This window comes from Canis lupus, chromosome 2, assembly GCF_003254725.2.
Source record: "Canis lupus dingo isolate Sandy chromosome 2, ASM325472v2, whole genome shotgun sequence".
NCBI lineage: Eukaryota > Metazoa > Chordata > Mammalia > Carnivora > Canidae > Canis > Canis lupus.
Genome location: NC_064244.1, coordinates 10,840,615 through 10,984,793, shown reverse-complemented (window position 1 = coordinate 10,984,793; position 144,179 = coordinate 10,840,615). Strand labels below are relative to the sequence as shown.

General features: G+C 37.6%; 2 long non-coding RNA genes across 6 annotated transcripts; one reads left to right on the top strand and one right to left on the bottom strand.

Moving 5' to 3' along the window:
• Positions 1 to 45,866: 45,866 nt before the first annotated feature.
• Positions 45,867 to 48,567, bottom strand: LOC118353895 (uncharacterized). Its single transcript, XR_004813443.2, has 3 exons — positions 48,426 to 48,567; positions 46,824 to 46,867; positions 45,867 to 46,263 (listed from the first exon to the last, which is right to left on the bottom strand). It is a non-coding gene; the product is annotated as an uncharacterized LOC118353895 (long non-coding RNA).
• Positions 48,568 to 101,729: 53,162 nt separating this feature from the next.
• LOC112670347 (uncharacterized) lies at positions 101,730 to 136,993 on the top strand. Of its 5 annotated transcripts, XR_007403826.1 has the most exons (7): positions 101,730 to 101,887; positions 102,001 to 102,215; positions 102,829 to 103,184; positions 104,995 to 105,227; positions 107,341 to 107,630; positions 132,988 to 133,065; positions 136,512 to 136,993. It is a non-coding gene; the product is annotated as an uncharacterized LOC112670347 (long non-coding RNA). The 5 variants fall into 5 exon arrangements; XR_004813440.2 differs by having other exon boundaries at positions 101,730 to 102,215; XR_003142896.2 differs by lacking the exon at positions 107,341 to 107,630 and having other exon boundaries at positions 101,730 to 102,215.
• Positions 136,994 to 144,179: the final 7,186 nt, after the last annotated feature.

The window sequence follows — 144,179 nt, the reverse complement described above, 5'->3', positions numbered from 1 at the left end:
TTTATGGCTTTTGTTACACCAAATTTCAGCAGTTGAAATGTATCTCAGTATATTTTAAAGATGACTTTACTTAGGTGACAACTTATATAAGTTTTACTCCTGAATTGACTTCCCTGAGAGCGGAAAAATACTATTATTTAAATCGATTTCCTTATTTTGATTACAGTTTGATGGGCTGAACATGGACTAGACTAGTTTATTTGCAAAGAACTGTGAGGTATATATTTCATTCTTCTCTTGATCTTAAAAGTATTTCTGGATTATTTATGGGGGGCATATGTGTGTATTTTTTCATATGCACAGAATTAAAATATGCTAGAGTCATGAATAGGGAGATATAGATTTAAATGACAATAAAGTATCACTTTACACCTACTGGAATAGATAAAGAATTGGCAAGGATATGGAGAACTGGAACCTTCATATATTGCAAGCGGGACTGTAAATGGTGCAGTCACTTTTGGAAAAATAGTTTAGCAGTTTATTAAAGTGCTAAACATAGATTTCGACCATATGACCCAGCAATTCCACTCCAAGCCGTACACTCAAGAGAAATGAAAACATATGTCCACCCAAAAACTTGCACATGAATGTTCATCACAGCATTACTCATAATAGCCAAAAAGGGAAAACAGCCTAAACTTCCATCAACTGGTGGGTGGTTAAATGTAAAACATTGCAGAGGCACGTGGGTGGTGCAATGGTTGAGCGTCTGCCTTTGGCTCAGGTCCTGATCCCAGGGTCCTGGGATCGAATCCCACATGGGGCTCCCCACAGGGAGCCTGCTTCTCCCTCTGCCTATGTCTCTGCCTCTCTCTGTGTGTCTCTCATGAGGAACTAAATAAAAATTTTAAAAATATACATATGTATATATAACATTGTACATCTTTACAATGGGATCCTGCTTGCCAGTCAAAGACCTGCTGCAATATGGACGGATTATGAAACATTGTGTCAAGTGAACAGAGTCAGTCACAGAAGATCACATATTGTATCAACACCTTAATGTGAAATGTCCAGAATAGGTGAATGTATAGAGGCAGAAAACAGAATAGTGGTTTCCCTTGGGGAGTGATGCTGGGGAAAGAGGAACAAATGGACAGTGACCACTAATTTCTACATGGTTTATTTCTTCCTTTTTCTTTTATTTATTTGTTTATTTATTTATTTATTTATTTATTTATTCATTCATTCATTCATTCAGTCAGTCAGTCAGTCAGTCAGTCATGAGAGACACAGAGAGAGGCAGAGACACAGGCAGAGGGAGAAGCAGGCTCTCTGTGGGAAGCCTGTTGTGGGACTCAATCCCAGGACTCTGGAACCATGACCTGAGGCAAAGGCAGATACTCAACCACTGAGGCACCCAGGAACCCGCCTTTTTTTTTACACTTATTTGAGAGAGAGAGAGAGAGAGAGAGAGAGAGCCAGGGAAGGGGCAGAGGGAGAAGGAGAGAGAGAATCTCAAGTAGATTCTGCACTGAGCAAGGAGCCCCATGCCAAACTCAATGTCCCAACCCTGAGGTCATGATGTTCCAACCCTGTGCCAAAACCAAAAAGTTAATATTTAACTGACTGAGCCACCCAGGCACCCCAGTACATGGTTTCTTTTTGGGGTGAGAAAAATATTCTAACTTAGATTGGCAGTGATTGTGTAAGTCTATAAATTTACTAAAAACCCTGGAATTATACCTGTGAGATACAAGAATTTTATGATACATAAATAATACCTAAATAAAACTGTTTTAAAATATGGTAAGGTTATCAATGTGCAAAAGACACCATCAAGCATCAAGACCATAATCATTACTGAGGTCTGGACTAGGTATATAACCAAAGGGCCTTATGTGTAAAATTTTATGTACAAAGTCTTTATTTTAACAGGACATGAGTATAGAGGACTATGTAATCTTCAGCTAGAAAATGTTTATTCACTGCTGAGTTCTCTTTGAAATAATTTATTGAGAAGAGAGAGATGTTGGAATGCTCCCTTGTAAGTCGACTTCAACTTATTTTTCCTTCAGAACAAGTCAAGTTGTTTCCTTCTTCTTTTTTAAAACAACCATAAATAAGTGGAAATCTTTGACATATTGTACAACACAGTTTTTTTTCAGACACTGCAGGAAATGTTTTAGATTTTATTCCTTGTGGAATTCACAAACAAACAAGAAACATAATAAGAAAAACCTGTTCAGTCCTACTCACTTTTTTAAACTTTTTTCTGAAATCCTCCTAAGATAGAACAAATCTGATTTTCTTTTTATCTACCAAGGGCAATGGGCCTCGTTATCAAATGTCAATGTAGTAAAGCAGAATGGATCACAGCATTCAACTACTTCCAGTATGGATCTCTTTACTAAAAGTTCTGCTAATGAATGATTACAGAACACCAGAATGTGGGTGGGTGAGGTAAGATGAAGCAGAACCTTTGTTTTAATCACTGTGATGGCAGAAATAGTGCTTTGGAAGACTTTGCATGAAATGAATCATTTCCAATCCAAAGCTGCATTAATTATCAATTCAATTAAATGTGCAAAGAACATTAGCACACAAACAGCACTTGGACGTTGATAACCTTATCATATTATTTGACACATTCATTGAGGTACTATTTATATATCATAAAGTTCATTGAGTTTGAGGGTACAATTCAAAGATTTTTAGTAAATTTATAGAGTTGTCCAATCACCACCACAATCTGATTTTCTCTGAAGACAAGATGTTTAGAATCTGTAAAGCTGCATATACCAAGTTCTGGATATACTGAGTTCAAGGACTTCTTAAAGAAATTTTTAAAATTATCTCTGTTAAAAAAATGTTATTCCATTTAAGTATAGGTTCCATACTTCTTATTTTAAAATTGAGGGACACTGTTATTGCTATTTCAGGGATATTACCAGAAATAATGTTAAACTATTTGGTGCTATCTACATATGTTTCTGAAAAGAAAAATCTTTGATGTATGATTTCTTAAAACACTTAAAAATTTTAGGTGTTTGGATCCTGCCTTAAGAAAATTAGGAAAAAATAATGTTTCAAGGAGTATTGAGGGACTTGGCTGTTTCTAATAATGTCTTCCTTTAAGGAAAATGAAAAACAGATTCATAGATGTAATCAAGCAAATTTGTGGGCCAGAATGGTAATCATTTCCATAAAATGATAATAAAGGAAACTGTGATAAAGAAAAAACAAAGTTTCTGGTTTTCTCAATCTGTGTTGACTGGGTGTGGAATGGAATGTGTGTTTCTCCCAAATTCCCTGGTTACCTGCTTCATTAAACAAATAGCCTATCTAATTTTCCACTTCCACCCCTAGTTGCCCCACAGAGCAAAAATGCATCGATCCAAATATAGCAGCACCAGGTCTAGGCAATAAATATTGAAGTCAGCCACAAATACAGCACTTGCAGGCACAAACTGTGTATGTAACTGGCAATGACGGAAAGATTTTGGGCCACTGAGGCAACTGCCCAAATCATTTCACTTCAAAGTTGTCTGTGGTGGCCAAGAGAATTACAAAGTTGTGGTAATTTCCTAGGTTACTCCAGATAGTTATTAAAGTAATGAAAGAGATTAGGTCTAAATTATTCTGTACAGCATCCAATATTACCCAAATTATCTAGATAGTAGCATGCTAAACTGCATATAGTCTGAGTAGATACAGTTTTATTCATTCATTCATTTATTTGCTCATATTACTAAGTTTTTATATGAGCCAGGAATTTTGCCTCTTAAATTTGCCTAGAGTGAATCTTTTCATTTGATCCAATATGTGAGGAACAGAAAGAATTTCTTTTAAATAACTTATTCCTATAATAGTGCACATTTAGTATTTGTAAATGTACAATTACCTTCAAGCAAAGAGAATTTACTGAGCTTATGCTACAGTATAGATACAATTAATAGCCAAATAAGTCTACTGATTAATCCAAATCTAACACATTTTCTCCACTATCATTTTTCAACAAAAGACATATAATTATTTCAGTTAATTTCAAACAGCTGTAACTTTTGGAATAGTCATACTTTGTAATTTTTAGGTTCTCACGGACATGAGATTTTACCGTAGGAAGTGGGAAAGAATAAAACCTTTAGTTCTCTTAACTCTTTCCTGAATTTGATAAGTAAAACAAGAAGAGCAAGATGAGCACAAGGAGGAGTAACTTAAAGGAGGTGATGAAATGCACTTGGCCATTTCTCTTGTTTAACATGTGTACCAATATAGCAAAACTGCTTTGTTCTTGCTTAAAAGGCACCTGGCCAGTTCACGTATAGGCACAGTTACTGCTGCAAGGTCCGTGCGTAAAACCCTTGTGACACCAAAATCAGAGCTAAATGCCTCTGGGTGACTGACAGGGATACAGTCAGTATCACTTACATAAGCCTCAGTGAATTGGGAGGAAAAGCAGTTTATTTTGGAATTTATATGCAGTCAGAGAAAGGAAACCAAGCGTATGCAAATACACTACCTGCAGTCATGGAGTAACCTGGTGTGCAGGCCAAGTTAATCAGTCCTCAACTTACTATTTAAACTACTAAATTTGACTGTCTGTGTGGAAAGCCTCACACTGAGTTTCTGAGGAAAGGCCTTCTTTTCCAGATGGTGTTCTTTGTAGTTTTATAGAGATCTAAAAATCATGTTGCAGTATCTTTTATTGGGTTCAATGATATTTTTGTAACTCATTCATTGGCCTGTATCTGAAAATACTTTGTGGATTTGGATGTCATCAATGGAAGCACTTATATTCTTAATAATAAACACTAACAGGCATGTTTATTATACCACCGTTTAAGATTTTACTGTAACTCATGTTGACAAGAAGACAATCAGTGTACTAACACTTTTAGAAATCCATTCATTTTTCAGTCCAAAGGTGCATGGAAAAGTAAACAAAATATAGTTCCTAATTAAACATCCCTCATTAATCAGTACAAGGTGCTAAAATTAAAGTCCAATCTTTGCTACTCAAGACTCATCACACTGCTGAAATTCACTGAAAATCAGAACAGTTGATAAGAAAATAGCCCCTACTTTGATTCCTAAGCAGCCTGCATTCTTTCTTAAGGCCATATGTTCCACATGGGAAGCATCAGCCCACCACAGCATTTGGGCATTATCTAGTGAAGGTGTGTTCCATCTGTACGTCGCTTCCAGGTTGGAAACAAAAGATTAGGTTGGAAACATTTATCCTGTCTCCTATCCGCCCTCCCATTCTCACCTCTCCATCCCAAAGCCCACTCAACCCTGGAAAAAAAAAAAAAATCTTTCAAAGCAATTCACATTTCTGGAAGCCACTCTAATTAGCAGCAATTCTGGATTGAATATGTCCACATATTATCTACTTTCTTCCACCCAGCTCCCATATATGTGCTACCAAAATGCCTGCTGTGAAATTTTTAAGACCAAGTATTAGAGGTCAATCAGCTCCATTTGTAACCCACCGATGAGAAGCAAGGCTCCATGTTTCTCTCTGCATTCCTATGGATTCACTAAATAATAGAGAAAGAAATCCAGTACACAAAAGGATCACAATGCCTATGGAAGCTCATTGTCAAGTTACTGTCTGGAGCATTCAAGTTGCCTGTTGCTAAGGTCACAGTAGTGAGACCAAGACTTACAAGGAAAAGCATTCTAAAAAGGGGATATCAGGGATATTTTGCTTAAAATGTACTGACCTCACACAGGCAGCTTTTCTTTTCTTTTCTTTTCTTTTCTTTTTTTCTTTTTTTCTTTTCTTTTCTTTTCTTTTCTTTTCTTTTCTTTTCTTTCTTTTCTTCTCTTTTCTTTTCTTTTCTTTTCTTTCCTTTCTTTTCTTTTCTTTCTCTTTTTGTTATTGTCATTGCAAAGATGCCGCCACATTTGTGGAGCACAATCAATTGCTCTAAAAGCTTACTGAATTAAAGTACAATAATGGAATGCACCAAATGTAACCTTTCTAGTTGTGGACTACTGTGCATGTTCAAAATAACTCAAATTTAAACAGGAGCAAGCCAAGGCTTTGGGTGAAACTCATCTGAGTTTCAAAACTCAGAAACAGAAGCAAAATCAGAAGCAGAAGCTACTAGTTCTTTTAATAACAATTACTGTTAATTGTAGCTGAATAATTAAGGATGAGAAATTCAAAGGCGTGGATACTTATCCAAAACTGACGTGCATGTGATTCTGGTTTGCAAATCCTTGCCTCTTCATTTTGTGACTAGCAGCCTATAAAACTTCCCTTTCCCTGGAGAAGAAAATAGAGTTATTTGTCAATGCCAGGGATATGTGATGCCACGATACTAAGACATTTACATCCTTATTCAATCTCATCCATTTGATTGAGATGCAGTGTCTTCCTAATGGATATAAAGTCATTATGTAAAACTGAGAAGGAATTAAACATTTAGGAATTTCAAAACACAATGCAGATCAGTAAAGGAATATTCCAGGGCGCCTGGGTGGCTCAGTTGATTGAGTGTATGCCTTTAGCTCAAGTCATGATCTCAGGGTCCTGGGATCTAGCCCCATGTCTGGCTCCCTGCTCAGCAGGGAGTCTGCTTCTCCCTCTCCCTCTGCCTGCCTCTACCCCTGCTTGTGCCCCCTCTCTCTCTTCTCTGTCAAATAAATAAAATAATTTTTTTAAAAAATAGGAATGTCTCATAAATTGGATCAACATTAGGATATAATTGCTCATGGCCAATGACAAAACATTAAATACAATTATCTCACAGATTTTGATGACAAGACCAATAGAGTGGAATTATTATTGTTCCATTAGTATTTTCCATGTGACAGTTTATTTTAATAATTTGAAATACATTTTGCACAGCAAAGGATACAGTCAACAAAACTAAAAGACAACCTACAGAATGGGAGAAGATATTTGCAAATGATTATCAGATAAAGGGCTAGTTTCCAAGATCTATAAAGAACTTATTAAACTCAACACCAAAGAAACAAACAAGCCAATCATGAAATGGGCAAAAGACATGAAGAGAAATCTCACAGACGAAGACATAGACATGGCCAACATGCACATGAGAAAATGCTCTGCATCACTTGCCATCAGGGAAATACAAATCAAAACCACAATGAGATACCACCTCACACCAGTGAGAATGGGGAAAATTAACAAGGCAGGAAACCACAAATGTTGGAGAGGATGCGGAGAAAAGGGAACCCTCTTACACTGTTGGTGGGAATGTGAACTGGAGCAGCCACTCTGGAAAACTGTGTGGAGGTTCCTCAAAGAGTTAAAAATAGACCTGCCCTACGACCCAGCAATTGCACTGCTGGGGATTTACCCCAAAGATGCAGATGCAGTGAAATGCCGGGACACCTGCACCCCGATGTTTCTAGCAGCAATGTCCACAATAGCCAAACTGTGGAAGGAGCCTCGGTGTCCATCGAAAGATGAATGGATAAAGAAGATATGGTTTATGTATACAATGGAATATTACTCAGCCATTAGAAATGACAAATACCCATCATTTGCTTCAACGTGGATGGAACTGGAGGGTATTATGTTGAGTGAAATAAGTCAATCGGAGAAGGACAAACATTATATGTTCTCATTCATTTGGGGAATATAAATAATAGTGAAAGGGGATAGAAGGGAAAGGAGAAGAAATGGGTAGGAAATATCAGAAAGGGAGACAGAACATGAAGACTCCTAACTCTGGGAAAGGAACTAGGGGTGGTGGAAGGGGAGGAGGGCGGAGGGTGGGGGTGACTGGGTGACGGGCACTGAGGGGGGCACTTGACAGGATGAGCAGTGGGTGTTATTCTGTATGTTGGCAAATTGAACACCAATAAAAAATAAATTTATTATTTAAAAAATAATAATAACTTGAAATACAAAACTTTAATGAGAGTCATGTAAAGAGGTATGATCAAAGAGGATAGAGGAATATTTAGGAATTTTTGGGCGTCATGACCACTGTGGAAGCCTGCTAAAATTTGTTTCATTAATATTCTTCACGTGCCAAAAACATATGAAAGAAGTACAGACACAAAATGGTACCATTTTGAAAAACCCTCAGATAAGAATGGGACTGAGCATTGTAGCATAACTGTCCAATATGGTTAGTTACCTTGATACAGCACTACACTATAAGAGATTGTAATATGAGGATGATTTGACACCTCATTTAGAAAATCATATGGCAAGGACCAATGTCAGCCTGCACCTATTAATTTTATCCTTTCGTGGGTATTTTGTAATCTACGTCTCAGTAATTATGATCTCACTGCCCTTATAGCCTCATACTTTTTGTGCCACTAGAACATTTATTGGAACTTGGATCATAACTGTGTAAAAAAGGCAGATTATCCCGGTCTGTGCATGGAATACTGTTCCTTTAAAAGTATTAACTAGGAAAAGTCACAGAAAAAGAGCAAAATGCTATTTTAGCAAATTTGACTTATTCTTATACATTTCCTTCCCTTTCTCTTGAAAAAGAATGTTCCTAAACCTCATAGGAAATCTAAATGAAACACTCTGTTCATTTCTAGCTTTATGGGACAGAGAAGAATTTACAAGATAAGATAATAAACTGACTCAAAAGATATTTTCAAGGTAGCTAATTTATGAATACGACAGAAATAAATAAAATGGAGAAAGAAAAGGTCTTTATATTCTTGTTTTAAAGAGGCATACAATGATGTAAATTTTTAAAGATGTCTTTCTATAAATACGACTTAAGTAAGAATCTCATAAATATTCGGTGATCGAGTACATCATTTGTGCAACATTTTAGCCCAATCTCACCTGAATCCCACAATGGACAATAAAAAACTTAGAGCAGAATTATTACAGTAGTATCACAAACTTCCTTCTTAGCATTCTTCACTGAACTACACCATATAAATATCATACTAAAGGAAGAAAATGGTAATTAAATGTGAACATTCTCCCACCACTAGTCATCTGAAGTTTCACAATGATATTTACTATAATATTTTCTTATGCATGCCAATATAGTTTTTTAAGTTTTGAAGTGTCTTGGAGATCTTGAATGTCCAAGGTTTTTTGTTTGTTTTGTTTTGTTTTACCCTAGGGCAATGAGTTTTTACAAACACCTTACTGTGATTCCAGGACTCCTTGAAATTCCTTCTTTCCTGCAGCATCCAAAGCAAAGACTCATCACCGAGATCCCCACAAGGCCAGAGGAAAATAGCCCAAAACCAGGCTGCAGAAACTAATGTGAAAAATGTCTCCTTTGAAGATTTTCCAAATGACACAGCACCAGAAAAATTCCACTGGATTGGCTGAAATAGGAAATGTGTTCTGTGGAATATAGATGTCAGAGTACAAACAAGATGTCTCAAGAAAATAGTTTTATTCATGTTAGGAGAAAAAAATAATACTCTTTGCTTGACTCCATGTGTGGAGTATTTCTGAGAATGATATAATAGTGATACTCATTAACTCAAAATACATCCTGACATGTAGAATTTTATTGCCTTAGAAAAGACAAAGAAGTCAAAGAAAACCTAGGAGTTCCCACCTCTTACTTTTTTTTTTTTTTTTTTTTTTGACTCATGGAGCTCTTGTCTTCTTGTCTCATGCATTTTAACTCTTATTCATTAACTTCCTTATCCTGTGGCTTCTAAATAATCCATAGTATCACTTTTGGTGAAGCTTTTCTTTTTAATAATGGTGGCTTACTGCATCACTGGACTTAAACATATTTGCATAGTTCTATGAAAGGACAATTAGCTGTCTTATTGTCTTATCAGTCTAAAAATCCAACATCCCACAATAAAGGAATTTAAGGGGCACCTGGGTGGCTCAGTGGTTGAGCATCTGCTTTGGCTCAGGTTGTGATCCTGGGGTCTTGTGATCGAGTCCCGCATCAGACTCCTCACAGGGAGACTGCTTCTCCCTCTACCTATGTCTCTGCCTCTCTCTCTATGTCTCTTATGAATAAATAGAATCTTTTTAAACAATAGAGGAATTTAAAAGCATTAACAGAACACAAAGAATCAATGATTTTCATAAATCAAAAAATTGTCCCTCCAACCAGCTCCTTGAGGTTAGGTGATAATTAGAAACTGAGCCCTCTTGGGGCACCTGGGTGGCTCAGTTAGTTAAGCCAACTCTTGATTTTGGCTCAGGTCATTATCTCAGGGTCAAGAAATTAAGCCCCACATCAGGCTCTGCACTCAGCTGGAGTCTGCTTGAGACTCTCCCTTTCTCTCCCTCTGCCCCTCTCTCCTCTCTAAAATAAATAAATCTTTAAAAAAAAAGAAACTGAGGTCTCTTTCAGAAGTCATACTAAACTGACCTATTCCTGTATGATTGTATCTCATACTTATTTTGTATCCTTTGTCATGCTAACATGAAGAAGATTCCCAATAATTTGTTGCATGTTATTTAGCCATTGACTATATAAATCCTCCAAGTTCCTATTGGAGGAAAAGTATATTTTTAAAGTTGACAGAGTTCTCAAATGATATTATTTATAAATGGTTATCAAGCTAAGTATTTAATTTTCACAGGATTGCTATGAAATAGATATCATGATAATCACCATTTTACAGAAAAAGATGTTGAAGTTAAGAAATGGTAAAAGCTTTGGCCTAGAACAAATAAGCAAATAACAAAGCCAGAACTGGAAATAAGATTCCCAAGTTTCTTAACTATTATAAACCCTGCCACCACAAGAATCTTAGTCTACAATATTATATACATATATACTTTAGGCTGTATAGATTTGAACTGTATAACTACTACCAAAATTATCTATTAAGAGTGCTATTCTGGAAAAAAAAAAAGTAGGAAAAAAAAATTTGAATAAGTAATGACTGAAAAATTACCAAATTTTATGAAAACTATAAACACACAAATCTAGGAAGCTCAAGGAACCCTAAGTATAAGAAACATGAAGAAAACTATGCTAAAGTATATCATAATGATATTACTCAAAATCAATGATGAAGATAGAATCTTAAAAGCAGCCAGGGAAAATGCACACTCTACATACAAGGAAACAAAGATAAGAATGATAGATTTCTTGTTGGAAATAAAGCAAGTGAGAAGAAATGGAGTAAAATCTTTAAGAAACCGAAAGATAAAAAATGTCACCCTAGAATTCTATTCCATGTGATATATCATTCATAAACAAAGGTTAAATTAAGACTTTATCAGACATACAAGGACTGAAAGGACTCATCACCAGCACTACAAGAGAATTTAAAGGAAATCCTAGAGAAGAAAATGATACTAATGGATATTTAGATCTATATATGGAAATAAAAAGCACCAGAAATGTTAGCCACATGGGTAAAGATATGCTATTTTCATAATGTCCAAGTTGCTTTAAAATAAAATTGACTATAAAAAGCAAAAATAATAGTGCTTTATTAAATGTGGGTTTTTATAGATGGAAAGGGAAAATATATGACAACACTAGCACAAAGGCTGAAAAGGTTGAAATAAAAGCATATTCTTTTAGGTTTCTTATAATAAAGATAAAGTTGTAAAATATCACTTAACAGAACTGTGATAAGTTAAACATATATAGTATAACCTTAAAGCAACAAATAACAAAATAAGAGTTGTAACTAATAAGCTAAATGGAAATAGAATGCAATCACAAAAAAAAAAACAACAAAAAAAAAACTTCAATCCGAAAGAAGGAAGAAAAAAAAGAAGAAGAAGAAAGAGGGAATGAAGAACAAATGGAACAAATTAAAAACAAATAGCAAAAAAGCATATGGAAACTTAACCATGTCAGTAGTCACCTTAAAGTGTAAATGATGTAAATATCCCAATTAAAAGGCAAGGATTGGAATACACAAACATGCTGCACACAAAGAAGTGGACTTTAAATATAAAGAGCTGATGAAGTAAAAGAATAGAATGGAAAAAGAGAAACCATGCTAATACTATTCAAAAGAAAATTGATGTGACTATATTAGTATCAAAGTAGAATTATTATTTTTTTAGATTTTATTTATTTATGCATGAGAGACACAGAGAGAGAGAGAGAAAGACAGAGAGACAAGGGCAGAAGAGAGAGAGAGAGAAAGAGAGAAGGAGAAGCAGGCTCCATGCAAGGAGCCCGACGTGGGACTTGATCCCAGGTCTCCAGGATCAGGCCTTGGGCTGAAGGCACTGAGCCACTGGGGCTGCCCTCAAAGTAGAATTAGAGCGAACAATATTACCAAAGGTAAAGACAGCCACTGTATAATGATAAAGAAGTCAAATAACCAAGAAGATATAACTATTCTAAATGTTTATGTACTTCATAATAGGATCTCTCTATATATAAAACGAAATGTAAGTTTCGTATACTATAAGAAAAAATTGTCAAATCCAAAATTATCTCATGTCAATATTCATTTCTCAAAAATTGATAGAAGAAATAGACAGCAAGGATGTGTTTAAAACTTTGCCCAAAGAAAACTCTGGGGTCTCATGGCTTCATTAGTGAATTCTACCAAATTTTAGGGAAGAAATCTTAATTCTTACAATTTCTTCCAGAAAACTTGTGGAAAGGGAATAGTTTCCTATTAACTCTATGAGATCAGCCCTACCCTAATTCCAAAATGAGATCCAGCCTTTACAAAAAAAGTGAGAAACCAGGGCACCTGGCTGACTCAGTCAGTAGAGCATGCAACTCTTGACTTCAGGATTGTGAGCTTGAACCCCATATATGTAGAGGATATAGAGATCAGTCAAAAATAAAATTTTAAAAACAAAACGAAAAAGAAAGAAAGACAAATATTTCCCTTCAATACATACATAAACATTCTTAACATTTTAGCAAATCAAATTCAATACACAAAAAGGATAATCTCATAACCAATGGGATTTATCCGAGAAATACAAAGTTGATTAAACATGTGAAGGTCAACCAATGCAACTCGCCATCAGAACAAACTAAAAAAGAGAACGCACATGATTATTTCAATAGACGTAGAACAAGCATTTGACAAAATCCAGTATTCTTTCAGATAAAAACTCTCAGCCAACTATGAACAGAAGGAAACTTTCTTATTGAAACTTTCTTATCTATACATCTCTGTCTTTTGATGTATAGAATCAGTGCAATTCAATCAAAATCCCAGCAGGAATTTTTGTGGAAATTTGCAGTTTTCTAGACTGCCACACATACCCCTCAAAAAGAAAAAAGAACTTTGTAGAAGAGGAACTAAGTTGGACATTTAAACCACTTGACTGCAAGACTGATCATAAAGCTATAATAATCGGAACTGCAGTGTTAGTGTCAAGATAAAGAGATCAATGGAAAAAAATAGAGAATCCAGAAATAGTTTCACACACAGGGATGAGTGATTTTTTTTTTTTTACAAAACTGCAAATACAACATCATTTCTTAAAATGGCGATAGAAAAAAAGGATATTCAAATGCAGAATAATGAACTTCAATCCATATCTCATGCCATATACAAAAATTAGCTCAAATAGATCATGGACTAAACATAGAATCTAAAAATACAGAGCTCTTGTAAGAAAACAGAAAATTTTGTGGCCATGAATTAGACAAAAACTATCAGGATACAGGACCAAAAATGTGATTCATAAAAGAAAAACTGATGGATTAGCTGTCATCTGAATTTAAAACTTCTGCTCTTTAAAAGAATCTGAAACTTACCATTAAAAATAATAAAAAGGCAAACCACACATTTGGGAAAAATATCTGCAAATCGCTTATCAGATAAAAATTGTTTCCAGAATATGTAAACAACTCTCAAAACTCAACAATGTGAAATGAACTGAATAAAATATGTGCAAAATATTTGAACAGACACTACATCAGAAAAAATATACAAATAACAGGGATCCCTGGGTGGCGCAGCGGTTTGGCGCCTGCCTTTGGCCCAGGGCGCGATCCTGGAGACCCGGGATCGAATCCCACGTCGGGCTCCCGGTGCATGGAGCCTGCTTCTCCCTCTGCCTGTGTCTCTGCCTCTCTCTCTCTCTCTCTCTGTGTGTGACTATCATAAATAAATTAAAAAAAAAAAAAAAAAAGAAAAAATATACAAATAACAAATAAACATGTGTAAAAGATGCCCAACATCATTAGCCATCAGAGGAAAGTAAATTAAAACCACAATAAGGGGATCCCTGGGTGGCGCAGCGGTTTGGCGCCTGCCTTTGGCCCAGGGCGCGATCCTGGAGACCTGGGATCGAATCCCACATCGGGCTCCCGGTGCATGGAGCCTGCTTCTCCTTCTGCCTGTGTCTCTGCCTCTCTCTCTCTCTCTCTGTGACTATCATAAATAAATAAAAATTAAAAAAAAAACACAATAAGATACCACGACATATGTATTAGAATAGCCAAAATTAAGAAAACTGATCATATCAAATGTTGGTTAGGGAATGGAGAAATTGGAGCTTTCACACACTATTTGGCAGAAGTGGGAGGAAGGTGGATATTAAAAGACACAAATACTTTGGAAGGCAGTTTGGCAATTCCTTATAAAGTTATATATATATATATCAACCTATCTAATAACCCAGCCATTCCATTTTCAGATATTTGCTTAAGGAAAATAAAAGTGTATGTCCATAGAAAGGCCACACACAAATGACAATAGTAGCATCTCTACTTTTAATAGTCAAAAACTGTCTGAAATGCAAATGTCCATCACCAGATGAATGGATAACCAAATAGCAGTGTATTCAAACAATGGAAATACAACCCAGCAATAGAAAAGGATATAGTACTGTTACACACAATAATGCAGTTGAATTTCTAAATAATCATACACAGAAAGGAAATAGGAGTGGGGGGCGGGAGGGAGAGACCATAGTATAGTATTTCATTTATATGACATTCTAGGCTAAAGAATATAAATGAATAAGCAAACGAACAAAAAGCAGAATCAAGCCTATAAATACAGACAACAAACTGGTAGTTGCCTGAAGGGAGGTGGTAGGGGTTGGGCGAGATGGTTGAAGGCGAGTGGGAAGTATAAGCTTCTAGTGAATAAGTCATGGGGATGAAGGGTCCAGCAGCGGGAGTCTAGTCAATGGTATTGTAATAGTGCTGTGGGTGACAGACGGTAGCTACGCTTGGAGTGAGCCCAGCATAATGTATAAACTTGTCAAATCGCTATGTTGCACACCTAAAATTTATGTAATGTTGCATGCCAACTATACTCAAATAAAATTTCTTTTTTAAATAAGTGAATAAAATTCTAGGGAATCTAGTGACAACAGATCAGTGCAGTGGAGGTCATAGAAGAAAGGGACTCTGGTCTGGCAAAGAGGGTACTTTTGGGGTGATGTATGTTTGCTATCTTATTCTTGTTATACACAGGTAAAACTTATCAAAATAAGAACTTCACATAGGTGCAGTTTCTTTTATGTTGATTATGCCTCATGAAGGTTTTTCGCCTTTTTTTTTTTTTTTTTTTTTTGGTTTTGGTTTTGGTTTTTTTCTTTTTAAGTCTTGACTAGAATCCGGGGTCTTGGAAATTACCACCAGTGGCAGCAGATATGTTCAGTTCTGTGGCGGCAGTATACAAAGCAGTGAAGAGATTTGATTTCCATTCTGGATCTATCATTTCTAGGTGTGCAAGCTTGAGCCAATGACTTAGTCGCTCTGTGCCTCAGAGTCCTCATTTACAAAATCCAGCTAATAACAGCACCCATCTCATAAGCTTGCTGCAAGGATTAAGTAAGTTAATAAAGTTAATACACGTATACCCCTCAAAACAGTGCCTGTCATATGGTAAGAGCTAAAAAATTATCAGTAATTTTGGTGGTGATGATGATGATGATGGTGATGACAATGCTCTCTTCACTTAACTTCACATAGCTTTTCAATGATCTTTTGTCACCTTATGGTTCTTTGTCTGAACCATGAGAAAGAATAAAATAAAATGATGAGTTGCCAAATTTATAAACAATCACTAAAGTCTATGCAGGTATGCTGGGCTTTGACACTAATAATTGCTAATAAATTATGCCAGAGGTCTTGCAATATTCTCTACTACACTGAAATCCAGTGATTTGCTAAAGTAATTAATCCTTGTTGACTATTGAGAAAATCTACTCAAAGGAAACTCTGATATTTTCCATTTTTGTAGAAATGAGAAAAGTGCCAATAATCTGTCACCTACACTAGAAGAAATCATCTTGGGAAGATGGTGCCAATAGAATGGTCGGACATACCCATTCTTGCCTATGTGGTCATGCCCATTCCACCTTGTGCATTTCTATGATGGCTGTCTGCAGTAGACACTGAGGATGACCAGAAGTTATTGCCACACACAGGGACAAAACCTCTGATTTTGGCTGTAACAGGAAGACAGTAGTATTGTTTTACTCAAAAATGAAACCCAAAGTGGCCAAGCAGATAAGTAGAAGAAAGCTCTTCTCCATAAATTCTTTCTGGAATAAGGCAGGGCAATTTATGTAGTAGTAAAATCATCCACTGCTATGAGCCAGGAAGCATTGTGGAGATAATCTTGTTTCTCACTGTGGTTATTTTTCTTTTGACTTTCCACTTAGATTTGCACATGTGTGTCCTAGATAAAATAGAAGTGTGATTTGTTCTGAGATGAAAGAAGATAATGGCTTGGAAGCTGCTTAGTCCTTACATCTACTGTTCTCCCAACCACACATAGGCTCTCCAGTAAGGTGCTCTGTTCAGAATAAAAAAAAGTTGAATACTAGTTTAGTACAGGAAATGTACACTGACTATATAATCTGCTGGTCACATATCCAACTGGTGCTCAATTTACAGGTAATTGCATGGTCCCTTAGTAGATAAATTTGACCTAAATTTCATAAGATAGCCCAGAAGTCATTTCATAGAAACAAAACACTTGAGAATCCAATTCAACCAGGGTTGTAAACATTCCTCTTCAGGAAACACCAGAGGCTCAAGATGAAGAGGGTGAAAACTATCCCACCTTTGAGACTTCACAGCCACTGACGGAGGGACCCTGGTGTTCCAAGATGATCCAGCAGCTCTATATCATTTTATCAGTGTAAATACTACTTTAAATATATTCTTTCAAAGGAAGGAAGCCTGTTGTGTATTGCAGGATCCCTTGGCCTTCTGTTTCACTTTGTGCTTCTAAGATGCCTATACTGTTTGGAATGTAAAATAAGAGGTGGTGAGTTAAGCATATGTCAGGTGTAATGAAGCTCTGTGTCACAACCGCATTACTTGCACCTACTTCCTGACATTACAAACACGCTGCAGTTCAGCAGAGGACCAGCATTACTGTCATTAGCGGCAATAAAGCTAATAGAGCACATCGTTACTGCTAATAAACAAAGGTGATTCCACCCTTTATTCGTTAGATACAGAAATATTTTTTAAATGAGGTAGAACCAATGCTATCATTGCTTTCACACCATTCGTTCAACAATATGGAGATTGAATCTTTCAGGGTTTTCAACCTCTATGACCTTCCTTCACAGTTAGCACACTCATCCATTGCTAACTGGGATCCAGATCTCACCCACTTGGACCTTGCAGCAGATCATTTTGTACTCTGAGGTCCCCAGAATGGTTTTATGTGCCTGATGCTCGGAAATGGTGTTGCTCCCATTGTTTTTAAAGCAGCTTCTTCAGGACTTTTATCTAACCAATTTTCACCATATGACCAACTCAACTCAATGAAGTGGCTTCATTACAAAGCAGTGTGTAGCAATCTCTTCACTACGTAACAAATATGAATGTCTGAGCATTCGTTATTGATTATCCACGTAATGACACGGGCATAGAAACTTCAAAGATACATGCATCCCTCTCAGGTTCTCCACATAGCTTAAAAATTCATCATATAGCTAAGCTCCTGCAGCCTGAGATCTACAAGTCTGATTTCTAAATGAAACATTTTCTGACACTCTAGTGCCATTCAAAGCCTTGGATTTCTTTACCCTGAGGAATTTTATCTTGGAAGAAATGGGGCAGTGGAATATTGATGAGGCATAAAAAGGTACCTTCATAGAAATGAGTTTCTTTCTGAACTATTTCAGAGGCACATCAAAAGGAAAGGCCAGGAACCTGTCATGGACATAGTCAACTTTGAACCATGACTCCTTTGGAGTGGCTGATATCAGATATTAACTGTACTGTTAGATAAGCAAAGTTTTCATTCATTCCATTTAGAATTTTATATTATCAAAATAAAAGTGGCCATTGGGAAAATTTTTCCTTTGCTTTTCTTGATTGAAAAATCATCTATGATACTTTTTCAAAAGTAACTTTTGGAAATGTAGGAAAGTAGAAGAAATAGAAAAATAATTGCCCATAATTTTATGATCCAAAGGAAATCACTAATGACATTTAAGTATTTTTTTCTAGTCTTTCTCCAATGAAGTTTTAAAAGGTTAAGATCATACAGCATATACAATTTTATATCATTCTTTCTCACACATAACATTATATTATGCGTTTTCCAATATTGTTAACTAAATCCATCAAAAGACTCCATGTTATGCCAGAAGTGGATGCACCATAATTAATTAATTACATTCCTATTGTTGGACATTTAGATTATTTATGACTTCAATTATTAGTAATCTTAACAAGTATCTTTAGATGTAAAACCACAACAGATTCTCAAATTCTTTCTTATGATATACAGATTTTAATTATTGGATTAAAGTTATAATCTTTAAAGCTCTTGACTCACTTTATCAAGTTGTTTTCAAAATATTAGATGTACAACTAAAACTCTCTCAAGCTGGGTATGAGAGTAAACATATAACTTTCCATCCTTTAGATCATCTCATATTTAAAAATTTTTGATAATCTGATGAGTGAAAAGAGTATCTATCCAAAAGATATCTGCTCTCTGAAGCTAGCTCTATAGATACAAAGTATTTCAGTAGAAGTTCCAACAGAGTTTTTGGTGACACTTGAGAAAGATACTTTTAAACATATATGAAAGAGTAAAGAGCAAAGAGGAGCCTAAATATTTTAGAATAAGGATAACAAAGAGAAAACCCTTTTTATTTGATATCAGGTCTTGTTTTGGAGCTCAAGTAATTAAGATAATGTGGAAGTAGTGCAGAGATATACAAATTTACCAATATAACAGGCAACCTAAAAATAGACTCATTAACATATGGAAATATGATTTGTAATAGGTGTACAGGGCAGATGGGTAGAAAAATGAGAACTTTTTCAATAAATGTGCTATATAAATAACTACACACATTTTAAAAATAAAATAAGATCAAAGATGTCTTTGCAAACACAAAAATCAGTTCCAAAAGGATTTAGACTTAAGTGATAAATATAAAACTTTGAAATATTTAGATTTCTTGGAAAACATCCTGTTGACTTGGGGGAGGGCAAACTTTTCAGACAAGACTCAAAAAGGATCAACTACACATAAGACACTCATGAAGAAAGAATGATGATTTTTTTTTTTAGAAGACTTCATTTATTTGAGATAGAGAGAGAGGGAGAGTGCACAGAGTGCATGGAAGTTCATGAGCGTACACGCGGGGAGTGGGAGGGTGACATGCAGAGGAAGTGGGAGAAGCAGACTCCCCACTGAACAGGGAGCCTGATGAGAGGCTCCATCCCAGGACTTTAGGATCACAACCTGAACCAAAGGCAGATACTTAACCGACTGAGCCACCTAGGGGCCCTTCATCAGGGGAACTTCTTATATCCCTTACATCATTTTTGTATGTATAAATCATAATTTTAATTTCTGTGGCTACTTCATTTTTCTAAGCATTGTTTCCAAACCACACCAAATAAAAGTTCCAGAAGTCATCTATCTGGTCATGTAATTATGAAACCGCCTTCAATCCACTTAGTCATTTACTTACAAGCAAGCCTGAGTCAGTTCTCTCTATTACAAAAGGCAGCTGTAAAATATATGTTTGACAAGTACAGTCTGCACATTTTCTCCAAAAAGGCATCTTATTATTTTGTACAAAAAAGAAAAAGGTTACATGATTGCTAGGCATTGTTTGTGAGATTTAAAATCATAACATAAGCCCCAAATCATGAATTATAAAAACTTTTAATACATGGTGTTCTCTAACAGCTCTGCTTCCTACTAGACCCAAACAGCCTGTTACTTCCTTTTTTGCAATACATTATGCAGAACAACGACAGGGTACCTAAAATAAATATGCTTGGATGTGCTACTTTCTTAGACATTTATTACAAGGTATAGTTTATAGTTTGAAGACTTTCAAGAAGTTTTTTGAGATAAATGAGAGCAAACATACAAATTGCTATGTTGTAAAATCCATATAGCTGAGATTAAAAAAAAAAAAAAAAAAAAGGCAATACATAGACCAGCCAAACTCTTTGGATGGTCTGATTAACAAGCTAATGCATCTGAGAAATGTCAAGAAGTGGAGTTAGCCTGGCTAAGCTGAGGAACATATGTTTGATGGGAGAAAAATATTCAAAAGCGTTAACCCAAAGCAGTCAGTCTAGTTCAGTGTGTTCTGTTTTCCCCCTATTTTTATTAGGTTTGGGTACATCTTGCTTCTGGGGAGGTATCATAATCCATTGTAAGCATCTAAATAAAATAAGTGCCTAAAAAAATGACACTTACCTGGACTTAATGCAAAGTGTCTCCCTTTTACAGGAGACTCAAAATGTAATCACTGCATGGTTTAGTCAAAAATCACTGGAATAAATTTTAGGAAATCTGGTATATGGTTCAGCCTCTGTCTCTAAATCCCTAGGCTACTTTAGCTGAGTAGTCAACTTCTTTGACTTCATTATCCTCACACTTAAAATCAAGGTTCTAAACTGGCTGTTATCAACCTTATAGGCTAGTTAATCGTGTGAGGTTCCAGAACATTAAATCCTTGAAGACAATACTGGGTATTGTAGCTTCTATGCTGAAATATAGGATTCTACTCTTCAAAGCACTGTTGCCATCTTCAGCCACCCCTGACAATTGGATTTGCCCCAAAGGAACGACCCATTATTTTAAGTCATTTGTCAACCCTTTGACATCAGGGTGGCTTTGGAACTCCTCAATATGAATATGAACATGACACACAATAAAATTTCCTGCCCACGGCACACCTTGAGGTACATTCTACGGCAAGGTGAGGAAAATCGACCCTCCCATCTCTGAGATCTATTAGTATATTCAGTAGTTATCTAAGAAAAACCATACCCGTAATACCTCACTGTATCCCCATCTGTATTACCCCCATTCTGGGATTAAAACCAAGCAGTTCAAAATCTTAGAAAGCTCCTCCAGTTCCACGAATGCATTGTTTTAAACTCATCATTAGGTAAGAAAAATGCAGATTGTTCGAGAAACCTGGTAGAAATTAACATAAGCTAAAAGGAAGTTGGCCAGTAAGATTTCCTCTAATGATTCTCAAATTTGGGGGTCGTTTTTATATAAAATTAGTATAAGGAGATGCTTATGTTTCTTAGTCTGGGAGAAATAGGGATCCATATGTGAGATGAGAGAAGAGTCTTAGGTGAGCAGTCAGTAACAATCAGGATTTTAAAAGCCCAATTTTGGTTTGGTGGGTTAATTATTCCCGAGGTCTAGCTTTGTGACAACCTGCTGAAATATGAAATATGTCAAATACCAGTAACAGAGCTGGAGACATTACCAAGTTTGAGATTTATAACTAGAAAATAATGGAACAGCCTGGTCAGGAGGACATTTTCTAGAAGAATAAAGAAACAGAAGTGGAACTGTAGACTTTTATTTCTCATGAAGGTATTTTAGACTACAGGTGTAAATAGATATATTCTCTGAATTCCCCATGGTTTCCGCCATTCATTAAAATATTCCATCAGCTCATAACAGGACTTGGAAACAAAGAAGGAAAGAAAGCTAGGGAAAGCTGTGGAAATACAGGGAAACCTCAAGCACTGAAGAAGTGCTTAAAGCTCCACAAACCAGAGCCTCTTAACGGTTTGCCTGAGTTACTCTTACTAAGCAAGAGGAAGTTTCCTTGCCTGTGATCAAATGTTAAGTTGACTCACTGGACTGCTGAACACAGTTCAGCATGGGGCAAAGGGACCAATGAAATTAGAAGCACTCAAAAATGTCATCAGTAGGGGTGCCTGGGTGGCTCAGTGGTTGAGAATCTGCCTTTGGCTCAGGTTGTGTTCCCAGGGTCCTGGGATCCAGTCCTGCATCAGGCTTCCCACAGGAAGCTTGCTTCTCCCTCTGCCTGTGTCTCTCATGAATAAATAAATTTTTAAAATATTTTAAAAAGAAAATGTCAATAAAAGAAATGCTACGTAAGGGATGAACAGCCTCTTTTTTCAGACTTGGAGCACCATGGCAGTCCCAACCCTTTTATGCATAAAATTGGTATTAGTGGAGTTTAAACTCCATGAGGCTCACCAGGTTTTAAAACACGTGGAATATTGAAAGTACACACTCTCTTGTACTTTCAGTATGTACTTTGTCATGTTTATTTGCTTTTCTTTTTTTGTTTGTTTTAATTTTCTTATGAAAGTTATAGGTCCTTTGCAAAAAGTTTGGAAAATGCAACTATAGAGAAAAATGAAATAAAAAAAATGATCTAGAACCTCAAGGCAGTGAAAAGTTCAGTTAATGCAGGTGTGTGGTCTCGATGGTGGGTAATATTTAAGTTGTCCAATAAGAGTATGTCTAAATAAATGGATTGCTTTTTAGCAAGACAGCTGTTTTCTAGTGGTGGAGAAAGGGCCCAGATTTTATTATTTTAGTAAAAAATATGGACATTTTTATTACAGGCCTCTTACCATTTGTGGGAAAAATTTATATTCATAAATATTCAAAAATATAAATATTTGACTAAAAATATACCTCTGATATCAAAGAAAGATTTGCTTTCTTTGTTGTCTATTTGCACAATGTCCTGTGAGATTTTGTTTTGTTTTGTTTTGTTTTACCTAGTTTGGTTTCTGTGGTGTTTGGTGGACATAATCCGTTACTAAGATACAAGATTTATTCCAATTTCCTTATTCCTTCTACCACTACCAAAATTACACAATGCCATCTGTTAGCAGAACTATTACAGTGATCATTTAATTTGGCCAGTGTGGATAATGACTAGAAGATTAGAGACCGTTCATTCTTAAGCCTGATACATTGCCTTTTGACAAAATATTGACTTTTTATGAAAAAGTAATCAAAGATAGAAGTGCATTCAAATGAGCTTTAACTGGATGAATTTTGTTTATTCTTTGGACCTAACAGAAACAAGTAGAAAAAAAAAAAACCCTTTCTATTGTATTACACAAATAGTCACAGATTTTCATTGGAACATTTCCTTAGACTTACTGAGGAGAATGCAGGCAGGGCAGAAAGGGGAAACAAAAGAAAGAGAGAGTGCTCATGCCTTTTGAGAAGCCAGTGATGCACCAATAACATTGTCTTGTCAATTTTCCAGGGTAAGCTTAAAATGGAATTTTTTTCATTTTTGAAGGAGCACCGTTTACCCATGAACAGGCACAGATCTGTGCGTCCACATGCTTCTGTTCTCAAGTGGCCTTCACACTTGGGTTAGCTCAAACTCCAGCTGTGGTTCTACCACTATGCTCTGTTTCCACCTTCAGAACACTGCTGACACCAAATGTGTGGGGTTTTTCCACACCAATTGATTCTCCAACTCTCCAGGCACCCACCCTCTGGGTATACTATGATTTCCTTTAATTCTGACCCTAATTACCCTCTGCTTTAGCATCAGATCCCAAAGGTTAAAGGGCACAGTCCCATAGGACTTACCCCACAATTACGCAGGCCTGAGCCTCCTGTACGCTGACTGTGGCTATAAGGTCAGAGATTCCCATGACCCTCTTCTCAGATTTGAGAATTTGCTAGGATGCTCACACAACTCAGGAAAACAGTTTGCTTGCTATTACTGGTTTATTGTAAAGGACAAACTCAAGAACAGTCTAATAGAAGACATGCGTAGGGCAAAGTAAGGGGGAGAGGCATGGAGCTTCTCTGCTTTCTCTGGATGCACCACCTTCCAGTGCCTAGATACTCCAACCTGGAAGCAACATGAACCCCTTATTTGTGAGTTTTTATGGAAGTTCCATTATGTAGGCATTGTTGATTAAATCATTGGCATTGACGATTTACTCAATCTCCAGATCCTCTTTCCTCCTTATAGGTCAAATGTTGGGATGGAAGTTCCAGTTCTCTAATCAAATCTTGATCTTTCTGGTAACTACCAGTCCCCATCCTGAAGCTAATCAGAGGTCCACCAAAACTCACTTCATTAGCACAAATTCCAATGTGGTTGAAAGGAGCCTATATTGAATAACAAAAGACATTCTTATGCTGATCACTCAGAAATTTCAAGGGTTTTAGAAGCTCTATGCCAGAAACCCAAGACAAAGATAAAATAATTCCTTGTTATATCACAACATCACAGATCCAGTCAGAAAAAGTACAAAGCCCAGCCCAGGAGCTGGGGAGGGAACCTGGCGGCTTGGATTTGGGGAGGTGGGTGGCAAGGCTAGCTCCCTGAATGCCTGGCTAGATCAGTGTGCACTGTGGTTCTTGCTCAGAGGAACTGACTTGGAATGTAAGCTGGAAGGTAAACTCTACAAGGATAGAGATCTGCCTCTTTTTCACTCAAGTATTATTCCAAGGCAAATGATGCATATATTCAATGTTTGATGAATGAATGACTGTCCTAAACTAAACTCAAAGGAGACCAATAACAGATTCAAATGTTAAAAATTAGTAATACTTTTACTTTATCATCTTATGAAAAAGTAATATATTCATTATGGAAAGAAAGTAAAGATAACTGAAAAGTTTTAAAAAGAAATCCATACCAATAATCCAACTATGCAAACATAACCACTGTGGAACTTTTTAATACATATGTATATTGCATTAACACCTTTTCTATGAGTGTGGATATATTTTTTAAATAAAAATGTGTTACACTACGTACCATAAAGTAATTATTTTACTTGAAAATATATCATCTCAAGCTTATCATGTGAAAATAACATTTATAGTTCATATACTTACTGAAAAATAAGATTTTATTTGGGGCATATACCAAAATGTATACAGTTCATTCCCTTTTGTTATATATGTATAATGAGAGAAGCACTACAGTAAAATCCTTATGGATAAAAATACTTGTATAGGTTAATTATTTCCTTAAATACATTATTAAATTTGAAATTAATAAATCCTTGAGAATACACGTATTTGAGGCATTTGGTAAGATGGTCCAATTGCTTCTCGGAAAGATTGTGTTAATTTATAGTCCTGCTAACCGGTGTGATAATGAATAAGTCCTCAAGTATCAGATATACTCTCTTTTCTTGTCAAATGTATTACTAAAAATGGTGTTATAAACAAAATAAAGCTAGTATTAACATGGCATCCCATCCTTGTTTTTGATTAATGATTCATCTTTACTATGAGGATAAATTAGAGTTGAAATTTGGGGACAATCTCCTCTCAGACAGGGCCTGGAGGCATGCTGGGTTTTTTGACTCACTTTCTTTGATATATGATATTTTCTAATACCTTCTCAGTCCCCATATAATTACTTCCAGATATGATATTACACTGATGGCTATGACTTTCTATTATATTGATTAAGTCAAACATCAATTGCGTTTAGATCTCATGCACCCAGTTTTTTATCTGGGAGATTTTCTACCTTCTAGGGGATATTTACAATAAAAATGCACCCAGTTTTTTATCTGGGAGATTTTCTACCTTCTAGGGGATATCTCATTCCTTATATTAAATTCTGAAGTTAAGTTAAATACTTAACTTTCAATTGGTAGACTTATTTCCTCAAGTTTCTGAGAAAAATTCACTATCATTTCTAAATGATCTGCAGTACACCAATATTATGTGCTTGCATGGACTACTGAAAGCCTGGTAAGAAATAAAATAGACACATAACAGAACCAGAAGACAGAATATCAGAACTAGAAATAAATAATTTTTAAAATTAAATTCTTTATTTCAATTCAATTTAGTTAACATTTACTGTATTATTAGCTTTAGGGATAAAATTTAGTGATTCATCAGTTGCATATAACCCCCAATGGTCATTACATCAAGTGCTCTCCTTAATGCTCATTACCCAGTTACCCCATCCCCCACCCAACTCTCCTCCAGCAACCCTCAGTTTGTTGCCTAGAGTGAAGTGTCTCTTATGGTTTTCCTCCCTCTCTATTTTCATCTTATTTTTCCTTCTCTTCTCCTACATTCATCTGTTCTGTTTTGTAAATTCCATATGTGGGTGAAATCATATGGTATATGTCTTTCTCTGACTCACTTAGCATAATACTCTAGTTCCATTCATGTCATTGCAAATGGCAAGATTCCATTCTTTTTTTGGCAAGATTCCATTCTTTTTAATGGCCTAGTAATATTCTATTCTATATATATAGTATATTTTCTTTATCCATTCGTCTATTGATGGACATCTGGACTCTGCATATTTTGGCTATTGTTGACATTGCTGCTACAAACATTAGGGTGTATGTGCCCCTTCCAACCACTATGTTTGAGTCCTTTGGATAAATATCTAATAGGGCAATTGCTGGGTTGTAGGGTAGTTCTAGAGTTTTTTTAGTCAATGGCTTAGCCCTTAAACAAAGGAAATATAAGGCTCAGGAAGACACATTTCCAAATCCCATGACATATTTGTTTGCAGGCTGCATGTTTATTTATGTTAAGATACAACAAAGGGTTCATAAATTAGCATAATACTTAGGAACACATTCAAATATTTTATTTTTAAAGTCATGTTCTTTAAAATGTAGGCCACATATTACCTAAAATAGATCAAAAGAAGTGCTTGTTAAAAATTCAGATTCTTATTTCTACCATAGGGTTGAATTTGAATCTCTGATGGTGCAGTCTAGGAACCAGCATTATTACCATAGTTATCAAATGATTCTTGGTCAAAATGAAATTTTAAAAGTTTTTATTTTAATTCCAGTGTAGTTAACATACAATGTTATATTAATTTCAAGGGTACAATATAGTGATTCAACAATTCCATATACATCACCCAGTTTGAGAGTCAATGCTTTAGACAAAGGAAAATTGTAACTAATAAAGAAGTTCTTAGCTTTCCTAGATTTCGGAGAATGTCTGGTTGAATGTCTTTACATCCTGAAGGGGAAATAAAAATCCCTAAAAACACAGGAAAAGAACCAAAGATAACAAAAGAGTAAAAAAGACACCTGACTCCCTGCATTCATCCAATAGCCAAAGAGAGCTATCATTTGTATTGTGCATTTCTTTGCTCTGGACTATATTAAGGGAGGGACCGTGAGTAGCATATAGAACCACCTATATGATTTTTCCTCTGTGGTCTATAGACCACCTGAAATACATGTATACCAAAGAATGCATTAAATAATGACATACTTTTCCTCAAACATCAGATGGATAGAAATGTTGATGTATGAAGAAAATCAATCGTTGGCCAAGAAATGAGGAAAAAGGAACTCTTATACTTAGCAAGCAGAAGTGTTCATTGGTTTAATCCACCACAGAAAGCAATTTAGCAGTATCTAGAAAAAAGGAATATGTGTTTCCTGTGCATTAAAGATTTCATGACCAGGTACACTTCTAGATAAACTCTTCTTAATATATGAAAGTAAAAAATAAATAAATAAATAAATAAAAATATATGAAAGTAAACCTAACACTAGCTAATGTTGAGTGAGGCACCATTTTGGTGCTTTACATTTTAACAATTACAAAAACCCAAAAAGTAGATGGCTTTTATTGTAGATGAGCTGCTAAAACACTAAGTAGCTTGCTAAAGTCATATGGTAGAGATTCAAAATCTAGCAGGCAGTCTGACTCCATAGCCCTTGCTCTGAACCTTTAGTCTACAATATCTGCAATGTATCACTATGGCATTGAATTGTGTCCTCCAGCCAAATTCCATATGTTGATAACCAAAACCCAGGACACCTCATAATGTGACATATTTAGAGATGGTCTTTAAAGAGATAATTAAGGTTAAATGATGTCATATGGATAGGCACTAATCCAATATCACTGGTGTCCTTTTTTTTTTTTTTTTTTTTTTTAAGATCTTATTTATTGGGACACCTGGGTAGCTCAATGGTTGAGCGTCTGCCCACGGCTCAGATCATGACCCCAGGGCCCTAGAATCAAGTCCTGCCTCGGGCTCTCTCTGGGAAGCCTGCTTCTCCCTCTGCCTATGTCTCTGCCTCTCTCTGTGTGTCTCTCAGGAATAAATAAAATAAGATCGTTTTTAAAAAGGATCTTATTTATTTATTCAAGAGAAGAGAGAGGGAGGGAGAGAGAGAGCATAAGCAAGGGAAAGAGGAGACTGAGAGGGAGAAGCAGACTCCCCTTGCAGCAGGGCTTGATCCCAGGACCCTGAGATGATGACCTGAGCTGAAGATAGATGCTCAATCGACTGAGCCACCCAGGTGCCCCTCACTGGTATCCTTATAAGAAAAAGGAGACACCAGGCATGTATGTGCACAGAGAAAAGGTCACATGAGGACACTGAGAGAAGGCAACCATTTGCAAGGAAAGAGACTTCAGAAGGAACTAAACCTTCTGACACTTTGATCTTGAACTTCCAGTCTCTAGAACTGGGAGAAAGTGAATTTTCTGTTATTTAAGGCATCTAGTTATGGTATTTTGTTTTGGTAATTTGAGCAAACTAATAGAGATACTTACAAAGAGACACTTAGTCACATTATTAGTAATAATGAACTATTAGAAACAAACTCTCAGGGCACCTGACTGGCTCTGTGGTAGAAAATGTGACTCTTGATCTTGGGGTCATGAGTTCAAGCACCATGTTGGGTGTGGAGATTACTTAAAAATAAAATAAAACAAAATATTAGAAACAAACTCCATAACCATCTCTAGAAAAAAGAATAAATAATATATGGTATGTTGATAACAGTAGAATCCTGAAAGTATGTTAAGTAGAATGAGCTTGATCTTCATGCATTAATCTGGGTAGATCTTAAAAGCCATGTTAAATGAAAAAAGGGTGAAGAATGATATGTGAAAGTATGAAATCATTACTATGATTGTAAAATACATGCAAATAGAGCAGGTATATAAATTTATATAAACTCATAATTTGTTTTTTCCATGTGTGGGATTGCCTCTGGAGATAAGGAAATGCAACAGGGCATGAGAGCAAATGGGAGTTTGAGCTTATCTGACATATTAAAAGTAATATATAAAGGTCTTTTTTTTTATAAAGGTCTTTAAACATATGTAAAATGTTAATTTTTGTCATTCTGAGCAGTGGTTATATGAGCATTCATTATTTTTTGTGCTGCTTTGTATTTTTTTTATTTCTCAAAGTCAAGACAGTCCTAGAAAGAGAAAAAGAATATTCAACTGCTGTTGGGTAATAGTAGTCCAGAAATTTCTGGGAAAACATCAAACCATGGGTTTTGTTTATTTGCTTTGTTTTATTTTTTAGCATTACCACATGTGATTTAAACAAATGCATAATATAGTGTTCTGAGAAGTAGAACTTTAGGAACATTCTGGTCACCAAGATTTTTTATTGTTTTTCCTTACTGTTTATTATCATATATTTAGCACTGACCTTGTTTGAGAGACACTTTTGTCCTTGGCAAATTTCAGAAGGCACGGAACTTTTGCCAGAATATCACATTTGCCAAGTAGAAAATGGGGAAGGCCATGATGAAGTAAAATGTTTATTTTCTTATGCATTAGTCCATGATTTAGGGAAGTCTTAAACAGAGGATATTCCTTCATATCAAGCCCCCACACACACACACAACACACACTCACACTCACCCAATAAGAGAAACACAACAGTCTGAAGTCACCATCTTTAATAACACTACTTTTGAGCAATATAAATTTTCCTTAATTGGAAAAAAACCCACAAAGTTCTCAAGCCACACACTGCTGAGATCAGTATATTCTAAGATCTTCCCCCAATGAGAAAAATAGTTTCTTCACTTGTGGTTTAGCAGAAAGTATGTGAGCTTGGGAGTTAAGTCAGAAATTGCTTCAAACTCTATTGCCAGAACTCATTAACTAGATGACCTGTGGCTAGTTACCTCATCACTTTGCACCTCTCAAACACAGGAATAGTTATTATTAAAATTCAGATAAAAGCCATGTATGGTGGTAGTTAAGAATGCAAATCCCTGAGCAGATACTAGATTTGAAATGTGGCTGGCAGCTTCCCAGCTGGTTGACGCTGGGCTATCACTCACCATTTCTGTTCTTGATTTTCTCTAGTGTATAAGAGGATTATGACAGTACCTATCTTACAGTTTTTTGGAGTAGTCAATGGGTTACTACTTGTAAGGTGCTCTGAATCATGCTGGACACACTCAGCCTTCACTATGTATTTGCTACTGTGATTGTTATAACACTGTTATTGTAGAATTAGAAATAACACATGAACAATGTGCAGCACTTAATAGAGATTTTATAAGCAACAGCTATTCAGCCCCAACAAAGTCCCAAACTGGATTTGACAATTTGAGAAAGATAGAAAGTTGGATGTAAAATTAATAAAAACAGACATGAATCAAAAAAAGTCTTGATGAATACTCTCTACTGGGCTGTAGAGTATGTACTCATCTTTTAATCAGGCTTTTCCAGATGCTTGGCATTAACTCTTCATGTTCCCAAGTTGCCTTTACAACATGGAAATGACATCAGTCTCTGTAAGAAGAGATGCAAAACCTCCAAATGAGAATGTAATAATCCAAGCAATCCATGTTCAATCCTTCTGGGGATTAGACTTGAGGTGTTGTGAGCTGCTGAAAGCTGATGAATCTCTTTGAGAAGTAGTAATTTACAATGCCCCTGTGGCCTGGCAGGGTTACGGCAGCTTTCAGCAGCCCCTAATTATCTCCTGGAAGTAGTTTGAGCTCTGGGATAACTGGACTTATTGAGAACACACAAAGAGGTGAGGGCACTAATTACCCACAAAGGGCATTTTGGCTTCTTGTTGGTGTGGCTGAAATGCACGACAGACCTTACCCTGGTGTTCACCAGTGTGCCCTGCTGCTCCAAAATTCTATCCCCAGATTTAAATACGTGGATCAGTGGGAGATTAAAAGAAATCCAGACAGAAACACAGTTGGCAATTTCAGCTTCAAATGAAAATGAATTTATCTTCTTTAACTCCAGCCAGTTGTACACACATTCTGCTGGTAACCTAAGATTGACACAGTTAAAATTTTGAAGCCTAACTATTATCACATAAGGAGAACAGCAAAGGATTTGAAACACTGACCTGGCCAAACTGTCAGAATTTGAATCTCTGCATTGGAGTCCTCTGGCTGCATAACCAGTGATGATTTATGCAGCTTCATTGGTCAGTTTATTTATCATCAACACAAGGGTGGTGAGAGTAGCTTGCTCACGGGATTGTAGTGAATCTTCATGAGTTAGGACAAGCAAAGCACTTAGGACACTTTCCGGCATGTAGTAAATTCCATGTGTGTGTCAGATTTTGTTTTTACTGGGTAAACATTGAGAACATAAACATGGCATTTTTGTGGCTGATACACTTGCACACACTTTATTGTCTTTTTGTAATGGACAGCAACATTTATTTTTTCCAATCTGAAATTGTTATTGGTAAAGTATCCCAAGGGTGATGATAATTGAGCTGCACAGTCTTGATCTGTGCTGCCTAACATGGTAGCCCCCAGCTACTTGTGTCTAAGTACTTCAAGGGCACTTCACTGAGAGTTTTGTCTTGGATATTCTTGAAAGTTTATATTTTTATAAACACACGGGCTTTCAGATACCTACTACAAACAAAGATTATAAACATGTCACTGATTATTTTTGTATTCATTATATGCCTAATGATACATCTTGGATATATTCTACTCCATGTATTATTAAAATTTCACCTGTTTTTTTTTAAAATTTGGCTACTAGAAAATTTAAGGTTATATATGTGGTTTACACAATGTTTCTATTAGCTACTTCAGAACCAGAACAGGGAGGCTGTGGAAGCAGCCCACACAAGCAGATCTTGACTCAGGACCTAGAAGTCCCATGTTGCTCTGCCTCCCTGCTGTCAGTGATCTTGCTCTTTCTTGACACCTGGTTGGCCAGGGCAAATCTGCAATCTTTCGGTATCTATCTCCTCATCTGTAAACTAGAGATGATTGTCACCATTTATACCTCCTGGGGTGCTCTTGAGTATTAGGTGATTTGATACACATAATATTTAGAACAGTATTTGAGGAGGTAATAACTGCTCCATAAATATCAGCTATGGCTCTTCTTATGGAGCTGTCACATGGAGGATACAAGAGGGGATGCAGGAGGGAGACAATAATAGTTTTTCGGCAAAAAAAATTTGATCCAAAAGCCCATTTTACATGTATGGTAACTGTGACTGGGGGAGGTATTTACCCTTGGCCATACAACCAGTTAGGGACTGAGCCAGATGCAAAACTCAGGTACTGTGACTCCTGTCCTCACAGTTTTCCCATTGTATCAATATGCCTTATGTTCACACCACAGATCCTAGCTTCTTCACCCACTTCTGCTCCTGGATTAGTGAAAAGAAAAAGTAAGGAATCTCTATGCTCTTTAAAAATGTTGATTAAAAGCTAGGCGTCACTCTGCTGAGATCTGCCTCTGTAAGAGCACTAGGATCTGCCCAAAGAATATTCCACCTAATATCCCCAGTCCTCTCTAAGACAAAATTGAAATACATGAAGATCCTAATGCAAGATACCTCACCATTGTATAGACCTGGAGTCTCCTCACTATTCCTCAAACACTCCAACAGGCTCCTTCCTTGGACCTTGGAATTTGTCAGCCTCTTTTGACTTCTCCTTCCTTAGCCAGACTCATGACTCACTCTTTTATTTATTTATTTATTTTTTTAACTTTTTTTTTTTTTTGACTCACTCTTTTAAATCTTTGTTCGAATGTAACCTTTTCAGTAAGGACTTCCCTGACTTGTATTAAAATTCTTATCTTTCTTAATTTTCCTCCCTCATACATATGACCTGTTGCTCTTCTATAAAACTTACTAAACTATTTGTTGTATTGTCTGTCCCCCTTCCCTAGCATATAAGATCTATGAGAGATGGATTTTTAGTGCCTAGAATAGAGGTTGGCCCATATAGATGATTAATTAATAAACGTTTGTTGAATATGCAGAGAATTGATCAGTAAACGTTAAAAGCATATGTCCCCCAAATGCTTCATCTTGGATGGGGAATCATAGCTTACTGGTTAAGAATAAGATCTCTAGAAACTGATCTGAATTTGAATCTTGGTTTAGCCATTGACTGGCAATGGGAACTTGAGAAAGCCAGTTCACCTCTCTGATCCTTTTTTCTCCCATAAAAATTCATCTTCTAGAGTAAATTAGGTAGATAGAGTAAATGACATATTGCATATAAAGCATGCTTAGCAAACAAGCCAGGCACAAACTAGGCTGGTAAATTATAGTCATTTTTTAAGAATTTTCACTACCTTAACATTACAGGGCAAGGGTTATCAGAAAGGAGCAGCCACTCTGCTTCCACAGCAATGCACTCTCTGTAAATGCCCAGAGGCAAGTATGAGTAACTGGTGTTACTCTAGCATAGAACAAATTCAGAATATCATATCATTCTGGGTGCTGAAATGCTCATATTCAAAAAATAGATGGAAGCAGATTGATTTATAAGACACTCAAAGTCTCTTTCCATTTTAAGGTATATCAAGATCCCATCTCTCAGCAGCTAAGATTTAGGATCAACCCAGACAGGTAAGCTGCTGATGATGTTGAACACACAGTGTAGAAATTATATAATCACTTTTCAATTTTTTCCCTAATCTCTTCCAAATTAAAAGGGATGCTGTAGTTTCCAGTCCAGCATATATTCCTATGTTCTGTGCTCCTAACAGGAAAAAAGCTGGGCAAACTGAACATCAACATCTCTTCTTAGGTCTATTAGAGAATCAAAGTCACAGGGTAAACCACCACTTCCCGCATGGGCGAGACAGGCAGACAGATACAGGGAATCTTAAGGTAATGAAGCAGAAGTCCAGGAGCAGAAACTACCACTGGATGCAGTGCTAGGGTGGGAACAATAGAAATAACCACATGGCTCAGATTTTACTTAAGAAGTCTTTAGGGAAACCCCAAGAAAACAGGGGAGACAAAAACAAGGCCACCAGAGGAAATGTTAGACTCTGACACCTACAGCTTCAGCAAGCAATACATGGAGAGGCTAACTCCTTGCCAGATAAATAGAAAACCTCAGACCAAATACCTATTTACCTCAGTACAAATGTCCAGCTTTCAACAAAAAGACCACAATGTGTATTAAAAGAAAAGACACAGGACAACTGGGTGGCTCAGTGGTTGAGTATCTGCCTTTGGCTTGGGCGTGTCCTGGGACACAGGGATTGAGTCCTGCATGGGGCTCCTTCTGGGGAGCCTGCTTCTCCCTCTGCCTATGTCTCTGCCTCTCTTTCTGTGTCTCTCATGAATAAATAAATAAATTTTTAAAAAAGAAAAGACACTGGTTGAAGAGACACAACAAGAATTAGAACTAGATTCGGATATGAAGAGGTGTGGACATTATCAAACTAGAATTTACAACTGTGCTTAAGTCCTGTGCTAAGGACTCTAATGACAAGAGAGGAGAGCAGGCAAGAAACGATGGATAATGTAAGGAAAGAGATGAAAATTCTAAGAAAGAATCAGGAAATGCTAGACATCAAAAAAATAAAAACAAAAGAAAGTAATAGAAATGAAGAACACCTTAAATTGGCTCATCAGTAGACTAAACACAGGTAAGGAAAGGGTTAGCAAAATGAAGAACGATGCGGATTCCTTAAAGAGACTGCACGTCCTATAAAATGAATAAATGCCCAAGTCTAGCATGGAAATTTGAAGATCATATCTGAGAAAAGATGCTTGGCATTAGATTATTGTATTGAACATGAAGCACCCTTTGGGTTGATTGCTAATTGAATTCAGTGAACTTTAGTGTCATACTCTAGAGTTTTATGCAGCAAACCTTGTGAAATGGAATATTTATGAACAACATTTAAAGACAAACATATACTGTTTGCTGTTTGGTGAAATTATGTTTGTTAGCTGCTGAAATAATTTTAAGAAGAATGCATTTGCTCATTAATGTATCATCTGCTTTTATTTATTTCGGATAAAGCACCTGCCTTGCCATTCCTTTTTTATTTCATTGTACATATATTAGTGCTCCTAAGGAAGCTAATTCTGGTAAACCTGTTAGTGAATTTTTATATGTTTTTTTTTCTAATTTGTTCCTAGGGAGTATTTGCTAACCATTATATGTTATAGCCCAACATTGCATGCATCTCTGCATCATTTTAACAAATAAAATGGATGGCTATTTTACTGGTATGCTTAATTAAGCAAGGTGCTGTGTATGGAATATTCAACATCTCCAGACTTGAAAACCCTCAAAAGAGCCTCCTTGCAGTAGACCAGTCTCCTTGTCAAACATTGTCTTGCATCGCATTCTTTGTATCCCTGTTAAAAAAAAAAAAAAAATGCTGCAGCCACATGGGACTCCTCACTATTCCCTAAACATTCAGGATCTGGGCCTTCACCTTTGAAACTCCCACAACACAGACCCAAATCTTTGAACAAAGTAGGTGGTTAACAAACATTTGCAGTATTAAGTTGGAAAAGAGAAATAAAAAACATTTGAAAAAAAAAAACAAAAAAACATTTGAGTCTCCCAAGGAAGTTGGTGTTGAGAGTGCTCATCCAATCCTTTTTCTCATCATAGCACCTAAACTTTCGACTAGAAACTGGCCTGCTCCTGTTGCATGCAATCTCACTAGGACTATCATTCCAAATTCCCTCCTCCCTAATGGCCAAGGTATTGGCACGTGACCCAAATAAATCAATCACACTGTCCCCACCCGGGAATGTTCATCTGAGTCAAGTGACACACAATTTTAACATAACTGATTTAACTACTCATTCCTACTCTAGTCAAGTCACACTGATTTCTGAGACACCTCAAGTTCAGAGCCTTTGCTATTGTCCATCTCTATAGCCAGAATGATCTGCCCCAAAACATTCTGTGGTGTCCTCACCCATCTTGTTCTAGGGTTTGCTCGCTCCTCAGGGAGAATCTTCCTGACAGTGCCATCTAAAACAATTCCCTGTCCCTGCCTTGTTATTCTTGATCCCCTTTCTTCATTTTTGTTCATTGCTGCTTTCACTACATGAAATTTCTGTGTGGGTTTATTGGTTTACTTGTCTTTCTTTCTCTCTCTCTCTCTTTCTCCCTCTCTCTCTTTCTCTCTCTCTCTCTTATGTGGGAGAGAGCAAATCCTTCTGCTTTATTGAGGGAACTGTTTGCCCTAGCAGGTAATTAATAAAAAAAATATATTTATTGAATGAATGAATAAATAAGCTACCTAAATCCCATGAAATTGCCCTGGTTCCTATCCTTTCCTGAATTTGGATTGGTTGTTCAGATTTTCCTTTGTTTTTCCAGTAAATTTCTTTTCTCTTTCTTTCCTATTGTTTTGTTTTAAGACAGAGAACTTAAGCTTCTGATACTGACAGCCGAAGAACTCATCTGACAGAATTCAAATACAAAAGCACCTTTAACTCTGGTCTTAGAAAAGCATCTCGTAGCATTTCCGGCACATGTGTAGCAGACAGTTTGTATGAGTTCCCCATCCCTTTCTTTTCCTCCACTCTTCTAGTTAACCTCAGGGAAGGCTAACCTGTAGAAGACTAGAAAATCTACCAGGTAGTACCTGGCACCCCATAGGTGCTCAATAAATGTTAGTTGAACATTCTGTGTGTGCTGAAAAAGACTACCCAATGACTGCCCCTGCCTCTAGAAAAGTATATTCCCTTGCACCAGGTTGGGACTTGGCAGATGGCTGGCGAATGCCATCCCTAAACTGGCACTTGGGCAGATACAGGCAGGAAAACTGCTTTTATCAAGGAAGCATACTACCCTTCTAGTATCATCTACTCACCTGATGAAAGACCATAAACTATAAATGTCTGCATGTAACAGGCATCTCTGAACCAGTCACTGTAAGTGGAATCAAAGATGTGAAAGAAGAAACCAATCCAAATGTGAGAAGTGACCAGGGCCAAGTAGGTCTTTGCCAATCACACAGACATCCATCCGCACAGCAAGAAGCACTCAAGGAGGGCTTGCTACATGCAGAGTGAGAGGCTAGGAATCTGACAAAATCGTAAGTCTGCACCTCCAGGAGCTTCCTGGACTAGAGTTGACACAGTTAAGTAATTAACTCATTGCTTGTCAAAATAATAGATTTAGTATTAATAGAAGCATATTCTGCTATAGGGAGCAGTATTAACTTATTCATGCAAGCTCATCCATGCACTCCTGCACTTGTTGATTCAATCCTGACTGCCTACATACTAAACTTCATACTCTGTGCTAGAACCTATGGGTGCAAAGCGCTCATTCCAGTAGGGACAGAGCAGTTACAATGAGCCTAAAGAAGGGGATGATCCATTCAGGAAAATTCAGAGACGGTTGCTTATATTAGTAGCTAATTTTTACTGCCCATTTACCGCGTAAGATGCTCCCCTGAGACCTCATGGGCACTAGCTCATTTACCAACTATCTTATTATCATATGATTCTTCCTGTTAAAGATGGTGATAAGTATTTTCCTGAAGAAATTAGGGACATTTAAGAATAATAATAAGAAGAAGAAGAATAGTTAACAGCTTTTATAGGATTTTTTTTATGTCAAGAACTGTTTCAAGTGTTCTGTGGGTTCCAGAATATTTACTAAAGAGTTCATCCCCATTTTTACACATAGAAAGCTGAAGATCAGAGAATTTTTAATCATTAAGTGACATAAGTAAGACTTGAGTCCAGAAACTCACACCTTTTAACCATTATCTCTTATTCCTCTGCCATGAATTAAGTAAGACATTTGAACTAGATCTCAAGGAAAGCCTTGAGCCTTTGCCTCATGAAAAAAGAACAGGCATCCCAAGCAGAGGAGAGATGTACTAATCTCCTAGGGCTGCCTTACAGAACACATTACCACAAACTTGGTGGCTTACAACAATGACCATTCTTTATTTTTTTTATTTTTCACAGTTCTGGAAGCCAGAAATCTAAATTCAATGTGTCAGCAGGGCTGGTTCCTTCTGGAGGCTCTGAGAAAGAATGCATTCATTGTCTCTCTATTGCTATTTGATGACTATTGACAATCCTTGGCATTCCTTGGTTTGTACATGCATTGCTCCAATCTGTCTCCATCTTCACATGCCTCCTCCTTCTGTTTATCTCTGTGTTTTCTGTCTGCTATAGAACACCCACCCATGCATTTAGTGCCAAACTTAATCCAAGAAGACCTTAAGATCTTTAGTTTAATTACATCTGTAAAGACCCTATTCCAAAGATGTTGGCATTCTAAGATTCCAGGTGAGTTTGGGGACCACAATGGAGAGTACATATATCACAAAAGGCATATGACATGGAGCCTCAAAATGCATGCCAGGGGAGGTGAGATGTCCCATCTATCTGAGAGGTTCAGTGGTGCTGTGGTATGGGAGGAGATGATGCTGAGGTGGAGCTCTTGGTTCCAGACTGGGAAGAGTCTTGGCATTCTCCTCCATGCAACAGGGAATTAGAGGAGAAGTTTAAGAAAAGAAGTGACATGATTGGACCTCTTTGGAAGTTTGTGACTCTACAAATAAAAAGGAAGATGGAGTATTGTGGAGTGGAGTGAAGTGGAGAGAGAACAAATGACATGAGCAACAAGGGAACTGGAAGAGTCCTGGACAGGGGCCATGGCTTCATGGGTTGTTCTGCTGGAGAGAAATAGGCAAAACCCTTGGTCTCAAAGGGTATCGTTTGAACGAAGAGTTGATTCCCACACCTACTTACAACTCTCAATCTTGTTTTCCTTAGACCAGCAACATACTCTAGCTACCTATAGAAAAGAATAAAACTCTTTTTTGACTTTAAATTAATGGGCAAATGCTAATCCAGTGATTGAAATTATATCTACTTTACTGTGACAGATCAAGCATTGAATAGGTTTATTAATATCAAATAGATTAAACCGTTAATAACAATTGATGAAATAAGTTGATGACTCCTGAATCACTGCCTTGTATTAACCATTCAGCTGCTTGTACAAACACATAATCGACAAGGGGCTCATAAAATGATTGCACTTCTCCCGCCCATAACTGGTATAAATGCCTAGCATTTGCCAGCTGCATAATGAAACTTCCAATTGCATTGAAATTATTACATTTGAATCCTTAAAAATTCATGTTGTCAAAAAACAGCAACATTTTCAAAGGGAAATGAGTATGGTATAAATATATACTCACTTTTAGAAAAATGTACAGCATTTCATTTCCATAATAATCACAAGTTCTCTTGTTGAGAATCAAATTTCAAGCTAAGAAGGATATTTCTGTTCACTTAGAGATTTTTGCAGACTGGAGCGAGGGTGGTTTCGATTTGGGGCGAATGCTTCAAATTATTTTCAAAGAGAAGTGCTTTTTAAATTTCATTTCTAAGAAATGAGTCTTCTTATTAAAAGAATTTTAATGCTTTCTTGCTCATTTATAACAGATCACACTTCTTTTAGAACATTAATTGCCTATGTTTTATTTCATTATTTGTGCTTCATTTAGCTGCCTTAATAACTTAAGAACACTTATGCAAAAATCTTTATAATTGCTTTTATTTTCAAAAGTTTCCACACAGCTTCAGTGTTGTCTAAGAAGAAAAAATTATGAGGCTTCCCACATTTCCATTATAAATTCTACCTTTGGCAAATATATGTGGATGTATGTATATGTATATTTAATTTTTCTTTTTTTGGAGCTTCTTTAACTTTTCTCTTTTGATTATAATATTCTTTTAGTTTAAATTCTCAATCGCTTCATGTTAGTTTCTCTAATCAGGTTTCATTTAGATGCAAATTAATAATAAATTTTTCATGAACCTTCTATAAGATGCTTACAAAATCCATCAACTTTGCTTTTTGATAGTGAAGGTAAGATATGATGGTTGATTTACAACAGATGTTTCTGTGGTTTTTTTTGGAAAATCCAAAATATCTTTGGATTGATGGATGTGTGAACCAGAAGACTATAAAGAAAAGAAAGGAATGATAGCTCCAAAGTTCAGGTTAGTGTTAACTTTAACACTGGGATGGGATGGGATGGGATGGGATGGGATGGGATGGGATGGGATGGGATGGGATGGGAGAAATCTTGAAGGAAAGCATGTGGGGATTTCTGGGGGATTCCTATTGCTCTACCTCGTAAGCTGGAAGAGAAACATATGAGATATGTGTTTCATTCTCTATTCTTTTAAAGATTTTATTTATCTTTTGGAGAGGGAGAGAAAGAGAGAGACAGAGCAGGGGAAGGGGCAGAGGGAGAAGGAAAATCAGACTCCTCGCTGAGCAGGGAGCCAGAAGTGGTACTTGATTCCAGGACCCTGAGATCCAGACCTGAGCCGAAGTCAGATGCCTAACTGACTGAGCCACCCAGGCACTCCAATATGTGTTTCATTCTAATCTTGAGAGCATACATGGCCACCTTGTTCAACAACTCATTTGAAAGGAGAGTAAATATAACTTTTAAATATCTTCCTACAACTCTAATATTCTCAATCCATTTTAAACTTAAATGTGACCCCCCAAAATAAAAATAAAAAACAGGCTTTCAAATTGGACAAATTTTATCTCTTTGGAAATGCAATCTAAAAAATCATTATTACAGCAAAATTCAAAGAACTCAGAACACAAAACTTCATAAAATATGGAACTCCCGAAAATCTGAAGGAAATAGTTAGGCTTTTGGTTTGTCCAGGTTGGTTTTTTTTTCCTCCTAATTTCATTCCTGTTAGTTGTTTTTGACTAGAGCAATCTTTCCCAAAATATAGAGCCTAGAAAATTAGCATGAAGGATTTGAATAGGCTTTACATACAAAAGGATTTTGTTGTCAGACAATCGTGAGAAATGTTTATTTAAATAAATGCTTATTTAAATACTTATTTAAACAGATTTTATTACCAGAGGGTATTTCAGTTTCTTAACATGCTCGTGTAGGTTTTAGGTGTCTAAAACTGGAGCTGGGGAAACCAACTGGAGTTGGTTATTGTATAGGATTTCTACATTTGCTTTCTTAGACTATTTTTCTGAATCGGTATTCCACAAAACATATTTTGGAAAAAAGAAAAAAAAAAAAACATATTTTGGGCCAAACTGGCCTGGAGGCTGAAAAGTCATTTTGATGTAGCCAACAGTCTTACTCTGATTTGGCAATGAATAAAGCCTGTTTTCTTGGGTGTGTGTTAATCTATGTTAACTAGGATTGGTTGTCTCTTTCCAGTACTAATTAGGCATAAATTATCATCATAAATGATCAATTTTTAAAAAGTCTAGCTCCCTTCCCCCCTGATACAGAAGAATACCACCACATCCTTTGGAACCACTGGGCAGTAAATTGAAACTCCAGTTGAATCTTGATGAAAGTGGAGGGACCTAAGACCCCAGGAGCCTAACTCAATGGATTCAACGTCAAATGCTTCACGGTCATCACCACACAGAACCTTCTACGGAGGTCCTCCTATTCTTTACAAGTCATGCAGTCTCTGTGAGAATATCTCCTTTCTCCCCACTCATGCTGTTCCATGGAATGGTATACTTTTTTCTCTGTAAGATCTCCCAGACCAAAATTCAACATGGCAGTCTTTTCTTTAAGAAAGCTATTTTCTGAGCAACTGGGTAGCTCAGTGGTTGAGCGTCTGCCTTCAGCTCAGGTCATGATCCCGGGTTCCTGGGATTGAGCCCCTCATCAGGCTCCCTGCATGGAGCCTGCTTCTCCCTCTTCCTATGTCTCTGCCTCTCTCTGTGTTTCTCATGAATAAATAAACAAAAATCTTTTTTTTTTTTTTTAAAAAAAAAGGAAGCTATTCCTTTAGCACTCACTTATTGTTGGAGACTCAAAGCAATTATGATCTGGCTACTACTGTGAATGTGATAATATTGGCAATGACAGAAAATTGTTACTGCTCAGAACTTTCAATGTCTTGTGTACTTCATATGCAAAGGAACTTCTCCCTCTTATTTCAAATTGGGACAGTTCTTGGTTAACCATCAACGGTCATTGTTCAGTTAATGAATTTACCTGATATATTCCCATGAAAAGTGTGAACAGGCAAACATAAATTGGATGTAACCTACCTCATAATCCCAGTGCTCTCTCTAGTATGTCTAGATACAGTTAGCACACAGACAACGTGTGTTCAGAGGCAAGTAGACTTCAAGAACTTCAAACAAGAATAGGTTTGTGAAGAGGTGTGGTTTACCTGCCTGAGAGCATCCAGGAAGCAGAATTTTTTTTCAAGATTTGTTTATTTATTTTTTTTCAAGATTTATTTATTAGAGAGAGAGAGGCAGAGACACAGGCAGAGGGAGAAGCAGGCTCCCCGCAGGGAACCCGATGCAGGACTCCATCCCAGATCCCAGGGTCACGACCTGAGCCGAAAGCAGGCACCCAAACACTGAGCCAGCTGGGCATCCCTAGTAAGCAGAATTTTTGCTCTAATTATCAACTGGGGACTAGACTTGAATAATACTAATAATACCTAAGGGTGTTTCTTTATTTCCATCTTTACAGAGATAATAAACTGAGATTGCTCAAATATATTCTGTGAAGTAAGAACAACATATCTTTTAGCTAGCAGCCAATTTAAGCATGGATATGTAAATATATTCATATATATTCATACATACACACACACAAACACACATACTATATATATATATGGCGTAGGTGTGGGCAAATATATTTACAGTGAGATACTTTGTCGATCATGCTCAGTTCCTTTTCACATAATTGGGGGAAACTTTAGCTAGATGTAGTTGAGGAAATACATTAGCTATCATTCATATCCTCTTTTTGTTTGTCCAAGTTGGTCTGGCTCCTTTTCTTCTGTTACATTTAGCTCTTTGTCCACCATTATATTATCTCCTTGGCATCTGCAGTATAGATCATATAGATATGATCTCAAGTCAATAAATATATAAACGAAGTATTTCTGAAGCATAAATAAAAAATTTTTGAAAAGCACCCATTTAGCTAGTGAGTGAACTTAGCCAACTGTTCAGCAATTATATCTTCATGAGGTTTTGTTCTTGATGCTTTGTTTCAAAGGCAGTGGGTGACACTCCACATGCTTTATAGGCATTTAGGAAATTTTGAGCTATAGTCGTATTTGTACCTTTGGGAATGTACTTTCTGTTGCACTAACTGAATTATCCATGTCTGAATCTATAAATCTTCCAATTTTTTAAAAAATTCATCACGGAGTATCACACATAGAGAAGATTTTCCATGTATTTTAACATCCTCTCCATGGGCAGCAGCTTAGAATTTTACTCTTGTACCATTTAAAGCCCAGGAGAGTGGGGTAGACAGACAGGGGTGTATTTTCTGACTGAGGAATCATTTGCCCTTCCTATATAAACCTGAGATAGAATAAAAGAAAAAAATACAGTTTCCTTCCTTTTCATATCCAGAAACCCTGGCTTCCTTGGCTCAGAGAGATACTATGATCAAGTCCAACAAATGTGGTGGTTAAGAGCTCGTGTACTCTCTTGTCTTATTAGAGTCTCATCTCCTTTGGGTGATGTATAGTACGATGTTAATAAAACAGTTTCAAAAGGGGAAATATAAAAAATAATAGACATTATTGAAATCCATGTCTTCGCTCGCAGTTGATATGATATGGCAGTGTGATATAGCAGTTGATAGCCATAATATGAAATAAATATTTTCACAGATAAGAGTGGAGGTGGAAAAACAGGAAGGTGGAATTAGGATAGAACTTTCCTTCTGCTCTTTGCCCCATAACAAAATAACAGTAACAGTATTGAGAGCTTCTGTGTGTTTGGCCCAGAGCCTGGTGCCTTACATGTATGTTGATAGGACCCAACGCAGGCACAGATTCGTGGGGATGCTTCCGTTGTTCTTTTATCGATGATTATGCTGAGGAAACTGAGGCCCATAGAAATAAAATAAATTGCCAAATGGGGAGTCAGGATTGGGGACCAGACCTGGCATCGAATCATTCGGTTCTGTTGCTCCCTTCCCTGCCTTTCTCACTCTCCGATGGTGAGGGCAGAGACAAACAAACAGGACGGCAACTCTAAGATGTTGACACAGTTTGGAGAAAACACCATCAATTCTCACAGAACATGACTTGAAGTACTAAACAGAGAAAGTCTAGACCAGAGCAGAAAAACTAACTTCTAACTTTCACTGGTTGTCCTTTTGTGCTGCATTCTCTAAAACAAGAAACCTACACTTACGTCAGATTCAATCCTACCATGATGAGGTTTCCTGACACTAATTTAATCATGAGACTTTCATGTTTACGTAAATGAAACTACTCCATTATCATTAGCATTGTCAACTAATGGAATAACCAGAACAGAATTGTCTGAACTTCTATTTTGTTGTTGTTTTTTTTCATAAACACAGATATTTCAGAGGAAATCATAAATCTTGAGTATAAGTCACACATTCATCCATCCTTAATCTCTATGGTTTAATCTTAATGAGCCTATTGTGAATGATGCCATTTTTCTCTTCAAATCCTTTCAAAGGTTCACTCTCACCCGCAGGACTAACCTCGGACTGACTCTCCTAGTGGAGCCAATGTGTCTCTCCAGACTAAAGGAAATCTGTCGGCCTCACACAGAGAATGAGGTCAACTCTCCTGCATAGAGGAAGTGCCTTAGAAGTTTCTTAGGACTATTTTTTTTTCAGCTTCTATTAGCATGGTCTCCAAAACTTTGAGAAATACAGTTTGAAGTCATGCATTCTATTAATACTATCATTCAAGATTTTCTGTCATTTTGCTTAGATTGATCTTTATGACTTTATCTTTGTCAACATGAACTCAAGTCAGTGAATTCTCTATACTATCCACTGGGCAGTAGTCATTTGAAACTTTACTTAGGCTAGTTGCCCTATTTGAAATGACCACTCTCCTTTTTTAAAATAAAATTTGTATCCATCTGTAGAGGACAATTATCATGTGTGTATTTGCTTTACATTTTTGGGAACCCTTTCTCTGAGACTGGCACCCATTATGAATTCTGCTTTCCAAAGTAGCAACTAATGAAATCTCCAAGATTCCCTGCCAGCGCCAGGCAGACCTATGCTCAGCCACCCAGGTCTTTGATGGTGATGGACACAGCATGAGCAATTAGGTGAGCTTGGCATCCTCTCTCAGCAGCTGTAGTGGCAGAGCTCATGAGATCCTCATGGTTGGGGGTCAGTCAGAAAAGAGGCAGAGATGACCTCTCTGGGGAATGTGGTTTAAACCTTAAGCTAAGCCCTGAAGGATGAGACTGAGTAAAGCCTGGGAAGAGCCTAAAGAAGAGAATCCCAGACTTCTGGAAGAGCAAATGCTCAAGGATAAGCTCTCAGCTACAGAAAGAAGAGGAGACCTTGAAACCACCCCAGGGAAAACCACAGTGATGATTAAAGGCCCATAAATATGAGTCATAGACAAAGGATAGTGACCAGCTAGCCTTCATCTGCCTCACAGAGAAGAGGAAATTAGAAAATAAAGGATTTCATCTGGAATAACTTCTCTGTTCCAGTGAAGTTTCAGAAATGCTTTAGGACTTTCTATCTCCCTCTGCAGACCAGTCATCCATGGTGCCCTCTGTCCAACCAATCCAGGATGATCATACACAGCAGCTCTAGATTTCTGCAAAGGTTCCAGCTCACTAAATGAGAGCCCCTGTAGATCGACCTTCTGAAAGTGCAAATCACATTAGCAATATTTGAAGACTCAGGCAAGCTACAAATTTCAGGCCCTGACTAAATGAAACTCTAGGATGGAGAACTGACCTGTGCATAGTCTAGCTTACCCAGAATGGAACTCTCCTAATTCACTCGTTTAAAATGGATAAACACGAAGACATACAGATGGCCAACAGACACATGAAGAGATGCTCACTCATCACCATGGAAATACAAATCAAAACTACAATGAGGTATCATCTCACACCTGTCAGAATGGCTAGCGTCAAAAAGACAGGAAGTAACAAGTGTTGGCGAGGATGTGAAGAAAAAGGAGCTCTTGTGCCCTGCCGGTGGGGATGTAAATTGTTTCAGCTACTGTGGAGCTTAAAAATGGAAGTGGCATGGGGCACCTTGGTGGCTCAGGTGGCTAAGCATCTGGCTTCAACTCAGCTCATGATGCCAGGATCCTGGGATGGAGTCCCATGTCAGGTTCCCGGCTCTGTGAGGAGATTGCTTCTCTTTCTCCTTCTACCTGCTGCTCCCCCTGCTGTGTTCTCTCTTTCTCTGTCAAATAAATAAAAATAAAACATTTTTTTAAAAAATGGAAATGCCACATGATCCAGTAATCACATTACCAGGCATTTACCTAAAGAAAATGAAAACACTAATCTGAAAAGATATATAGATATATACCCCTATGTTTATTGCAGCATTATTTACAATAGCTAAGATCGGAATAAAAGGCACAACATAGAATAGTCAAGGCAGCCTGGGTGACTCAGCAGTTTATTGCCACCTTCAGCCCAGGGCATGACCCTGGAGACACAGGATCGAGTCCCACATCGGGCTCCCTGCATGGAACTTGCTTCTCCCTCTGTCTGTGTCTCTGCGCCTCTCTCTCTCTATGTCTCTCATGAATAAATAAATAAATAAAAATCTTTAAAAAAAAAAGAATATAGTCAAAAGTATTGTAATACTGTGTGGTTACAGATGGTAGCTATGCTTGGGGTGAACATAGCATACAGAGAAATTGAATCACTATGCTGTACACCTAAAACTAATGGAACATTGTAATGTAAACTACTCAACTAGTCTTTAATAAAATAAAATGGATAGATACATACCCCATGTGACTTGGACTAGTGTTCTTAAATGCTGACAATAGCACCTGGCAAATAACAAGCACATAACAAGTGTTATTATTAGCAAGTGTAATAATTATTATAATTATAATTATAAATATAATTATTACTGTATTTTCTGTGCTCCTAGCCACTTCTTATGCTGGCTCTATCAGTTAGAATTGCATTTAGCCCTCATGAACAAATTTTCTAGCTGACTTGGATGAACAAGTAGAATTTTGTTTTCTTCCTTACAAAAAAGACCATAGGTAGGTTATTTTTTCATGTGCTTCCTTAGATCTCTTCACATTTATTTCATGAGTATCCCCTCATAGTCACAAGATGGTTGCTTATGCTCCAGCCAGGGAGCTTGCATTCTAGTCCAGAAGTAACGTGTAAGCAAAGAGGCAGCACCAACAGACTTACTTGTGTCTTATTGGTCAGAACTGTGTAATGTGGCCTTCCCAAAGATTCAAAAGAGACTGGAAAAGTGGGTGTTTGTCCTATTCCAGCCTTTAGAGAATAAGCAGGTAAGGAAGGAATAATGAAAACTTTGAGATACAGCAGAGGTTAAGCACAGTTTCCTGCCAGGCAAGGAAAAACATGATCTAACAGAGAGGCATTAAGCCCTGTGGAATGGGGTTTTAGAGAAAAGAACTTGTATGGGGTTTTAAAAACCCAAACCAAAAATTGCCTCGAAGTCCAAACTGGGCTTGAACTTTTAATTGAGCCTCTGGATTAGTTGAGTCTTAAAGGTACAGCTGAGTCACAGACCACACAGGGTCAAAAGTTTACCATCAGGCAGTTTTTCTGCTTTTGGTCTGTTCTCTGGAAAGGGTGTGTTTTTTCTTTTGCTCTGGGACCCTGACTGTCATCTTATAATTTTCTACATCCTCCCATTCCGGGTTCAGTAAAGCCTCCTAGTTTTCACCAGAAGCAAGGCAAAAGAGGATTGGGAAGGGACATCAGATTAGCCAAACTGTGACCAGACCAACTCCTCCAGAACAGAGCCTTCAAAAATTTTAATTTTCATGTGAATCACCTGGGACTGCACGTGATTAAAACACAGATGGGGGAGGTAAGAGGGCGCCTTAGTAGGGTACGGTGGCTCAGTCGGTTAAGCACCTGCCTTTGGCTCAGGTCATGATCTTGGGGTGCTGGGATGGAGCCCTGTGTGGGTTCCCTGCCCAGCAGGGAGTCAGCTTCTCCCTCAGTCCCTCACCCCACTTGTGCTCTCTTTCTCCCTCTCTCAAATAAATAAAATTTAAAACACCCCCTACACACACACACACACACACACACACACACAGAGATTGGGTCAATAACTATAGGTTTGGGTCGAGATTATGCATTTCTAATAAGCTGCTAGGTGATGCCAATGATAAAGGGATAATATAAATGACATGGTTAGAGAATAACAGCTGCTTCTCCGTCCCCAATCCACCAAAGTGAGTAACAACTATTATTATTTTTACGCTCCTATGACCAAAAGATTATTTCTTTATTTAAACTAAATTCTCATTAGTGTGTTACTGCATTTCAATGGTCTGTATAAGAGATAATCACCACATATTATGTAACAGGAAGGGTGGTTCCCCCACTGACCTTCCTTGTGGAGAGAGTTCCAGCTGGTTTCATCTGGTCATAACAGGGTCAAGGGCTGAGCTTTCCACTTAGCCCACCACTGTCCCCTAGGTGTCGCCTTTCATTCCAAGTGACCCAGAAGTGTCCGGGCCTTTTTGGTTTTTCCAGCTTTATTAAGATATAAACGACAAATAAAATTGTAAGATATTCAAAGCATAAGTGTGATGATTTGATATGTACACTTTGTGAACAGAATCCCCCTTCCACCCGCTGAGTTCATTAACATGAGCGAGAAGTTGTTCACCTACACCTATCTTGGGTCGGAGGGATTCTGAGGAAAGCTTAAGAGACCTCCATTCTAAAATCAGGGAGGAGAAATAACATATAATGAGAACAAAGAGTATAAACTAGGAAAGGGTCTGAAATTTTACTCTGTTTTCAAGCTAACAAGTTGGTCTTTCACAGTTTCACAGATGCCAACACAAGAAGTGGGAATCCCGGGTCAGAGATGAAAAGTCATTTTTATTCACAGCATCACTGGCAGTGTGAGCTTCATGGTCACATTGGTTTGCCTTGTCCCCCAAGTTTTGTGGGAGCAGTGAGACAACCTCAGGAATATGCTGTGCATGCCGTGCATCTGAGGAACCCTAAGATTAGGAAACCCCCAATCTTATAAGTAGGGTATACAAGCAAACCTGCCTCAGCCTTTGCTCCAGAGGTAGACATGACTTAATTACACTAGTCATGAAACAAATCTGCCCTTTGACCCAGAGGAAGACATTATCTCTAGCTTCTCAGGCTGCTTGTTACACAACAGCCTTCAAAAGATAATCCAGAGCAAACACTATTGCAGATATGTAAATGCTATGGAGAATTGCCACTACTCCCAGCACAGGCAGATATGAAAAGGTGAAAGGGAAAGACAGATGGATTATGGAAAAGAAATGGAAATAAGATTTCATTTAGGATATCTCTTTAGATTGTCATATTACTGACTTTATTAGCAACTATTGTGCTGAGCACACAATAAGCCATGGAAGTAATGTGTCTCCGTGCATCTGAAATATCAGTGTGTTTTATACTTATTAGCAAAGTTTTTGGGGGGCTTGTTTTTGGAGGAGGAGGGTTCAAGGAAAAGAGGGAGGTTATTGGTGATATGTTCCACAGCATACTGTGGTTCCATTACTCCAGTACTAAATAAAAACATTAAAGTCATCAACTTATCTTTGCTTTCAATAATCAACTGCTGAAAACTCAGTGCTTATCATTTAAGAGGCATTCCCTTAGCAATAAAAACCTCTTGGCTGCAGCTTCTCTTAATGAAGGGTGCACACAGTACCCTCCTCAATGAGAGACGATGGTCTGAGCAGGAGCAAATAAGCATCATCAGTAAGTTCCACACCCTGGCAGTGCAAAATGCAACTCCCGAGTGAAAGCACATTTGCCCTCCCTCTGCTCTCCACCCTCCTGCTGAACTGTCCTAGCTCAAGGATGTCTGATGATTCTCCTAATAGTATAAGACTCCCCTAAATGTTTATCACATATAAAGGAATCTAGAAATCCTCCAAACTCCAAATCAAGAGCTATTATTTTGATTTTCGCCTTCTTCAGGGCAGCTGGTTCCTGAGGTTGTAACAGTATCCAACCTGGTGGAATTAGGTGTACAAGGATATAGGCAGAGGCTACAGAAGCAATTTCACATTATGGTACTAGAGGCAAGAAGGTGAGGGCTTGACTCATTCGAGTGGTAAATCCTTGGGTGTTCTTAAAGCTGCCAATCACGAACTAAACCTGGTAAAAATCATCTGGAGGGTTTTAAAGAAGGAAAAGAAACTGAAACCAATACTATATTGCCTTGAAAACTACCATAACACGAAAAAGGTCAAATTATAGTTGATCGAAGACACAGTGGGAATAAGTACCTTTAGAGCTATGGTTTTTCATTGCAACTCATAGGCTCTATATTATTTCTCAAGGCTACAACAGCCAACAGCTAGTTAACCACTTTGTTTGATGTGCATATTTGTGTGTATGCTAGGAGTGATAGGAAGGGAAATAGAAGTAGCAGTTTTATGTTAAAGAGAAGGAGTGATAGGAAGGGAGATAGAAGTAGCAGTTTTATGTTAAAGAAAAACATAATTTGTGTTATTTGAAGAGAATTTAAAATGGTATCTGGATTCCTCCAATACGTATCTGCTTCAAAAAAAAAATGAAAATTTTTACCAACTGGGAAGAGGATAATAATCAGGCTCTGTGAATTGGAACTCAAGTCACTTTTTTTTTGTTTTCAAATAGAAAAGCTAGTTTTACTCAAACGTAACTGGTTCAATTAAAATTCCCATAGTGGTTTGAAATTTCAAAACTACACAAATTAACTAAGCCTTTAGTGTCAGTCCTAATTATTAAAAAACTATTAAGATTGAAAAAAATCTTTCTGCACATACTATGTGACCCGCTAATTCTGGCCTTGGCTAATACCTCATGCCGTATGGAAAAAGCAAGTGAAACCCAAGAGTAGATATTGACTTGCATAAAAATATCAAGTGATCCCAATATTTTTTAACTATAACTGGTTGGTAAAGGAGAGGCCAAAGTAGCATAAACTCGTATTGCCTTCCTGTCCCTTAGGAAAGTATTTAAGGGGACACTTGAGTGGCTCAGTTAAGTGTCCAACTCTTGATTTCCTCTCAGGTCATAATCTCAAGGTTGTGAGATCAAGCCCCAGATCCAACTCCAAGCTGGAAATGGAGCCTGCTTAAGATTCTCTTTCTCCCTCTCTCTCTCTGCTCCTCCCTGTCTACCCTCCGAGCACACATGTGCACACACACCCTCAAACAATTGGTTCAGTCAATTGTCTAAGTCTCAGGTTTTCTAAGTGTCAATAATAGTAGTTACCATTAATTGATTTTTATAATGTGTTGGATACTATTCAAAGGACTTTGTATGAGTCAATTCATTAATCACTATAATAATTCTATAGAGTAGTTGCTATAATAGTAGAACCACTATTGTTACCATTCCGGTTTCTTAGATGAGGAAACAAAGACCTAGAGACATTATTAGGTATCCTGTATGAGGTCTTAGTACTAGCATGTGGAAGAGCAAAGCTTTGAATCCATCTGGGCCCTGGCTTCTGGTGGCTTTGTTGGGTCCTCTATCAATATACTTCTCTAAGTTGTAGGATTTCATGAGAAAATGCTGGTGACGCACGTAGCCCAGTGTCTGGCACATAGTAAATATATAAAATCATTTCCTCTTACTGCCATCTGCACAAAACTCCTAGGGCTGATCAAGTCTTTACTATAATAGAGTTTACTAAGTACAACATATTTGATGAATACGTGTCTCCCAATTTTCCCTGAGGGAAAGTTCCATGTTTCTCATACTGGTAACATCATTCTTTCCATCATCCAAAACTTGATATTTAAAAGCTGTCTATATAAATATATAACCATAAAACCAAGCGTCGTGTACCTACCACACAGTTTACAGCAAAGAACAAAACCAGGAACTTTGCACACCCCTCCCCCCACATAGTCCCACAGGGGGCTTCCCTTCATCTCAAGACCCTCAACTTTATCACATCTGTTAAGTCCCTTGTGTCACAGAGTCCAAAGACTAGAACCTGGACATATGTGAGAGGTCATGATTCAGCTTAGCACACTCCCACTCTTTTACTTATTTATTTATTTATTTTTTTTAGTCACTGCTAGGGTCCTAGACTAGATCATTATCCTATAGTTCTAAACACATCATAATCACCTGCTAATTGGCCTTTCTGCTCAGAGGTGAGGCTAAGGTGATATCTTATCAGGAAGTGGACACGTGCCCTAGGCATCAATTTATGGGGCGCAATAAGCTACCAGAGAATGTTTTTATCCCAATTTCATACTGAGTTACTAACTTTGTGTTTGTTGTGTGTGGAATATATCAAAGTGTTCCCCAGTTTTGCTTATGTATTTATTCATTTCTAGGCAAATATCAGCCCCAGATAGGGAGAGAGGGCTCAAATGCATTGCATTGCCTTTGGACTCCATTTATCCTCACCGTGTCAGTATACTTGCTTCAGCTGCTCTCCTCTATTAAAATCCTCCACTGCAATACCAAATCCACCCTCTTAAAATACATGGCATTGGCTTATTAAAAACTATAATAAAAAAGAACAGAATAGTCAATGACTCCCAATTGCCTGCAGTCATGATTCTCAAACTTATTAAAGTGGAAGAGAATCTGGGAGTCATGCTGCTCCAGGAATGTCATAAATGAAGAAATAAGGACTGGGTCCCAGATGGATGTGGGGTTAAATTCTGGCATTCCACTTAGTAACTATGTCCCCAGGGGCAGGACACATGTCCTCTCTGAGCCATTGTCACCTAATCTGCAGCATTTATTAAGAGGATGAAATGAGATATTACAGGTAACATATTTAGCATGAAATTTAGGTGTGTGCTCAAAATCTTCATTCCTTCCCTCTCCCCCAGTGAAATAACATACTTTTTTTTCAAAACCATGAAATCATCACCGAAACTTGTGTAATATCTCTGGCAATCTATGTGACTATGTAATACAAAATATAAGCTATGAGAACAAGTTCTCAAGAAAGATAAAGCTACCACACTAAACCCAGTGAGCTAATTCAACATTTGGGATAAATAATTCTTTGCTGTCTTTTCATATGTTGACATTGACAAATGTTTGCTAACAGATGAGCAATAGCAGTGGGTGTGAAACATTTAAAGAAAATATTCTAGATGGAAAAATTGCAAAAATTGGGGGGGGAATCTCGACTCATTAATTTGATTTGTAACAAATTGAAAGTCTGACATTATTTGATTTAACCTCAGAACATCTCAGTACAATTCACAAAATAAAATATATTCTTTGGCAGTGTGGTGTGAAGAACCCATCAGATAAAATCCAAATTGCTTATCCTGACCTTCAGTATGCCCTCAGTTTGGTTCCAACTTGTCTTTTCAAAGTTCTCTCCCTGTAAACCCCTGTCTTAGATTAGTCTAAGACTAATTAGTCTTAGGCTAATTGCCTTTCTGCCTATCATTCTGCCTGCTTCTCCCTTGTTTCTAAGCCAAGGTGACTAACTCAAATGCCACAGCTCCAGCCCATGAGAAAAAGCAGGTCATACAAATTTTCAAGAGAAGCCAGAACTCTGGAAATTTAGTGTAGAATCTCTCAGTTTTTAAATATTTACAGCTAAATTAAAATGTTTCAAAGAAAACAGGTCTATAGGCTATATTGGTTTCTTGGCTTCTAATGAGCAACTCTGATCTTTGCAAATGAGCCAAGTGTAGCCTAAGTGTCCTTCCCCACTGGGGAGTATCTGGGGAGATCTCATCTCCTGTGAGCTAGTCTACTTCTGGATCCATCCTCTTGCATTTGCAGCTCTTCCTCTCTTTAGCACTCATTTATGGGCTGATCAAAATTGCTGTCCAATTTTTATTTGAGTTTTTGGAGAACAGTGATCATATGTCCAAAAGGATTTTTGTCTTGTACTGTTTTTCTCAACTTAGGGCGCACTGTATTTGACAAATGAATAAATTACTCATTGAGAGCTTCTTCAAGTTCTACCAACATAATGAATTTAGTCAATAAATTCTTTTTTGTTGTGTGTTTTGACTTCCCCACACATTTAGCTGCTCAGCAGGAAATCATCTAAAATTTTCTCATCTTTATCCCAATTCACAAAAGACACAGCTAACAGATATAGAAGAAAATATATGAATTTAGACTCTAGGTTACTCCACCAAGTCAGACTGATGCATTCTTCTCCTTACACATGGGACCTGAAGAAAAGACGCTGGCAGGTGGAATTGCATGGGAAACCTTTTCTGAGTTACTTGTTCATAAGCTGCCTTCCCTATCTTCCCTCTTTAACGAGTATTGACACTTCTTCTTAAATGAGGAAAAAAAATCTATATTCAACTATCTTATCAAAAAAAATCCTAAATTCAACCCATATTATTTATGCACCATGATGATGTAGTGTTTGGATTTTATGTACCAGAGCTGGCTTCCATTTGTGTGGGAAATTGAGATTTGTCTATGTGTCGAAACAAAAAACTCTATTTCTACCTTGATTCCTGCTCTTCCTTAACCACATCCAGAGCGTCAAGTCATTGTTATGTCAGTGCATTATTGGCTCTAGGGGCTTTTGTCCATAGATCAAAACTGTCCACGTCATGAAGCAAATTGCTTCTGCTTTTATAATAGCTGTGGGCTCCCTCAGCAAGGCACAGTTAGAGAACTTAAGCTTCATACAGAGTCCTACTTGCTTGGGGGTCTAATTCACTTCTGAAGCCTCTATTTGCTCATGCTGTAAAATGAGGGCAATGATACTTAGCTAAGAAAGGCATTGTGAGAATTCGGAGGCCTATGTAGACAGCAGACATGAAAACAATCGTGGCTGTCATTCATTTTTCCCTCCCCCTACCCCTCCTGTCTACCCTTCTGAAGTGAGGTATATAGAGTATGGCTGCTCTTCTTCTAAAATGATGTGGAATTTGGAGAAAGCTGTTTTTATTTGTTCCACATCCTATTTGTAATTTCTCTCCATGGAGCAACTCCATATATTGTTAGATATTTCTTTCATCCACTTATTCACTCAACAGATATTTGCTTCTCCTTTGAGTCATTTGTAGACTGAATAAATGAGAGCTATGGTATAAGTTGAGTATATGAAACTTACAACATAAGTTAATTACATTTAGTATGCTGAAACATAATTTACTTATTAGAGTGATGATGTCAGAATAAGCTTAGTTTTTCTTGAAGTTGGCAGACATTAAATTCTGGAAGGAAGGGATGCCTGGGTGGCTCAGTGGTTGAGTATCTGCCTTCTGCTTAGGTTGTGATCCCGGGTTCCTGGGATCGAGTCCTGCATCTGGCTCCTTTTTCCTTTGCATATGTCTCTGTCTCTCTCTGTGTGTCTCTCATGAATAAATAAATAAAATCTTTAAAAGAAATTCTGGAAGGAAGAACAAATAGGAAAAGTTTTATGTGGCCTGATTTAACCATGAGCTAACTATGAGCCAGCACTATAGTTACTGAAAAAAGGAAGTCAAAATTTTACTAAGATGCAAATTATAGTACATAATCATGTAGTGTTTTGCCTTAAGATGGACACTTAGGAAGTCTTAGCATTTTTTCAATTAATTAATTGTCGGCATTGACCACCTTCAGTGAATGCAACACTTGGGAAACATCTTTAATTAGTAATTCTAATATTGTGTCCAGATTAAGCAATGACTCCTCAAGAGAAACCAAGGTCCTAGGGACATCTGGTCTTACCAAGAAAAATGATAGGAGAAAATAAAGGGACTTAGGTTAGTTTTGAAAAGAGAAGGCTAAGGCATAAATAATAACTGACTTCAAAATATAAAAGATCTTGAACGGAAAGGCAATAAAAGATTTTTGATTACTACTGTCAGGTGTAAATCACACAACTGACCCAAAGACAGATATTTCTGATGACACAAAGGAAGATCTTTTGGAGAGGTGCTAAAGCACAAGGAGTTCCCAGGAAGGTTCCATATCTTCTGTCCAGGAGGTCTCTAAGGAGAAAACCATCAATCACTGTCAGAGAGACTTTTTCAGCATTGATCCACATTGAAAATACGTGACATATAATTATAAGGTTTAAAGAAAGCTTCAAAGAATCTTCTTATATTATCCCTCCCAGACACAGATTGCTGAAAATAGCTCTTCACTCTTTACTTTGAAATCTTCCGAGAGATAGTTTACTCCCTGTCCGCTGATAATAAATCATACGTCTATCTTTCTTTGAGTGCTTCTTGATGTATACCCTAAATTACTAGCCAGAAGAATACAACTGATCTAAACAGTCCTGGGTACCCACCTATTAAGGAATGCCTGAAGTTTTAAAAACCAAATTGGAGATCCTTTCTTCATGTCCAGATGAGTCCAGTGATTTCTCATTCCCAGAACACCAATGGTAAGGAACATTTATGCCAGAAAAATATATCCCTTCCTTCAATTAATTAGAGTAACTTCTAATTTCTTTTATTGGAAAGAGACTTGTCTAATTAAAGGTTATACAGATTCTCATGTGTGAGAGGCATAGGCTGGGAGAGATGAATGGGCTGTAATTAAAAGTTAGGAGAGTCCGCTGGTGAGTTACAGTTACAGCTGGAGCTTCATCTATAGCTCCAACAATCACGTAATTCATTATTCAAACTGGAACACATTTGAGAGTGAATGGTTGAGGAGCTATTCATTATTTTAGCAGGACAATAGGCATAAACTGGAACTGTCCCAGAGAAGTGTAGATGTACGGTCACCCTACCAATAACCAACTTTACACACAATAAAAATGATAGTAGGGCCTCTTTAAATTACACTAACAAAATGAACTTCTCTGCTTCATGATTTATACACACTTTGTATACCTACTTTGAAAATTTATTGCTGTAAACTCAGGAATAATACCAATGGCCAAGGGATATATTTATTTTTAGACCTATTACCAGAGAAAATGCTCATTGACCAGAACACTTCTCTTAAATTTTTCCTTATGCTCAAAGAAGTAGCATTTAAAAAAGAAACATGGTAATTGCATTGCCAAGGTCTGTGAATTATAGCTCTGTGAACTCATCTCCCATCAGAAGATTGTGATTCTTAGCCTAACACAAACAGCAAACATTGCATTCCTCTGTGTACATCATGATGTTTTGCACCAAAGAACTCTGAATCAGTAAATTAGCCCTCATCGAGTCAGATGATACATTTCCAGTGCTTGTTCACATAGAAAATTTTTCGGGACACTCTGGCACAGGATCCTCAAGACAGTTCTTCTAGATCTGCATAGCTTTACTTCCAATATATATTCAATGTGGTGGACAAGATGCAGCCAGTCAGCAGTGAGCAGTTCCACTGGGATGATGGACAAGTGGGCATCAAGTGCCTGTGTGCACTGACAGAGGGTGACACCGTGGGGAGCGGGGGGAGGAGGCCACAAATAGGGAGGAGTCCACACCTTCCTGCAGGCTTTTTCTCCATGAACCTCAACAGGTGCTCACAGAAAAGATTGGGAAAGATCTAGGAAAGTCTGTAGAGTGGATGTAAGGGGGTCATGGGATCTAAGAAGTAGAGAACACCATGTGAACAAAGAGAAGAAATAGATTGCAGAGGACCAGAGACATTCGGAGAGATCTTCCCATTCCAGATGTAGAAGGCCCACTGTGCCTTGGAGACCATGAGACAGCACAGTGCTCCTTATTGCTCAAGTTACTGTGGGATGGATCTCTTAAAATGAAGCCAAACTATCCCAACTCAAATTGCTCCTCTAGTGATTTTGATACAGAATTTGAAACCATCCTCATTATTTCTTGACCACATAGTGATATACACAACCACCTACATTTGTTTCTAGCCTGTAATTTTGCAAAGTGGATGGTAAAGTCTTTCCCTTAGCTAAACTATGAGAACTAAAGTAAGTCCAGACCCTACTGTTGTCATCAACACCGTTACAGAATCTGGTAACTTTCCTTTCTTCTCTTTATTTTCTATTTTCCATTAAAATACGAAAGTGACATGTCAGAAAGAGAAGAGGAAGCTGCCAGTGGTGAGCAGAGTTCCAGAAAGAGTAATTTCCTGTGGTATCTTTTCTTACACTAACCTTGGCCCAGATAATGACTGAAATGTTCATTCATCAAAACGAAATTATACTATCAAAGAAAAATACAATTATTTTGCCTTTTAACAAGAAGGACTTGCATTTTCTAACCAGGCAAACAGCTTCGGGAGTTAAATATCTCCCAAGATAATAAAGAGCTAAGATTACGGCAGTTTTAAGTAATCATGTATATGATAAAATAGATGAAAATGTTCAGAGACTTGCATAATTTTCTACGACTTGCAGGCTGGAGTAAATTTTTACTAATTAATCTGGTGAGCCATTATTCAAAGAGACAAAACTTGATTATAAGAATTATTATTCATTTATTATGCAAAAGTCTTCAAATTGCCTAAGTGAAGAACCTTATTCACGTGGTTAATAGTCACTCACTTCATAACGTTGGGGCATGTTTCCCACTAGAGATGTATATGTGCTTCTTGGTAGATGTTGCAAGATGATAATGACCAAATGGGTTCATTTGGGTCCTTTTGGAATTTACATGGATATAATTTATCATCTAAATTGACAGAACTTGGGATAGAATTATGATGAACCTAAACAGGAAAAAATGGAGAATATTTTGCTTATAGGTCCCTCAACAGTTATTAAATTAAAGATGCATTGCACTTAGTGTTTAGTAGATTAACTGTCAGTTGTAAGAAATCGCTTATATAATATTTCAGAAGGTGATTGATATTTACAAACAGATCCTAAAAGACATAGAGCAGAGAAAAAAGAGAACATTTCAACATACTGTTTTCCAATTATTTCTTTTCTTCTTCCTTGAAACACAGGCCCAAGGGAACTAGCCTCTCCTTTATCCTGACTAGTTCTACAGCTAAACAGACATCCTAATGAAAGGAAGCTGTCATCCCCAATACAGTTTCCAGAACGAACAATGTACTTCCTTGTGACCACATTATGCACTGCCATAATCTCCTCCAATTTGGTGCATTTGAGCCCGTAAGCCACAGGAATCGGTTTCACAGAGCAGTGGGGGGTAAATGAAATAATTGTCCACCAGTTGTTTTATTAAAGATTGGGCAGCTGGAAGGGTCTCTAGCAAATGTATGTACAGCCCCTGGGGACTGCTGAAGAGAGAAGTTACGAACTTGAACTTAAAGAAACACTCTTAGAGGAATATGTTTCTTTCTTGACCAAAGCATCAATAATATATTTTGCTTCCCTGTAACGAATGTGCAGGCGCCTGGGGAAAGCAAAAGCAAATAAAAATTCTCTGCAAATAATAAAATCCAAAGTGAGGTCAATACTTCCATCCTCAGCAGGTTATTCCAGTTTGAACTCTCTTCTTTTTAATCAGGGATAATTTTACCAAACGCCCAGCAGCTGCTAGTTCATGGAAGATGAATTCTCTCTTTCGTTGTTCAGTGATTGCCTACTCTGGTGCTGGAGTGATTTGGATGCCAATGTCACTTTTCTGTTATTTATTAATGAAGGAAGGAAAATATTGCTGTGTGTTCTTCATAATTTGTAATTTTGAAAAAGAAAAATGATGAATCAACACTTTAAAACTGTTTCCCAGGAATAGTGATTGACAAGCAAGAATTAAGATGAATGAATAGTAATTATACCTTGCAGTGCAGGTCAGGGTGGGGGATTGGCATTCCTTATCCATGGTTAATGTATGTGCAATTCCCTAAACTCATCATAATCCCTTAAAATAATGAAATAACACAGAAATCAATTCTGTACCATACTGATGTGTTTATATGCCTTCAGTGGTTTCAGATCCTTGGAGAGGATCCTAGAATTGGTAACATTTTCATTGCTTGGCCCCAAGCAATAAGTAGCAGGAAGTACAAGTACAGTTGCTCAGGCTGTCACCTTTGTCATCCCCAAGGCCTGAACTCAAAGATGAAGCCTATTCTGGGATCTCCCTTTATCCCCCTAGCTCCCTTAACCACAGAGTAGTTAGTCTGTAAGAAGCTGCCACGGTGTTATACTGGTAAAGAGTATGAACTCTGGCCCGACTACCTGGATTGATTACTAATGCTGCTACGAGGTAGTTGGGTGATTTCCTGCAATGTTATTAACTACTCTCAGACTCAGTTTCCCCATCTGAAAGTAGAAATAATAACCATACTTGCCTCATGAGGTTGGTGAAAGGCTTAAATGAATGAGTATGTCAGGATGGTAACAAATGCTTTTATAAGTATTTATTAAGACAAATGGATAGAAGCTCAATGTAAAGGCCCTCTAGATCCTATGATATCCCATTTCAGAATACTGTATTGTATGGAACTGAGTCAGATTCAGAAAATGTTCAAATCAGTCGAAGTTACAGAGTTAGACTTAGTTTTGGTTTGTTTGTTTTTTAAAGATTTTATCTATTTATTCATGAGAAACACAGAGAGAGAGAGGCAGAGACACAGGCAGAGGGAGAAGCAGGCTTCCTGCAGGGAGCCTGATGCAGAGCTCGATTCCAGGACCCCGGGATCACAACCTGAGCCAAAGGTAGATGCTCAATCACTGAGCCACCCAGGCATCTCTTATAGACAGCTTTTAAGGATATTTCTAGAGAGTCTAAAAGTCATCTGGTGCTTTGAGATTGCCTAACCAAGAATTCTGTGTTTTGACTTGGTACCCTCTTAACCCACAGCTTCTCTGACATCTGGTATCATGGGCTTTGCAGAATTTCCATACATCAAATATTGACCTTCAGGAATCTAGTGGCAGGCATATGAATATAGTAGCGCTTTATCCAATACTTCCTTGAAGATAGAAAGCGTCCAATAACGGAAATAACATGAATTTAGAATCAAAATAAGACTGGGATATGGCCCATCCCTTACTGGAAGTCTGATTTTTGTCTCAGTTTGCTTACTTGCAAAACAAAAGAATTGGATTAAGCCTGTAAATCACAGCTTCAAGTTTCCTGATTTTGAAGGGTTATCTAAAGAAGTATTCTGTGAGCTATTTTCAACATTTCAAATAGCCTAATGGAAAACCTGCAGTCACTCAAGATAACACTGTGGGGGCTTATGGAAACATTAAGTTTTATTGTTTGGTTGGTTTCCTCTTTTTTTCCCTATTGGCAACAATTTTATCACCTTGGTGCAGTGACACTGGTTGCCTTGCGCTGAGGAGAAGTTCTGAGTGGCAATATATATGTCATTGGTAGCAAAAGATGGAAAAACAATTTAAAGATTACTAAAACAAATGGATTGTTTTTAGACAAAAACCTTTCAAAATATGGAACCCAAAGGAGAAAGGAAAATAATAAAAAGAATCCTTGATAGTAGAGAGGTTAATACTCTGAACTCTGTAAGGCTCCTCGTAGCTTCAGAATTACATGATTATATGACTCTAATGATCTAGAACGTAGAGAATAAAAGAAAATAAATTTAATTTAGATGAGAGAGAACAATACAAACTCTAATAAAGAAAGACAATATGAAGTAAGGGCTAGTTAGAAACCCACAAGAAATTGCAAAACATAAAGAAGATTCATTTTCTTCCAGAGGGAGAAACTTAGCAAGTCATAATAATAAATTAGGATAATGCATTTCAAGCAATAACATATAAAAATTATCATCAAGTATTATCATGACAAAAACTACTGATATAAACTAGGAGCTATATACCAAGAAGAATCCATCCACCAGAAAAATAATCAAGAACTCATTTCTCAAGGCAGGTTCTCATAGTGCATGGGGCCTGACTTTTCTGTTCTGAGTTTATATCATCCATGGTGGGTAGCGTAAATGAAAACGTTGACAAGGATGAAAGAATGGGGTGAAATATGCGACACTTGATTAAGAGGGTAATAAATTCAATTCTGACTTTCTACATTATGAAGCTGCACTAATATTTGTCACCAAACACAACGAAACAGACAAGACTCCAGTGAAAAGATAATACTCAAAATTGCAATTTATGTTCTAGGGGCCAGAGAAATCTGTGAGAGGGATTATTCAGAGTGAGAAATAGCCAGCAGCAGTAACAGACTGACTTTTCCAAGTAAAAATATGATTAATATAATTGTTATAGTTAATGGGTCAAATACATCAAATCGATGGTCTTGATATAGGGAAAAGAGTGTCAGTGTAGGAGCCAGATTCCTGCCACATTTTCATCAACAGGTTAGATGATGTGAAGTGAAAAGCAGCTTTATTCATACTTTTCAGCAAACACTTATTGATCCCTGGCAATGTATGTAGCAGGCTGCATTGGCGACTGTCCAGTCCCTTTATCTGTAAAGTGAGTGAGATGATGGACTACATGACTCCTAACTGACTTCCAACTCTAAGAATCTTTGTCTAAAATGTCAATTGATATAGTAATCTCTTATCTTCTGTATCTCACAACAGAATAGCAGTAGAGTCCGATGAATTTACCAGCAGTATCTCCAATTGAAGATCCTAACTGTGTACAAAGAAAGTTGTCAGAGAAGAGAAAAAATATAGAACACAAATATTAAGATGATTTAGTTACACGATAGCAAGTATTTCTTGGAAGAGGACCATCTGAAGAATTTATCGTGAGGGCATAGCATGCAGATATCAAAAAATTCCTTAAATCACTTCTATGTGGCTTTAGAATGATCCATGATTGGAATTTGTAGTGATATTAAATATTCTACATATGCTTAAAATATCAAATTGCAATTGATTTATCTTAATGTGAAAATATTTCATTATTTTATTTTATTTGGGAAGGTAGGAGTAGAGGGAGAAGAAAAGAGAATCTTAAACTAGGCTCTATGTCCCTGCACAGAGCCCAGTGTAGGGCTCCATCTCATGACCCTGTGATCATGACCTGAGCCAAAATCAAGAATCAGACGCTCAACCAACTGACCCACCCAGGCATCCAGAAATATTTTATTTTAAATGAATGCTTTTAGAAAATATGACATTATTTTGTTCATTACTTTCCTTAATGCCAACACCATACATATATATTGGACTTTTTTGTTGGTAGGGTTAGAACAAGTCAACACACAGAACTGAAGAAAGAGTACCAGATTCTACATCCAAGAACCTGGGCTCTATTTTGGAATCTAGTGTGTGATCTTAAACCCACCCTCCAAGTGCTGTGTTTTCCCCCACTGATAAAAATGAGGACATTGGACTAAATGGAGCCAGAATTTTAAAGGGAGACTTCAAATCCTAGCTGATTTGTCAGTCCAGCTTAAAGTCCAGGATTTCCAGATAATGCTTGGTCCTTTCAATCAGCTCTGGAAGTGACTCTGTTATCTGGTGGCCTATGACCTAAGTGGCAAGCTATCTGCCTCCATTTCCCTCCCACCCTGTTCCCCAACACAAATTCAACATTCCATAGTGCCTTTGGGCCAGGAGATCGGTGACAAACACTCCCATTTGTAAAAGGAAAAAATGAGAGCAATCACTGACATATAGCAAAGAAGGAATCCTAGAGTGTGAGTTGACCCTGTGGGAACAGTGGAGGAAGTTTCTTGATTAGACTCCCATTCCTAGTTTCTCAAAGAAATTTATTCATCCGACGCTTTCTGTGGCTCTAGCCTGCCCTCTGGGAGGATCCCCCAGTCCTTTACCCACCAGTGCACAGCTGAAATTGGGATTTGGGAGAGCACGCCTCAACAGAGAACATGTAACTTTCTGTGGGTACAAGTTTCAGATTTCAGGGGTGTTCCAAACTCAATTTCTAGCCCAGACTTCTCATGTCTTGGCAATACCGCTTTCTAAAAATTTACTAGATTTTTTTTTCATCTACTTTTGAATAGAAGCATTCCCAAATTTCTTCCTATAGGTAATATTCCTGATGTTTTTTTCATTGTACCTCCAACTCCATGCTCCTGTCAACTTGATGACACCTACTTAGAGCTCATCTGAAATAAGAGGTGGAAAGACATCTGATGTTTGCCGAACACTGAGTCAAGTTCACCTGTGATGTCTTATTGGCCTTTGTCACTCACTAAGGCTCTTACTAATTATGACCCTTTACTAATTGTGTAACACATGTCTCCAAATTTGCCATGGAAGGGGAAAAGAGTAAATTAATTGAACGGGAGTTTTGAAGGCCAGGTACACATCAATGCTCACATTTCATTGACTAGAGCTCAATAACAAGAAGGGAGACAGAAGTGTAGTCTAGCTCTGGATTTTCCAGTAGTTCCTGTAATGATACAAATACTCTGTTTCTGCGTTGTGCAGAATGATAGACATCTGCCTTGCATGGCCAAGGAGCACTTGAAATCTGGCAAGTACAACTAAGGAATTGATTTGTAAATTTTATTTAATTGCAAGTAATTTAAATTTAAATAGCCACATGTGGGTCACAACCAACCTGATGGCTTGTGTGGGTTCTTATTTTCCCACGGAGAAGAAATGAGTTTGGTGAGCAGTGAGCCAGGCTCTGCCCCAGGTGTGGGCACTCGCATCCGTGCTAGCAAATCAGGCTAACACATTTCTGGATGCACTTCAAGTATATATTCCCTATATTGTCTTGAAAATTCTCTTCATGCACAAAAACTAGAAGTCATCTTCACCCTCCTTATCCAAGCTTACCAGTACAAACAGAAAAATATACTATTTATATTTAAGGTAGATTCTCAAAAAAACCATAGGTGAGTAAATTATTCACATTCTATGTATAGAAATGGAATTACAAATAAGGAAAGGGACCTTATGTAATCACACAAATTTCTGGTTTTGCCTTTTCCCGTTTCATGAATAAGGAACATGTTAATCTTCCCATTTTCAATTCTGAATGAGCTACAGATAGGCTTCAGTCAGTTGAAGCTTTTTTTTTTATCTACAATTTTGTGTGGGAGAATGTCATGGGAAGGTTTTAGGGGCAGTGAAGTGTGTTAGCTATTCTCTAAAGAAAAGTAAATCCCCGTTGATCGAAATGCAAAGCCTCGATAGCCAAGTGTGTAACAATAATTTGGGATAAGGAATTAACTGTAGAAATAAATTTTCAGAATTTTCAACTGCTTCCCTGGAGAAAAATCCATTTGTATTTTAGTCATTATATTTTTTTCTAAAAAATGAAATACACATCTTAATAAAGCGAGACATCTTTTCAAAAAATTTTTGATTTTAATTTTTTTAATTTGCTATTTTTCCCTAAATCTGTGCTGCTCTTTCATACAGAATTCAGAACCATATATTTCTGTCAAAAAAAGTTATGCACTTGAAAGAAACAGAAAATATTTATCTTTCTTGTGAACTGATAGTAGCATAAGATGAGTGCCATTGAAGCCCCAGAGCAAATAAAGAAACATCGTATACAGCAGTTCATGCAAGGCACACATACCCCGCTCCCCCCTTTAAAATTTAAGATGCAATGCTTGAGTATCCCATTAATACTTTAGTTAGAAATATTTTTGCTAGATATGACATAATGATATGAAGGATTGTCTTCATCTGCCACATTACCTTTTCCAGAATAGTTGGAGGCAATACTTGGGGAAAAAAACAACCACCAGGGGATCCCCGGATGGCTCAGCAGTTTAGCGCCGCCTTTGGCCCAGGGCCTGATCCTAGAGTCACAGTATTGAGTGCTAAGGCAGGCACACTCCCTGCGTGGAGCCTGCTTCTCCCTCTGCCTGGTCTCTGCCTCTCTCTCTCTCTCTCTCTCTCTGTCTCTCTCTGTCTCTCATGAATAAATAAATAAAATCTAAAAAAAAAAAAAAAAAAAAAAAAAACAATCACCAGAGCTTGTTCTAAGCCAAATTGTTCTAAGCCAACACCCCCTTTCTTAGATTTTTCAGTACCTTTGCATTCTTCTGCTTTAAACCAATTAAAACCTAGGCACTTTAAAGTGGAGTGTGCCTATTTTATAATCATTTGAGAGCACTGGAATTAGAATGCTAGCCCTTGTACTAGCTATTTGTATTTTAGGTTGATCACCTGTCCCTATAGAGAGTGAAATTCTTCTCTGAAGGAGGAATTCCTTGAAAGACTTTTAACGGTGGCATTCAGGGGCTGCTAAAACCACCCAAAATAGACAGTCCATCTGCATACGTGGGCTGACACCCCATCCTGTGCAAGGTTAAAGCATCTTCGCAGAAGCTTCAGGGTTCAGGTCAGTAACCATGTTACCAATCTCTTTCAGTGAAGAGTCCCTGAAGGCTCAGAGAGAAAAAAGCCTGAAGCAATTAATTGTGGTTATTACCAACTTAAAACTAAAGTGTGTGGATTTTTTTTTTCAACCAGCTCACAGAAAGCTACAAACATGACTACTTCTTTTCCTCCTAAATCTCATCTCCTCATCCACCTATGATTTCCAAATACATCTTGTACTTTCTTCCTCAGGTTCTCTCCATCTTAAGGTCAGAAGGCCAAGTTCTGCACTAAAACACATCTTTTTTCCAAAAGCTTCTTGAAGGTTTTCATCAGATGAATCCACGTCATTATCCTGTGGTGAATGAGGACAGTGAGGACCTGAGGGCTTGTTTTAAAGACCAATTGTCTTTGAAGGTTATTTGCAAAATCACTTTTTCCCCCCTCTTAGTTTAAAGAATGGTTTTTAAAATTATTTTCATTAAATTTAACAATTTTAGTTTTGTAATTTAGTTAGTTTGAATGGCACTCATTCATTCAATTTGCCTATTCATTCAATTTCCATGTTCTCTCTCCATCCCTTGCGTGCATAAACACACACACACACACACACACACACACACACACACACATCAAAGCCTGGCCCCAGAGGGTAGTCACAGGTGCAGACTGCAAGTAAACCCACAAATAGTTACTCTTACCCTAAGCTTCACCTCTAAGATGCTACTGGTGGGGTATTTTTCCAAGTTTCAGGAAGAATAGATCACTCTTTCTTAGACCAGGTTTGCCGTACAATTTATCATCCAACTACATGACAGTTTTGAATGTGAACAGGAGTACCATTATAAGTTATGCCTGGACCACAGACTCTCTCTTTTCTAAGACACATCTTTACCCCACCCAACCTGCGTTCCCCTACACACCTACAACACTTCACTGGATATGCTGCTTTATGCTCATCTCCCTCCTCCTGATTGTAAGCCTCTTGGATATTAACTTATAACCCCCCTCCCTCCTGATGGTGGTGCATGATGGCAGGTATGATGGCACCTGTGTTGGTGGAGACGATGGCACTCATGCTTGTGTTAGCTGGGAAGCCAGGCTTCCTGTACAAAAAGCATGGTGGCCTAAGCCTCAGGAATTGGGTAAGAACCATTCTCAAGGCCCAGAATCCAAGTTTCTTCTATAAGACTTGACAGCAGGCCAGAGGCATGATCTCTGATGCTCTTCTGCTATGATTTAAGGTAAACTATAGTAATAGGAAGAAAAGCAAAGTTATGTTCGAATCTAAGCACAAAAACTCATAATAATGTTACCAAAGTGAATTCATATACAGAATTATGACACCAAAACCTTGGCATGACAATTCTTACTAAAATCCATGTTTCCTCCATCCTTACTACCCTATGAATCAAATTAGGGTCACATTGACCGTAATCTAACTTGTGTGGATTCAGGCTCTTAAACTGTATAACACAAAAACTCACTTCCTGAAATTTCTCCACCTAGTATTTCTGGATGGGACGGCAGTGTTTCATATGTATTTGTCAACAGTCCTTTTTATATTTCCCCCCTCTTTTTGCCTGCTTGTTAATGTCCCTGTTGTTACAGTTACTGAGGTCAGTGCTCTGACGTTGCCACTCATGGCAAGCTCCACACAACAACCCTTATGCCTGTGCAGCTTTAGGAAAACTAGCAGAACCAGCTGGACCCGGTACAGTGATGACTTTGGAGAAGTCAAGCTGGCTTTGACTTGTCATTCCATTTCAGTCATGAGAGGCTCCCTACGGGGTAGGCATTTGGAGAGGTTGCCTTAAACGGTGGCCATTGTGGTTTTCCGAGCCTGCCCAATGAACAGAAAAGCAAGACATCTAGGAGTCAATGTGTATGAGAATTTCTGGCTGAAGGAGACTGAAAACAAGGGATTCTGTACATGGAGAAGATTTATGTCCCTCCCTCCACCATCTTGGGCAGTGTACAACAAAGCAGCATGGCCAAACGGTGTCTCACAGAGCCTCCAGTAGAGCAGCTCCCAGCTTCTAGGAGTTCAGAGCCTCTTTCGAGAGTCACCCAGGAGTCAGATATGTGGAGATTAAGATGTTGGCATGACTGCTAATAGAAGCAAGTTTGAATTGTATAGACTTACCCACTTTGACAGCCCCCATTAAACTTGGGAGGCAGATCACCAAACAAAATGAGAGTGGAAGGGCCTGAGTCAACCATGGTCTAATCCATTTCCCAAGGTCAGGTAAAATCATTCACCTAGAGAGATATAGGGTGTGAGGCAAGGAACTTTTCACTAACAGGTTTTTCCACATAGAAACTCAAGGCAAAGGAAAGGAAGCCCCAGCCACACATCTTCCTAAAGACTCTGACATGGACCCTTGGAATCAGCCTGAGAACATGTATTCCTATTTTGGTTTCCCTCCCAAGAAAATGCCCAAATACCTTTCAAGGCCACAATCTACATCTGCTTGAGAGCAAAGCCCTTAATTTTATTCATTATGTTATACTCTGTTCCTGGAATCGCTTGTATGTTACAAGATTTCAGTAAATATTTACTAAAATCAAAATCACTATTCTCATTGCCGTTATTCTTACAGTCATAAATAAGTCTGGATTACTAAATACAATTTCCCAAACTCAATCTTAAATCTGTGCAAATCAGGATAACCCAAGAAAGTCCCCATATTCTTCCTGGAACATATTTCAAAATGAAAGTTGATGTGGAAATGTCTTCAACTCATTTTCTGCATAAAGCAAGAATGCTAGGAAATCCTCTTTCATCAATCATGGTAGTAGGTAGAGTCTGGAATCTGAACACTATAAAAGCTGGTGGGTATTTTGGAGAGGCAATATTAACCGAGTCAAATATTCAAGTGAACTTATTTTTTTAAATAAACCTATATTGTATAAAGAAGTTTGCACTTGATATGCTTGCTTATTTGGACATTTTCATTTTAAAAAATTGGTAGCAGATTTACAATATGTTTTAAGAGTGGTCTAAAAAAAAAGAGTGGTCTGAGAAGTCACAATAAAGTATGAAGTTAAAATAACCTGTAATGTTAGAAAAGCTGGTCCTTAAATTTGGTGATCAGTTGCTGAATCTCTCAAAATACGCTCAGCTGAAGGTTGTTGAGGATAAAATTCAATTGGTTTACATAATGATAGAAACTTCATTTGTTGTTTCATATAAAAAAAAGAAGTAAAAGAGAAAAGAAATCTAGAAGTAGGGAGCTTGTAGGGTTGGTTAATTCAGCGGCTCAACAGCACCACCAGAGATCTGGATCTTTCTACCTTTCTCTTGCCATCCTCACTGTATTCACTTTTCACCTCAGGCTTGTCACCTGCTGGTCACAATAGGGCTACAGCACCTCCAGGCATCACATCGTGATACATGTCCACAGAATATAAGAAAAGAAGACCCTTTCTTGGATCCCTGCTGAGAATGAGAAAAGCTAGTGTTTGCTTCAACAGCACACATACTACAATTGGAAGGAAACAGAGAAGCATGGACCCCGTGCAAGGATGATGGTTTGACTTGTAAAAAAATGTGGATCAGATTAGATCATAAAAATCATCTAATGTTTAGTTAAAACGACAGAGGAGGTCATGTTACAATTCTTTGAATTTAATAATATATTTCACAATCTATACTCAAGATATTGGACTTGAAAGGGTTCCCACAGGGTTTCTCAATTTTTACAACTCATTAAAATCACCTGAGGGCTTTGCTAAAAGAGATTCCTGAGTCCCATCCCTGAGACTTTAATCCTTGGAGTCTGATGTGGAGTGTGAGAAAATTTGCATTTCTGAGGAGTTTCTAGTGATGCTCATCCATGGACTCTGCTTTGAGTATCACTGCCCCCAAAGACAACGGCTTTGACTTGGCATGTCTTATCCAGCCGATGACTTGCTCTGAGGGTGCTGCTTGCCAAGATTTAAGTCTTGGTTGAGAAAAACATTAAAGTGTAGTGGCTTCAGTATAAATCCCAGTGGAACCCCTGCCTGGATTTTCAACCTCACTGTCTTATTAATTGTGTGACACTGGGAAGTTAACTTCTCCTCTGTTCACTTTCCTTAAGGGTAAGACAAAGATGACCATAACCCATGTTCCCTGGGATTGTTAGGAGGATTGAGTTACATCATGTAAAGCACTCTGTTCAGTAGTGGCACATTGTAAGCTCTGAAAAGATGCTGTTTTTTTGTTAGTAATAGTAGTTTGGGTGGAGAAGAATGGGAAGAAACTAAGCCAACAGATATGCTGCTTCTGGCTTTAGAGTCTACAACTTCTATTACTCTCTACTGCTAGCCCTCAAGACTTCCCCCTTGTTTTCTGGTGATTTGGCACCTGACTCATTGCCACTCTCTCCATCATAAGAATATCTTCATTTTTGGAAATTCTGATATGTTCTCAAATATCATCCTTCTAACACCAGACTTTCCAGTTCCAGAAGTTTCTCCCTGCCAGTGAGCTGGTCTTCCACCTTGCCTCAGTTCCTCATTCTCGTGGCCATACCCTAGAACTTCATCAGTAATCTGCATTCCTCCCTCGCTTCGATTTCACACCTCCCACCCTGGCCAACATTCACCCACTGTCTCCCCAGCTCACTCCTTCTGGTGACTTAACTCCACCAGTTCTGAAACTTCCCAAGGCTTTCCTGCCCCCTGATCCTGTTATCTTCCATTCCCCCTCATATTTCTGAGGCCACCTCTCCTCATCTCACTCAGGATAAGTTCCCCAATCATTGATCATAATCACTCCTTTCTATGTGTACTCTATCATTCCCCACCTGCTCCAGGCCACACCCATACAGCTGAACTTGATAGTGGCACAGCCCATAGCCTCATCCTCAGGCCTTACCTTCATGTCCGTGAGCCTCACTGGAGCCCTCAGGGCTGTCCAGTGGCCCTTCTAGACTGCCTTGTTCACCCACACCATACCATTCTCCCAGAATATGCTTCTACTTCTTGATGTAAGAGTCCCCACTGCAGCTGAGGTTGCTTTGTTGCCCTGTACATATCCCATAGGCCTGACCTTTTCCAGCACCTTCCAGCTGCTGGAATTTGCATTCTTTTGCCCAAGGACTTTCTCCAACTGAAAGGCTGCTCTACCCAGGTATGTGGCAAGCTGAAATGCTGAGGAAGGAGTAGGCTCTGAGCATACCTCCTCGCCAACCACCGTGACCCAAGCCACCTAGATTACTGCAGTGCTCCCAAGCTGACCTTGTTCCTCTACCATCTATTCTCAGCAGAGCAATGAGAGGAATGTTATGTAATAACTTAAGTCAGAATACCTCTTTTTCCTCTTCAATGTTCTGAAATAGCTCGCCATGCTATTCGAAGTTAAAATCTAAGTTGGGAGCACTCCTAACCACTTCTGGTTTGGTGCTGTCCAATGTGAATAGATCTTTGCTCAAAGAAACTCAAAATTAGAAAAAAAAAAAAGTCAAAGTCATCACAACAACTGGCAGTATGACCTGAATTCTCATTGTGTCTCTCAGTTTTACTTCCCATACTTGACCTGTACCGTCACTCTGCTCCAGCCACACTGACCTTTGTGGTGTTCCTCCAATGTACCAAGCATATTCCTGCTTTAGAGCTTTTGCACCCGCCATTCCCTAAGCTGGAAGCCATCCTCAGAAATTAGTGAACTCCTTCACTTTTTTCAAGTTTTGCTCAAATGTCTCCTCAATTAGGCCTATGTTGTCTGTTTTATCAAAAAGTTTCAAGCTCCCAGGAGCCCTTTGACATTCTCTGTCACTGGCACCCAACTCAACCTATCTCTCTTATCACAGTATGCATTGCCTTCTACTACACTCCAAAAATGACTTCTTGGGGTGCCTGGGTGGTGCAATTGGTTAAGCATCCAAGTCTTGGTTTTGGTTCAGGTCATGATCTCAGGGTGGTGGGATCCAGCCCCAAATCAGGCCCTACCCTCTGCACTCATTGAGGCATCTGCTTGAGATTCTCTCTGCTTCTTAATTAATTAAAATTTAAAAAAATACTTCTCTGTTGAATGTCTCCACCCACCAAATGGCAAAATCTTTGTTTTGTCTACCAATAAATTCCTAAGGACCACATAGCACCTGGTATGTAGTAGATGCTTAATAAATATATTTAACAAGGATAAAATCCCAAGGTCAGGCTGTATAAAGAGTGTTATATGCCCTGCTACTACATAACTTGGATTTTACCCTTCAGACAGTTGGAAGATATCACAAGCTCTTGAGTGGGCAAATGATAAGTGAGCTACATATGATGCAATTCTGCTGAATTGTGGAGAATGATGGTAAGGGAAAAACTAAGATTGGTGAGTCCCTACTATGAGTCAGACATTCTAGTAAGTGCCCATTACATAATGATGAGCACAGCTGGCCCAGTTTTCATGAAACCCACATGGGGATATGTGACTGGGAAAGTGTGGGGACCACAGGATTCCACAAATATGCACAGGCATACCCTGGAAATATTATGGGGCAGTTCCAGACCACTGCAATAAGATGAATATCTCAATAAAAGGAGTCAAATGAATGTTTTGGTTTCCCAGGGCATATAAAAGTTATGTTTATGCTATAGTATGTTAAGTATATAATAGAATCATGTCTACAAAAACAAGGTATGTAGCTTACTTTAAAAACACTTTATTTATACCTAAAAACTGCTAACCATTACCTGACCTTTCAGTGAATTGCAATCACTGATCACAGATCAAGTAAAAAATAGTGAAAAAGTTTGAACTATTCAAACTTAACATAATCACAGACATAAGTGAACAAATGACGCTGATATACTCTACACAGAATTGTCGCAAACCTTTCATTTGTAAAATAACACCCTGTGAAGTCCAAACTAACTTGGAGGCTTCCAGCTCTGACCATACTTTCATCAGATCTGTTTCAAGTCCTAACCCAATTCTGGGCCCAAGCAGATGCTCCCAAATACATCAACTGAGGCAAAGAATGAAAAGACTTCTGTTTTTTTTTTTTTTTTTTCATGTTAGTTTCCTGAGTTGATGTGATGATTGATCACATTCAATTGTGATGCTATGGGGGACAGATTTCCCAATTCTCTTTTTAGTTTATCTTTATCTCACAAGAAATTCCCAGGACATACAGATCACATTGGAGTTGCCAATAACAGCAGGTCACAGCTGCTTCCTCCAAAAAGTGCAGAAAGTGCACACTGACCCCATAGGCCTCCAGGCCAATGTTTTCTGTCGTAGCCTCAACTGTACCAGAACTAGGAAGCCTTGAACCCTGGTCTCTAGCATTTTCCTCCCTGATATTCTCTGAGCATTCCTAATAGAGCTGAGAACCCAGAAGTTTCTCCGTATGTATTCAGCTAAGTCAGTAGCCCCAATAGAGAATTGCAAAAAGCCTCAAATGAATCTCTTGACACCAAAGCTTTGCTGAATTCTTTGGCAGAGTAACTTCCGTCACCACCTTACAGTTTGGTCAATGCACAGAGTATGTGTCTGCTTCCAATATAGAAATGAATTATCAAAATAGGACTTTGCACTGAGATGTTACCTTTTTTTTTCCTAGAGGAGTTTTAAACACACATATCTGAAAATGTGCCACCAGAATATTTGTTTTTGTTGCATAGTAGACCTTTTTTGTCATTCTAACCATTCTATCTTCTAAGGTGTTATTGATTGAAAGAAGCAAAGTTAGAGCAGAGTACAAAGTGTTTTTTTTCTAGGGAGGTGTCACATGCAAGATGGATTTTTCTAGGCACCAACAAAAGATAGGTGCAAAGTGTCATGGAGTCTAATGGATCTGGGTTTAATTTTACTTTGGAAATTGCTGGTTGATGAATTTTAGAGGAGTTACTTCAACATTGAGTCCCTTTATCTATAAAATCAGCTCATAAGCTTGGATTTGGTGGGTTGTAGTAAAGATAAAAGATAGACAGATGATGATGATGATGATAGATAGATAGATGATAGATAGATAGATAGATAGATAGATAGATAGATAGATAGATTGATGATAGATAGATAGAAAATATCTTCATGGTGATTCAGTCAATATGACTTACACATAACTTTATCAATGTATTTTAAGCACAGTTGAACTGGCATTCTGTTGGGACCCACATTGCCATGGCACCCAATGCATACATTTTAATGTTTCCGAAATATGAAGCAAGTTTGATAAACTCTTAGTTTGCTTGATCATAGCCTCCATGATTTAAGTGTTTTGATTATTGTAATATTTATTTACATATTCATGTATGCGTTTATCTCCTTAAAGAAAAATGCTAGTTGAGAACTTGGGATACAGCACATTTCAGGGAGGTTCTCCTATAATATTGTGAGCTACTTGAGGATGGGTCTCACCTGTCAACACTGCAAGGACAGGGCAATGACTGCATGATAAGAAGTACTCAGTCAATATGGAAAGGTCCCCGTGACACATCCTGAACTGCAATGTTATTCTCAGCACTGACTTCTAAGGGGAGTTATTAGTTTGATGAAGTAGAAAGACACTTGAAGCTCATTTATGTTCTTCTACATTGAACCAATGAAGAAAAACCCACATGAAACCCCAGGAGAAACCTCATTTACATGGCTGGAGGAGAGAACACCACAAGAGACTGCTTCATTCATTACCAGAGTGCCAGCCCTGACTGCCATTGGTAGGGATTGATTATGTTAAGAGCTTCTCACATTTTTTTTTCATTTCTGAATGGGAATTTTAGAATGAATTTTTACACCTTATAAAAGAAAACATATAGAGGCAAGTAACCACATGAAAAAAATTTCAGCACCATTAGTCAGTGTGGAAATATAAATTAAAATTACAATGAGATACCACTGCACAACTCCAACAATCTCTAAAATTAAAGACTGTGGCCACATCAACTGTTGGTGAGGTTGTAGAGGGACTAGAACTCTTGTACCTCACTAGTGGGCATATAAAGAGGTACAGCCACTCTGGAAAGAGTATGGCAATTTCTTAAGAAGTTAAATGTAGGGGCACCAGGGTGGCTCAGTGGTTGAACATCTGCCTTCAGCTCAGGGCATGATCTCAGGGTCCTGGGACCGAGTCCTGCATCAGGCTCCCTGCAGGGAGCCTGCTTCTCCCACTGCCTATATCTCTGCCACTCTCTCTGTATCTCTCATGAATAAATAAAAAAAAAATTTTAAGTTTAAACATAAAAGGGTGCCTGGGTGGCTCAGCTGGTTAAGTAGCTGACTCTTGATTTCGGCTCAGGTGGTGATCTCAGGCTCGTGGGATCAAGCCCCTAAGTTGGGCTCCACACTCAGCAGCAAGTCTGCTTGAGATTCTCTCTCCCTCTCCTTCTGCCCCTCCCCACCCCTTGCGTGCTCTCTCTCTTTCTTTCTCTCTAAAATAAATAAATCTCTAAAAGAAGAAGAAGAAGAAGTCAAACAAAAACTATGTAATGATCCAGTCTTTTTTTTTTAAGATTTTGTTTATTTATTTATGAGAGACACACAGAGAGAGGCAGAGACATAGGCAGAGGGAAAAGCAGGTTCCCTGCAGGGAGCCCGATGCGGGACTTGATCCTGGGACCTCGGATCATGCCCTGGGCCAAAGGCAGATGCTCAACCACTGAGCCATCCAGGCGTCCCTGATCCAGTCATTTTAACTTTAGGTACTTACCCAAGAGAAAGAAAAGCTTATGTTTATAGAAATACTTGGATATTCATAGCAGCTTTGTTTGTAATAACCAAAAACTGGAAAACCCCCAGTTCCATCAATAAGCAAATGAGTAAACAAACTGTAATATATTGTATAATAAAAAGGAGCAAATCGTTGATACACACAATATAGATTAATCTCAAAATAATTATGCTCTGTGAAAGAAGCCAGGTCTCCCTCTCCCCTCAAAAAAATACATAGTATATGATTCCATCTATATAAAATTCTAGAAAATGCAAACTAATCTCAGTGACGGAAAACAGAGTGCTAGTGTCCTGGGAATAGAAGTGAAGGTAGTAGGCAGAGAGGACGAAGAAACAGAAGAACATGAAGAAACTTTTAGGAGTAGTAAGAATGTTGATTATATTGGCTGTAAATATGGTTTTTAGGATGAATACATATGTCATATGTCACAATGCATTAAATTGTGCACTTTAAATATGTGCAGTTTATTTCATGTCACTTATACCTCAATAATGAGAAAAAAGAAATTTAAGATGTATTTGTGCCACTTCTATATTTGGTGCTTAAATTTTACTTAAGAAAATAAGATAGCAAATGAAATAATGCCAAAAGAATCAAAATAAGAAATCAAATCACGTGTGTTACAAAACACAACTGGCTCACACAATGGGAAACAGAGCCATATCTTTTTTTGCAGCATTTTCCTGCAACCCACACAAATGGGAGTAATTAAACAGGATTAGCAACATTTTATTTAAAGAGAGAGCAAATCCTAAAAACAAAAGAGAGAGAGCACAAGTCCTAATAGCAGCGAAATAACAAAAAATTAACTATCCAATGACCCTATGGTACTAATCTGAGTTGATATAAGGAGTCATTGCTTGAGATCTGAGAATCCTCTAGCCTTTCAGGTGATTCAAGCCCTACATCTCATGAATTGCAAGTGTCTGACCCATTTCATGTCACAAGGGACAGGCAGTGAAGAATGTGGCTGGGGATGAGAGCAGGAATATGGTGTGGTCCCTCCTTCGCTGTCCCCTGCATGGGACACTAGAGAAAGATTTAATCAGTGACTCACAAATTGTGGCAGCAGGTCAGTCAGTTAAAAAAGTGATTTGAAGTGAACCTCAATTTTGCCCAGGGATGTCTTCTCTTACTCATGCGCCCTATCACCTTTTCACCACCAGAAGAAGTGAATCCTCTTGCACCTGACCTGGGAAGGAAGCTAAAAATGAGAATAGGAGTCTCTGGCAATCCTCAGTATCAGGGGGGTAACTCCTTAAGTTTCCAGGGGAGAGATCCATCTGGAAGGACACACAAAAGAGTTCCAAGATTGAGGTCCCTTAGAAAAGAAGATTAGCAGGACTTGGATGGAGAATCAGAACTCTAATCAACCCAGCTCTAGGGGAAAAAATGGAAATAATGTCAGAACCAAGACAAAAGCACAGTCAGAAAAAACTAAATTATGTTTACACGTGTATGTTATATTATATTGTATGATTATATGTAAAATCCAGAAGGAGGTTTGACATGACACAGGCCATTTGGAAGCAGAGGACTCTATATCTCTACTCCCCTAATGGAGAGGTACAGCTAATATCTTGCCTTTGACTCTCAGGGAAGAAATTCAAGAGATAGATCTTTTATATTTCCGTAGTTATACATGGGAAATGTAAGTAAGGATCTAGAATTATTTTGTGAGAATATTTGTAGAACCCAGATTTGGCCAGGAGGACATGGGCTAATTTTCTTTTTATTTTCTTCTTGTTTTTAAAATTATAATAGGATAGAATGGCTCTGCATTGGGATTTTACCCCTTCACTTGCAGTTTTGTTTAATTTTATTTATATGCATGTAGAAAGCCAAAAATCTGAAAAGACCCAATAAATAGCTTTAAATTTTAAAACTATAGTATATTCCTTTCTGGACTCAAAACATTTTAATATAATAAAAGGTTCTAATGCGCACAGAACCCATTAGTTAAATAAACAGTTAGATTGGTAGTAAAAACACCAGCATAGGTAAACTTACTCTGAGGCAGATGGTAGCCGATTCTTGGACACAAGATAGAGAGTGAAATTACTGCCATAGCCCTGGAGCTAACAAAATTCCAGACAAATTTGGAGCAATTCAGTAGCTTCATTATGTCATAATGCTTCATATTCCTAATTAGCACCCTTTCCATTTCCCACAGAAGGAAAACAAAGTTCTTTCTCTCAGAAATGGTCTCCATTTAGTATTCATTAGTCTATAAGCTAAAAACGAATATTCTGAGTTGCTCTGGTAAATGCTTAAGTTCATCAACTTGCTTCTTACTTGCTTAAATGAGTTTCTTGCTGATTTTTTTTTTTAATTTTAAAAATGAATGTTAATTTAAAAAATGTATTTCTACACGATTGCTCAGAACAATACATTCAGATTTTTGCTTTAAAAGTTTACCCAACAGACTCTAATTGCTTGAAGTTCATTCTAAAAAATCAAAATGTGCTGCAATTTAAGGAAAATTAACCTTTGTTAATGGGCTATTATCCAAACACAATGGTGGTTTATTTTTAAAGCTCACACTTGCTTTGATTGGGGTTTTCTCATTGGTACCAGATTCCTGAGTCCTTCTAGCAGTCCTTATGATTCATACAGATATAAAGCAGATGGAAGTAATTTGCCTGAAAGAAAGTTGAATGGGATTAATTTATATATTTAGGCTCTTGTTCTCAAAATAATTATATGTCATTTGGATGCTTTTACATAGTTTATAGAAATGGGGGTGGGGATCAGCTATCTAATCCAGGTTGAGAATTCTTTTTTTTCTTTTTTTTTAAACCTATTTGGACAATGTGGTAGGTAGAACAGTGGCCTTCCAAAATGTCTAATCCCTGGAATCTATGAATGTGTTTGGTTACAGAGCAGAAGGGAATTAAGGTTACAGATGGAATTAAAATTGTTAATCTGCTAACCTTGAGATGGGGAGTATTATTCTGATGGGTTCAATATAATCACAAGGATCCTTGTGAAAGAGGGAGGCAGAAGAAACAAAATTTTGAAGATGCTGTGCTGCTGGTTTTAAATTGGAGGAAAGGCACAAGCCACAGATGGAGGAGGCTTCTAGAAGCTGGAAAAAGGGAGGGAGTAGATTTTTCTCTAGAGTCTCCAGAAAAGAAAGCAATCTTCTCAATCCTTTAATTTTAGCTCACTGAGATCCAAATCAGAGTTCTGACCTGCAGAACTATAAGATAAAAAGCTTGAGTTATTTTAAGCCATAAATTTATGATAATAGGGCAGCCCTGTTGGCTCAGCGGTTTAGCGTCGCCTTCAGCACGGGGTGTGATCCTGGAGACCGGGGATCAAGTCCCACGTCGGGCTCCCTGCATGGAGCCTGCTTCTCCCTCTGCCTGTGTCTCTGCCTCTCTCTCTCTCTCTCTCTCTCTGTGTCTTTCATGATTAAATAATTAAAATCTTAAAAATAATATATGATAAAAGGTTACAGGAGCAATAGAAAACTAATACAGGTAATGTATGGTGGCATCTTGAGATGCCCTCCAGAGCCTGCTACCATCATTAATTCAAGTCTTCATCCTTTATTCAGTAACAATATTTTGAGCACCTGTCATGAGCCAGGCAGGGTTAAAAAGAGGACAAGGAACACTGCCCCTGTCCTCTGAGAAGCTTGCTGCCAGTATGGAAAACAGACTCATCAACCCATAAAGACAACAAATGAAAAAATATTTTATGAATTACATTAAACATGCTCTTAAGGAGCAAGTGTCCATGTAACCATCTGGGCTTCCTTTATCCAAAACAAACTGTTTTGCCTCCTGGTCCACAATTTACCTGAAGAGTGAGAGCAACACATTTCACCAAATACACCATCAGGAAGAAAGCCAGTGCTCTTGAACAATTCTTAACTCAATTAGTGCCAATTACATCTCTCCAACTGACCAGCTTGTGGACCAAGAGCTGACACAGAGACTTCATCATAGGGCACTTCATCATGAACAAGAGTCTCCTGAGCTCTTCGTTGGTTTCTAAGCATTAGCAGGGAATCAGAGAATTCCTGTCACAGGCAATTTTCACCGTGGGTGAATTGGTCAAGTAAGCTAGTTCTGCCCCACATTTTCATCTTCTGCGAAAAGCTTCTTCCTAATCCTACCTCTCAGTGACCCAAAAATTCTCTTTGACCCTTGGCCTCTCCCCTAGTTCCTCCACTGCCGTGAAGAAAAGTTACCTGGAAGTAGCTGGCAGGCAGCAGCAATCCTGGTGTGATACATTACATTACATTACAAGTGAGAATACAGGTTTCATGCCAAAAGAAGTAACTGATAACTGTGGATAAAATATCAAGCACTGTGGTCCAGGAGAAAGGGAAGCACAAGGTACAAATTTTATGTGATTTAATCAAGCCGCATGGATATTCTAATCAGGAAGTTCTGACACCAGACAGTCCAACTATATCTACAAAAACAAAGATTCAACCACAGAATCAGCATCATTTGGGGCTCCCATTCAATTAAAACTAAATATTATACATTTTGAACCAATGATAAGCTAAGAGTCCTAACAATTCAAAATATATAATTGAGGGAGGGGGAAGGAATTGAAAGTGTCATGCACCCAGAAAGTAACGAAGGATGTGTCTTAGGAGAATTAACAGGGTGATAATACAAGCAATCTGAGGCAATAAGCACTTGTCTTGAGAGAACATCCAAGCCTTGTGGCCGAATTTAGAAGAATTGCCTTCAATGTTAATTAATACAATTTCCTCTCTGTTTTCTTTTTGCCACAGAAATTATGCTTATCAAATTACTTTCAATGGCCATTATTCATATACTTGAAAATGTGGCATTTTATAATTATACTAATGCACTGAAGATTTTTTAAAGTGGTTTTCTCCTCCCAGTTGTACGGTGACCTTAGAAATAATGTCCCATGTGAAAGGCAAAGGTTTGCTTTTCAAAGAACTGAATAAATAACTACATAATTCACTTAATGCTGGTTAATTGTACTCATTATTCTATCACCAACACTTCAACAGAGATATTGACTTTTTTGATCATTTTTTTCTGGTAAAATAAATGGAAATAAAAATTATATCATGATATTATATCAATAGAGACCTAATGGCTTAAAGCAGAAAGCCTTCACTCCAGACTATGTAGTTCCAACATCAAGAACTCCCCTGTTAGTCTCAGAAGCCCAAATGATAAGAGTAGGAATATGATCAATGATTGGGTGTATTCTCTTTTCACTTTGAGAGAAGGAATTAAATGAAACACAGCTCATACCACTTCTCAGTTCTGAGTTAGCCTTCAGAAGTCCTGAGCAGCAACTGTCATCAAGAAAAATTTGTCACTCTAATACTTCTCCCCATAAAAGTCAGGGATTTCTTGTCTCTTGCTGCTTTAAGGATCTTCTCTTTATCTTTGGAATTTGCAAGCTTAACTATTAAATGTCGAAGGAATGTGAACTGGTGCAGCCACTCTGGAAAACTGTGTGTAGGTTCCTCAAAGAGTTAAAATAGACCTGCCCTACGACCCAGCAATTGCACTGTTGGGGATTTACCCCAAAGATACAGATGCAGTGAAACGCCGGGACACCTGCACCCCGATGTTTCTAGCAGCAATGTCCACAATAGCCAAACTGTGGAAGGAGCCTCAGTGTCCATCGAAAGATGAATGGATAAAGAAGATGTGGTCTATGTATACAATGGAATATTACTCAGCCATTAGAAATGACAGATACCCGCCATTTGCTCCGATGTGGATGGACCTGGAGGGTATTATGCTGAGTAAAATAAGTCAATCGGAGAAGGACAAACATTATATGGTCTCATTCATTTGGGGAATATAAATAATAGTGAAAGGGAATAGAGGGGAAGGGAGAAGAAATGAGTGGGAAGTGTCAGAAAGGGAGACAGAACATGAAGACTCCTAACTCTGGGAAATGAACTAGGGGTGGTAGAAGGGGAGGAGGGCAGGGGGTGGGGGTGACTGGTTGGCGGGCACTGAGGGGTCACTTGACGGGATGAGCACTGGGTGTTGTTCTGTATGTTGGCAAACTGAACACCAATAAAAAATAAATTTATTATTTAAAAAAAAGAAAAATTTGTCAAGGGAAAAGTCATTCAAAGAGAAATGTAATCACATAGGCTTCTAGACAGTGGGGGTGTGGGGGGTGGTCAAGGTTAGAAAGCAAACAAATTTTGTTAGACAAATATGGAATATGAATGTGAAGGAACTGACCTTTCAAACATATTTTGTTCATCAGTTTTGAGTGCAAATGTCTCAAATCTTACTGTAGCAAAAAAGCCAAGTAGAAAAATCTTTAAGAAGAGGGGAAGGGTATGAGATGGTCATTATAAATTATGCACCTTTATTTCAACATCTGATATGATAAGAAGGGTGACTGTATTTAACACAAAGGAGAAACACCTAGAAACTGTAGAGCAATAGAAAACACCAAAGCTCTGTGTAGAGAGAATATAGCAACTCAGTTTTCCTCTCTGCTATCTGATGATGGTCCATGCAGAAAAAAAAATGCATGAATCATCTGCCAAAAATTTAGGAAGGCTTTGAGATCTTCCCACCTGACATTGACAACAACAAAACCCTAAGATGGGATCATACTGATGTAAGTAAACTATGCAAGTCACTAAAAGATTGTGTTGCAACTTGTTACAAACAGGGAATAAGTCAAAGACTGACCTAGTTAGTGGAACTCTTAGTGCTTCTCACCAAGCTGGGCCCCAGAATTTTAATTCAGTTGGATCTGGGATAAGACCTGGGAATTTGCATTTCTATCAAGTTCCCAGACAACTTTGCTGATCTGGCCACCACATTCTGAAAATGATCAATCTAGAGGATCGGTGTGGAAACTGGCACATAAGGATCTCTTTTACACAGGTATCTTTATCAAATAACTCTTTTTGTGATAGCAGATGATCAATATCATATCATACCAGATGTCTCTCCCCTTCAAACATTATTTCCTAGCTTATTTCCCCCTGCTTTTTTTATTTCTTCCTGTTTTAAATATGCATCTCCCTTCTACCTATAATAAACTGCATTAACACTTCCAATTCCTCACATTTCCCTGTATCCACACATTTTACAATTTTCCCTGGAACAAGGAAGAAGAGCTTTTTCATACTCCTCAGTTCTGGGCTGGGCTTGTAACTTGCTTTGGCCATGGAATGAGGCAGAAATGACAGTGTGTCAGGTCCCAGACTGGGCCTCAGGAGATCTTGCACTGTCTTGCTTATAGCATCATGGCAAAGACAAGCCCAAGCTAGCCAACTGGCCCCAAGAGGATGATGAAAGACGAATGAGGCAGAGCTCCCCTACCAAGCCTAGCCCAAAGCAAACTGTCAACCAACCCACAGATACACAAAGGAGCCCCACCACGATGGCCATACCTGGATGAGATGAGTCAAGCCCCAGTAGATCAGCTGACCACCAGTGAACCCATGGATGTGTAAGTTCTAACAGATAGTTGTTTAAACCATTGAGTTTCAGGGCAGTTTATTACAGTGTGTAGAATACTTAACACACCATTGCTAGGCACTAAACCTGGTGCTTTTCATCACTAGGCTAAATTAGCAATCAATAAATAAAAATTAGGTTTTATTTGATCCTATCATTGCTAGTCGCATCTAGAGCAGAAAACATTTCAATAATTTAATGTCATACCTGTTCTGCCCCAGGGGACTGTAGGGCTTATGATTTTACAGAAACTTAGGAAATAAATTATTTGTGCAACTATTACTCCAAGATCTGAAATCTAGTCACATTGACTTGTAGGATATAGAAATCTTCCAAATCATAGGATTTGATAAAAATGGATATCAATCTGTTAATACTTGGACATACTTTATAAGTTTGCTATTCTTGTTTAAACATTAAAAAGTTCTCTATCGTTGATAAAACAGCTACATTGTTCAGGATCCTGTGATCTTCATGTAGAAAGCTTAAAAATAAAATAGGTAAATGGCATTACATTTGATGGGAGAGAGGATTATATTATTAATTTTGATAATGAAAGTTATAAGTATTGCTTTCTCATGAAGTTACACAGCTAATATTACTTTGCTTTCAAGGAATACACGGGAGCTCAGTGTATAGTGACTTTTCATCAACAGCTCATTATACATTTTTTAAAAATCAATTTTCTTCCTTCAAGACAAGAGATTTATATAGTAAAAGTATTGAGGCAACCCATCTTCTATCAATGTAATTAAGAGCCCAAAATAAGCACTTAAGAAATCAAAGAAAATCTATTTGAAAAAGTACCAGGGAGAAAAATTCTCTACATGTTGAGGCTACTGATACAAATTGAAAACAACAACTTTTCACCAGAGACTAAAAATTATATACATTATTAATATACAATAATATGCAAACCAATGAAGTTACTTCTTTAAAATTCATTTCTGAGGAGTTGAATCAAACTAGTCTGCTTCAGTTCTTATTTACATTTGACTTTATAAAACTTTCAATTCTTGCTTCAGGATCTAGATATTGCTCCTTAATAGAGGCCAAAATAACTTCTTATTTATGTCTTTTCTTAAGTTCTTCTGATAGATTTTTCAATGGGTCTGTATTATTTCGCAGTGAAAACAAATCACCATAACCATTCCTCACATTTCTTGTTCCCTATCACATCCATCATACTGAAGGCAACAACATTTTCCTTGGCTAACCTTGGCTAAGTCCTTTGAGGGTCAAGGGTCTGCCTTTCCACAAGGACATCTGGGAGACAGTGTTGTCAACAATCAACATGCTTATAGTTGTTAGATTTATTTATCCATCCATTCATGTGACAAATATTGATTAAGGACAGTTATGTGCCAGGCACCATTTTAGGCTTTGGGGATAGAGCAGTGACCAAAACAAGCTCCCTGCTCTCTTGAACAGACAAAAATGTATGTAATAAATATATCAGGAAAGAACAAGTGTTATAGAAAAAATAAAATAAGAGAAATAGAGATTTTTTTCCCTCTGAAGGACTAAAAAAAATTCAGATATGTTTGCTAATTCTCTCAGCATGTCGTTTAAAATGGGATGCTAACAATTTAGGATGTACAAACAGAGCAGATTTTGCTAAATGAGTAAACATCAAAGAGAAAAAATGTCCCCAGGATACAAAAATATACAAAACCCCTTCCACTGACATCTAGTTTTCTAGTGCCACTGATTCTATTAACTGAAGTTAGAAACAAACATTTCAAGGCATTTTGGAAACAAAGCAAGAGTAACAATACATGGCCCCTACGCAGGCACAGGTGTGAGGCAACAAAGGGAAAGTTTTTGAAAATCAGAACCTTTGGCTGTGTTTCATTACTCTTATCTTTCCCTCCTTTGAGATCTTTTTATATTAAAGAAAAGCCTTCTGAACCAAAAGAAAAAGAAAACAATTTTTCCAGTGACTCTTGTGTTAAAACAAAAAGAAGCCAGGATGAAATGAAGCCTGTGCTCCAGGTCCCTGCTCTAAGATAAAGCTTAAACACTTTAAACTGAAGAACAAGATTAGCAGAGTCCTCTCAAGAAAGGGTAGCTGGTCCAGCATCAAAAGGCAACTCCAAAGGTCATTGACCTGCACAAGACCTGGTCACTGGGCTGAAGCATTTTAGCCCATAAGGCAAGCACAAAAGAGCTGCAAGGTACAAGGAGACACCCCCTGGGCAAGTTGGCTTCCCTGTTTTGGTTTCTACCTAGTTTCTACGCAACCCCTGTGTGCAGCAGCTGTGTCCACTAACCCACAGCTGTTCTGCTTCTGACTCCCTTTCTCTTGGCAAATATTCAAGCCCCAAGAAGCAAGACTTCAACTTTATAAACTTGAGAACATCATTCTAAATTGTCGATATGTTACTGGGATAAGAATACTATTTACTTTACAGGGTTATTAAAAGCATAAAAGGAGCCAATATTTGTAAAGTGCTAAAATAGTGGCTGGTATATAGTAAGTGCTAACAGTATTGCTAAATAATATGAATGAATCTGTAGTGATAGCCTTCTTTTTTTGAAAATTAAATGCATCGTTATTCCTCCCTGTTGATATCTTACAAGATATCTTCCTATCACTACAGCTCTGTTTAATTAGTGTATCTACAAACATTTGGCTCTCATTTTGACCTAGTGCCTTAGTAACCAAAATGGAATCCTTGTACTTTAGGGGGTCCGAAAGAGAATCCACTAAATTGGGTGGAAAAAATATTAGAACTTCTCTTGTTTTTGTTTTTATCAAAAAGATAGAAATTAGCCTGTTCTTATAAACATACAAATTGACAGAATATCTAAGTATAGATTTTAAATGAATATGTATTTATTTGGGACACACACACACAGTGTTTTACTGATGAAAACTTCTGAGGGTACAGATCATCTATATGTTTTCCCCTGCTTCAGGCCAATTGAAAGAATAAATATAGCTATTTTTACTTCATTTTTAAAAGATTTTATTTATTTATTCATGAGAGACAGAGAGAGAGAGAGAGAGGCAGAGACACAGGCAGAGGGAGAAGCAGGCTCCATGCAGGAAGCCTGATGTGGGACTTGATCCTGGGACTCCAGGATTATGCCCTGGGCCGAAGGCAGGAGTCAAACCAATGAGCCACCCATGTACTCCCCCCCACCCCCATTTTTACTTTAAAAAGCACAAGACATAGTACAAACTTTTCTGACATGGAGTTTGTGAATCCTAGAGGATCCATGGATGAACAGGAGGAATGTGAGCCCTTGAAATCACATTTAAAATTTTTATATGGCTGTATATTTATGCATTTTAACAGGCTTTAATATGATTTTCAAAAAGCCAATGACTCACAAAAAATTAGTGAGAGAGAAATTTCAAAGTTCTGAAAGTCTACTTTACGGCATGTATTTAAATACCTCCTTTTGGAGCTCCTGGGTGGCTCAGTCAATTAAGTGTCTACCTTCGGCTCAGGTCATGATCTCAAGGTCCTGGGTCCAGGGTGCTGCTTCTCCTTCTCCCTCTGCCACTCCCACTCCAACTGCTTATCCATGCTCTCTCTTTCTCAAATAAAAATCTTTTAAAAATAAATAAAATCTTTTTAAAAAGAAAACCTCCTTTCAACAACACAAATTAATTGCAGAATGAATTGTTTCTAAAGAATTAAAGTACTCCAGAAAAGTGATTTCAGCATCATGTCTGTGTAAGACATCTTCCTTTTTTTTTTTTTTTTCCTCCCTTTTGTAACAACTAATTAGATATCCATCCTCAGACAGGAGTGCCTTTGTGGGAGTTGTGGAATTCAGCACCATAGATAAGGGACCCGGGAGGAGACTCGCCCCCCTGCACATCCTGTAACAGATGGACAGACCCCGATTCAGGCTGCAGAACCAACTGAGCCAGCAAGCCTGTGCCTACTCCTCTCTGCCATGGTCAGAGGAAACCTGGAGAATGCTAACTTGGGCAAATAGCCACAGTCCAGCCTTCTGGAGGAGAGATTCCAGCATGCCATTGGAAGAAATAATAATAATAATAATAATAATAATAATAATAATAATAGTTGGATGCAGTAGAAAGGGTGAAAAGAATTTTGTGAGGCACCCACCCGCACCCCCCAACCTTCCCACCCAAGATGACACAGAATGCAACTGAACTATCTGGAGGCAAGCTTTCCTACAGGAAAAAAGAGTGATGAATGAGTGCCTGGCTACCCCATCTGTGCAGGAAGCAGCTGAAGAAACCATTGCTCTCCAGGAGCGCCCAGAGTCCTCAGGGGGGACCTCTATGTCTTGGGGGAAGGAGAATATTGGGAAAGGGACAAATAAAAATATAAAAGGAATCAAAGGGATGCAGTTCATGTTGATGATAATCAGGATATCAGCAGGAAACTTGCCCAGAAGCCTGTGGGAGAACCTCATCCAACACCTCCCTACTCTGCAGGCACCCCCAAAGCCCTGAGTGCTAAATCGATACTTCTCCCCACTCTGCAGCCAGGTCTTTGTGCACACTTAGGATTGCAGTGGTGAGAGCCTGTCTAGTAAACCAAGTGCTATCAGAAAACCAGATAAGAATGGTAGGCAAGGAAGTAACCACAAACTTGAAAGATAGTGCCACCTTCTGGAAAACAAAAGAGAGGTTTCCAGCAGCCAGCCTGCTGAGTTGTAAGGACCAGGGAAGACGTTAAAATTTAAGAATTCTGCCAAACAAGGAAATAAGAAGTGTGAGCAGGTGTGTCCATACAAGGGCAGAGAAGACTCCAGATATAATAGAATCAATGAACAGTAAAACCCAGCTCAAGGCAACTAATAAAGATTTGAGGAGGTGTCTGCTACTTTAGATGGGGAAGCAGCAGCACAAAACAAGAAACATGTCAATACCAAAAGATAACAATAACCCTCCAATAACTGAGTCCAAACACACAGAATTTTGTGATCTAGCTTATAAAGAATTCAAAATAGTTGTTTTGAGGAAATTCAACGAGCTGCAAGAAAACCCAGAAAGATAATTCAATGAAATTATGAAAAATTTTATGAAAAAAATGAGAAATTTTAAGAGATTGAAATCATTAAAAAAACGAACAGAAATTCTGGAGTTAAACAATTCAAAATATCAAACAAAAAATGCAACAGAGAGCATCTACATCAGAGTAGATTAAATGGAAGGCAGATAGTGATCTAGAGGACAAGAACTTTGAAATAAATTAAGAACAAAGAAAAAAAGGATAAAAAGAGCAAAGAAAGCCTACATGATCTATAAGATTCCTTCAAACATACAAATATGAGAATAATCAGGATTCCAAAAGAAGAGAAAAAAAAGAGACAGAAAGTTTATTTAAATAATGGCTGTAATAATGTATGTTCCCCATACCTGGGGAACTCAGACATCTAAGTTTACAAAGCTCATAGATCACCCTATTATCCTAATACAAAAAGACCTCTTTCAAGACACATAGTGAAACTGTCAAAAATCAAAGACAAAGAAAAATCCTAAAAGGAACCAGACAAAAAACAATTGTAACTTTAAAAGGAATTCCCATTAGGCTATCAGCAGATTTCTCAGCTGAAACCCTATAAACCAGAAGAGCATGGAATGACCTATGTGAAGGGCTGAAAAAAAATAATTGCCAGTCAACAATTCTCTATTTAGTAAAGCAATTCTTCAGGTATGAAGGAGGAATGAAGACTTTCCTAGGGGGAAAAAAAAAAAGCAAAGAGTTTAAAATCACTAGACTCACCCTACAAGAAATGTTGAAAGGAATTCTTCAAGCTAAAATAAAAGGGCACTACTCAGTGACATGAAAATATAAGAAAGTATACAACACATTGGTAAAGTTGAATATACAGTCGGATTTAGAAAACTCTAATTCTATCATAGGATGGGATATTAATTATTTATACAGTATTAAAAATAACTATGGCTACTATACTTTGTTAATAAATACAAAATACAAAAAGAGGTAAATTATGATCTCAAAAACATAAAATGTAGTGAGAGGAGTAAAAAGGTAGAGTTTCTGTGTGTAAATGAAGTTGTTATTAGCTTAAAATACAGCTACATCCATAAGATGTTTTATGTAAGCTTCATAGTAACTATAAAGCAAAAATATAGAGCAGATTCACAAAAGATAAAGATAGAGGAAACAAAGCATACTGTTATTTAAAAAATCACCAATTTACAAAGGCAGGCAGACATAAAAGGAAAAAGAAACTATTGAAATACAAACAACCAGAAATACAAGCAAAAAATAAGGTGGTATTAGTAAGTTAATAATTACTTTTAATGTAAATTTATTGGATCCATTAATCAAAAGGCATAGAGTAACTATTTGGATAAAAAACAAAAACAAAACAAACAAGACCCAACTGCATGCTGCCTGCAATAGACTTGCTTCCGTTTTAAGGATATGCATAGGCTCAAAGTGAAAGGATAGAAAAAGATATTCCATGCCAGTGGAAACTAGAAAGTAGGCTAGCTACACTTATATCAGAGAAAATGGACTGTAAGCCAAAAATGGTACAAGAGACAAGTAAGGTCATAATGATAAAGGTCAATTTATAAAGAAAATATAGCAGTCATAAAAATGTATGCAGCTGACGTCAGAGCACTAAATATCAAGCAAATACTAGACAGATCCAAAGGCAGAAGGAGACAATAATACATACTAGTAGGGAACATCAATATGCCTCTTTCAGCAATGGAGAGGTCACACAGACAATCAACAAAGAAACTTGAACTTCAACCACAGATTAGATCAAATGGACCTAACTGATATTTATAGAACATTCCATCCAACAGCAGCAGAATACACATTCTTCGCAAGTGCACACAGAGTATTCTTCAGGATAGATCATATGATAGGACACACAAAAAAAAATGTCTTAGCAAATTTAAGAATATTGAAATCATACCAAGTATCTCTTCCAACCACAATGGTATGAAACTAGCAATTGGCAAAAGGAAAGTTCAAAAATGTACAAGAATGTGAAAACTAAACAACACAGTCCTGAACAACCGATGGTTCAAAGATACCAAAGGGGCAGAGGGAAGATACCAAAAAGGAAATAAAGAAATATCTTGAAACAAATGAAAATAGAAATCTATGGGATGCTGCAAAAGTGGTTCTAAGAGGAATGGTTATAGCAATAATTGTATATTAAGAAAATAAAACCGTCTCAAATAAACAGCCTGCAGGAACACCTAAAAAAAGAACAAACTAAGTCTGACATTAGCAGAAGGAAGGAACTAAAGAATAGAGTCGAAATAAATGAAATAGAGACCAGGAAAACAATAGGAAAGGTCAACAAAACTAAATTTTTTTTTCAAAAAGATAAACTAAATTGACAAAGCTTTAGCCAGATTAAGAAAGAGATGACTCAAATAAAAAAAAAAATCAGAAATGAAAAAGAAGACATTACAACTTCTACTACAGAAATACATAAATCATTAGACTATAAAAACTCTAAACAATTATATGCCAACAAACTGGATAACCTAGAAGAAATGGATAAATTCCTAAAAAACATAGAATCTACCAAGACAGAATCAACAAGAAATAGAAACTCTGAACGGATCAATAATGAGTAATGAGATTGAATCATTGATCAAAAACCTCCCAACACAGAAAAGTCCAGGACTGGATGGCTTCACTGGTGAATTCCACCAAACATTTAAAGATGAATCAATACCGATGATTCTCAAACTTTCCCAAAAAATTGAAGAGGAAGAAACACTTCCAAACTAATTTTATGAGGCAAGCATTATCCAGATACTAAAGCCAGATAAGGACACTGCAAGAATGGAAAATTACAAGTCAATATCCCTAATAAACATAGATATAAAAATCCTCAACAACATATCAACTTGAATTCAAAAGCACATTAAAAGGATTTTACACCATGACCAAGATAGATTTGGGAAGCAAGGATGGTTCCTTCTATAATTATAAAAATCATATAATCCTTTCAATAAATGCCCCCAAAATGGACAAAATACAACATTCATTTATGAGAAAACCTTTCAACAAATAGGGTATAGAAGGAATATATGTCAACATAATAAAGGCCACATACAACAAACACACAGCATCATTCTCAATGGTGAAAAATTGAAAACTTTTCCTCTAAGATCAGAAACAAGACAAAGGTGCCCAGTCTCACTGCTTATTCAACATAGTGCCAGAAGTCCTAGCTAGGGCAATTAGGCAAGGAAACGAGATAAAAATCATCCAAGTCGGAAAGGAAGAAATAAAATTGTCGTTATTTGCAGATTATGCAGTTTTATGCATAGAAAATTCTAAAGCCTCCACCAGAAACCTCAGTTCTCTAATGGGACCAAGAAAAGTGATTGATTTCTCTGATTTCTTATTGCAAGAATGAGAGTGAGAGCTTCTAAATGTTTTTCAGACCTGAAACCGGAAGTCAAACATGTGCTTTGCTAAACCCTGCTGACCTGAAAAAAATCCTACTCTCAAAAAATCCTCAGCTGTGTGCTGCCTGCTTTCACTGCCTCCCTCTCAGCTTACCAGGCACAGCTCCAGCCCGGGATCATGCTACTGCGGAATGGCAAATGAAGGCACTTAGAGGGATTGCTCATTCTGCTCACTCCCAATTATCCTGACTAGAACTCCTCTACATGGGGTTAGAGTTTCCAACCCCTAGTCGTGGGCAGAGCTCATCCTGGGTACCCTAATGAGGAGGACAAATAAGCACCCATATCCTACAACTTTATTTTCAGTGACAAAACCTGTGATGCTTACTTCTGTCAGAGTACTTGGGGTTCCCTCTCATTAAACCTCTAAAACAGACCAGCATCCCAAATAATAGTTGGCGTTTAAATTTCTAATAACATGGTTTTGAAAAGTCTGTAAGACAGAACTCTCCCAGTAGGAAAAACAACAACAACAACAACTTAAAATTTCATCAAAGATGTCTTAAACTGCCAGGCTACAAGAAAGGAGTGTTCCAGAAAGAATAAGACTGAGATCTTGGACATCAAGGTAACTAATTTTGTCAGCCTCATGAGGTATAAATACATAAGAAACCTTAAGTAATAGAACTTAAATAAGAGGTAAATAACTGGGAGAACTATTGAAACCTACACAGGATTGCATTAATTAAATGAATCACCCAGAGAATAATAGTCGTAAGAATTCAGAGGAAAGGTTTATTGCTTCAATCTGGAAGTGATCAGTAACACTTAATCATCTCTCAATGTTCTTCCAAGTCCAACGCTAGCTTCTAGAAGAGTAACCAAGAATTCAAGAGCATTCCAATGGGTAAAGGTGAGAAGTAACCCAGCTTTTATTATTCTTTATGTTTTCAAAGAACTTCAGGCAAGCTGGATATGTCAGTTCCATAACTGAGTCCCGGTCTATGTATACCGAGAGGGTCAGATGTGTGATGGAAACCTCCACTCCACTCAGGTCCAGCAGCAGGTGGCAGGGCCACTACATTTTGTTCCCTGACTGCAGGCCAGCCACATAACTCATCACAGAATTCAGAAGTCTGGCGGTTTTATCTACAAAGTTAGGCCTGCGTTGGAGGTGTTCACAGTTCTTATAAACTCATTTTCATTTGTGTGCTAGGTAAATTGATTCAGGGAAGTTTTTGGCAGAATCTGTTATAGAAATCTTAGGCTATTTTACCACTTGAGAAATGTCACCACATCGAAGTCTTTGATGAGACCCAACGCTTGTGCTTTACTACTTAATTTTTTTAATTAAATGGCCATAAATTTTTATTGCTATCCTTATCACAAGGTTGTGTTTGTCCCTTTAGAGATATGTGAATAATTCTGGCTTTGACTTTGGGGAAGGATATCACTATCTTTATCCCTATGTTTAAGTTGAGATTTGAATTGGTGATAGACCATGGAAATTGAATTGCTATGCTATCTCAAGATCCAGCCCAAATGTCAGTCCACCTAAATGCCCTGTCTTTTGACTCCATTAGTACTTTTAATATTCACCTATCGAATCATATCTACTTCATTGTAATCGATTTATAGGAGAACATGTCCAATTTCCCACTTAGACCATGAACACCTTGAGGGTGATCCTGATCTCCATTGTGCCTCCATGCCTAGCACTGTGTCTCAGAAACAGGAAACAGTTAATGTCAAATGAATACTCTTGAATGTGTTCCTTCTGATTGCTTGATTAAATTGAATACACAGGTACTTAGCCCTCCTACCTCTTGACCACACACTTGTCTGCAGTTAGCACAGAAATGGGAGAAGCAGGGCTGAGAACGAGCTAATTGAGGCTGGCCAGCAGTGGGGAATGATGTGGTTGGATTGAAACCCATTCCATGAAGTCACACTGGAGGCAGGAAGAGCCAGGGTGATTGCTTCTGGGCAGCGCATCCACACTTGATTTTATAGTTTCTTTCCTAATCTTCAAATTTTCCATAGGGAGCATCTTTCATTTTTATGATTGAACCTATTTTCATATAAAATAAAATAAAATTTCTAAGGAACAAGCCTTATCATATGGTGACCACTCTAAAGTCCTGCCTGCCTATATTATATCTTTTCTGTTGTCTTAAACTTTTGTAGGTGCATAACCAAAATAAGGATGCAACTTTTCAAGGTGACTATTTTAAATGGGCAACATTCATTCACTTTATGTTTCAATTAGGAAAATTGTTACGATGTTTTGTAATCATATGGTCTTGGAAAAAAAAATGGAGAAACTACCCTAACACATTTACAACAGTAAAAGAGCAATGTAAAATAATATATAATTTAAAATGTTACATTGATTGGTGATGACAGTATTTGTTGAAATTAAGATCTCAGGACAATCCTAGAAAAATTTCCTCCTTTGAGGCTTTGTGGCATCTCTACAGTTGTCCATGAGTGTGCTCTGTGTCAAAGAATGTGCACGTTGTATTTTTCATCAACATGCAACTATTAAGTTTGTGTTATAAGAAGGGAGGGAATTATTTTAACTCACTTGTTACCGGGAAAGACGACCATTTTAGTTCCTTGCCAAAATCAGGGGTGACTACCTTATCTGAGCTGGGTGTGGTTTAAAGATGAACATTTCAGCTAAAAGACAAAGAGAGTCAAAGTGATCCTCCATACTCCCCTCTATTCTTTTGTTTTTTTTTTTAAAGATTTTATTTATTTATTCATGAAAGAGAGAGAGAAAGAGAGAGAGAGGGAGGAGAGAAGCAGGCTCTTCTCCCTCTCTCTATCGATGTGGGATTCAATCCTTGGACTCCAGGATCATGCCCTGGGTGGAAGACAGGAGCTAAAGCCACCCAGGTATCCCCCCCTCTATTCTTTACCCAAGGCAATGCTGTCTTCATTCCAAAAGTCTGAGTAGTAGAACTTTTGACCTGGCATGGCTTGCTTGTCTTGGGGAAAAAACCCACTGGGAGGGGGCGGGTGTTTGCATCTCTTATCCAAAATGTGGGGGTACAACCAGGTGACTACTGAAACAGAGGCCTCTTTTATTACTTCTCTGGGACAGAAAGATTGGGTATGAATAATAGTCAATCAAAATTACGTTGTTTCAGGGCGCCTAGGTCACTCAATGGTTGAGCATCTGCCTTGGCTCAGGTTGTGATCCTGGGATTCTGGGACCGAGTCCTGCATCAGGCTCCTGGTGGGGAGCTTGCTTCTCTCTCTGCCTGTGTCTCTGCCTCTTGCTCTGTTTATCTCTCATGAATAAATAAATAAAATCTTTTTTTAAAAAACTGCACTGTTTCAAAGACAAACCCCTTAAAGCATAGCAATATAAACAACCCCCGACAGAAGGATTTTCTATAGAAATTTTATAAGTATTATATGTTTCACTGGTTACAATACATATATAACTATATTCTAAGAAAGGTGCACCCCGGTATAAGTGATAGACAAGAGTTACAATTCCTTGAACATATTTATTTCCACTATGAAAGAGAAAGAAATCAAGTGAAGAGTATTAGAAAAATTTTAGCCTATAGAAGGGAATTTATTTGAAGGTTTCAGAGCTCCCAGAACATTCCCATGGAAACAGATTTTAAAGAAATGTAAGTAGCAGTTTACATGGAGTGCTTGTCTTTAGTTCTTGCATTCTTAGCCTTTCTCAGAGTTCTGTGATTTCCACACTGACCTCACCTACTTGTATGCATAAAGTTAGCTATTCTCACAAATGCAGTATCATTTCCTTCAAGAAATAAAAATCCACTAACCTACTGACTTTTGCATCATTCTTTGCAACTTTGAGATCTTCCCTTCTTTAAAATTGAGGAATATTTTTCCCTTACCTCTTTTTCAATTTAATTCTCTTAACACATGCAAATACAAATTGATTCATAACAATCGAAATCTTATCGAAAGAGGAAAGTATTCCTTCAAAACTTTGTCCCACAGTCCTATAAAACAAAGAAAGGGTGGAGGAAAGTGAGCATACTGTGGATTGAGGAGGTGGAGAAAAGATTCATCATGAAAGAAGTCTTGAGATGAGCCAATTAAGAAGAATTTGGATAAGTGGTTAAGACTCTTGGTCAAAAACCAAATTACTGTGCACATGTTTTTTTATGACAGGTTGAACTCCTATGTCGCAAACCAGCTATCCCATTATGAATTAGATCCAAATATATTTTCGCTTTTAAAAGGCAAACATATACTGGTCTTCGAAAAATAGCAACGCATATAAATAATACTGACTCTCCAGGAGAAGTGAGGAGACGCTTCACTGGTTAAATTTGCAATCTAAAATATATGCACACACAACTACCAACAGATTTTCCTATCGTACACTAATCTGGTAAATATTAAATCACTGTATACTTCCTGCAGTATGACTTTAGGTTGTTATTAGCTGCATTTTCATTCAGTTGCTTAGAAACAACAGACTGATTCTAGTTTATAGTTTTGGCTTTAGCCTTTCTGAGCATGGTAATTGTAAGAGTTATGCTTACCCATCAAAGAGTTATTGACTACCGCCCAATGTTTTCATAGAAAATTCTTTCACTGCAGCTTCCCAGTTGCTGATCAAGGTCAGAGTCTAAACACAATTTAGCTTTTCTACCCATCCTCTCAAGTCCCCAGGAACACAGGATTCCAGTAACTGGGCTCTCACAGGGCAATTTAATTCTGTCTTCTATTTAGAATACTCTTTCTCTCTTGGCAGTGGAGTCTGGTGGTGATGGTGCATTTAAATAACGTCTTCCAAAGGTAGAAAAAAAAATCTATCATTCTATAATGACTGGCTGTGTTCTAATTCTTTCACTAAGAATGCTGAAGTATTTAGATCCTACTGCCATTTTAAAAAGATTTTTAAGATCACTGAACTATTTGTGTGATACAAGTTACAAGTGCAGATTCACCAAAGCTATGTCAACACTAATAGAACTAAAGAGAGAAAGTAATCAATTATCCACTAAAATCAATCAGTGCAGCTAAGAAAAACCTTGTCTCCAAACCTTTCCAAAATGCTCCACCCACCATTGCTTGCCTAGTCAGAGCTTACCAATCATTTATGCACCATTTCTAACTTCATGTCATCCACACAAATCTTTTCTTTAAATATTTATTTCAAGCATATTCCATCATAAACCTTTATAAGCCTTTTTTGTGGCTATTTTTTTAAGAATTCAGTTACTAGGTTGTTTTCCAAGGGACATTTGCTAAAAAGTTGGGTAATCTCTGAATTGCATATGAATCCAGCCAAGGACTCCTGGCTTGAAGACATTCAGAACTGAAAGGAACTTCCTTTGTAAAGAGCAGATGTAAAGTAAAGCAAGAAAGATCTGCACGCAGGAGCTTACAATAATTTCAGAGATCTTGCATTTTCTAGCACAGAAACTTTTTTTAAAAAGATTTTATTTATTTATTCATGAGAGACACACAGAGAGAGAGGCAGAGACATAGGCAGAGGGACAGGCAGGCTTCCTGTGTGGAGTGTGATGTAGGACTCGATCCTGGGACCACGGAATCACAACCTGAGCCAAAGGCAGATGCTCAACCACTGAGCCACCCAGACATCCCCAAGATACTTTTTTTTTTTTTTTTTTGATTGGGGAAAAATGTGGCTGGAAATCTTCTGTAATGGGAGAGTAAAGATTATTTTCTTCTCTATGAGACTTCCCTTCATGCTGAGAGAGGAGAGTTACAGAAAGAATTATTGAAGAACAGAACCATAGATCTCAGATCATCTAACACAGGCACCTAGAGATGAGGAAACTAAGACCCAGAGAAACTGTTGTATAAACCTCCATGACAGCTTGGGAAAGTATCAAATGAGCCACCAAGGACCTCAGTGAAGAGGTATTTGCAAGCTTTTGGCATGTGATGCAGGTAAATCTGAATCTGAGTTAAGAGTAAACTGATGGAAAAGTTTCTATCTCAAAGATAATTAATGGACTGGAAAGATCCTGGTATCTTCCAAGTCAAGATTAATAAGAAAAGATAAATCAAGGAAAGAGAAATGAGGATAACGATATTTATGGAACATGGAAAATAATCACTAGAGTCTAGAATTGTTTACTTTCTGAATTTGCTCTAAACTCCAACTCAAATGTCCAAGAAGTTTTACAAAATAAGTCCTTACTGCACATATAATATTTGTTAGAGAAAAATATATTGTGACACACATACACACATACAATTAAGAACTAGAGAGAAGACGCAAAGGAGAAAAAGCTTAAGGATAGAGTCTCAGACTGGAATTTTAAAATTGTTTTTTTTTAATTAGGAAATACTATGTCCCCTGATAAAGACATATCCCAAATGCAGGAAACAAGAGGGAAATAAATCCGCCTTGAGGAGCTTGATTTCCAAAAGTAAGTTCTAAAATGATCACCCACAGTTCTTGGTATGAAAAGTTGTTATGGACTATTACACATTGTCTTGAATTATCACGTTTACAACTTTTATCTCCCAAACAAGTTCCAGTTTTGTGAGTATTAGGGCTACATCCTCTACCTCCTATAAAGCCCTGTTTATGCTTAACACAACCCTGGTTGGCACGATAGCTACTTAATAAATATTTACTGAATTAAATGGAATTAAACTCAATTTTCTGTTATTGATAAATAACAGCAGACTTGGAAAGCTATAATTTTAATCTAGAAAAAACCCCCACAGATTTCCCCTCTGTACCATTCCCCACCCTCCCCCAGCTCCCCTTTCAGAGCCGAGGTCACATCTTTACTTTTAGAGTTCATTGCCTGAGAAAATTCTATGCAAATATTCAGAAATCCCTGGCTGAGAGACAAATGCCACTCCCTGCCCACCATCTGATGTGAAACACACATGCGCATGCCGGGAACCGCTGGAATAATGTTAGGAGCATATTTTAAGGATAGATCAACAGAAGATGATAAATTAATATTTCCAAGGTACATTTGAACTATGTTGGAGAAATATTTGGAAACGTGTAGAAGCAGGCAAACAGCATGTGTGTTGAGGGGATAAATTATTACAGGAACAGAAAATTCTAGAAGCAATAGAAGACATCAGCCTGAGCATTGCCGACTGCTGACAAGTCTCCAGAACCACCAGGACACCTACCTGACTTGCATGCTGTGAGGTCTGCTCGCGTTCTTTGTTGCAGTTTTCCATGTCTCCCCAAGCACCCTTTCATATTTTTATCTCCTCAAAATATGTTTTCTCGTTCACAATGAAAATAGCTCTTTTTCCCTCTAGTTAAATATTACATACTCATTAGACAAAACTCGCACCTAATGTACGAGTATTTGGAATCAAAAGAGAGCCTGCCTGAATTGCTACCACCCTAATGTAAATCAAAATCTTTGTAGTCACGTGTTTGTTGACTATTAGGGTTCATTCTTCTGAGAATTACTTATTCATAACCTTTCACCGCTTTTATCATCTTTTTCTTACCAGGTTGTAAACACTATTTGTACAAGACTAATAGTAACCACTTTCGTCAACTGCTTTGCAAATAGTTTTAGTAGTTTCACTATATCAAAGTTTTTGTATTTGTACTATTTATTGATATATTTATATAGTTTGTGCATTTGATATTTTGCTGTATATATTTATACAGTCTAATACATCTGTTCTTTCTTTTGTAGCCTCTGGGTGTCCTGTTGCAGGGAGATTTTTCTGGAACCCTGTTGAGCTGGAGGGACCTGAGCATGATTAAATTTACCACAAAAACCAGGAGAAGTCAGTTTGTCATGTTTCCTGGATGCTTTAACGTCTCTTGTTCCTGCATGGTGATGTAAACCTGTGTCTAAAATGGCAAGGATGTCCACAACCTGGGCTAGTTCTCTCCTGGCAAGACCCCACCTCCACCAAATGTGTCACAGTTGCAGAGACTCCAGGGACAGGGCAAATAAGGCAAAAAATAAGGCAAATAAAGACATGGCCCCTGTGCATGGTCTGCAAGCTTAGCTCACTTCTGTTCCTTTCTAGATCAGAACCCATCCCCCTCCCGGTGCTCTCTACTATGACTGTCCAGCAGCATCTCAACTTCAGATGCCCCAGAACAAACTTTTGATGTCCACATCCTGCTCAACTTGCTGTACTCTCCAGTCTTCTTTATCTTGATAACTAGCAATTTTATTTCATTCAGTTCCTTGGATCAAAAGCTCAACCCATCCTTGACTCCCTTATAAAAACTTCTTGGCCCTTACATCACACAGATCCAGATCTTACCTCTTCTTCCCTCACCACTGCTACCACCCTCGTGGTGGAACTGGCTACAGTTCTTTTTTTTTTTAAGATTTTATTTATTTATTTTAGAGAGAGAGAGAGAGCACATGAGTGGGCAGGGGGAGAAGCAGGTGGGGAAGGGACAAAAATCTGAAGCAGACTCCCCAGTGAGCCCGGAGCCAGAGGCTGGGCTCAATCCCACAACCCAGACCAGATATCGTGACCTGAGGTGAAACCAAGAGTCGGAAGCTTATCCGACTGAGCTACCCAGGTCCTCCTGGAACTGGCTACAGTTCTTAAGGAACTGTATTCCTTTCTCTTCACCATCATGAAATACCACCTTTGTACATCCCCACCCCTACATTGTACCTACATTGTGTTTGAAATAATCACAGAGATGGTCTCTCAAAATGATATTCTTCTCCACAGCTGTTAAATATTACTAAAAGAGATACTAATGGAGGATGAATCACACACCCAATAAGGCAACATCTTTTCATTTCCAGTCGCTTTTAATTTGGGGGTGTGTCCATGTAGAAAATGCATGGAAAAAATAATTATCCATTTCAAAAAACCTTTTCCCTAGAAATAAGCAGCACATACCACTTGCAAAGAGTTTATAAATCCTTTGTTTAGGTTTGTACATCATCTGCTGATCTTTAGACTTATTTTAAGGTATTTAAGATGGAGTATTTGGATGACATTTCTCTTCTAAATATGTGATATATATGTGAAAATATATATTCCTTCTTCATATGTGATTCAATTTATATGAAAACACATTATTTTATTCTAATATATCTTAAATATTTCATTTTACCATTTTGGTTATATCTATTAGCTTTATCAATGGCCATAAGCAAAATAGCAAGCTGTGGATCTTATGAAATATCTTTTAGATGTATTGTTTAAGGAGTTATTATTTTTCTAAGATTTTTGTAGACTATATTTTTTTGGTTAACTTCTCTTTTTTTCAAAGATTTTATATATTTATTCATGAGAGACACATTCGGAGAGAGACATAGGCAGAGACATAGGCAGAGGAAGAAGCAGGCTCCATACAGGGAGCCCGATGTGGGACTTGATCCTGGGACTCTGGGATCACTCTCTGAGCCCAAAACAGATGCTCAACCACTGAGTCACCCAGGCATCCTTGGTTAACTTCTTAAAACTATTTCCCCCTTTTTATTTCTCTATGTCATGATGGAGTAGTATATTAAGACGCATTTGACTGATAACTAAAAGGTTACCTGATGTAAGAAAAAAATACAATACTGTCATCAAGGCCTAGAGATGAGGGGCTTGAGCCAACAGACCCCCGGAAAACAGTGCATCAGATGAGGCTTCTGAGAACTTTGAACTTCAGTGAGCAGTTGTATGAAAGGGGTCCAGTGATTCATGATTGTTTGGAGAAATATCTTACAATAATGCACTCTGATATCCAAGCACACTACTTTCATTATTTTATAAAGTAAAAAACACTGTTCTAAACACTGTGAATGTAATATAACCATTCTCTTTCATTTATTTGAATGGTAAATGACAGTATCTAAAAATCATAAAATTAAAATAGCAGTCCTTTCTTAGAAGTGCATTTCTATCTAAATGAAATCTACTGTACCTGAAGGTCTATGTTCAGTGCAAGAATTTTCACTCAAGCTCAGTCTACAGCCAACACCGTGTGCTTTGACGTTAAGATTCTGAAAGCATTCATTTTTCCCCCAATTCCAATTCTATTTGATATACTTAAATATATATTTTCTAGAAGTGAAAGGGAAGAATGTCAGAGATTTTTTTTTATTTGTGCTTTCCACTTACTATTTGATTTTTCATAAGTAAGCCTCAAATGAGTTTGTTTTCCTTTTGAAAACCTCACACTTCTAGGAGTCTTTACTGTAAACAGGGGGTAGAATGTACCAAGTAACCTAGCAACCATCCAAATTCCATCCACATTCCTGGCCTCTGCTCTGGTTCTACAGGCAAGAACCATTCACTCTGGGAACAACAAGAAAGAGAGCCGAAATCTTTGGGACCACACTGGGGAATGAGCAGTGAGCAAAGCACTATTCAACAACACGGTTTTGCTTTTTACAATATCCCTAGGGTTTTTAAATTTTGGTAAGAGGACCAAGATTTGGGTTCAATTAATGTGGAAGAGAGTGCCATGGACTGATGGGAGAACAAGTTTAAGGAGTAGGGGGCATTAAAAGTGTGTTTTCTGACATGTTAAGGTCACAGCACATGAACAGGTGTTTCCTCTGAGAGCAGGTTTGGAGTAGGCTGATGATTACTAGGTGAGATGACAAGAGAAGTGGAGAAGAGGGAACACGAGCTTGAAGGCATGCCAACATCCAGAGACCTAATGAGGATGAACTGGCTAAGGAGATTGAAAAGGGCCAGTGATAAGCAAGGGCACACCAAAAGCTACTCCAATTAGTGTAAAGAGGTGAGTGATTAACCATGCCAAGTTCTGTTCATGGGTAGGCAGGATGACAACAAAATGACAGCTGATTCTGGCAGCATGGGAATCCTTGGAGACATTGACAAGAGTTACTTCAGAGCAGTCCTGGAGTCAAAGCATGATGGGAAACTGGAAGTGGCTTCCAGGGAGTGGTGGGACTGGTAATTAGCATAATGGCGTGTCTCAGTATTGCATTACCTTTACCTTTGTGATTTGGGGCCAAACATTTGAAATCAAAATGCTAAACTATATGATCTTTATTTTCCATCTGAACATTTCTCTACTCTATAGTCTCTCTTTAGTTAAATACACTTTTCCACAGTTAACTTTCTTTTCTCTTTCTTTTTCTTTTTTGGTCTCTTTTTCAGTAGCGGAGTAGAAGAACACCTATCATTAGTCAGTCTATCAGAAAATGTGGGTTAATATTACTAATCCAAAAAGTTACATGGAAAATGGAAATTTTAAACTTTTGGAATGGGAACAATCATGTAATTTCTATTCAGGCCATTTTATATAATATAAAATACATGCCCCCCCCCCCCCCCCCCCGCGTAGTGGACATTTTTTAACATTATTATTTTGCTGATTTTTTTTTCAGATTCAGAGGCAGATCATTTTTTTTAAACCAACACATGCTTACTTTGTAGGACGGCTTTAATATCATCTACTGAAATATTTTATATTCACGAAGTGATTTGAGTGCCTCAGGAAATCTGTTAAAAACGAATAAACAAAGAACTAGCTATTTCTTTAATTTGTTCCGTGATTGAGTGAAACTCTTCATCGTGATTGAGGGATGAGTATTAAACAGAGATAATCACAGATGAAGACATGTCACAAATGTTAGCTTTTATGTCCCTCTTTCACTGATAAAATCCATGAGAATCCTTCATAGAACCTTCAAATTCATGAAAGCCGTGCCAAAATACGGACGTGGGATGCATTCTTTCTAAGGTGGGTCCCCACTGCATCCAGGGAGGCTGGGAAGGAGGCTGCCTCCCTGGCCTCTGTGTGTGCCCTTGCCTCTCAGCTGCCATCCCAGCAATAAACAGTGGCTCACAGGATTAGAATCCTTTCAAGGGCTCCAGCAAGAGTAGCCTTGAAGAAACAGAGCCCAGAGCTGGGGTGATGGGCTGGAATTCATTTGCCCATCAGCCTCAGAACAGAGGAGCCACATAGACCCAAACATGTGGCTGTGTGGGGGTAGCATTAGGTCCCCCTTGTATGCAGTGCTCTTTAATATGTATTCAGCTTTTGTTTGCACACGAAACAAACCATCTCTCTCTCCTTAATTGCCAAAACGATTTAACTGGCTTGCATTGGTGTGGTACATTTGATCTAACTGATGAACCACTGCTGAAAAGTTATTATTAACCATACATTAGGGATCCCCCCTTGTGTCGCACAGGTCTATGGGTTTTCATAAGTGCATACTGTCATGTATCTATCATTACAGTATCATACAGAATGGTTTCACTATCCTAAAAAATGAATAACCCCCTTTTCCTTTTGAAGGAGTTTATCCACATATCACTTGCAGAAGTCATCCACCTCACCACATCTTCAATTATGGTTCATGACCTGGGAGGTTTTTTAACAACTCTTATGGAGGGGCTGACTGCCTGGCTGGTCCACAGTCATTGGGTACTCACTATACGGATGGTCAAATGGTCAGTTACTACTTCTATCTTGCCAGGATAGAATTTCAAAAATTAGGACTAGCAAGTGAGAAGGTGATTAGCTAGATAGGTAGGCTTCATACTTAAGGTCAAACGGGTAAAAATGATGAAGTACGATATACAGTGAAGGGTTCTCAGGGTGCTAAATTCACAGAAACACGAAACAAAAGACAGGAAAAGAGGCAACGTCATCATTAAGGTGAGGTTAAGTCACAAACAAAATTCTGTTATCTTTTCACCACGTTCTTTTGCAGGAGAGTGAGTTTCCTCGTGAAGCAAGTTCAAGCTTCCTTTCTTTGCAAGGAGGCCTCAGTTCCAATCAATAGCTGCCACAGAACTCAGGCCCTGGGTTAGCTTGGTGGCAGAGGTGTGGGCCTAAACAGAACAGAGGGACAGATAAGGAGTTCAAAGTACATGGAGAGTGCCTCAAATTCCTCGGGCCTGCAGGGCTCAAATTTTGAGCATCACATTTTCAAGAAAACTTAAGAAGAGCTAGCTGAAATGCTTTGGTTGGGAAAGATCAATAAAACACCAGCTCTTAAGATCGATGCAAAATTAACAGCATGGAGGAGAGACAGTGCAGTGAAGCAGAAAAGCACATCATTTAGAGGCAGAGCTAAATTCAAATCCAGCCCCAGTCAGCAGCTATGTGTCCTTCCCTAGCTCACTATACCCCCAGGCCTTCAAATTTTTTCATCTAGAAATGAAGAAAATAATCATTTTGGTAATTATGTTATGTCAACTTCATGGAGGATTTAACTCCCAGTGGGTAAGGACAAAATTTTTTACCACTTTTTCTTTTTTGTACTATGTAGCCTATTAAGTAAGTTTATATTTTTTAATTGAAGTCCTTTTCTTTCTATAGAAAAGCTCCATCATTGTATTATCTGTCTCATAGCACAGTACGCTTTGTGTTGGCTGATTGTTCATTGTGGCTTGATGAAAAATGCCTTCACAATTTTAATTTGCTTGAATTATTCTATTACTATGAATAGACAGTCTGGAGAGAAATAATGATTTGTCTCCCATTAGGAGAAATGTGTTTCACATCACAAATTTAAATTATCTGTTGAACTTCTTTTCAGGAATGGCCTTTAAAAAAAATATGGTGATACCAAGAGTACAGTAAGTTTTTCTAAGCCAACAAGACAGAGGATTTGGAATATAGATGATTATCCTTTCAGAGAAAGAGAAAACAAGTAGCAAAGCTGTGTTTTAGCCAGTTTGCCTTGCTAGAAGGAAGGAGCTTGACCTTACACACAGAAGCAGCCCTGCAGAGACATGTGCCACACAGCAAAGGAGTCTCGCCAAGGTACAGGTAAGCACAGGCATGAGCTTGGAGCTCTTTGTTGTTGTTGTTGTTGTTGTTATTATTATTATTATTATTATTTATTTGTTTTCAGCTCCTTTCTCCTCATGTGAATTGCTGCTGACTTTATTTATACCCGCATCTGCAGTAGAGTTTAGAAAAAGATTAGGAGGGGATCCCAGGGTGGCTCAACGGTTTGGTGCCTGCCTTCAGCTCAGGGCAAGATCCTGTAGTCCCAGCATCGAGTCCTGCCTTGGGCTCCCTGTGTGGAGCCTGCTTCTCCCTCTGCCTGTGTCTCTGCCTCTCTCTCTGTCTCTCTCTGTGTCTCTCATGAATAAATAAATAAAATCTTTAAAAAAAAAAAAGAAAAAGATTAGGAGACCCCAAAGAACCTTCAGATCAACCAAAACTTTTTCTTCACATAGCAGTGAAAGCTTTATGCAAAACCAGCAACCAAAGACAGTTAAGAGAACATTTATTATGCACTAGTCGGTGAGCTCAAAAATAGTAAAATGCATTTTTAACAATCATCCTGACTTTAATCAGTCTGTTTTAATATTGTTTCAAACTCTCAATTTTTTATTTCAAACCTTCTGTTTTTAATTGAGCTCTCATGTTATTGTTTGTCGTGTGATTCTCCTTAGCTCACACACTGCCACTGCACTTACACTTCTGACACCAGGGGTGTGGGAGTTGTCCCCACAGCAAGAAGTTCTATGACACCAGATCAGACTCCCAATTTAACTCAATTCTGACGCTAACTAGCTGGAGATGGCACCTTATCTCACAGGTTAAAGGATCAGTCCCACGAGACTGCACCCATTTTATTTTCCATTCCAAGGGATAGGTTCCCACGTTACCCACAACTTCTGTCTGACTAGTCTACAACTCAGAGATTTCCATGGCCTCCTCCCCCCTTGGATTTATTTGCCAGACCAGCTCGCAGAACTCAGGGAAATACTTACATTTTCCAGTTTATTAAAGGATATGATAAAGGACACAGATGAACACATAGAGTGAGGTCTAGAAGGGTCCTAGGTACAGGAACATCTGTCCCCATGGAGTTGGGTGCATCACCCTCTCATGTTCACTGACCTGGGAGCTCTCTAAACCCTCTATGTTGGGATATACAGAGACTTTCTCATGTAGGCAAGGATCAATTAATAACTCCTGCCTAGCCCTCCCCTCTCTGGAGAATCGGGGTAGGGCTCAAAATTCCAAGTCTGTGGTTATGGCTTGGTATTTCTGGTGAGCAGCCTCCATCCAGGAGCCCATCAAGAGTCACCTAATTAGAGCAAAAGACACTGATATCACCTTGGAAATTCCAAGGAATTTAGGAGCTCTGTGTCAGGAACTAGGGTCAAAGACCAAATATTAGAACAAAAGATGTTCCTGGTGCTCTTACCACTTAGGAGATTACAGGATTTCAAAAGCTCTGTGCCAGTAACTGGGGGGAAGACACCAACATGTATACTTCTTACTATTGACTGAGTCCCAAAGCAAACATCTTTCTGTACATGGACAAATGCCATGTGCAAATTAGCATATCACTAGTCTGCCCCTGGGCATAGCTAAATCAGTAAGTTAGGATTTTTCTTGTGGTCATTCTTGCTTTTCTAACTTCAACTGATCTCAACTAGGAACTATTAATAATAGAAATGAGATTTGAAGACAATACAACTAGATGAGAAACATCACAACCAAGCCACTAAAACCAATGCTTCTCTTCCTTAGTTCAAATGTGGCATCTGATCGTGAGGTCACTGAGAGACAGAGAAAGATTGCAAGTAGGTAAGAGCTCATATTCAAGGCCAGAGACGATGTTTGTTTAGTTTCCTAACTCTTGTTAGAATTCAATCCTTGCTCCGACATTGGCACATGAAAACCAAACATTTATCACTCAATAAATATGTAACAATTGAGTACCAAAACTATTGAAGGTACTGAGAATGCAACAGTCAGAAAACAGGGAAGTTTTTGTCTTCAGGGGGCTTACATTCTCATGCAACCTGGAGAAAAAAATTAATTCATAAATATCAAACATATTTCAAGAAATGGAAAATTCTAAGAACACAGATGAAGAAAGGGAATGGATACAAAGTGATGGAATGTACTATTTTAGGTAAGGCAAGAGAGAAGGCTCTTGAGTAAGAGATCTCTGCAAGAAACCTGAATGAATGAAGAAGTGAACCATGCATATATGAGGGAAGACCATTCCAGGCTGAGGGGACAGCAAGGACCAATATGCTGTGCTAGGCCCATGCATGGGGTATCCTACAACCATGTAATAGGCTAATGTAGCTCAGCTAAAGCGAAAAAGAAGAGTGAATGAGAGGAAGAAACTATGATCTGTGGCAAAGAATTCTGATTTTACTCTGATCAAGATGGAAAGCCTCGCAGGAGTTCAAGGAGGTAGTGTCTTGCTCTGATTTTGAATTCAAAAAGGTGGTCTTGCCATTGTGTAGAGAAGGGACCTTGGGGGAGCCAGAGGGAAGCTGGGGAGCCAGGTGGAGACTTTTGCAATATCGTCTGTAGTAGATGCTGATGGCTGGGACAGTAATGAGAGCAATGAAGGTAGTTAGAGAGGAAATTGGGCCAGGAGGTTATAATGAGAGCCAAGGAGGACTCCAATTTTTGGACCAGAACAATTAGAAAAATGAAGTTGCCCTTACTAAAATGGGGAATGTGGACGGGAAATAAGTTTATGTGTTGGGGAACCGAGATTCAGTTTGGGACTTGTCACACTTGGTTATTTTACGGGACAGCTAGATGGAACCAAACAGTCACTTTGATTCACAAGCTAGATGTCGAAGGGAGCAGATTTAGATATTTACATGTTGGACACATCCGCTATTAGCAGAATTCAAAGCCATGTGTCTATGTGTGATCATCCAGGAAGTGAGTATTGATAAGAATAGCATCTGCCTTGCAGACAGAGGATAAGATTTCTTTGTTTTTCTGTGTCTCCCATGGAAAGATCTCTTAAAAAAAAAAAATCCCAGAGAAATGACTACAATCTTAGAAATTCAGTAGTCATTAGGAAGAGGCATGTGACAGTGGATCAGAAATGCTACTGCGATAGTTTAATAGCCAAAGTCAATCTCATCTTCTAAGTCATGTTTCAAAAGCTGATTCGCTTATTTTGCTATTTTTTATTGCATTCCATAATGGCAGATGGATAGAGTATTTTTATTGTAATCTATTCTCTCTCTCTCTCTCTCTCTCTCTATATATATATATATATATACCCCCATATATACACATATACATGCAGAGAGAGAAATACAACTTTAAGAACTAAATTTTGGTCTAACCAAATGCCTTTCAGAATTCATATGTCGTGTATTACTCTTATATTCACACTGGAAGTAGTTTTCTCCTCTTTTCATCTTCTGATTTTCTGGACATCAATGCTATTGAGGATAATCCAATTGGTCAATAGACCTGTGTTCATTGAACTGCAGCTGTGAATCCAGGATTCCAGAAATTCCACTGCCAGTTTCTATGTGGGTTTTCCTCCAAGATTTAACAAGTGCTTTTCTTCTATAAGTTCTGACTTGTACAATATAAACTATGCCACCTTTCATTTCATCAAACACTATAAACACAGAATTAGATACGATGCCTAAAGGCAATGCTAAACTATGCAGGATTCATATTGAGCCATCAGAACAAGTTGGAGCATCACATCATAATTCTTTACTCTAGCTCTTTCCCAGGCATTAATACCAAGGTTTCCTGAGGTCACAGGGAGAAGATGACAGAGGAATTTAGAGTTAGTCGAGTAAATTAAATCATAATGTCAAAAAATTCAAAACACCTGCAACCACAATATATTAATTCTTTTAAAACTCCTACCTTTTACAAAGCACATCTCAGAAGAAATGCATAAAAGACAGTTTGTTTAAAAGCATTTCCTATACCAGCTAGAACATTTATATAAAAATCAGAGGGTTTTTCTTTTATACTTAGCCCCTACCTTACCTTATTCAATATGCCCCTACACACATAGTTTCACAGTTATGCCATGCATTTAACTAAAAGAGAATCTCTAAAGGAATCACAAACTCAATATACAATGGGAAATAAATGAGGAGAAAAAGATGTCATTTCCAAACAATGGAATTATAAGAAGAATTGCTTAATGATATAGGGAAATGTTCCTGACAATATTAAGTGAAAAAATGTACAAAAACAATATGATTTTAAAATTTTACAAAGAAACATACATTTCAGGGATGCCTGGGTGGCTCAGCATCTGCCTTCGGCTCAGGGCATGATCCCAGAGTACTGGGATTGAATTTTGCATCAGGCTCCCTGCATGGAGCCTGCTTCTCCCTCTGCCTGTGTCTCTGCCTCTGTCTCTGTGTCTCTCATGAATAAATAAATAAAATCTTTAAAATATATATATATTTCAAATTAGCAGTGATTTTAAAGGCTAAAATGTTTCTTCAAATGACAGAGTTTGTAATTTATTTTTACTTTATTTTTATTATTTACTATAATAAGCTGTATTACTTTATATTTAGAAAAATGATATTTCTGGATGGGCCAGAAGTGCAAAGCATTCAACTATTAGAATTATGTTGCAAGCAATACTATAGAGGTTTGCCTTTCCAATATTGCTGTATTTTGATGATCACCTTTGTACCTGATAGCCAACAGCTCTTCACTTATAGGTAAATATGCCTTATGCTTGTTTCCCCAGAACTCTGACTTGGATAGGGTCAGCCATCCTTTTCCATAGGCCTAAATAAGTTTTAACACTGTGAAAGAAACAATTATTCAGTGACACTTGTTAAAGATGGTAAGGGAGACTTTATTCAAGAGGGACATCACAATGGTTGTAGGGACCACTGCAACAGCATCTTGCAGTGAGTGCAAGATTGGACTGAACTGAAAACAGCAGAGGCAAGTGAGATAGCCAAGAAGAACAGGGGAGGAGTCAGTGGGTGGAAACTTATAAAGGGGTAGCAGGATTCTGTCTAAAGTGATGTAACAGGATTCTTGCTGGAGGCATGCCAGAGTGAGCAAACATCAGCTGGTGGACTATGGAAGATAAAGAACCCTGTTATATATCCAGGGTGATCAGACATGGATCATGTGGGATTCCAGCTGAACTAACTTAGCAGAATTCTTGCTAAAATTGGACAATGCAGAGACACACATGGAAGTCCAAAAGTCAAGGCCTGGTGGAGAAATTCAAGGGAGCCTGAATAGAGTTTGGTCAAGGACAGACTTTTTGTCAACACAAATCAGAAAAGTCCATTGGATATAAGTGGTGTGAACTCCAGAACCCAGTTTATATCTCAACTAATTTGGATCAAATGATTTTCAAATTCAGGATACAGAGTAGACACCTGGTTTGAATTCATCCAGGTGGGAAGGCTGCTCTTCAGGAGCCTCAGACACTAGGGAGTGGATGTGTAGTAACAATTCCTCATAATGCACATTTCACATTAATTCACAAAATAAAATATGTAGCAGGTGTCAATGTGATATATTCATATGTAAGTATAAATATTGTTATATGGTTGTTAATTGAAGTGGAGATTAACCTTAAGATGCATTACCTCTGATTTGGCCTTTATTCTAAGAGACTGGGAATCATTTCTGTGCCTAGTTATGCTCAGGGGAAATCAAGTCTATACATTAAGATGTAAACAATCCAAACACAGGAAGAGGAGATAGGGGAGAGATTATACAGAGTCTAATTTAAATACTGAAAAGTGAAACATTTTTAGAAACCAAAATGTATACACCTTCAAATTTCTCTTTCTTGCCTAATTTTGCAAGGCTTTGACACTAAATGAACATAAACTTAATCTTTTCATGCATTTACTTATTCACAGTCTTAAAGTATCTGTTTTATAATGGTGGTCTTCTTTTTACATTTTAGTTGTCTGGAAGGCAAAAGCCATACCTATTTAAGTTGACTCTGTCATACTCAAAGTAATAGCACTTGATTGCAATTATAAAAATGATGGCTATGATAACCCTGCTGCTGGTTTTCAGAAAAGGCTCCAGAAAATCCATTTCACAAGGGTAAAACGCAGTGTCGCTGAGGCAACATATTATTAACTCACAGGAACCATGGACATTCTTCAGAAAGACCCCAAATCATTATAAAAGTATAGACAAAAGGAAGAGGTACTAAAGTATTCACTCCAGGTGCCTTTTAGGCAACACACTAATTCTGGTGAACATGAATATAAATAAATATTCTGAACATGAATATAAATAAATAATAAATAAAATTGAATTCATCCCAATCTATCATAGAACTTCTTTGACAACATAAAAGTAAGCCAAATAAATCAGAATAATAAGATTTTGACAAAACAAGACATTTATCTATTCCCAGAGAAACATACTGGTCACACAAACTTATAAATTGCCAATAGAGTTTCTCCATCCATCACCAAGATTTCATCTAATGACAGGGAAATAATTACCACACCTCTACCATGTCGTGCAATCTTTTGATATGTCAGAAAGTGAAACAATGCATAAATGCAGCCCTCAGTGTGTGGACAATACCTGTGAGGTGGGTAGATTTTTTTTTTTTTCCAATAACAACCATCTAAATTCTCTCCTGAGTGAGTGTGGAATGTTTGTAATTGTTCTATGGCTTCAGGAATGGCGGCAGGGCCTTCCATGGAAGAATGAAGGTTTAATCTGAGCCTTTCTACAGGCTATCACAACCCTTTCCCCGTGAACATGTCCCCCCCCCCAAAAAAATCTAAAATAATTCAGATTCAGATTGAAAATAATTCAGATTCAGTTCCAACTCACTGGGTCTCTGCAGCTTAAAAATAGAATTTTCTCTAACCTGAAACCTGTAGGCATCCATTAGCATCAAATTTGAATATTTGAATAAATGAATTGGGAGCCTGTTCCCAAATTTTACATTATATTTTTCACATATATATTTTCTAAATATGTATATGAGAGAGGAAACCTGTCTAGAACTGAAAGAGAGTCAACTCAGATTGCAAAAGCAAACAAGGATCCTCGCCGGTAATCAGGCTTGGGAGGGCACACGTAAAGCCAGCTGTGTAATCAACAGCAAACACTGTCCCTCCCAAGGCCAGGCAGCAGCTATAAAACACCATAACAAGTCTTGAGTGAACACCGCTTTGTCACCAGTGACACTCATAGGCCTACTTTGCTATAACTTGTCTATTACGGGGGGTGTCCAATTGCTAAACCTCCCCGCCTTATGACAACATGGAATCCTTACTTAATCTTCATACACTTGCTGAGAAACAGCAAGGAATCGAGAACTGATCCCCACTGGCTTCTGCGGGACCTACCTCAGAACCCTACAGTGAGAACCCAGATTTGCAAAAGACATTTCCTCCTGGCAGGGTGCATTGCTGGGTGCTTCTGAAGCAACCCCACCCCCAGCTGCAAATCAATATACCAGATCTTCTCAGACTACAGGTTTGTCCCTAGTGATCTGTAACTCATTAGATTTTCACAACTTGGAGGTTTAGAAAAAACCCTGACTTGCCTAAGCCCCTCAGTACACCAAGACTGTAATAACGAGCACATTTGAGACCCCTTGAATCACACCATGTCCAGTCCTCTCTGTCCACAATTGCAGGAGTTTTTCACTGAACCAAGGGTCTGATGACCTCTTTGGCCCTGCCCTGCCAGGTTTCTTATTGGTCTCCCAGGATTTCAGGGTTATATATCTGGCTCTGTTAGACTATAGGTTTGCTCCTGGTGGTCTAGAAAAAAAAAAAAAAAAAAAAAAGAGAAGAAGAAGAAGAAGATGTTAGGCAGGCAGGCAGACAGAAAGAGATAGAGCTGTTTCTTCTGTTGGAAAGCAAATTCTTTTGGAGATTAAGATCCATTGAAAGCACCATTTGAGATATTTAACTTTCTAGTTTAATTATTCAATGATTTTTTACTAACTTTTACGTAAGAATGACTATATTTATAACAGAAGAAATAAAGGATTCTGGCGGTGGGTGTGTGAAGCTCTCTTGGAGCATTCATTTTCAGAGAATGGTTTCTTTTTTCCCTGAGAATTCCTGATCCCCTTCATAAAAATAATTTTACTGCTCTTTTATGATTATATGAGTGATACATCTTGGCCCCTTTATTCACTAGATAACTTCCTTTTTTAACAATCAGGCAAGAGCAGAGGAGACCGGCTGATTAGCAGATTTTCCCCCCTTTCAAACCACTGTGACCTAGGATCAGAACCCTCTGATAATGTATGCTGCTACTGTAGGATCCAGTTTCATTCTACAACTGGTTGTAGCACGAAATGAACTAAAATAAACTGAATTGAATGGCACTGAACTGAATGGAAATAATGGAATTTCCAGGACACTTGATGCCTTAAGGAGAGAGCAGCTACCTCACCTGCCTTTCTCCCAGATGTCCCAGCACAGTGACCAACCCATTCAAGACTCTGAGTACATGACCATTGGATTTTATTACCAGCAATCTCTCCCTCTCTACATAATATACACAGGTGTTTTTTTTTTTTTTTTTAATCAGGGCTGGAAATACCATTGAATTGTATCTAGAGAGAACTGTAAGCTCAATGCCAAAGCACATAACTCCATTCAAATATGCCTTTATTTTGGTCAGATGTGAGAAAACAAAATTCAGAAAACAAGCCGGAAAGGAAAAGAAGAACTTGAATTACTGAACACCAATTTCCCCGTTTACCTGGTTTCTCCTTCCTCATCCCATTGACCATCTCTTCTATTCCCATCCCCATAATTTTTCTAGTGCTTGTGTGATGTTTACTACATGCCAGTCAGCATGCTAAGCACTGTCCATGCATTGTCACATTGGATCCTCACCGCAGGGCACTGGTACTAACACCACTGAATGGAGGGGGAAAGAGACTCGCTCAAGGCCACCTCACCAGTCAATTTTGAGCCACATTCTACTCAAGTCTAACCTCCAAATCTCTGAACCCACATCATTGTTTACTGCAGTGGTGAAATATGGAGTTGAGACAATACTGTTAGTATACACACTGCAACTAAATAGGAACTCTCAAGAAGCCCAACACTGAAGTTAGCACAATTTCTGTCTCTTCCTTCATTGTTTCCCTCATCTACCTGTAAGTCCTGTAAGTTCTCCTAGCACTTGATGCCAACCCTGACCTCTCATACAGCTGCCCTTCTTTATCTTGCCCCAATCAGCTCAGGACTGGTTTAAAATTATATGGGAAGGGGTGCCTCAGTGGCTCAGTTGGTTAAACACCCAACTCTTGATTTCAGCTCAGGATTGTGGATGTATCCCTGCATGGGGTTCGGTGCTCAGCACAGAATGTTCTTGAGATTCTCTCTCCCTCTGCTCCTCTCCTCGTATTCTCTCTAAATAAATAAATAAACAAATAAAATCTTTTAAAAAATTATGTGGGAAAACTACTTCATTTGCATGAAATCATATCGAATATCTAAGAGGACAGGCAGATAGATGTTGAACCAATAACTTCCCTCCTCGTGTCTTGATACACTTAGGCATGATAAATACAAATCAGCTAATACATTTATTAATGTTTTTTTAACCGTATAAACAACTCACATACAAAGTTACATCTGAGTTTTATGACATTTTTTTCTGCCTTGGTTGCTGTTAACTGAGCACATTTCTATTTGTGAATCATCAGATAATGAATTTATATTTAGGAACAGAAAATCATTTCACTTGATAAGTATGCAGGTGTTGCTGTCTCAGAGCCCCAGATACCAGACACAGATGCTGAACACTCAGTTTCATGGCAGGATTCACTGCTTGAAGATGCTCCGGGATCATAAGGCTTCCCAAAGACTCAATTTTCAAAATAACTGTTAGGATTTCCACATAGCAGATCAGCAAATCATTTTTTCATTATAAATCTCTTTTGTTGGAAAACAATCTACTAGAATTCTAGGTAGTACGCTCACTTTAATGTTCTTCTTTTCTACAGAAATCTATTAAAAATAAATCCACAATCTTGCAGATTTAGCTAAAAGATTAATGCCAGACTCCTTAAAAAAGAAAATGACTAGGGTAGAATTCTGATTGAACAGCATGTGCTTCTCTCTCTCTCTCTCTCTCTCTCCTTTGGTTGTTTTATTCTGCTTTTTATTTTTTCAGTTTGGTTTTTGTTTTCATCAAAATTATAAGTGCATGGAGTTGAGTCAAGTAGTTCTTTTAAACACAATAGGAAGAACAATGGAGCTCTGGCTTCATTGTCCAACATGCATCTGCATTTCCCACCCTGTGGCGGCACCTTTTTCATAGTGACTGTTGTTCATAGTAATCTCTAGAACTCTTAAGTAGCTTCTAATGTTTCTTTGATATTTCTACTTTACAAATAATCGATAGGCTTCCCTCTAAGGAAAATGAAGATTCAAGTCTCTTTCACTCTCTCTCATCCCAACCAACCACCCGTATTATCTCACAAAGCTTGGTTAGATTACTGTTGAATTATTATATTTATGTCCATGTGGGAACATATATTAACCCATAATAATTTTTCCATGCCTGTTACACAATACCTTTGTTTTACCTGGAATTAATAATTGCACATTTTTGGAAAGTTTTATACATACTTATCACTAACTCATCTGCAAATTTATGTTTAAAGATTTTATTTTTATTTATTTAAGAAACAAAGCAAGCATGAGTGGTAGGGAGGGGCAGAGAGAGAGAAGCAGACTCCTCACTGAGCAGGGAGCCCGATGTGGGGCTCCATCCCAAAACCCTGAGATCATGACCCGAGCTGAGGCAAGGCTTAACTGACTGAGCCACACAGGCACCCCAACACTCCAGTGTTTAAGCTTCATCTCAGAAGTTTCAAGCACATACAGTACTCCTAATAACTTCATCTTAGGGGAAACATCACCTTCTGACCTCTTCGGGTCTGGACAGGTTTCTTCCTGGGGCATCTCTCCAGCTGCCTCTTTCTTAACTCCTAATTTAAGATTAGAATCCTGTGCTTGGATCCTATATCTTCCTCATTGTTGGTTTAGCTTATTTTTTGATGGAGCATATTCTCAATAGCATCCTAAAAAAGCATGTGTGTGGGAAGTAAATTTTACAAAGCCTTGGTCTTTCTTCTTGATTGTGAATCATTTTCCCTTGGGGTATGTAAGGTATTACCACGGACTTCTTGCTTCCAATATTGTTTTTGAAAAGTCTAAAGCCACTCTGATTCCTGACCCTTTGTATGAACTCCCCATCTGGAAGCTTTTGGGTACTTCCCCCTATTTGAAATTCACAATTAAATGTTGGGTGTATTTCTATTTTTATAGGTTATGCTATCCACTCACTGGGCCCTTTTCATCTACAAACTCATCTTCCATAAATCTGGGTAATTTCTCAATTTTTTTGCTCTGAGAATTTCTTCTCCTCCCTTTTTGTCTTTTTTCTCTCTGTTATTCAGATGTTACAATTTGCAGACTAAATCTTTAATTTTTGTGTTTTCCCTTTCTCTCTCATTCTCCTGTATCTCCTGTTGAATATTTTATTTCTATCATATTCTTATTTCCTGGAGCTTTCTTTTTATTGTTGTTTGCTGATTATTCAATTTATACAAAATCTGTTTTAGTGCATAGATATCTGCTTTCATCTTTCTGTAAAAATAAGCGCATTTTTTTCCTTCAGGCATAATCTTGGTTTCAAGTTACTTTTCTCTTCCAGTTTGTTTTGTTCACTTTCTTATTAGAAGCTTTTCCCAGACAACTAGTGATCTTGAAGCATTCACATTTAAAAAACAAAAATTGATTATGATTGCATGCTGATGAGCCTTCTTAACTGTGAGCCATGACCTTTATTAAAAGGAGATCTGCTGGATTTTTTGTTTGGAAACTGTGAGAGCGAGGTTTTTCTCCACCGACCCAGTCAGATTGCTCAGTGAAAACTCTTCCAGTCTTTTGCCTTGAGGCTAAAAGCCTGACCCCCTGTTTAGGGAGCCAAAGTGGGGAAAAGTTTGGGTGTCTCAAAACTCAGTTTGCAAAATTTCACTTATTACCCTCTTGTTTATAGAATGGTATCTCCATCCTCAAATCTTCTGGAAAGATTTCCAACCCAAAACCATCTGTTTCACCCAGGGTACTAGCATAAAACTGGTGGTAATTCGAATTAGGATAACTTTAAAATGGCTTAATAAAGGGAGTCTTTACAAAGGTATAGGCAGTGTGTAAAGTGTGTAAGGAAACCCCCAGGTAGAGTTAAACATCTTGTTGGTACTACCTGTAGGCCCAAGGAATGAGAGAAGGTGAAGGTTGTTAGAAACCAAAAGGAAAAAGTTCCATCTTTGTAGGCCAACTTCTGAGGAAATGTGACCTTCAGTGAAGAGAGGAAGTCACCCCAAGGGAACCTCACAGAGAGGAATCTTGGAGGATAAATGCCCTTGATTAACAACCTCCCATCTCCCATCAGGGCTCTCCATTGGTCAAACCCAATGGGAAACCAAAGGACAAAGGGATCCATCAATTTAACCTATACAAATTAGCCTCCTCAAGCTAAGAAAAAGTGGAAAGGATGGAGAATGCATCTAAAAGGACACTTGAGAGATATCCAGCACATCTCTAATAAATAACCTCAATCTTATGCTGGAGTGATACATACCAGCCATCGGGGTGTGTGGAGGGGGAGGGAAATTCCGAGAGTCTAACTGCTCTTAAACTGACTTCCCATTAACACTTCCACTTTGGGTTCCATTTTTTTCTAGCTTTATTGAGGCACAATGGCAAATAAAATTGTATATACTTGAAGTGTACCTATGATAATTTAATATACATAGACATTATGAAATGATGACCAAAGTCAGATTAATTAACATTCATCACTGCCCATATAGCTTTTGTGTGTATGATAAGAATACTTAAGACCTAATCCCTTAGCAAATTCCAAGTATAAAATACAGTACTACTAACTATGGTAAATCCTTGAAGAACAGGAGTTTGAACTTCATAGGTCCATTTACCTGTGGATTTTTTACAATACAGTGCTATAAATATATTTTCTCTTCCTTCTGATTTTCCTAGGAACACTTTCTTTTCTCTAGCTTACTTTACTGTGAGAATATGCTATATAATACAAATAGTGTACAAAATATATGTTATTTGTCCCTTTATGTTATCAATGAGGTTTCTGGTTAATAGTGGACTACTAGTTAAGTTTTGGGGGAGTTAAAAGCTATACATGGATTTTGTACTGCAGGTGTCAGCACCCCTAACCATTGTTAACTGTCGACATCGTTCAAGGGTCATCTGTACAGTCATTATGCTCACATTACATCCCGAGAACTTCTTCGGCTTATAATGGAAAGTTTGTGCCCTTTGATCAACATCTCCCATTTCCCCCTATATCTAAACCCCTGACAACCACCATTCTGCTCTCTGCTTCTATGAATTCAATGTTTTTAGATTCCACATATAAATGAGATCATACAATATTTGTCTTTTTGTCTGGCTTATTTCATTAAGTATAATGTCCTTCAGGTTCATTCGTGTTGTCCCAAATGACAGTATTTCTTTACTTTTTATGGCTCAATAATAATCTACTATTCACATATGCCACATTTTCTTTACCTATTTTTTCACTGATAGACACTTAGGTTGTTTCAATATCTTGGGTATTGCACATAATACTGCAATGAACATAGAGGTGCAGCTATCTCTTTGAGCTTCCAATTTAATTTTCTTTGGAAATACATTCAAAAGTAAGATTTCTGGATCATATGGCAGTTCTAGTTTTAATTTTTGAGGACCTTCTTGCTGCATCTATAATGGCAGTACCAATTTACGTTCCAGTCAATAGCGCCTAAGGGTTCCCTTTTATCCACATCCTCACCATCACTTGCTATCTCCTGGCTTTTTCATAAAAGACCTTCTAAAAGGTATGAAATTATATTGCATTCTTGTTTTGACTTGCATTCTCTGATGGTTAGTGATTAGTGAGCACATTTTCATATACCAACCACATGTATATCTTCTTTGGAAAAAATGTGTATTCAGCTCCTTGACCCATTTTTTTAATTGAGTTATTATTTTGCTGTTGAGTAGTATGAGTTCTATATATATTTTAGACTTTAACCCCTTATCAAACATGTTGTGTGAAAATCTTTTCTTCCACTTCATAAGTTTTCTTTTCATTATGTTAATGGCTTCTTATGCTGTGCAGTGGTTATAGTTTTAATATAGTCCCACTTATTTATTTTTCTTTTTGTTGCCTGTGCTTTTATATCCAAAAATTCATTGCCAAGATCACTGTCAAGGGGTTCTTACACCATGTTTTCTCCTGGGAATTTTATGGTTTCAAGTCTTACATTTAAGTCTTTAATTCATTTCAAGTTAATTTTTTGTATATGGTGCAAGAAAAAAAGACCAAATTTCTTTTTTTTACACATCTGATATTCCGTTTTTCCAAAACCATTTATTAAAGAGATTATCCATTCTACATTTTGTGTTCTTGGCCCCTTCTCAATTACTAGTTGACCATGTATGTGTGGGCTCATCTCTGGGTTCTGTTACATTGGTTTATGTGTCTGTTTCTGTTGTTGTTTTCCAGTTCTTTCAATGTGTGTGCCTGTTTTTATGCTACATACTGTTTTGATGACTACAGGAAGTGTAACACCTCCAGTTTTGCTCATATTTCTTGAGATTGTTTTGTCAATCCAGTGGTTTTGATGGTTTCATATAAATTTTAGGATTGTTTTTTTCTTTTTTTTAAAGATTTTACTTATTTATTCATGAGAGACAGAGAGAGAGAGAGAGAGAGAGAGAGGCAGAGACATAGGCAGAGGGAGAAGTAAGCTCTATGCAGGGAGCCCAATGTGGAACTCGATCCCGGAACTCCAGGATCACGCTCTTGGCCAAAGCAACCACTGAGCCACCCAAACATCCCGGGATTGTTTTTTTCTATTTCTGTAGAAAATGGCATTGGAGTTTTGACAGGAATTGTACTAAATCTGTATATCACTTTGTCACTTTCTCTAGTGTGGATATTTCAGCAATATTAAATCTCCCAGTCAATGAACAGAGTATATCTTTCCATTTATCTGTGTTTTCTTTAATATCTTTCGTTAAATGTGTTATAATTTTCAGTATGCAAGTCTTTCACCTCTTGATCAAGTTTATTCTTAAGTATTTTATTCTTCTTGTTGATCTTGTGAATGAGATTGTTTTCTTAATTTCTTTTTTGGATAGTTCATTGTTAGTATATGGAAATGCAATTGAGTTTTATATGTTGATTCTGTGTTCTGCAACTTCACCGAATTCATTTATTCTACAAGTTTTTTAGTGGAATTTAGGGTTTTCTATATAAAGATCATGTTATCTGCAAACACAGACAATTTAACTTCTTCCTTTCTGATTTGGATAGGAGTCAGGGATCTCCTATTGCACTATCTTGCTGATGTCACTCTTTTGCCACCTTTAACCTTATTTCAAGATGTGCCTGATACTGCCAGACCCAGAGCCTTTCAGGGCTTTGCCTTAAGAATCAGCTTTCTCAGACCTGTCAGATAAAATGCCACTATCTTATCTACAGCATTCTGCAATTTGATGATTATTTCTCCTCTCCCATCTCTTATTTTTCGAACTTTTTGTTAAAAAGCCTGTAACTGTCATTTACCAAGACTTGAGAAAGGATCAATGGTTAACAGATATGTTCATTCATCCACATTTTAAAAGTTTTTAAGAAATTTTAAGACATTCACTGAATTTGGCAATGGGAAAGTTAGTGATAGCTTTAGCAAAAATAGTTTCAGGAAATAACTGTATGTGTTGGTGGGGGAGCAGAGAGGAGAGAAAAGGAGGCTGTAGTATAGTGAAGAGACGAAATTAATGGGCGGAGCAAAGGACACAGAAATAGACTCTTTTGAAGGAATTTGAAAAGAGAAGTGGCGGTAGAGACATTAGTGGTGATTGGTGTTAACTAGAAGGAGAAGATGGCAGGCCACAGAAGTTGCTAGCCTGAGGAATTCAGACTTTATTCTGAGGCAAGAAAGTAGGCATGGAGAAGAAAAATACATATGGACCAACATTTATATCACAATGATTAATTTAGGAGAATGAAATGGGAAATCATTATATTATAAATTGCAATCTAGCCAGGCTTGAGAAAAAGACAGAAAAATGCCATAGATTTGTTTTCAAAACACCAACTCTGAACTTTCTGATCTATATCACATGAGGAGCTCATTATTACCTGGAAATAAAGAGAATTTCAAAACAAAACAAAACAGCTCTTTACTACTACTTTGTAACAAACTGAGGAGGCTTAGTCATGACTATTTCTAGTTCCTCCTGATAGCACTTGGATAATTTGGTTAGGTGTAGTATCACCAAAGGCCAGTAGTGTGAATGTGACTATGTCTCATGACCAAGGGGAAATTTACAAGTAGATAGGCTCCCATACCCCAACGACCAAAACCAAATAAATAATAATGCATTTGGGGCTAAGCAACAGGAAAGGATGAATACTTATTTTTGAGATGAGCTGTGCTACACACAAGGAAAAAACCTGTGAAATAACTCCCTCCCTGCCATTATTTTTCAACCCTACAATTTGATTGGAGAACCAAGGAAGATTAAATTAAAACTAAAGTTCAGCTTCACAGGGTCAGAATAGGGGGCCCAGAAAGTTTTCTGGGAAAGATATTTGCATTCATTTACCCTTTTTATACCTACCAACTAACAATTTGAAAAAAGTAAGTTTCAGCAAATATTTGTATCAGCATTTGCAAATATCTTCAACTAGAGCAATACTATCTAGCGAATAATGGTATCTAGATAACAAGGGAGATAGTGATTCAATTAATACTGGCTTTAGAATGCATCAGGGATAGTCATCTCTTTCTTATATTTACCAAACTTTCCTGTCTGTTAATTAGGAAAGCAAGAGGATTATCAAGTTTAAATCAGACTCATTTTTCCTGTCTTCAAGAGCTCTTCACAGCCACCACCTACTCCCTTTATAATCAACTTTGTTGGACTTTGTAGTACATAGTCTTTGTTTGCAAGCCGGGAGAATGAGCTTTTTGATCAGATTAGGAAATATTTCAATGCTCCCATCATGAAAAACTGTTACATTGCCTGTTCATATGGAGACTGTGGGGCTGATTCTGTCCTCCAGAGCACACATATAGTTTCAGGTGAGGTTCCAGGGAACCATGAAAGCCCGTGAGAAAGTCAACCTTTAGCTGCTAACTACTGAATTGCAAAGAAATAACTCAATTGACCTACGTAGATCACACCAGAGTGGCCCAAGCACAAGCCCAGGATACCAATGGGGCCACTCAAAATTTCACATTCAACAGTCACGCTTTGACTTTGGCTCGAGCCTCACATTTTCTGACTTTTCTATTTTTCCACAGATCAGTGATTTCAGTAGCATTCAAGTTCTTCACCTGTGTCTTCCAAATATTATTAAAGTCAATATAGTCTACAAAAATAGTACTAAACATTCTGGTTTTTCTCCCAGCCATTCATACTCCCAAATTTACTCCTCCTACAAAATATGAAATTTGGGATACATGATAATAATGGAAAACACAGTCAGTTTTGCTATAATGTGACATGTTTCTTAAAACCATCCATGCTCTCCAAAAATTGTGCAGTTAACACTACAGGGTTTATGGGGAAAATGGTTAGGGGAACAACACTCAGAAATTTTGTCAGTGACACATTAAAAAAGATAGAAACTTAATTAAAACAGTAGTATAGGAGCACCTGGGTGGCTCAGTGGTAGAGCATCTGCCTTTGGCTCAGGTCATGATCTCAGGGTCCTGGGATTGAGTCCCGCATCGGGCTCCCTGCATGGAGCCTGCTTCTCTTTCTGCCTGTGTCTCTGCCTCTCTGTGTCTCTCATGAATAAATAAATAAAATCTTTAAAAAAATAAAAATAGAACACCAGTGTAATATTACACTACAGGCCATGGCAAGAAATGCACTAACACTATAATAAATATGGTGCTTTATCTTTAGAAGACCTGCAGCTTGCTTGAGGAAGTGGGCATGGCAAACATGGCAGCCTGTGAGCCATTGTAGAGGTGGAGGAGGAGCAGCCATAATGGGAGAGAAGCTGTAACTCCAGGTGTGGATGAGTGTGACTTATGCCTCATGGTGAACAGAGATCCCTGTAAATGTTTGAAGTGTGGGTGTTATGTATTCATAAGTGTGGGTATTTAGCTGGTGAATTTTTTGCTTTCACCTATGGTTTCTTGTAAATGAAGCCCTGCACAAGCAAACACAAAATTCTCATGTTCCAATTGTTCCCTAATACCATGTTCCACCCATCATGTTGGAATAAGTTCATGGTTTTTAGAGCAGGTATTATAATAGAACTGTCATCTCCTGCAATCCATGCACTTGAGGCACATCTTGGTCCCTGGACTTCCCTTAGCTTATCATTCTACCCGCAAACTTATGTCTGATTCATCCAGCTGCTGAGTCCTCTTCTTTACATCTGGTGAGAGATGGCAAAACAGTTAGAACCTCACAAAGTGCAAGAGTAAAGAAAAGGTCACATACCATCATTTAGTAATAATTGTCATCTGGTCACATTTTTTAAAAATAAAATGAATTGACCAGCCTCTTAATTCCATGAAGGAGAGAACTGTATCTTTTCTCTCTTTATCTCTGCTAAATTGCACAGGGCTTGACACCTACTAGTGTCCAAGGATGTCTGTAGATTATATGAGTATGTGTTTCACTACAATAACAGCTGTATCGTATCCCCTTATATCCCTAACATTCTGTTTGGGACTCTATAACAGAAAAATCAGCTTAAAAAGGAATAAACTAATAATAGAGTTGGTAGCAAAGTCTTAACACTAAGAACACCTAACACTATACATTATAAACTTTCAAGCACAGGAATCCATTCTGCTATTTTGTAAGATGAAAGTATCCATCAACTGATGAATGGATAAAGAACACACACACACACACACACACACACACACACACACAGGAATATTAGCAGTAAAAAAGAATGAGATCTTGCCATTTGCATCCACATAGATGGAACTAGAGAGTATAACATTAAGTGAAATAAGTCAGTCAGAGAAAGACAAATACCATAAGATTTCCCTCAAGAGTGTATGTAATTCAAGAAACAAAAAAACAAAGTGGGTAAAGAAAGACAAACCAAAAAACAGACTCTTAACTATAGAGAATAAACTGATGGTCACCAGGGGGGAGGAGGATGGGTGAAATAAATGGAGGGGATAAAGAGCACACTTATTGTGATGATCACTGAGTAATGTACAGGATTATTGAATTACTTTATTGTACACCTGAAACTAATACAACATTGTATGTTAACTACACTAGAAATAAAACAGAATAAAATAGAATAAAACAAATAAAATAAAATAAAATAAATAATAAAATAAAATAATAAAATAAGGGAGGAACAAGCAATCCTAAAGACATATAGCAAGGTTTAAGAAAGTGTGCTATGTAAGTGACTAAAATATCAGGCCTAGAAGGCCCTTTATTACTTTTTCTGTGGCAGAAACTTATGGCCTAAAGTTTCTACCACCAAAATTTGCAAAAAAAAATAAATAAATTCTTGCTTGTACTGATTTGAGTCCCAAATCTTTATCAAATCCTTAAGAATCACAGAGCTTTTTAGCTGCTTTGCAAGGATTTGAGAAGTATGTGGCCGCTTCTAAGCTGGAAGAGAAAGCAAACTAGTTAAGCCAAGGAGATTTTCTGGAAAAAATGTTCTATGATGTTCTTCATCTAAAGCACTAAATAGAAATTGCACATTCAGATGTTTCCTTCAAAAAGCACCTATTTAGTTTGGTAACTAAGCATCTAATTCCCTGTAGTTAACAATGTTTACTCAGTCTCCTCCATTTGTTCTTAAAGATATTACAAATGGGAAAATTATCAGAGTCAGTACATTTCTTACACAAAAATAAGTTAGATTTCAAAATAGTAAATGGCCAATTTTCATGTGATAAAGCCCGTATGAAATTACAAGATCACAAAATAAAATCGCGTGCCTTTGGAGAAATGTGTTGATAAATATTTTGGAAAGAGCAAAAATCTACTGAAAAATGATCTTGTCAAAGAAATTTGTAATAAAATCAATAAACTGGGAATCAGAATATATGCCCATTCTTATTACCAATTGTAAGACTTACAAGGGCCCTCAAATGCCTTTATTTATGAAAGAAATGACTGAATACAGCCAGTTGCACTAAATTCTGGATTCTAATTGGGATGAAAGAGACATATGACATACCATCCCCCAAAGGGTCAATTTTATTTCAATGATCAAATGCTTAATGGAGAATAAGAAAGTATAAGCACAACCAAAGAACCCCTACAAATATTGACCTTGTTTCGGAAAGACTTGTACTGTGGAAAACAAAGTCACAAATTCTCAGACATTCTAATTTTGTTGCATCAGAAAGGACAGGTTTTCTGCCATTGTTACTAGGCAGCTTTTAAGCAAAAGAGCACTAAAGTTAATAAAAGAGATATAAGATTAAATTCTTATAAAAGAGATAAATTCAATAAAATAATAAAAAAATAAAATAAATAAATAAAATAAAATAAATAAATAAATAAATAAATAAAATAAATAAAATATTTTAAAAAATATTTTAAAAATATTTAAATATTTAAATAAAATATTTTATTTATTTTTTTAAAAATATTTTTTAAATATTTTAAAAAAATAAATAAAATATTTTATTTAAAAAATAAATAAATAAATAAATAAAATAAATAAAAAAATAAAATAAATAAATTCAATAAAAGAGATATAAGATTAAATACACAGCTGTCTCTTTGCTATGAGGCATATGCGTGGCATATTGTCTCTGCCTTCTAAAAGCTTACGATCTAAATAGGAAAAAATAAGATCAATAATACAAGAATTAAATATTACCCAAAAACTGTCCAAGAGACATCACAAAGCAATGTATTGTTGTTTACAAAGTGCATTTATGACAATCTTTTCCTTTCTTTTGTAAAGGTATATATAAAATCTAATTATTTATATTGTTAACTCAATGCCAAGCACTACATTATTGTGCTTGCACTACAATAAATATTAACTTATTACAATAAGAGATTCAGAACATAGCCAGATTCGGTAACACAAATAATTCAATAAAAGGAAAGAAATCCTTTGTCTCTGAGTCATGAAAACCCTACAAGGGATTCATATTTCTTTTGGCAAGATGAATTTTCAGAAGGCTTAATAGGGAAGTACAAAATTGATTTTGAATAAAAGCAACACATATTTTAATGAAGTGATTAAGTGCTAATCACTGAGAAAATAAATGATTCAGCATTCCTTCAGATTTGGTAAGAACTCAGCCGTATGTGGCCAACAAGGAAAATTAGTCATAACACATATAATCACATGGGTTTGATCCTTTCATCCTCAGCCCTTATCTACTTTTCTCCCAGATATTCTTAGTTTAGTGATGCCTTTTCCTCCCCACCAGCATTCCCCTTGGCTTCAAAATTTACTATCCCAGGATTCCTTCAAAACTGCTCTCAAAAATCATTAATGACCTCCATGTTGCTGCCTCCCATGATCAATTCCCAGGCATCATACTTGACCTCTAGAGGGGCAAACTCTCTCAGGGTTAATCACTCCCTCATCTTTAATACACTGTCTTTGGTGGACAACACAACCACTTGGTTCTTCCCCTGCCTAGGTGGTCTCTTTTCCCTACTTCTGAATATTGGATTACCCAAGGGCCCAGTCTTTGCCTTCCTTTCTATCTCCATTCACTCCATACATGACCTCATCCATTGCCCATAGTTCTTTTTTTTTTTTTAATGATAGTCACAGAGAGAGAGAGAGAGAGAGAGAGAGAGAGAGAGAGAGGAAGGCAGAGACATAGGCAGAGGGAGAAGCAGGCTCCATGCACCAGGAGGCCGACGTGGGATTCGATCCCCCGTCTCCAGGATCGCTCCCTGGGCCAAAGGCAGGCGCCAAACCGCTGCGCCACCCAGGGATCCCCCCATTGCCCATAGTTCTAAACACCACCCTTATACCTCCATCTGAGGGTGTATATCTCCAGTTCAAAATGCTCCCCTGAACTCTAGACTTGAATATTCAACTGCCAACCCGATTCCTTCACTTGGATATATCTGAAGCATCTCAGACCTAAAACATCCAAAACAGAACTCCTGGTATTCCCCCACCTCCCACTCAAACCAGAGTCTATCATTTCAGTTAACGGCAACTCCAACCTTCTAGCTTTTCAAGCCAAAAACTGTTTCCTAATCTATCAGGAAATCAAGGAAGCTCTACTTCTACATCTATCCTGCCACTTTCACAGCTGTCTCTATCAAACCACCATCAGCTCTCATCTGAATTGTTGCAATCACCCCAAAATAGGTTTCTTTGCTTTATCTTTGCTACCTTGTAATATATTCTCAGAGGAGTGATCAGAGTGCGACATATATAAGTCAGATCATGTCACTCCTCTACTCAAATGACCATGACCCTGAAATGGCTCCATGTTTCATTCAGAATAAAGGCCAAATCCCAATGGCCTTCAAGAGTCTACACATCAGGTCTCCTGGTTTACTTGTCTTGCTTCATCACTGACCATTCATTCTCCTCTCACCTCACTGGACTTCAGGCACACTGGCCTCCTGGCCCCTGCTCAGATCTCACCATCTCACGGACACCAATCCTGACCACCTTGTTTAATAAAGGAACCTGTTGCCACCCAACCCCGTTAACCTTTCCTGTTGTTTTTTTTTTTCCACAATACTTGTTATCTTCAAACATACTTTAAAATGCATTCCTTTATGTTCATTTTTATTGTCTTTTTTTTTTTCCTCCAGGGATCTTTGTTTTTTTTTTTTTTGCTTGGTGATATACCTAAGCACCTAATACAGAGCTTAGCACAGTCTGCATTTCATTGATACTTGAGAAAAGATTGAGTAATTCAGTTATTTCCCAGTGGCTCAGAGAAAGTACTGGAATCAAGTTCAATTCCTCACTTTCCCTAAGATCCACCCAATCCATCAGAAAGATCTTGTCATTCCTGGCTTTGAAATCTATCTAGCATATAACCACTTCTCACTCCACCCCTATTGCTCTGGTCTGGGGCCCCATCATTTACAGTCAGTACTAGCACAATAACCCTCCACTTGGCTTCCCCACTTGCACCCTTGTTTTTTCTTACAGTCTATCTTCACAGAACAGCCAGAGAGACTTACAAAATCCTTAACCATTTAATGTTGCTCTTCTCAAAATCTTTAAATGATTCCCATCATGCTAAGAACAAAATCCAAATCCTAACCTTAGTAAGGCTCTTCTTGATTTGAACCCTATCTATGCTCAAAATTGATTGCTTTCCACTTGCTCACTCCACTCCAACAAAAATTGGCTTTCTATACGTTCCCCTGAAAGGCAAATTTAGTCCCGCATTAAAACCTTTGTACTTCTTCCTTCTTCCAGATTTCAAATTTTCTCATGGCTCATTTTCTCCCTTCATTTGTCTCCTCCCTTGAATGATGTGAAAGCCTCAAAATCTCCCCTCACCACCCTACAGAAAACAGTCTCTTCTCTCACTTTCAATATTTCTTTCAATTCTGCTTTGTTTTTCTTCATAATGTACATTACATATAATAACACTATTCTGTGAATATATACCATATATTTGTTTATTGACTCGTTCCTCCAAAATATAATCCCCACAAATCAAGGATTTTGTTCTGTCCACTGCTCTGTCTCTGGTGCCTAGGACGGTTCCTGCACACAGTACATACTCGACAAATATTTGCTAAATGAATGAGTGAATTATCAGGAGATTTAACTTTTGAACTGAATGAAGTATCAGAAACATATTCTAATCCATTTGTTTTTAATGTTAATAAGTATCGAACATTCAACAGATTGAGCTTTGGTCACCAGTATAAAATATGAAGTGACTTGAAGCAATCCATATCATTACTTGGTTTCAAAAGTGTAGACAGACTCAATTTAAGTTCTAGGCATAAATATGGCCAAGTCTTTTTATGAAAATCTGTGACTTCTTTCTAAATGGAATAACCTTGTTCTGAAAAATTGAAAAGGGTTTTATTTTCATCTATTCAGCTCTTACCTCATGTAGAAATTCAACTATGTAAGTTAGTTGCTGAAGCAAGAATGAATAATCCCAGAACAAGGCTTTGCTTGAGATTAGAGTCACAAATCATAATCACTTGGATACTGTCCCACCATCCAGATGCTCAACCAAAAAGAATTCTCTTTGAGGTTTCTCCCACTACAAATTTTTACATTACAGGCAATGCTTTGCTGAGTATTTATGGCTAACGTAGACAGACACACCCCTAAACACTTAGTAAGATTTTTATCTACAAAACTCCAATATGTTATTTCCTGTAAATTTGTCATCCTTCTACCTAAGTTGTAACCAGAAAAAATAGCGATAAGGAGGAAAAAAATATGATAAAAAATATATACTGACATATCAGATGATTGCTACTGTTGGTTTTATCTTGTTCTGGACTTAGGTTTTGTCTGTGTTGTAATAAATGTTGATTTCTGATAAAGTTTCATCAAATGTTGACTTTCTTCCCTCAGGTTTTGTCTAAGTGCAAACCATGTGGAAATAATTACAATGTGCCATTATACATACATGAATTGTTTTATTAGTAGAGCATAGAAACATCTTTGAGAATTGGCTAAAATCTCAATAATGGTGTATGCAGTAATCCCTGAGCTATTTGCTAAATATTTGAGCAAACAGAGCATTGTTTATTTAGTTCTTGTTAGCTCCCCATGTGCATTCTTGGAATGAGGTTGTAGGTTTTCTGTTTGATTTTAAGGGAGGCCACAACCAGAAAATCAGAAGGCTGAACTAGAGAAGCTACACAATCATTCTTTAGAAAATTTTTTTTCTGATTCCTCACCTGTATACAATGACTTCCTTGGCTCCACGGTATCTCCTGATGATTGTTGCTTTGCCTGGTCTCACCCTTTACATGCAGGCACTAAACAATTCTAACATTTTGTAACCACTGGAGACTATGGCCTTTGGTGGCCTGGGGATTCGAAAGACTTTTAAGTCATGAGTTCCAGAGTAAAATGATGCTCCCACAGCTGGGTCTAAGAGGTCCCAGGCTTGTTTCTGATTGTTCCCTCCTACATTTCCAACTGTAAACAATGACCTCCCAGTCCAAACTGTCAGAGGGAAACATTTTCTCTTCCAGTCCCTGTTTTTCTCCTTCTCAACCAAAGACAATCAGCACTTTCAGTAGCATGAAAATTAAGAGTGGATGAATGTAAACAATTTTCTATTCCATCTTCCTTCCCAAAGCAGGATCACACCCTGATCTCAGGAGAATGGTAGCTTAGTACCAGAAGAGCTTGATAGCACCTGAAGATAGTCTCCTTCTGACCTATTCAACCTAATTGACTGTTTTTTGCAGTCTGGGCCTCTCTCAAGTCATGTTCAGTGGCAGAAAATGTCACAAAACTTTTAATGGGAAAAAAATCCTTGAACCACATATTTAGCAGCTGTACTCCGTTATATTGTCTTAACTTGTTCTCATCATTTAAAATTAAGATTATTCAGCATGAAAATTCTGTTTGTAAGACAGACTCATTTTCAGCGTTTGGGGCCAGGATACTTGATTGGGTTGTGCCAACTCATATCTTTTGTAGTTCAGTATCCTTGAGCAGTTTTTAATGGAACTGGGTAAATAACCAAGATGTTTGGAGCAGAGGCATCAGAAAGGTTATAAGATGGTTTATGGATCAGAGCCTTTGCTCCTGAGCTTTCCAATTTACTTCTCAAAAAAACAGAGAAAGAAAGAATAAAAATTTATATCAATATTTCCATTGCTAGTGGGTTATTTTCAGCCATTTTTGATAATTTAATATTTTGCAATTATAGATACAAAGATACATGAATAAATGAAAAAATATTTTAACTTAGATACCAAATTACTTTTTAAATTTTAGAACTGTCCTTTTATTTGAGGGGGAATTATGGGGAAAAATACTTAATTAAGTTATTTGATTACAACCTAGGGATATTTCAGATAATAATATATAATAAATGCCTCCTGAGTTTCAGAAATCACAATACATTTGATTCCAATTCATTTAAATTTCAGTTTTCCTTCTTTCTCTGGATTTAATATTCAAAACACTATTAATTTAACAAAGATCTATTTTTTCCTTCCCATGTCAGATCTATGTAAAAAATTAGTTACTTAAGTTAAAAAACTCTAAGAGGATAAAAATTGAGAACAGAGCTTTGTAACTTTCGTGTTAACTGAAAACATCATACTATTTAAAGCCTAAATAAAGTTTGTAGTGGATTTTCTTCTATTTCAGAAAGAGTTGGTACTTTTGCCTGGCTTCCTTGTCAGCCCATTGGGTTTAAAATATAATAATTTTATTACATATACCACAGTATTGGCTCTACTGGATCAGTTTTTCTGAGGGAAAAAAGATATGCCTTTTTAGATATTCAGATTCAAATCTTCTTTAGCTTATGGAAAATTTTCTTATATTACAGTTTGAATTTTTTAACTCAAAAGCCCTCCTTTTTACCCTGCTCTGCTATACAATATGTTAAATTTATATTATAACTCATTGGCAGACTATAATATTTAGGAATGCCTATTTTATGAGGCTCTGAGCTATTTTACATATGTTATTGTATGAACATATATGTTACATATTTACAACCCCATGAGATAGGCACTAATATTTTTATAGCTGATGACCAAGGTTTCAGAGCTAATAAGTGGCAGAGCTGGGATTTGAACCATATTTTTTCCCTTTACAAACCACGTATTTTCCAGTGTATCATCATCACAAACAAAAAGTGGATGGATATACACAAATTATATAATAACATAGAAAGGACTATATAATTTTTTATACCAAGCATTTTAGATAATAAATTATCTGAATATAAATATAAAAAATTTAAAAGCAATATAAAAATTTATTTTATTTTTTAAAGATTTTATTTATTTATTTGACAGAGATAGTGGGAGAGAGAGCCAGAGAGCACAAGACAAGCAGGGCAAACAACAGAGGGAGAGGGAGAAGCAGACTTTGCACTGATCAAGGAACCTGATGTGGGGCTCCATCCCAGAACCCTGGGATCATGACCTGAGCCAAAGGCTTAACTGACTGAACCACCCAGGCATCCCATGTAAAAAAATTTTAAATGGACAATCTGAGCAGATTTTTTTTAATGCTGCCATTTGGTTATCCCTTCATTATAGACACAGCAATGACAGCATCTGTTTAAGGTAGAAATTCCATTTCTGAGAGAAAAAATGGTGTAAAAACAGTGATTTTTTTTTTTAACTACAGCACTGGATGTTTCTGTTAAGTACAATGATGATACACTTTTATTTTAATGTACAAAGCTTTCCAGGGGACCTATCTGTTGACCTTTTGTAATAACTTATTTTAAAAGAGAAAGATGCAACAAGCTGAAGCTCCAGGTATATATGAGTCAGAAAAAATATTTTTTACATTTATCTAGTTGTCTCCTTATTCCATAGATGATAAAAATTGAAGGCAAGTATCCAAGATTATGGAATAGCCAGTTCAATTTCAACCTGGGGCTTCTTTGAGTACTTGAAACAGTCTCTAGTAAGAGCAAAGAAAGACATTAATAGGAGTTTGGTATAATTTGGGACTATTCTTATCTTACAAGATGATTTCCTTTCTTAAATTAATTTTGACCTTCAAGAATGGGATTGAATAGAGGAATTTTGACTCTGTGCAGTCCCTGAAAAACTTTTTGTGGTTATTGTTTTAATGACAGATTTTTAGTGCTTGGAAGACTCTTCCTTTGACCTTTTATATAGAAGCAAGCTATAGATGTATGGCTACGCCACCCCAGGTAGGTCACTAATGGGTGTCCCTGTGATTTGTTCAAACCATTAAAGTATCTCTTTATTAATGGGGGGGGCAACTGCAATATAACACACACCCAGACAGAATAAACTGTATTCTGGCAGCATTCACTGAGGCATTAGAGAATCTGAATGCTCACTGTACAATGAGATTATAGTGAATGAATCTAATATTAATAAACTTCAATTTTATATAATGACTTCTGTTATTGACTGCCCAGGTCTTCTCAAGGGAAGAGCTTCTCTTTGATCTGATATATATGTCACTTCTGGTTTTGAAGCACTACTTTGCTAATTCTTCTTTTTTTATTAGTATATAGTCTTCTCGGTCCAGTCTAGTATGAAATGAAGTTGCTGCTTCTATGTTTGGGGTGTATAACATAAACCATAGACATTTTTTATTTTCTTTGTGTGTGATTCAGTTTAAGTACTTGTAGTTTAAAATGATCGTTCTGGAGGTGCCTGGGTGGCTCAGTCAGTTGAATGTCCGACTCTGGATTTCGGCTCTGGTCATGATCTTGGGGTTATGAGATGGAGCCTCACATTCTGTGCTCATCATGGAATCTACTTGTCCATCTTCTTCTGCTCCTCCCCCTGCTTGCTTGCTGTCTCTCTCTCTCTCTCTCTCTCTCTCAAATAAATAAAATCTTTTTAAAAAGATCATTCTGGCCACCAAGTGGATAATAGATATAAGGGTAGCAGTTTTAGAAGAAGGAGATGAGCATGTAATCTGCATGTTACAGAGGTGGTTTGGTCTAGGATGATGGTAAAGAAATAACAATTTGCCGATTTCCTTTCTTTTTTGATGAGTTAACTGTAGAACTCACTGATGCATGGGTGAAGTAGAAAAAATAATCAAGGATATTATCTAAACCTCGGGCTTGAGCAATTGCTAGATAATAAAGCATTTTTCTATGATAGATAGGACTATAATAAAAATAGGTTTGGTAAAAAGGAAAAATCAAGGATTTCATTTTGGGCATATTAAACTTAAGAATCCTATTATACCTCTTCAGGAAGATATAAGATAGGTAGTGACAACAGGAAAGAAGTCCCAACTGGGAGTAAATTTGGGGGTTTTCAGCATCTATGTGATATTTAAAGCCAAGGGGAATGGATATAATAAAGATAAAGAATAGAAGAGAGCCTAGAAGCCAGTCCTGATGAACTTCAACATTTGGGGGTTGGGTGGAAGAGTGGGGACAAGAGAAACCCTGAGAGTGTCATCTCATGGAAGACCAGAGTAATGTTCTAGAAACAAGGAAATGCTCAGCTATGTTACATTCTGCTGTGAGTTCAAGTACGATATGGAGAAATGAGTGAACCAGTTGGGTAACATAAAATTAATTAGTGACATTGATAAGAGCAATTTTGGTGGAGTGATCATGGCAGAATTAGTATTATAAAGGGAGAAGTTGTGAAGGAGAGGTGGTGACAAAATGAGTTGTCAACACTCTTGAAAAGTTTCATCGTGACCAGGAACAGAGAAATATGACTTGTGAAACAAGGAGAGGCCTTTCAGTTTGGGCCTACATTTTATGTGCTACCCAGTGCAGAGGTCCTTGACCTTTATGGTGCTCATGTACTCTTCAAATTCCTTCCTTGGCCACAACAAACTGGGGAATTTACCATTTATTCATTTCATTTGTGCCATATACTTTAGGCAACAAATCCCCCAATAAATGGGCTGTTCCTGATTTTTCTAAAGCCAATGGATCATTTTCTTTTTCCTTTAGTGAAGAATGTCAGTTTATTTTTCTACTGTATTAGATAATAATGCTAATACTGATAAAATCCTATTGCCCACTGTTCTAAGAATTTTACCTAGATTTATTCATTGAATTCTCACAGCAACACTAGGAGTGCAGGAACAATTATTATTCTCATTTTATAGATAGACAAACTGGGGCTTAAATAAAGTTGAGTAACCTGCCCAAGATCAAAAAGTTTTAAAGTAGTAAAGCCACTTACTCCAGAATCCACAAGTGAAGCCAATAGTTTTTATACTTAAAAAATAGATTATTTTTAATGCTGAATTAGGTAGCATCCAAAATTCACAAAAGAAGAGGCAGAGGCCTAGAGATTTCTCCTCCTACTTGTTTCCTCTCTCCCCTCCTTCCTCTTCTGAGGCAGCCACTAACGAGATTCCATGGAAACGCAGAGATAATTGAGCTCACATCTGGATTTCACTCATGTAGGCTCTGTTCATGTAATCATATGTAATATTTTGATTTGTATTTATATAAATCAATTTAGCATGAATTCTTTCTAATCCAAATGTCTTCTTTCTGTATTTGTATTTTCTTGGCTGTCTTCATTCAAAGTTAGAATGCTTCTCTAAAGGTCTGCTTTCTGGTCTTTTCTCCATTCTTAGCACAACTGCAATGAGAGAATCTGAAAGCAGATTTCTCAGAATTAGTCATTTGCTTTTCTAATAAGTAGTACTCAGAGAAGGCTGTAGGCTTCTCTTTCAAGCAAAGTAGATGCAGGTCTGTCCTCATTTTGTAATTATCATAACGCATTAACACAATATATAATCACAACACCTATTTCAGAATTGGAAAATTCTTCATAAGGATTTCATAAAATGTATTTTACTGTTGTTGGTTGGGAAGGGGGTGTTGAAAACTTTTAGTGGGAAATTGTTTTTCAGTAAGAGGAGTAAGTATCAATATTACTGTAAGAATAGAAAAGTATATTAAGGCAAGCATGTAGAATTCAAAAGAAGTGAACAGTTTGCTTAAAAGTAGAAGATATGTTAAAATATCTATATCTCTCATTTCCTATGCTTGGAGATACCCACTAAATGGATAGAATTACTTATCTCTTACTGTTTCTCAGACAGGCTGTTCAGAGGTTGTATAGTGAACTTACATATTAGCAATTTACACATTGGAAATTTACCTTATGGTCACAAACTGATTGAAGTGGGGAAGAGAATCAATCAGTCAGATAATGGCAGAAGTTGCACTGCTTAAATGTCTTGACTGATTCAACAAAGGTTGAATTTTCACCAAAAGAATTCTGATCCTAATTACAAGCCTCTCAGTTTCATCTGAATATTACATACAGAACTCTGATAAGAGTGAATTCCACCTCATTAGTACAAAATGAAATAGAAGGGACATATTGATTTGACTTAAAAGCACACCAATATCTGTAGGAATTCCTTTAACCATTTGCCAGATCAATAAGATTTAATGCAACTAGCAAGTTACCTGTCCCTCAGTCTCCCAGGGGATGAGCATCTTTTTTCTGTCATCAGGCTGGGCTTGCTCAAATGAGTGAAACCAGCCTGGTTTATGATAAACTGTACCCCTCCTGCTCATCTGTAGTGAAGTTGATTTCACCTTTCCATTATTTGTCTGCCTTTATTCTGAGCACCAATAACCATGCTGCTTGATGTGAAACTCCCTGTCTCCATTTCTCCTAGATCTTAATCTATGAGAGGAGGAAAAAATTTTTCATGTGATCTAATGCAATTTGAAGAGAATGAGCATGTTTCCCTGACTTTTCAGAGAAGACATTATCTTATACTGGGGTAAGAAACTCCAATTGATGATGATCCAGCACACCAGCACACCCCCAAACTCTGTCAGGAAGTGGTGGTCAATATGTTTTTTAGCTTCTACTCAGGCTCCAAGTTCTGGATTTATCAGCACCTTAAGGAGAGGTGAGGTGGGATTCAGGAAAAGGCCTATCCAGGTGATCATAGGTCAAAGCAAATTTAAGAAGTCAAGTTTAAATCTATTTCTGCAATTCCTTCAAAATCGTTTAAAATACCTTGGACAATGGGGCACCTGGGTGGCTCAGTGGTGAGTGTTTACCTTTGGCTCAGGTGGTGGTCCCGGGTCCTAGGATTGAGTCCCATATCGGGCTCCCCGTGGGGAGCCTGCTACTCCCTCTGCCTTTCTCTCTGTGTCTCTCATGAATAAATGAATAAAAATCTTAAAAAAAATACCTTGGACAACTATGAATTCATTTGTTAGTATTTGAGGAAAGGTGCTTGTTGCTTTTATTTTATATTTGTTCTACAAATTGGCATAACATGCTGTCTAAAATAAAGCAGATTTTGAATTTTTATTCACATCTTAGGTACAGGTTTAGTCAAAATGTTGCCTTCCTGCATATGAGGAATAAGTCCATTTATTCAGGAAAAGGAAACAATTTTAAATATCTCAAACATCAAAACATGAGATCATGGCCAGGATAAGACCTGTATACAGAGAGTCTCGATTTCAATCATCTGTGAACGGCTCAATGCATTACAGACCTTGGGTATGGTGCAGGATATTTGTCCTTAGCATACTTTAACTGCTTCCACAATTATCCAGCAAGTTCTCCTGTCCTCCTACAAAGTATCTAACCACACAGTGACAGTACCTCCCTAAGCATACTCCAGGTGACTGGAATATACATTAAAAGCTATACTGAAGTGGTAAGAATTTAGGAGTGTATTCATTCTAAACCCAGAACTCTGACTTGAGAAAACTTCCTGAAAATGTCATGAGTAACAAAAATCTTCCCTGGTCACAAGAAGGAAACAGCCAGATCTGTACCCAAAGCTCTTAAACAAAGACGAATGCATTTTTCATGAGTTCTTCATTCATTCAACAAATATCTGTTAAGTTTTTGCCAGATGTCAGATACTACTTGGTACATACCAATTAGTTCTAAAAATCCCAAAGCTTAATTTACAAGTGAATTCCAGCAAAAAGATAAAAAATCTGGCCATCTCCAAAATAGGTGTTTATTGAGACCTCTGCTAAAGAAAATTCATACCCACATAAACACATACACACACAGATCTATACATACACACATACCCAGAAGTTGACTGAGGAGTGAGTGATAAAGAGGGTTCATATGACCAGATGATAATGATTATGCTGTATATGACTTCAAGGATATAATTACTTGTGAAAATTTGTGTTTTTCTGGATTTTTTTTTCTCCCTCTTGGACAGAGATAAGTCTGGAGAGGCATTTTAGACATACAGAGTGTTTTCCAGCCAACTTGTATCTCAACAAAAAGTTATGTCTCTATTGTCAAGGTGCTTTTAAGTATATTTATGAGTCTGTGAGCTGGCAATATTTCTTTCTCATCCACCTCATCTTCTGTGCATACTCAGAAGGACCCCTTCATGACTTCTGGCCAGCACACCAGATCTGTGGCTGCCCATCAGAGAATGCAAAGACAATAGAAAGAGGTATCCTTCTAAGATGAGGGTATATAAATTCTCCCTAAGGGAGATCCAAGTGCTAATTCTGTTGGTAGTGCTGCTGAGTAAGCTGTGGAAACCCATAGTGGTGGATATTGCAAACCCTGAAAGGGTAAGAAATGTTCTCCAAATATCACCATTGTGCATTTAGCTGAATGCCTTTTGCTAGATAGGAACTGAATTGGACTTAGATTCTGATTATGGAACTGATTGAAAAATCCTTAAAAATCATTTTCTCATAATATGTAGACTTTTCTTTCTTTCTTTTTGCAGGGATTTTATGTATTTATTTTAGAGAGAGAGTGACAGGGGAGAGGGGCAAAGAAAAAATCTCAAGCAGACTCCCCGCTGAGTGGGGAGCCTGATGCCAGGCTAAATCCACTACCAGAGATCATCACCTGAGCAGAAATCAAGACTCAGATGTTCAACTAACTGAGCTACCCAGGCACCCAGGACTTTTCAATAATGAAATGATTTTCATATGATTTTGATGTTCATGTATCATCATCTCATTTTACATTCCACTTAAGAAGTTCCTCTAAATCACCATTAGGCAGGTGGAGGATTCAGGAAAGATCTTAAAAAATAAGTCCCAATTGATATAAGAAAGCCTCCCCCCGGCCCCTTTAAGATTTTTCTGAATACACTTCTATCCTTCTGACTCCCTGCTGAACTATGGAATCCTCATGCCGCCTTCATGCTCTGGGTTAAGGGGCTTCTGAACAAATTCCTATAACTACACACACCAGCAGTTGCTTCTCGATACCGTTCTCCATTTGCATCATTCCAGGGTAGCTAGAGCAACTCCTCACTCCTTTTGTTCAAAGTAACCTCTGGCCAAAAGAAATCCTGATGTGAGAGCAGACCAAAGAGCCAGTGAGGTCTCAGGCACAAAGATAAGGAAAGCAGCCTTGCTTAGCTTCTTCCTCCTTCTGCCCAGGGAGGTCCTGCTTTCTTGAGAGAAAAATCACTCCAGCCAGGAAGTGCCAATGTAGACATTAGCGTCTGAAATTTCCTTTGGCCGATCACTACAAGTGAATTAGTAAAGTACACTGACCAAATGCATAAACACCGGTTTTGCAGGCAAAATTAAAAATATACTTGTACCTTTGCAGAGGTGTTCTTTTGGTTAAGAAAATTCTTCCTCACTTCCTCAAATCCTCTCCAATGTAAAGAGCCTGCCATACCAGGATAAATCTTAGAGTAATAACTCTGGCTGCAAATTCTTCCAGAAAATAGTAGATAAATGTGCCATCAGAACAAACTAAGAAAGGGATTCAAAGTCACCCTGAACATGATGAATAAGTCTTAGCTGCCCTGGCCTCTGCTTTAGCTCTTGCCTGCCTTGGGCCATTGGCAGGACTGGGCAGGGTTGTTATCATGTGAGCATCTGAATGAACTGAAGTTGCATGCTCACATTTAAAAGCTCCTGACAAAAACTTAATTTCTTTAGATACTAGGAGATATAAAAATGTATAAGCAAATACTCCATGATTCATCTATTTAATCATCATAGTATATAATAGCCATAATGTGAGAGCGCCTGGGTGGCTCAGTCGGTTAAGTGTCTGCCTTCGGTTCAGGTCATGATCTCAGGGTCCTGGGATGGAGCCCCCACATCGGGCTCCTTGCTCAGTGAGGAGTCAGCTTCTCCCTCTCCCTCTACCCTTCCCCCACCCACTTGCACTTGCTCACTTGCTCTCTCTTTCTCAAATAAATAAATAAAATCTGTTTAAAATAGCCATAATACATTTACTATTCTAGCAACTGATGTCTATTAAAAATAAACCTCCAAATTTCATTCAGATTTGCTCAGTTCACAAAAAGAGTGATCTCTGGAATCAGAATCTTCTGTCCCACATGATAAATATTTGACCTGAGCCAGTGAACTAGCACACTAAACCTCAGTTTCCTGATTTGTGAGATAGAAATATAACGGTGTTCATATCAGATCATTGCTTTCTGTGTTATGTGAACTAACCTAGGGGAAAAAAATCCTCAGCACAATGTATATCTAACACAAAACAGATCCTTAAAAATATTAGCTCTAGGGGAGAAAAGCAAGAGTGGACAAATCAAACAGCCTGGGGGTGGGAAGATTGAGAAAGGGGTCCTACTTTATAAAGACGAACATCAAATATTTAAAATCTGGGTCAAAATCAACTAAAAGGGGACATGATACAATTCTTAAAAGCACACCCCAGAGAAGTGTAGACCAAAAATATGTTGAAGAATTGTGTCAAGATGACAAATTTATGCACTAGAAATATATAATAGGCTATTAGAGAAAAACTGGAACGCTTTGAGGCCCGTTCATATTTATTTCAAGAGAATGTTAGGGGAAAAAGAGAAAAATGACCCTCTTTTCAACCCTTTTCCAGCACTATTGTTGGAGACAAGAGCTCACATAATGCATGATAGCAACTCTTTTTCTGTCCACTGATGAGAATTAGCAGGAGACAGAGAGGATTTCAGTGGAGATACGTTCCTATGTCAAGACAGCTCTGAGCTCAGTCATTTTCTGGAAGTCAACAACTGTTTCTTGAGTGCTGTCCATGTGCAGGCATAGTGAAAGGCACAAGGGACTAGAAAAATACCACCACAAAACAGTGAACAAAAGCAAATGTGCTCCACGTGTTTCCATATATTGGCTATATTGAATAATGATGCAATGAACACTGAAGTACACAGATGTCTTTGAGATCTTGATGTTCATTCTTCTGGATAGAAGAATGAGACTCCTGGATCATATGTTTGTTCTGTTTGCGGAGGGTGGGGTGAGGGAGTTGCTGTTCTACAGGAATAGAGTTCCAGTTAAGCAAAATGAGTACATTCTAGACATCTGTAGAACACTGTGGCTATAGTTAATAATACTATATTGTACATTTTAAATTCTGTTAAGATGCTAGATCTCATGTTAAGTAAGAAAAAGATAAAAATAATAAAAAATAAAGCCAAATAAAATTGATTGTGGTGAAAATCTTTTTAAAAAATAAATGTGGCTTGCACTTTCCTGGTACTCGTGCTCCAGAGGGGAAAGGCTAGACGATAATCAAATAGCAATCCAGATGGTTGTTTATCACAAACTGGGGCAAAGTGCTATGAAGGAAAGAAAAGATAGGTGGCCCTAAGTGATCATAGGAAAATAGAAATTCTTGAGGGTGGGTTGTAGTGTCTGGAGAAGAAAGATTTATACTGAAATCTGAAGACTCAATAGTAATTAACTATTTCTAGTTAAATAGCAATTAATTAGGTATGTAGGTGGAGTAGGAGAGAAGCAAGGGTGTTTCTAGCCTTAGAGAACAGCATGTACAAAAGCCCTGTGGTAGAAGAGAGCACAGTTTAGCTGAAAGGCCCTTATGACTAGGGATCTGGAAAGGAGGGGGTGGGCAGAAAACCATTATCAGTGATATCTCTGCTTTCTGCCTTAAATTGATTTGAAGTGAACAGCACTCTTATCTGAGACCTCAACTATGACTCTTTGTCTAGCATCTGATAAAATTGTGGATGCCCCCCTTTTGGAGGTAAGCCAGTATTTGGACTCTTTTGATAATCATGAAACAGAAATATCAGCAAAATAAGAGGCAGAAAATTATCAAAGAGTTTCACTCCATTCTCCCTTTATTTCTTACCAATGTCCATGCTGCAAAACACCCTGGGAATACCCATACAGCCCCTACACTGGGTCTGAAGATGAGATTCATCAGCTTTCCAGTCTTACTCCACCCCTACCCTGAGCAAGTGTGAATCACTCAGAGAGCAAACCTTTAAAGGAGCCTAATTTCTAAAGGAGAAGTATGTTAGGGGGCTTTATAGACTTTATGGTTCTCCCTCATTATGAACAGCAAACTATCTCTAGGAAGTGAGTTAAGAACAAATATGGTGGACACTCATGACTGTTAATCTCTACTTCCATGAGAAAACATTATTGTTGTGTTGGGATGACTCAAGACCCATGAAGGAGACTGTCCTGAGTGAACCCATTAAATAGGCTGTTGTAACGATCCATGTGAGAGATGATAAGGGCCTAAAAAGGCAATAATAATAAGGATGAAGAGAATAAATTGATTCCAAAAGTGTAAGTGACTACATGGTCAGGATTCATGTCTGAAAGTATTTTGTGAGGAAAAGGGGGAGGAGGAGCCACAGATGAATCCTGTTACTAACTGGGGATTAGTTGGGGAAAAAAGTAAGGTTATTTCTGGACATTTGAATCTGAGTACCAGAAGAATGTACTGTCAGTTTGTTCAAAAAGTAACTATTTTGAAACCTAAAACTTAGAATTTCCAGCCTGAAGATTTAGGATATCTCAGATAAAAATAACAATATATTTTAGCATAAGATGTGACAAGGCACCCAACAGAAAGGATGCAAAGTGCGAAGAGCAAAGGGCCAAATCAATAGAGTAAGACATAAGGAAAATGAACTCTTGGAAACCAGAGTTTGGGGAAGATGGAATTGATCAATAACGTGAGAGACACTGAAGAGTTCCAGTAAGATAAGACCTGAAAAAATTCTCCATAGTGTTCAACATGTAGTAAGTCTTGGTGACCTTAGCAAGAATGATTCTAGTATAGTGGAGTTAGCCAAAGTCAGATTTCAAATGGCTGAGGAATGATTAGCAGGTAGCAATGAAGCTAGAGGGTGTAGCCTGGATTCTTAGACCCCTGCTTATAAAGAGAGAATAAGTGCTAGATGAGTGTTAGGAACAGGTACAGAGCAAGGAGTTTGTAGATGTTTTCAGGCATTTTAAGTAAAAAGCTGAAATGGAGAAACTGAACAGATCGGAACCCAAAGTTTTAAATCAGTTTCTCTGTCAACTCAGTAAAATCACTTCATTTCTTAAGAACTGATTCATTTGTTTTATTTCTGTAATGAAATACACATTTAGATAGTCTTCTCTTAGGACGGGTAGGTTCTCATTTCAGGAGAACCTAGGGTAACCATTTAGTGCCTTGACAATGAAGACCTATTTCCCATGCTTTAAAAATAAATGTTTCTATCTGGTCACAGCAGTGAGAGTGAACACAACTCAGGGTTAACTCTGTGAGGGCAAGCTAAGTAAAACCTTTGCCCAAGGCTTTACAAAACCCATTTCTGGAAGATAATAATGTCCAAATAAGTGTTTCTAAGGGGGAAAATGTAATTTTCTCCTCTTGGGAGTAGGCATTTTTGCCTATTTATTCTTTTTTTCTAATTATGGGTTTCATTACATTTCATCAATTTGCAGACTTATCTCCGGTTGAAATGTGTCTGTTTGTCAGGGGTCCAATTTACTGTGTCTGGGATTTATCCTGTGTTTGTTTTGACCTCTGGCAAAGCTCTGCAAGGACTAAAGACTGGGTCTCCTCCTTTTTACTGAGCCTGGCTTGATGGATTGCTCTCACTGAGGGCTCTCCCAAGCATGGAGGATATCCTTGCTCTGGGAAGTCTCTATTTACTTCTGGCCTTGTGGCATTTGTTTAAGGCTGGGTTTTATTCTTTCAGAATCCTTGGGCCCCCTCCTCTCATTGTGCTCTCAAGACTACACGTTGGTTACAGCAGACCCTTTGTCCCAACTGTTATTTACTTTGAGAGCTTGACGATCTATCAGACGACCTGGATAAAAGGTCTCAAAGTATATAATCTGTTTTGTTGTCCAGAGATAAGGACTGTGTGTTTTAGACCTAATATGACTACAGATCAAAATTTTGAATGTACCCATCATGGAAGTGCTGGAAGATAATTTTTAAAAAGAAATTTACAGAGGTTAATGAAGAATGAATTGTTGATGGAGAGACAAGTTAAATTGGTATGTTGTGGAAGGTTCTGATCACTAAGAATAAGCTGACTCTGACTTTAAAAAGATAAGTTAAATACACTTTCAGACATGTGCTCTAT